Genomic DNA, 142,239 nt, shown 5'->3' with positions numbered 1-142,239 from the left:
TCAATTAAAAAAATTTTTTTCAATTAAAAAAAATTTTTAAAACACCTATGTGTTTTAATTAAAAAATTTTTTTTGGCTGGGCTGTGCAGCTTGTGGGATCTTAGTTCCCCGACCAGGGATTGAACCCGGGCCCTCGGCAGTGAAAGCACAGAGTCCTAACCACTGGATGGCCAGGGAATTTCCCTGCTCAATTTTTTAAAGTGTGTTTTCTTGCAGCTTATGCCTACCAATACAACATTTCCTTATTAAAGGCTACGTATCATTAGTATACTCAGAGAGTTTTTTCTGCACTCCATCAAAATACAAAGTCAATTCCTACGAAATCTCAAAGTCTTTACTTAATTTTCTTTTGATTCCAACCATTTGTTTCCTGTCTTCAAGTCAATTCTCTGTCCGAGACTTTAACAGCGAATTTTTAAAAAGGAGAGGAGGGGTGAGAGGAGGAAGGAAGAAAGAGGGCATCTGTGAAGAGCCAGGGCATTGGATAAGACCAGCCATTCACAGAATGTAGTACTATACTCCTTGCCTGGGGTCCATGTTTTATCCAACTTTGTATCTCCAAGGTATGCCATGGTATCTGGATTTGGTGCACAGCTAATGTTCAACAAGGATACATGAAGAGATAATGAAGTTGCTATTTTTATACATTGTTTCATATTTGTATGTCTTGTTCCCTAACTGCTGCTAGAGTTCTAGTCAAGCAGCCTGCACAGCCTTGGGTATATCACGAAAGATTTCAAAGCATTATGGTAGTAGATATCTATGTTGGCAACTATTACCTCAATCCCTGCCCCAGGTTTTTGAGGATTCTTACAGGAAAATGGATCACAGCAAACTTTCCTACTCACTTGCTCCTCTTAGGGTTTTTTGTTTGTTTGTTTTGTTTTGTTTTTGCTAGTATCTTTCTCTTCCACCCAAACTAAGTAACCATCCATCTCAACTCCAATTATCTCAAAGTTTCATGAAGACAAAAATGATCCCTACCCAAAAATGGAGTCCCTTGCTTGGCTGTATGTTCAAATTGAAGAAAGAAAGAAAGAAAGAAAAGAAAGAAAAGAAAGAAAAGAAAGAAAGGAAGAAAGAAAGGAAGAAAGAAAGGAAGGAAGGAAGAAAGAAAGAAAGAAAGGAAGGAAGGAAGGAAGAAAGGAAGGAAGGAAGGAAGGAAGGAAAAAGAAAGAAAAAAAGAAAGAAAGAAAGGAAGAAAGAAAGAAAAATAGTGGTTACACTTGGTTATATTTACAGACCTGACATTAGATGAGGCAAACAGGAATAAGGAGAGAGGCATGACAGGGGTGAAACCACTATGGCTACCCATCTGAATGACTAGTAGTTGGTTTAACTACAGTTCTGCTTCCATTTTATTTTATTTTTTAAAAATATTTATTTATTTATTTCTTACTTCCATTTTAGTGTAGCAATAATGGGGAGGAGGATGTGTGTGTAGGAGAGGTATCAATTCTCTCTCTGCTCAGAAAATACAGATGTTGGGTCACTATCAGAACTTCAGAGAATGCTGACTATAAGACTCTGCCCACTGTAAAACTTTGCTGAGATCAGTTTTTAAAAATAATTCTCCTTTTATTTAATAGTCATGCTCATGAATAATGGATTTACAAGAGAAATAATCACTCATCTTCAAAACAAGAATGGCAAGTATACAGAGGGTCTGGATTTTATTCTTACCTCATATCACACTGGGCCTCCAGGTCCCTCTGAATCTTTACACTGCTTCTTTTGGTTTTGAATGACTATTGACACCACTGACTTGGTGTTCAAGGGTTAAGAGCACAAAAATGGCCAGAGAACCACTGGAGAACCAGTGGAGGTGAGTGGGATGATGAGTCACAGAATCATGGAGATAATACCCTCCTCCACTGACATGGGAAGTAGAAGGTACAGAGCAGCACTACTTTATGCTGAAACTCAGTATACTGCACAGCCCTTTCCTGTGATAAAGCATTTGATTGTCCCACTCAAATACAGTACTCATTCTTACCTAGTAGGATTATTTTTGAAAAATGTAAAACACAGCAAAAACCGGGCAGACAAAACCCAACCTGAGAAGGTTTACGCTAGCCAGGGAATTTCATTTTTAAGAAACAACGAGCAACATAATGACTCTGTTCAGTTCTTTCCTAGTTTTTCTTTCCCCCCACTCCAGACTTGATTAAAAACTAACCTGTGAATTTTCTTTTTTAAAACATCTTACCATGGTAACTTGTAGAAGCATGGTGCAGTGGAAAAATGATTCAACTAGAAGTTTGATGACCTGTTCTCTTATTCCAGCTTTACCATAAACTTTTGGGCAAGTTTTCCCAAAAACTTGCGCAAATGTAATTCTTCTGTTGTTCTGTTCTGTACAATTAGAACAACTACCCAGCCACGGTGCAGGGTTGTTAGGATATCTAGTGAGATGTCAAACTGCTTTGAGTTTATGAATATAAGGCTTTATCATTGTTTAAAAATAAAAACCCAATCAGTATCTTTTTACAAGCTTCCTTGGGAAGTCTTGCCTATTTTTATGTCTTTAATAACTTATATTGGAGTTACTAACTGTATTAGTCCTTAACTAACTCCCAATTTTCTAGATATCTCCATTTATCTGACTCTGTCTTACTTCTGACTAAGTAAAACAGGAATTGTAGGAATTATACCATTTCCCCCACACCCCAACCCAGGTTATATTAGGAAATTGATAACATTGTTCTAGCACAAATATCTTTTATGATTATTATTCTGGAAGGCAAAAAGCCTGACCTTGAGTGTATGAGATAAAGAAGAGAGGAACTTCAGTGGATGAGGAGGCAGACCAAGGAAGCAAGCAATAGCAAACTGTGCTCAGTATTGTGGTGCAGAAGGAAGAGACAGCATGGGGTAGAGAAGGGACTGGCCAGGCCAATATGAAGTGGTCCCTGGCAGCTCTGGGCTGCCTTAGGGATAACTGCGCCCTCAAATGGAATTCAGGAAAGAGGAGCCGGGAAGGTGATTCACTTGCAAAGGCAAACTTGTTTACTCGACAATTTTCTCTTCCTGGGTGAGAGTACCTGGTAAAACTCACCCAGGTCCAGAATTCATGGGGTTTTGGAAAAATAATATCTTATATTTGTATGGGTTTAATTTAACAGGCTTATGCCATACCACTTCATGTGCTCTATGAAATAACTATAAGTAGGACAAGAATTATGATCACTTTACAGATCAGTTGATCTCATCTTAGAGAAGTTAAATGATATAGTTTAATTAAATTTCAGAGATAAATAGGATCTTAGAGATTTAGTCTAATGCCCACTCTTTAAAAAAGAGAACATGTTATGTGACTTCCCTGATGGCACAGTGGTCAAGAATCCACCTGCCAATGCAGGGGACACAGGTTCGAGCCCTGGTCCGGGAAGATCCCACATGCCGCGGAGCAACTAAGCCCGTGCACCACAACTACTGAAGCCCGCATGCCTAGAGCCCGTGCTCCGCAACAAGAGAAGCCACCACAATGAGAAGCCCGCGCACCGTGACAAAGAATAGCCCCCACTCACCGCAACTAGAGAAAGCCCGCACAACAACAAAGACCCAACGCAGCCAATAAATAAATAAATAAATAAATAAATACTCAATGTGATTTAAAAAAAAAAGAGAGAAAGAACACGTTTAGGTGAAGTAAGCTGTCTAGGATCACACAGCCAGTACGTAACAGATGTCAAAGTATAGACAAAGTTCTGTGTTATGTTTTAGTTTAGAAATTCTCAGACTGACTCATAATTGATTCAAACTTGTCACAATCTTCTGCTAGAAGAGAGGCAGCAAATTGTAACTGCTTTCACAAAATTAAAAGCTGCTCTTTTTAAAACACTGCTTTTGAAGAAAATGTTAGGGAGGTAGGAAAAAATTTTACAAAATCAGAAGTGTCACTTTGAATTTGCTTCATCTGAAGTGATTAACAATAACTGCAGTTTATGAGCTACTATTAGGTGCACGTACTCAAGTCACATTTTATGGCTTTTCACAATTAACTAAATATCTTTTACAAGTATGAAGTTTATATGCCAGATCCGTAACCACAGGTCTTATATTAAAAATCATTTAGGGCTTCCCTGATGGCACAGTGGTTAAGAATTCGCCCGCCACTGCAGGCGACAGGGGTTTGAGCCCTGGTCCGGGAAGATCCCACATGCTGCGGAGCAACTAAGCCTGGGTGCCACAACTACTGAGCCTGCGCTCTAGAGCCCGCATGCCTAGAGCTTGTGTTCCGCGAGGCCACCACGATGAGAGGCCCGCGCACTGCAATGAAGAGTACCCCCCGCTCCCCACAACTAGAGGACGCCTGTGTGCAGCCACGAAGACCCAACGCAGCCAAAAATAAAGTGGATTTCTATAAAAAAATTAAAAAATAAAAATCATACAAGTATTTTTTCTCTCCATATCGATTAAAAGAAACACATAATAGAGGAAATCTATAGTGTATTACTTGGGAGAATAGCTTCAGTCTGATTAACAGATTTGTCTAAAATTCCAATTCAGTTTTCTTATTAATACAGAGAGGATTTAAATACAGTACCTGCACAAAGAAAATACTTTCATAAGGAGGTGGTTTCATAGTTTTCCTTTCATTAGAGCCAACTTCCTTCTTAAAGGGAGGTTCACATTTCCAATGTCCTTTTCAAAGCTGGGCACTTCACAGTGTATCAGAGATCTTTGCTCACTCATTCAGCAGAAGGTGTTGACCATGTACCATTTGCAAGCTGCTAAGCTGTGGGACATGGGGAAAATTAGGTTGTATAAGATACAAATCCTCCCCTTAGGGCAAGTGAGGGAAAATAATACCCAAATTTATTGCTCATCTACCATGCCCCAAGTATGATGATAGATGTTTTATATCTATTACCTCGTAAGAATCTTTATTTATTTATTTATTTATTTATTTTTGGCTGTGTTGGGTCTTCGTTGCTGCGCGGGTTTTCTCTAGTTGCAGCGAGTGGGGGCTGCTCTTTGTTGTGGTGTGCGGGCTTCTCATTGCGGTGGCTTCTCTTGTTGCGGAGCATGAGCTCTAGGTGCGTGGGCTTCAGTAGTTGTGACACGCGGGCTCAGTAGTTGGGGCTCTTAGGCTCTAGAGTGCAGGCTCAGTAGTTGTGGTGCACGGGCTTAGTTGCTCCGTGGCATGTGGGATCTTCCCGGACCAGGGCTCGAACCCGTGTCCCCTGCATTGGCAGGTGGATTCTTAACCACTGCGCCACCAGGGAAGTCCCTATCTCGTGAGAATCTTAAAGTTTAGAAGGTAAGACATATGCAGAAACAATAATATACTTGACATATATTGAGTCCTCAATTAGTATTTGTTGAATGAATGAATGCAAAGAACGTAAGAGATCTCAAAATAATTGCCCTTGTTTCAGAGTCCCAGAGAGATTGAGAGGCTCCCTTATGTGGTGGCTTTCCATACCAGAGACCAAGTTTGGGTTGACCATTTCTGACCTGTGTAATTAAGTGATCCTGGTCAGGTTAGGTAGTCAGAATTTTGATTTCCTAATCTGCAAAGTGGGTAAAATGCCTTCCGTTTCTCACCGTGTTGTTACAGGGGTTGGTGATAAGCTATGTAAATTTCCCCACCTATAAGGCGATCAATAAATGGTAGCAACTATTACCATTATTCAATTTTATTATTAGTCTGATACACACTAGCCATCGATCTAGTGTTCTTTCCGTAATTGTCTCCAGTTATGTAAACGCACTTCTTGCAAACGCATTTAAGGACCCCTAGAGACTCAGGGATCAGTGTTTTTATCTGGTCGGGAGACACTGGCAATCTTCATTTGGAACAGAGCAATAAATAGAGCGGAGTGTGTCCAAGGTTCACAAACAACGCTGTCCCTAGGGGTTTGTCTCCAAAGCTCTTTCACGCCCCTTTACCGACTGCAAAAAGCCTCTCACTGGCTTCTCTACAGCAAATTACGTTCACTAAGCTACAGCGTGCAGCGCACTGTGCCAGGAGCTGTAAGCGGGCTGAGCACAGACGCTTTGTCTGCTTTTACTTCACGGCTTGGGGGAACTAAGCCCTCTTTCCTGAGGTACTGCTGACTGATTCGCACGCAATCACCCTACCCCACCCCCCCAAGACTAAAAAGGTAACCCCAAAGCTCTACCCAGGTACAGATGCCACATCACCGCCAGCACACCCCAAAGACGAAGAGCAAGGCCTCCTGGGAAACTGACCTTTCACCTCCCCTCTTGCCTTACCTCAACTCACCAATTTTGACGCTAGCTAATAAAGCGACGAGGAAGCCTAGAAGGCGGAACTTAGTGGCTCCCGATCTACGCTGATTGGACTGCGACTGCGCGAAGGGGGAACCGCGTGAGCCTGCTAGCTACACCCCCTCGGTGGGTGGGGAGAAGTGGGGGCTGCGCTTGCGCTTTGGGAGGCGGCGGAAGTGGCTGGGGTGGTTACGCGTGCGCGGTGGGCGGAGCACGGCTTTTCCAGCTCCTTTGCCAGCCCAGGTCTTCCCAGTCTTGCCCAGCTGGTGTGGTGCTCGTGTTTCCCCATCTCGTCGTGGAGCGTCGCTGCCGAGTGGGCGCTAGTGTTCGCGTCGTCATGGCTGGTTACGAATACGTGAGCCCGGAGCAGCTGGCCGGCTTTGATAAATACAAGGTAGCGCGGGCCCCGCGGACTCCACTCTCCCTGCTGGTCCCGGCCTCTCCTAGGCGCCTAAGGGGCCGGCGCGGTCCGTGTCACCTTGTGCCGCGTGGCTCCGGGCAGGCTGAAGGGAGTTTCTCCGTGGGTCCTGCCGAGTGCTGGGGCTTTGGGGTCGGGGAGCGTGGGAGCATCCTAGGCCCGCCGCTCCGACTCGGTACCCTCCCGGGGGATTGCCTTTTCCTTAGGAGACCGGTCGACGAGAGTGGAGCGAGAGAATTCCCTTCGCTTCTTTACTTCGTTATTATTATTATTTTTAGTCCCCTGAGAGGTGATGCAGTTCCCTTCGGTGGTGTCTTAATTGTCTTCATTTTAATGAAGAAGTTTCTACTCGGCTTTCTTGCGTTCAACTTCGGAGATGGAGAGAATCATTTGGCAGATGAGGCCCGGGGAGGGAGAGTGACTGCTGGGGCCAAACTGCTGATGCGCTCGCTTCCACTCCCAGCAAAGAGGCGCCTGGGCGGCCAGTGAAGTACGTGTGCACAGGCAGGAACTGGAACTGTGTAGTGGAAAGAGCGCGGGCTTTGGAGTACATATAAACCTGATACCGAACCTGATACCAGAATCTAATTTCTTTATTTGGCTTTGGGCCAAATAATAGTCTCTACGATGCGGAATGATTATGAGAATTGGAGAAGCGCCTAGTACATAATGGGCCTCCAGTAAATGCTGGTTGTTCACTTTCCTTCACGTACGGTTCTCCTCCACGACTCCCTTAGCAGTGAATGACTCCACTATCCGTCCAGTCAGTTGCCCAAGCCCCACATCTGGGCAGTAACCTTTCGTCCTTGCTACCTGAGTCGCTTTCACTACTGAGTCCTCTACCCCACCCACCAGCCGGTGAATCACCAGGTCCTGTATGTTCTGTCATTTTTAGCCTAAAGTAGGAAGATGGTTCCATTACCACTCTCCCCAGATATACTTTAATCTTTTAATTTTAGAATGGTTCTAGAATATTTTAGAATAGATTTACAGAAAAATTGTGAAGATCGTACATACAGAGTTCCCATATACTCCACACCCGGTTTTCCCTGTTATTAACATCTTATGGTACATTTGTCACAATTAATGAACCGATATTTACACATTATTATTAACGTAGGCGCATACTTTATTCAGATCTCCTTAGTTTTCACCTGATGTTCTTTTTCTGTTCTGGGATCTCATCCAGAGTACCACATCACATTTACTCATCACGTCTCAAGGCTCCTCTTGGCTATGACAATTTCTCAGACTTTTCTTGTTTTTGATAACCTTGACAGTTTTGAGGAGTTCTGGTCAGGTATTGTGTAGAATGTCCCTCAATTGGGATTTGTCTGATGTTTTTCTCATGATTACACAAGGGTCATGGGGTTTGGGGGGGAAGACCACAGGGTTGAAGTGCCTTTCTCATTGTGAGAAGAGTACATGTCATCATGTCATCGGCATGACTTATCACTGTTGATGTTGACTTTGATCACCTTGCTGAGGTAGTTTTTGTCAGGTTTCTCTTTGAAAGGAAGTCAGTATGCGCAGCCCTCACTTAAGGAGTGGAGAGTTATGCTGCACCTCCTTGAGGGCGGAGTGTTGACATAATTTATTTGGATTTCTGCGTGGAAGATTTATCTTTTCTTCCCAGTGTATATTTAGTCAATGATTTATTTATATCAGTATGAATTCATGGATATTTATTTTACACTTGGGTTATAATCCAATACTACTTGATATGGTTGCTTGCGCACATCCACTTTTGCCCTTCCAGTTCTTTCTCTATGCTTCGTAGTGATCTTTTAAAAAAATGTACATCTGGTCACATCACTCCTTTGCTTAAAATCCTCCATCGTCTTCCCTTTGCTCTTGGAATGAAGTCCAAAAATCCAGAACATGATCTGCATGGCTCTGAATGACCTGGCCCTCGTCTGTCTGTGTCATCAGCTTCATGTCATGCCACTCACTGTCTACCCCTCCCAACATTAGCAGCCATCTCCCTCGTCCCCTTTTTTTTTCAGATCTTCAAGTAATGTTGTTACGTCTGCCAGGAATGTAGCTGCCCATTTATGTTCATCTTCGCATCTTAAATATTCCTCAGAGAAGCATTCCCTAAGTATCTCATTCCCCTTAAGTGTGCTCTCACAGTACCCTCTGCTCCTGTATGGAGTTAGTTCTTTAGGTGTCTCCCCATTAGAATGCAGTACCCAAGTGGTTACGCTTGTCTTATGGATCGCCATGACCTGAGCACAGTGCTTCTGTGCATAGGCATCCAGTAAACATTTGTGGCATGAATGAATAACTGAGAAGAGTCGTAGTGGATCTTGTCAAACTGGAATTGGGATAACTGTTAAGAGACCTTACAAGGTCACATAGTGCGTTCCTCTGCCTTCAAGCAATGTGGTACCATACCAGTTTGAACTGAGGTGCTGACTTGTCTGAACATTTTAAGTCGAAATTTAACCCAGTGCAGGGCTTTCACTAAAGAAGGTTGTTAACCTAGATACCTCTTGTTTTCCCTTAAGCTCCACCACCTTTCTGTTACCTCTTCTGCACTGTAAATATTGACTTTTTATATAAATATAAAACTTTTTCTTCCTTACTAGGATCTGGCTTTCTAGTAGGTGCCAATAGACTAGCTGTTTCATTTGCAGCATTGTCTGTAATAGGGAATCTTTTTCTTTTTTTTTTTCATAAGCTGTCTTTCCTAGATTTGTACTTCCGACTAGATAGGTGTCCTAATTTACAGAAAATTTTAGTGTGATTTTTCCATTCCTATTTTTCCCTCTTCTGTTATCTGACTCACTTCCTGTGTCTGAGAGCAGATTTCCTATCATCTTGGAAAACAAAAGTCAATTTAGCCAGCATCCAATGTTCACTAAAACGTAGTTTATTGATGTTATTTTAGTTATAATGAGGCTTCCTTTAAAAAACTGGGGGTGGGGGTGTGTGGCACAAATTTATAACCTAAACTTCTTCTAGTAGAAGGTTCTTTACTCAGTACTGCGTTCATATTAAAAAAATACGAATCCAGAGGTCCAAAGGAAAAAAGTCTGTGTGGTCAGTTTAACTGGAACATGAATTGCACCTAGAGACCTTTGCTTCCTGAAGATCACCCATTCCCATTATGTGGGCTTCGACAGTGAGTGCTTTGTAAATGCTGATCGCATTAAAACAGCTTTTGAGGAAGATCATCCCTTAAATGGGTAAAGACCCAAAACAAAAGAGATTTTTATTCCCTGATGTGACCCTGTGTATTAAAACAAAAAGTTGTAGAGAAAAATTGGTACTATAAAAGCAGCTGGTGGAAAAATTACTTTTGAACCAGTTTAATTTCTTTATCTTCCCTAGAGGTACATCTGAGGAGCTACAGTTGGAAACCTGGCGGTTACTCAGAATAACTCCTGAAAGGAGCGCACACATAGAGTAGTAATTAGGTTTCTGTAGTAAGAAACTGTTAAGACAATTGATTTTGAGTATAGAAGAAAGCATGGGATGGATTCTGTGTTATATGCTCCCTAAACACTTGTGTTCTTCCTTGTGTTACCCCAGCCTTATCAAACAGTTGAATAATTAGTTGAATGTCTGCCCTCTCTGTTAGGATATGAGCTCTGGGAGGGCACATCCTACAGCTCTCTTGTTCCATGTGACCAAGGTCTGGCACATGAACAGAGTAGGCATTTGACAAATATTTGTTGAAGGAATGCAAGTGTAAAAGAATAAAAACCGTTTTGGAAGTATGGTAAAATGCAGCTGTGCATCTCCTGGAAATCGGAAGGATACTTTTGTATTTTGAATGTGAAGATGTAGAAAGTTTAACCACCATTGTTCTCTGTTGCTTATTAATGTACCTTCAGACAGTTATGTTGAGGGATTTCACTCTCATGAGGCTTATCATTCCTTCTCTCTTGGTACCCTATCTTTATTTGAAGGATTTCCCCACTTATCTGAGGGTGAAACTTCTATTGTGGTATACCTAATCTGACCTAAGGAAGACTTAGTTTTAATTGATAGTGTAGCAGCTAGTTTCAAATTGTATCATATCATTTTGCTTCAGAGAGGAAGTGTTCTGTGCAATATCTTGTTTGGTTTCAAGAATATAATTTTATGATGAATTGGCTTCTGCTATTCTGGTAGTTAATTAACTTGACTGTCAACAATAGCCTGATTACAGGAATTGTGATAATTGTGAATTTAGGTGGGAAGGCTGCATACATCTTGATGGTAATGCTAAAGAACTGGAATCTGGCCTGCACCCACTGGTTCATGCAGTTTGATTTTGTTTATTCAGTAAGCATTTATTCAGGGCCTGCTCTGGGTCAGACATGGCACTGGAGCTGCAAAATTAAGCTAAGCTAGAATTCCTGACTTCAAGGAACTCAGTTTGGTGGCATATGGGCAAGGAAATAAACAGATATAAAGAATTAATAAATACAGTTAGGTAAGTGTTGGGTGCTGTGGGAGAGAAGGAAGCAGCTCCAGGGAGTAAGGGTTAAAACTGAGAAAGGCTTCAGAGAGGGGATGGAGGGGAAGGCAGAGCTCAGTCTAGAGCATGAAGCTGAGTAGGCCCCAGTTCTTACCAGGTGAAGAGGGGAGAAAAGGCATCCCAGCACTGGAGAGCAGTGGGGTGAGTGCACAGGGGTTGAGGCCTGAGAGTATTTTCTGGGAACCGTAAGATGTTAGGTGTTGGGACTTAGTGGTGGAGTGTCCAGAGAAGAGACTGGAGAGGGAGGCGGGGCCCCCTCAGAGGGGGATGATTTGATGTAAAGGATTTCTGGATTTTACCCTGTAGATCATTGTTTCTGTGGTCCAAGGACTATTGGCTTTAGAATCACCTGGGGAAAGTGTTTAGCCAATTTCTAGGTCCATTTTGGGAGGTTCAGATCGGGTAGGTTGCTGTGATATTCATGTTAGACACATACCTCAGGTGGTTCTTAGGTACATGGTAATGCTATAGGTTTGGGGAGCCACTTACAAATTTTAAACAGGATCAGATTTTAATTTTAGGAAGCTCACCCTGGCAACTAGAAAATGAATGGAGAGCAGGGGAGGTAGGGGAGATCTGGAGACCTTTTAGGATCCTCCCAGATAAAATTGGATCAGAAATGAGGAAGGCTTGAATCAAAGCAGTGGGGATAGAAGGGGAGATGGGGATCTAAAGGAGGTCAGAACTGGTTAACCTGCCCACTGAATTTGGCCAGCAGATATAGTTAATTTGGCTCACACCTACTTTGTTTCAAAAATTAGTATCTTCCCCATAAAAGCCCAGATTTCTGGATTCTCTTGAAAAACTAAAATAGTGGATAGCATAGGCCCTGACAAGAATCTCCTGAAGCTGAATAGTGCTTGCCCTCTTCAAAAAGGGTATTTGTGATACAGCCACTATGGAGAACAGTGTGGAGGTTCCTTAAAAAACTACAGATAGAACTACTATACGACCCAGCAATCCCACTACTGGGCATATACCCCGAGAAAACCATAATTCAAAAAGAGTCATGTACCAAAATGTTCATTGCAGCTCTATTTACAATAGCCAGGACATGGAAGCAACCTAAGTGTCCATCATAGGATGAATGAATAAAGAAGATGTGGCACATATATACAATGGAATATTACTCAGCCATAAAAAGAAACGACATTATTTGTAGTGAGGTGGATGGACCTAGAGTCTGTCATACAGAGTGAAGTAAGTCAGAAAGAGAAAGACAAATACCGTATGCTAACACATATATATGGAATCTAAGGAAAAAAAAAAAGGTCATGAAGAACCTAGGGGTAAGATGGGAATAAAGACACAGACCTACTAGAGAATGGACTTGAGGATATGGGGAGGGGGAAGGGTAAGCTGTGACAAAGTGAGAGAGTGGCGTGGACATATATTCACTACCAAACGTAAAATAGATAGCTAGTGGGAAGCAGCCGCATAGCACAGGGAGATCAGCTCAGTGGTCTGTGACCACCTAGAGGAGTGGGATAGGGAGGGTGGGAGGGAGACGGAAGAGGGAGGACATATGGGGATATATGTATACGTATAGCTGATTCACTTTGTTATAAAGCAGAAACTAACACACCATTGTAAAGCAATTATACTCCAATAAAGATGTTTAAAAAAAAAAAGGGTATTTGCTCTCTAGTGTGCCATTTCCCTACCAGTCCCTGTGCTCCACACAGGTCTGCTTTGTTCAGTTTACCTACCTGATCCCTATGTACATTTTTTTCCCCCTATGTACATTTGATTGTGATGCTTGATTTAAGATTTTAAATTGACAGACGCAGTAACTGACTAGCTGGAAGGGGTGAAGGTAAAAGATGCAGAGGAGTCTGGGGTGACTCAGGTTCTGGTAGGATGATGGGGTGGAGTCGCTGAGGTAGGGGTTTTGTGAAGCGTTAACTCTTTGGTAATAATGGCCCCCAGCATTTGTTGAGTCTAAGAGTTAATCCTCTTGATGTTTCAGTGAGGAGGCATTTTATTAATATCTCATCAGTAACCTAACTCCTACGAGATTGGTCCTTACAGAACAGACGCAAAGTTATAATTTAAATGATGAATGAGGCTGAATCTGGCAGAATAACAGTAATCTTTTGCACAGGGCCCTTCTCTTGGACAGGACCATGGGGCAGACTTCTCTTGGAAGGTGTGGTTTTTGGACTTGGAATTAAAACAAAGAAAATTTCATGTTCTAGAGAAATATCATTTGTGGATGAAATGTCCCCCATTAGAGGACTGTTTCTGTAATGATTTCAAAGACTAGAACACTTTTCCTCCAGAGTCACAGGGGAAACATGAGAAATTCCTGACTTTTGATTTTCACTTGTTATGACTGCAGGCCGACTACGGTATAATGTGTGAATTATGGCATTAGCTAGATATGTTACAGTTGACTCAAGCATAACTTATCTTTAGTTGTGCCTTGGTCTCCTTGAGTAGATGTGGGAAACTGGCCTCTCTCACTTGTAAGTACATTAGTAAGGCTTGAAACGTATTTTAGTCGTCTTAGATATAGATTTACAAATGTCTCATAGAAAGAATTATTTTTTCAGTTGGCAGAGACAGGAATCTTTCAGAAGGAGTGAGAGAAAAATGGATGGGAAACTTCTGCAGAGTGAGAGAGAGAGATTGTTAGGTAGAAGGTTACTCCATTTCTAGGTGCTGTTTGGAAGAAACGAATTGGTTCTTAAACTACTTTCTGAAATATCAGTTCACTGCTGATGGCTTGCTTTTGTAACTGCTGTAATGCTTAAATGTCAAGAACTTCTCTGCTGAATAAGAATTTGCCTGGCGCATAAGGGAGAGAGGGGAAAGATGTTTCAGTCAGAATCTGACGGGAACCAACGCACAGAGCCTGGGCGGATCATGCTAAATTAGAGGCACAAGGAAGTGGAAGGTGTGTGAGGGACCAGACCGAGCCTAATGAGCTCAATGAGGGGAGGTTGCAATGGCAAGAGCAACGTCATTGTAAATACCCAATAGTGATAATGATAATGACGGCAAACATTTATATAGCACTTACTATATGCCAGGCGTTCTTTAAGTGCTTTACATATATTGTCTCATTTAATATTCACAAGTGCTTTGTGAGGTAGAGGTCCTATTATTTACCCCATTTTACTGAGACAGTGTTTAAGTAACATGCTCAAGGTCCCACAGCTGAGATTTGAACCCAGGCATTCTGTGTCCGGAGTCCATGTTCTTCATGCTGTGTTGCCTCTCAGTTCTAAGAACGGCGTATAAACTCTGCTTTGTAGTTACTGGGTGTTTTGTGCAAAGATATAAACATTAGAATAAAGACCTTCAGTGACGTGCTTAATTGGGTTTGTGTCTAATGTTTACAGATGGGGAAAATGTACAGTGAAAAAGGAAGAACTGACTGTGTTTTCTCTTCCCCCAGTTTTAAATTATTCGTAGGGACAAGTGAGCTTGTATTTGCTAGTCTTATATTTAGTTGACTATTAAGAACATTTCATTCACTATTAGGTCTAATTACGGTAAATGGCTTTTGATTAACTAATTAGCTTTGGGACTGATAATGAGTTAAATAGAACCCACATCCTAGCTTTGCAATCTTGAGCATAACTTAGTCTCTCTAACCAGGTTTCCTCATCTGTGAAATGGGGTAGTACCTGCCTCATAGGATCAAAATTGTCAAAATTGAATGAGTTAATATTTGTAAAGTGCCTGGCACTTAGTGCTGTGTTAGTGTTAAGTAAATAAAAAATAAAACTTGACATTTGTACTTCTCTGCTTGTGAACATTTAACTGTCATATAACATATACACACATACTCACACCCGAGGAGGTTATACCAAGAGAAAGGATGTTTCAGCAAAGGAAGAGTAAGTAAATTTTTTCAAATACCACTTTCCTATTTATGAATCTGCAGTACCTCCCACATATTTATCCTGTGTTTGATGTCGAGATTCCTCAGCAAGGATTTCAAGTCCCTTCACTAAATGACCCCTCCTTTTGTCTTATCTTCTCATCTCTTGTTAGTTTATTATATGTTGTTTAAGTCTAGCAAGCAAACATTTGTCATCAGGACATGCTTGTTCTTGTCTTACTGCTCTAGTTCTTCTCCAGTCGTCTCTCACCACCTTCTCTCCTCTGATTCGTTAGCAGATATAAATGACAGTATTCACGGAAATGGGATCTCATTGTCCACTGAGTCATGTCCTCTGTGGGTGTAGTTCTTAAAGTCTTGTATGGATTAAAAAGAACTTTAAGAAACTTGCAGTTTCTGTCTTAGGGTTAATATAATGCCCCCCCCCCCTTTTTTCATTTTCAGTTCGATTTGGTGTTTTTCTTTCTTGGTAGATTATTACTAGCACAGTGCCTTGCATTTAGTGAGTACCTGCTGAATTTTATTATACCTTGTCTCTTGCTCGCAGTGCAGTATTTGAAGTTGCCATCAGGAGGTTTAGGTGTTGACCACTAAGCTGATGGTGTGGCTTTTCCTTCAGCTGAGGAGTTTGCAGGAGTGTCATTCACATTTGTTTTCACCAGAGCAGTGGCCCTCAGACTGGAGGGTGCCTCAGAATCACCTGGGGCGTTTGTTACAAGACAGATTGCTGGGCCCTACCCGCAGGCTGTCTGATTCTGTGTATTTAGGGTGGGGCCCAAGAATTTGCACTCAGTTTGGCAACTACATTTTGAGACGCACCTCATCAGAGAAATATTCCATTATATTGAAGAGCAGTTAATAAAACCAAGAAACGAATGTAAACGAGTAAGAAGCTGTATTACCGTAATGTTCATATATTAACCCTCAAGCATCAGGTAGTCTTGATTTTGTGGATAGGAGCCTCAAGGTATCTCTTACTAGAAAAGAGGATGTTGCAGTGCTTTCAGTATTGGATATTAGTTTTCTGTCGCTGGATAACAAATTACCACAGACTTGGTGCATAAAACAACACACATTTATTGTCTCACAGTTTCTGTGAGTCAGGGCACCAGTTACCTGGCTCCTCTGCTTGAGGTCTCGCCAGCCTGCAGTGAAGGTGTCAGCTGGGCTGTGCTTCCATCTGGAGTTTGGGGTCCTCATCCAGGCTCATGTGGTTGTTGGCAGAATTCAGTTCTTTCCAGTTGTAGGGCTGAGGCTCTCGGCTCCTAGTAGTTGCCCACTTTTCTGGCCACATGGCCTTCACCATAGGCAGTTCATAACATTGCTGTTTGCTTCTTCAAGGTCAATGGGAGACTCTTCTCCAAACTGTTAAGATGGAGTCTTAGGTAATGAACTGTATCATGGAAGGGACATCTCATCACCTTTGCCCTATAATGTTCTCTCAATCAAGGCAGTGACATCGATCACCTTCACTATATTCTGTTCGCTAGAAGCAAGTTACAGGTTCCACCCTCAGGGGAACGACTGAACCATCAATAGGAGGGGATTGATTATAAAAGGGCTTGACTCACTGGGGATTACCTTAGGGTGTGTCCGCCACAAATTGGAAGACAGAAGAATTGGAGGATACTGTGTTAATAACAGTTTCAGTGGATCTGGGTGGCTCATGATTGTACTTGAGCCCGGAGCGGGTAGTCTGGATTAAAGCAAAGTGATCCATTTCGCAGAAATGTTCCAAGATGATTCATAAAGGATTTACAGTCTAGGCCTTCCTGCGTATTAGCTGTTAATCCCTGAATTTTATAGTTTCTTCATCTGTAAAATAGGGAGGAATAATCTACCTTATCTATTTTACAATATCAAATAAGAGAACAAAGGTAATTGTACTTTGGAAACTATAAAACATACACATGTAGACATGGTGTTATTAATAGGGGGAGAGTAAGAGCAGCTTCCCCTTGTGAAGTGAAAAGTTGCTGTAGACTAGTTCCCGGGGGAAAAGAGTTCCTCTCATCACTGAGGGAATCACTCTATACTGCCATTTAAGTAAACATGCAGAGTAGTTCATGCATTTATTCATTCATATGTGCAAACACTCAGATATGTTTACTGAACTCCTACTATGCGCCAGATGCAGAAAGGATCAGGTCGGGAAGCTTTCTCCATTCTCTTAACTGCTTCTTTAAGTACCAGTGCTCAGTGAGTCCCACATTTGTATGTGAAGGTAGCTCTTTTGACTGCCTTGATATTTGTTGCGTAAATAACAATTTTTAATAATTGGGATCTTTTGTTTTATGTTTTTTGCTTAAGTGACTGGCCCAGAGACTTGGAATGCCATTGCTAAAGAACTCTGCTCCAGGAGTGGTAGGGCACATGTTGGCCACAATGGATCCTGCCCCTGTAAAGACTTAAGCCTAAACATGATTGAGTCATGAGACCTGTCAGCAAGGGACTGACCTCCATACCATACCAATACCACACCAGACACTGAGCTTCACTGTGCAGGGGGAGAGAAGAGAGCTGACATTTCTTTTCTCTCCCCTGAGTTCTTAAGAAAGGTTGATAATGTGTTTCTTTCATTATGTCTGCAAAGTTGGTATAAGCAATAAGTAACTTCATACAGTGAACCCAGTTGTGAACTAAAATTGGTTCTTTGTGACTATCCTGCCTTTTATTCCTAAAAACATGGATGATTTGGAACTCAAGAATTTGGGGAATCATTTTAAAAAGTCAGAAACGTCATTTTGAGTCTGCTTACATCTGAAATGATTAACAATAAGTGCTGTTTATAAACTATTATTAGCTTGTACTCAATCCATACTTTATGGATTTCCAGGGTTAACTAAAATATGTTTCATAAGTGTAAAGTTTATATTTCAAATGGGTAAAGACAGGATTTGAATTAAAAATCATTTGATAGTTGGAGACTTATCCTCCTTATATTGATTAGAAGACAAAGCAAGGGAAACCTGCATCTGTTTATAGATGTTAGAGTATTACCATCTGTATTAGTATTAGATGGGATACTAGCCTCAGTCTAATTAATAAGTTGTCCAAAACTCTGTATTTAGTGCAAGGGTGTGTCAGTTCAGTCAGTTTTCTTATCAGTGTATAGAAAGGATTTAAAGTACATGTATAAGGGAAATACTTTTAGGTCCAACAAAGTGCTTCCATAGTTTTCCTTTTGTTAGAGCCAATTTCCTTCTTAAATTAAGAGGAGGCACATTTCTAATGCCCTTCTCAAAAATGGGCACTTTATAGCATATTTTGGCAGTAATTTAGAGTCATTGTACTGCTCCTGGCCTAACCCGTAATCGTCTCTTGCCTGGTATACTGTAACAGTCTCGTAACTATTTTGCACCTTTGCCCCCCTCCAGTCCATTTTCTACACTGTAAACAGTGGGATCCTTTAATAATATAAATCAGGATATGCACTGGGCTTATGATAAAATAAAACTCACTGTGGACCTTTGGGTGGTGTCTGCCCATGTCTCCAGTGTCATTTCATACCACTCTTCCTCGCTCACTCACTACGCTGTGGCTCCATTGGCCTCCCTCCACTCTGTGGTCCTTCCACATTTTGTTCTCTGCTTAGAAGGCATCTTGGCATGCACGCCCCCCTCCCAACACCTATAAACCACACACACACCACACACACACACACGCACACTGCCACACATATATTCTTTATTTTCTTTCTCCTTTTTAAGGTATAAATTATACACAAACGCACAGATCTTAAGTACACAATTCGATGAATTTTGTATGTGTATGTAACCACCACCATGATAAAGAATTATTTTTAGCACCTCGGAGGGCCCCCATTTAGTCCCTCTCACCAGACTGCTATTATGACCTCTTTTTGCCATAAATTAATTTTGTCCGATTTTGAACTTCATATAAATGGAATCTCCAGCAGCGTGTTCTCTTTAGGGTCTACCTTGTTTGACTCACTGTTCTGTCTCGTACATGCTTTACCTGTCTTCTCATCTTCTAGGACTCAGCTTAAGTGTCCCCTCCCCTGAAAAGCTTTCTCTGAGCACCCTGACTAGGCACATTCCCAGCCCCCTGGTCCTCTGATACAAACACCTTGTTTATTGCCTTCACAGTATTGATCACATCTTGTGATTACGACTTGTTTTCTTGCTTAGCATCTGTCTCACCCTAGACCGGACTTGGTGAACATAGGAAACTTTTTGGTCTTGTTCACCATTCTCTTTCTGGTGGCCTAGCACAGTGCCTGGCACAATCATAGGCACTCAGTCACAATTATTTGTTGACTTTACTGAATGAATGAATGAAGAATGAACTCTGCTTTATTTCCTGACTTGTACTGAAGTTACAAGTTGTAGTTACAAGTTGTAGAAAGTTGAAACTTTCTAATATTTGACAGAATATTATCTAAGATAATTCTGGATTTCACTAAGACTTTATGAAAATCTTTTCTCATGGGTGACATAGACTAATTGCCGTAGATGACAGTATGGAATTCTGTAGCCAAATAAAAATGACTAAATGTATTAATAGCAATCTTGAGGGGAATGTTTAGAAGTTCTACCTTGATCAGCATTTTTACAGAGACTTATGTGAAGGCATTGCTGCTAGCATGAGAGCTTTACATGCTGAGAGTTTGGGGGGCAGAGCTGGTACCTTGGATAACTGAGTCTGACCCTGAGGAGATCGGAGGAGATAGAAAGATGAGTGGACTCTAGCAAGATGAAATGTTAAAATGGTAAATATAGGGTCTTACACTTAGTTTCCAACAGTCAGCGTCATATTAACACAGAGAAAGGTGGCTTTGCAGTCTGTATGAGAAAGGCCTGAGGGGGTAAGGTGGCTGTGAAGGTGTGTGTAAGTCTGCAGTATGACTTTGTTGCCTCAGGAAATTAATACTGTGTTGAGCATCTGTTAGAGAACTAAGTTGTTGAGGAAGAAGACCTTAGTCATGTTCTCCTTTGTGCTCATGCACCGCTTGAAATATTCCTTTTGCCCTGGGTCACACTTTTGTTTTGGTTTAACAACAAAATGGATTGTCTGGAGCACTGGTTGTCAAACTGAAGCCCCCGGACACCTGTTTTGTGAATAAAGTTTTATTGGAACACAGCATGCCTCTTTGTTTTCTTATTTTCTGGGACTTCTTTCTGCTTCCGTGGCAGTTTTGGGTATTGTTACAGAGACCATTTGGCCTGCAAAGCCTAAAATATTTGCTCTCTGGCATTTTCCAGAAAAAGCTTTCCAACCTCTGGTCTAGAGAATTAGACCTAGATGATGAAGAGAGTGAAACTTTGGCAAGAGAGTAACAGCAAAAGGAACATGAGATTTTTTAACCAGGTGAAGAGAAGGTTTAGGTGTGACAGGCAGAGCCATCTTCAAACGTTTGAAGCATTATTGTTTGGAAAAAAATTGGACCCTTGTCTGCCTGGCTTTGTTAGGGAAATTGAAAACATGATAGGAAATATGGGGTGAGGGGAGGATTTTGTTAGCATATAGAAAAGTTGTTTTAACGTTGGATTGGGCTATTTCTAGAAGTAATGAGTTTTTTGGTAACCAGAGGCATTTAAAAAGAGGCCAGGGACTTCCCTGGCGGTCCAGTGGTTAGGATTCCACGCTTCCACTGCAGGGCACACTGGTTTGATCCCTGGTTGGGGAACTAAGATCCACATGCCGCACAGTGCAGCCAAAAATTAAAAAATAAATAAAGAGGCCAGGGACTTCCCTGGTGGCGCAGTGGTTAAGAATCCGCCTGCCAATGCAGGCAACATGGGTTCGAGCCGTGGTCCGGGAAGATCCCACATGCCGCAGAGCAACTAAGCCCATGCGCCGCAACTGCTGGCCTGCGCTCTAGAGCCCGCGAGCCACAACTACTGAAGCCCGTGTGCCACAACTACTGAGCCCACGTGCCTAGAGCCTGTGCTCCGCAACAAGAGAAGCCACCGCAATGAGAAGCCCGCGCACCACAACGAAGAGTAGTAGCCCCCACTCGCCGCAACTAGAGAAAGCCCCACGCATAGCAACGAAGACCCAACGCAGCCAAAAATAAATAAATAAAATAAATTAAAGAAAAAAATAAAGAGGCCAGTTGACTGTTTTACCTATTCACATAGGTGAGGGGCAGGCACGTGAGAACTAGGTATCTCCTGAACTCTTGTGGTTCTGAGATTCTGCCTTGGAATGATTCTCAAACTCAGGTTGTGGTTCTCAAGCCTTTCTCCAGGGCACTGGATTAGTCTGGCCCAACAGATTGTAGATCAAGCAAGTCCTGCAGGCCTTAAACAGGGGATTATTACCTTGTTCAGATATTCTGGTGTATACCAAAACATCATTCCGATAGAAAATAATATATTTAACAGGCATTAACTAAATTTAGTTTAGCTCCTTTAAAATTTTACTTATTTTTTCAGGCATGTGGAAGGTGTGACTCATTCTTCTTTCCTCCTATTGATTCACAAGACAGTTTCAAGTTTCTTTGTTTATACCAAGTGATATGTGACCTTGAAAAATACTCAGGTGTGTAAGGCTAGAGCACAGAGTGCTCTTTAGGTTTACTGTTTGCTACCTTTTGTAATCTCATATTAGATTTCCTTGTTATACTTGAGCTTATCTGCTATTATTATTAAAGGTAAAAAATGCAGTTAGGCAGACTGACCTATTTGTATTGAGTTCTATAATCTTTTCATACTTCTACTGGTCTCCTGAAATAGAAATTTAGAGTTAAACTTCAGAATTTGGGGACTTCCCTGGTGGCACAGGGGTTAAGAATCGCCTGCCAATTCAGGGGACACAGGTTCGATCCCTGGTCCAGGAAGATCCCACATGCCATGGAGCAGCTAAGCCCATGCACCACAACTACTAAGCCTGTGCTTTAGAGCCTGCAAGCCACAACTACTGAAGCCCACGCGCCTAGAGCCTGTGCTTTGCAACAAGAGAAGCCACCACAATGAGAAGCCTGTGCACCACAACGAAGAGTAGCCCCAGCTTGCCGCAACTACAGAAAGCCCGCGTGCAGCAACGAAGACCCAACACAGCCAAAAAAAAAGAAAAAAAAGGTGAAATGTTATAATAGCGGAAATAAAGAGATTTAAAAGAGAGAAAAAACTTCAGAATTTAAAAAGAGGAGCTTTTCAAAATAAAATACCATGAGTAAATGACCTTCTTTTAGACGTAAATTCAAATTATGGAAAGCTGGTGAATGAGAGTCATTCAGCAAACATTTGAATTAAGAGCCTTGTACTTTGTACATCGTATTAACTATTCGTGTGATGTCAAATTGTTTTCTTCTGATTTGGACTTCTTACAACTTTTGTACTTTGCAGTAGATGGTGGACTTGAAATTTGTGGTTTTCCAGTTTATCTGACCTGCTGGCTACGTCATGTGGGTCTGGGTTCGGACTTTGGTGAAATGGAGGAGGCCGTGGCCCTCCCGCCTTGTCACTGGCAACTTTTCAGGGTTCATATTGGTTGCATGGCCTCAGGTCTGAAAACTTAAATTCAGGCAGTCCTATCAGCTGGGGACTCCTTCATTCTACAGAGGTTCAGGTGTCATGGTATCTGTTATGTGGAAAAGCTTTGCAGGCTGTAGAGAACCATGCACGTAGAAGTTGGTTTTAGCGAGAACAGTAATACTTAAGGAGGCTCCAGCTGCGAGTCTGGGTGCAGCTGCAGAGCTTCTCTGGCCAGTGTTCTCCTTCACCATTTTCTTTCCACTGTCTGTCTCAGATCTTTTGTCCAGGATATCGCATTTCATCAGAATGAGTTGGAGAAATGGCGGCACTCAGCCATGGATTCTGTTGAGTAAACATTTGACTTACTAGCTAACTCTCTTTGCTAGTAGTATTTTAAATTATTTCTATTTATTTACTTTTTTGCTCCATCACACTTTTAAATCTTGAAACACTGATGAGAAATATTTCCTGCATATCCATAAAACATTCAGGAAGAAATATTGATGTTTAATTATGATTTTTTAAAAAATCAGTTGCTCAGATGCTTACTACTTATTTTTTGGGTTGGCCTTCACGGAAAAACCCGAACGAACTTTTTGGCCAACCCAATATATTCATACTAAACAAATACAAAGCACAGTTGAAACTTTTTTCAGGCATTTGACTAGTATGACATCTTTTAAATGAGAGCTTGTTGAATTAGGTAGTATTCCCACTCCCTGAGGGTGAGAATTAAGTTGTCCCTTACCTATTTTGTATTCCTTCTTCCCCACACCTAGTGGGTGCTTCCTACATGCCAGGCACTCCGGTGTGTATGTGTTTGTATGTGTGTGTTTGTGTCTCTGATGAATAAGTCATCAACATGACTCTTAAAGTATTACATAATTACATACAGATATTTTGTTAAAATTTTCTTTGAAGTTTTACTAAATAGCTCAACAGTTGGGGAATACATTTGAACACCCTAACCTGTTGTTTTCTTCCTTTGCTTATTTAAGCAATCCATTTTCCAGCTGTAAAGGGATCTGTCATTCCTTTGATGCTCAAAACACACTAATGGTACCTAATGCTTATATAGCACTAACTGTGGGCTAGGTACTGCTCTAAGCACTTCCTATATGTTATCAGTTTATCTAATCCTTATGGCAATCCTTTGAGGTAAAGGCTGTGATCCTCATTGTACAGGTGCAGCAACTAAGACAGAGAGGTTAAGTAACTTACCCAAGGTTGTACCATTAATAAGTGCATTAATAATGGTGTCAAGGGTAAAACAGCTAGATTCCCGTTAGTTGAGAGGGATGAAGGAGGTTGAGAAAGTCAGTGTGTGAATGCACACAGTGTGCTCATTATCCTGCAAATAGGTGAGCACTTGAAAGCAATATAAAATTTTCTGCTGCAACGTTGTTATATTATAAATATTATACAAAGATGTGCTTGGCCATCTTTACCCCATTCATACTGCTTCTCCAGTTCCGTTATTTAGAAGAGGACATTGTATAACTAGATATATTCTCTAGATTTTTTTTTACTATTATTTTCTTTTTAAAAAAATTTATATATTTTTGGCTGTGTTGGGTCTTCGTTGCTGCACGTGGGCTTTCTCTAGTTGCAGTGAGCGGGGGCTACTCTTTGTCGCGGTGCGCGGGCTTCTCACTGCTGTGGCTTCTCTTGTTGTGGAGCACAGGCTCTAGGTGCGCAGGCTTCAGTAGTTGGCGTGCACGGGTTCTAGAACGCAGGCTCAGTAGTTGTGGCGCACGGGCTTAGTTGCTCCGCGGCATGTGGGATCTTCCTGGACCAGGGATCGAACCCGTGTCGCCTGCATTGGCAGGCGGATTCTTAACCACTGCACCACCAGGGAAGTCCCTGTACTATTATTTTCATTTGAGAAATATTGATCTAAATACTTGCTGGTATGCAAGGATTAACTCTGAATATTTTTTTTCATTTCTTAACAGTACAGTGCTGTGGATACCAATCCGCTCTCTCTGTATGTCATGCATCCATTTTGGAACACTGTAGTGAAGGTAAGATGATTAATAAGCATGTACTTAGGTTTTAGTAAGTTTTAAATATTTTAAACTACTTTATGGAGTATTACAGACCAACTGTCAGTTCAGTAAGACGTTTAGAGAAACTGCCTGTCCCATCCTCCTTTCCTTTAGTCACATACCTTTTGATTTATCTCATCATTGAAGTATAAGCTTATACTCTAGATCTATCATATTTATAAAATGCTTCTTAAATTTTTCTAAAATAAATATAATGTTATGATTATAAAAGTTTGTTGATTATAGAATTATTTAAAATATAGAAAATAGACTTATTTCTATTAACTGATTACGGTTTATAATTTGATATATATATATATAATTCCTGTATATACGGTCTTTCAAATTTATAGTTTTTGTTTTGACACATTTGCATGTTGTGGTAGGTAGTGGACAGAGAGGTTTCTCTACTTTAATTATTCTGTAATTCTTTTGAAACAAACAGGTCTTTCCTACTTGGCTGGCTCCAAACCTGATCACCTTTTCCGGCTTTCTGCTGGTTGTGTGCAATTTTCTGCTTATGGCATACTTTGATCCTGACTTTTATGCTTCCGGTAAGATTATTACTTTAATATAAAATCTCAAATGTCTAAATAGCACAAAATGAGATATGGTTATTTTCTAATTCTATTAAGATGCTTGCATTTCTGAAAAGTTTTGAATATTAGAAGGGTTGTAAAATGTTAGAATTGGGTGTAAAGGCTAAGTTGTGTTTTTACAATCTGTTATGTCTGTTTCTAATAAGTTCTAGAAACCAATTTGGCTATTGAATTTAGATATGCTGTCTAAAAAGCAATGAGGTTTTTGTAAATAAAGAGTAATGGGATTTATAAGAAGATGGAAAAGTAGGACTCTGAAGTTTTGCCTGAAAATGAGAATAAGCAAGGCCCAGCATACCTACCAGTTCCAGAAATATCCCTTCCCCTTTTCTAGGTATGGAATAAAAATCCCCCTTTTCTAAAGGCAATGTGGTCTCTCTTTCCTCTGCTCAGCACTTGTACGTACCTTTAATAACTCCCAGTTTCTTCTGAAAATGGTTGTTAGACCTTAGATATTTATTGACAGAAGTCTGGGCCCTTACTGAGGACGGGAGGCAAAATGCACCTTTGGAGGCAGTTTTCAGCTTATTCCCAACGTCTTCCTTCAGACCCACTGCTATCTTACTTCCTCCCACACCCCAGCTTCTGCCCCGGCTGGACAAGAGAATCTGGAGCACATCTGGGATGATGGGGGATATGTGGGGAACAGTTTATTCTTATTGCTCAACTGGTGGATGGAGTTGAGAGGAACAGAAAGATGGAGGTAGATGAGTATTTTTTGTATTCTAAGTTAGAAGATATTTTCCAATAAGAATACTTATAAATGATGTAGTCAGGAGTTTTAGTACTATAATTCCGGGGTCCCCAACCCCTGGGCCGCGGACCGGTACCGGTCCTCGGCCTGTTAGCCACCGGGCTGCACGGCAGGAGGTGAGCAAGGGTCGGGCAAGCGAAGCTTCATCTGCCGCTCGCCCTCGCTTGCATTAACCACCTGAAACACCAGCACCGCCCCCCCTCCCCCATCCATGGAAAGATTGTCTTCCATGAAACCGGTCCCTGGTGCCAAAAAGGTTGGGGACCGCTGCTACAATTCATCTGTGTTGTGGGTTCAGCAGACGTTTGTGCACTGACCTAGAGAAATTAACAATCACTGACAACATTGTTTTTGTAGGAGAATTTGGAGTTTCAAACACTTAATGACTTTTCATATTATAGGAATTATGAATAGTGAAACTCTGCCTATGCCTGACTTTATCAACTGAAAATTTTAGGCATAGCTTCTGTATATGTAATAGAATGGTAATTCAAGATCATTACCATTACCATGCTTAAATTTCATTAAGCATGGTTTTGATATTGTGGGGTTTTTTTAAATTGTATTTTAATCCTCAGAACAGCCTCAAAAGTTTATCTTTGAAACTAGAAATAGTATTTTCTCTGACTAAATAAGACTATTTACTTAGTTACTAAGAGAACTAAAAATACGTAAATATATGTATTTCTCCAAGTCATACAACTTGAAGGGCCAGATTAACCATCTAGTCCCAGTATATTTGGGAAGTGGAAGACAGGAAGGTTAAATGGTATATTCAGGGCCACACTGCTCGTTGGTCACAGAGCCAGGACTAGAACCCAGAGCTGAATCTCACTTGTTTTATCTTGGTGGGGGGGAAGTGAGGTCCAGACATTTCAGAACGATTTTGTTGCCAGAATCATCCAGTTGAGCTAATTTACCTAGACACAAATCAAAAGGTCTTTTGTTCAGCTAATTAATAATTTAGTGAGAGAGTATAGGTTGAAAGCTTAATACATGTTTGTAGTATAATCATAAACAACAAGGATCAGATTAAACACAAGCATTTTTTGAATTCCAAAAACATTATTTTTCATTCTAGGCACATAAGTAATTTTCAAGTGAAGATAGTCAGTCTTGAGTTATGATTAAAGCTCAAAATAAATGCCTATTGTTTATGAGGGGTTGGGCAGTTACTTTTGTTTTGTCAGAGTTTGCTGATACATTCTAATATTTACCTAGTTCTGCATTCGAAATATATTGTAAAGTACTTCAGCTTCTGTTTAATAAATAGAAACGTTTCTCATTGGCAGTATGGGCTATGGTAAGAACAGTTGTACTTAGACTGTGTTAAAATCTGAGTTGCTTTCCTTTACAGCACCAGGTCACAAGCATGTACCTGACTGGGTCTGGATTGTAGTGGGCATCCTCAACTTCGTAGCCTACACTCTAGGTAAGAAATTGGCAAATAGTCAGTGGCTGGTGAAACTGTCAGCAAGGATAGCCACCGCACGTTTTCTCCTGTGCTTAATTCATTTTAACTAGGGTTTATTAATATCCTGTTCAATTTGATAAATACGTTCTTGAGTTTCTCTGTGAAAAATATTGTCATTTGCTGGGAATTCAAAGAATAAGATAGGAGTTGGCAAACTACCACTTGTACGCCAAATCTGGCCTGTTGTCTGTTTTTTTGCTTTTTTTTTTTTTTTGCGTTACGCGGGCCTCTCACTGTTGTGGCCTCTCCTGTTGCGGAGCACAGGCTCCAGACGCGCAGGCCCAGCAGCCATGGCTCACGGGCCCAGCCGCTCCGCGGCACATGGGATCCTCCCGGACCGGGGCACGAACCCGTGTCCCCTGCATCGGCAGGCGGACTCTCAACCACTGCGCCACCAGGGAAGCGCCTGTTGTCTGTTTTTGTAAGTGAAGTTTTACTGGAACACAGCTATGCTCATTCCTTTACGTGTCTGTGGCTGCTTTCCTGCAGCAGAGACATAGTTGAGTAGTTGTAACAGAGGCCATTTGGCCCACAGTGCCTAAAATATTTACTGTTTGGCCCTTTACAAGAAATATTTCCCAACCCTGGAATAAGACATCATTTTTGCCATGAGTTTGGAAAGCAGTACTGACATATCAAATAACTGCAGAATACTGAGAGAGATGCTGTAATAGAGCATAGTGGGAGAACAAATATAGAAGTGATCAATTCTCATTTGGTGGAGGGGGCGTGGTCAGGGAAGGCCACTGAGCCAGGCTACACCATGTATTCTGCCAAGGGTGCGTTTCGTTGGGATCATCTGTGTGACTTGTCCTGCATTCTCTTTTTCTTCCCTGCTTTATTTTTCTCCATAGCACTTAAAACCATATGACCCCCTTGTATGTTGTCTGCTCTAAAATGTAAGTTCCTTGAGGGTGGGTACTTTATCTTGCTCGCTGTGTACCCAGTGTTATAAGAACAGTGCCACCTCCATAGGAGGTACTCAGTATGTGGTTTTTTAAATGAATGTGAAGTAGCAGACCCTGACTTAAAGTTGCTTAGGTCTCTTCAGATAAAAATGACTTGTATTCACAAAACCAGGGTAATTTGGTACAGGATTAAATGCTGATGTGGTGGATGACCAGAGCTGCAAGAGTTTGGGGAAGGAAGAGAATGAAATCAAGAAGAATTAGGCAAAAACTTAGTTAAAAGATCTACATTTAGACAGAGGCTTTTGTGCATTTGTTATTAAAGATGAGTTGGTTTTAATGGGACTTCCCTGGAGGTCCAGTGGTTGAGACTCCGCACTTCCACTGCAGCGGGCACGGGAACTAAGATGCCACATGCTGTGCGGTGTGGCCAAAAAAAACAAAATTTTTTTTTGCAATAGGATTTGGTTGCCAAGGACTGCAAGAGGAATAGGGAAAAGGAGAGGCCTGTGTGCTCTGGCTTTTAACAGCATGTCATAAGAGTCTTTTTTTTTTTTTTTTTTTTTTTATTTATTGGCTGTGTTGGTCTTTGTTGCGGTGCGTGGGCTTCTCACTGAGGTGGCTTCTCTTTTTTTTTTTTGCGGTACACGGGCCTCTCACTGTTGTGGCCTCTCCCGTTGCGGAGCACAGGCTCCGGCTGCGCAGGCTCAGCGGCCATGGCTCGTGGGCCCAGCCACTCCGCGGCATGTGGGATCTTCCCGGACTGGAGCACGAACCCGTGTCCCCTGCATCGGCAGGCGGACTCTCAACCACTGCGCCATCAGGGAAGCCCCTCTTTTTTTTAAAAATTAATTTATTTTTTAAATCTTTGGCTGCATTGGGTCTTTGTTGCTGCGCGCAGGGCTTTCTCTAGTTGGGGCGAGCGGGGGCTCCTCTACGTTGTGGTGCACGGGCTTCTCATAGCGGTGGCTTCTCTTGTTGCAGAGCACAGCCCCTAAGCACGTGGGCTTCAGCACTTATGGCATATGGGCTCATTAGTTGAGGCACACGGGCTTAGTTGCTCCACGGCATGTGGGATCCTCCGGGACCAGGGCTCGAACCTGTGTCCCCTGCACTGGCAGGCGGATTCCTAACCACTGCACCACCAGGGAAGTCCCGAGGTGGCTTCTCTTGTTGCAGAGCACAGGCTCTAGGTGTGCGGGCTTCAGTAGTTGCGGCACGCAGGCTCAGTCGTTGTGGCTCATGGGCTCAGTAGTTGTGGCACATGGGCTTAGTTGCTCCGCGGCATGTGGGATCCTCGCGAACCAGGGCTCAAACCCGTGTCCCCTGCATTGGCAGGCGGATTCTTAACCACTGTACCACCAGGGAAGTCCCCGTAAGAGTCTTTTGAAGTACTGTACCATCTACCTGTTTCAGGTCTCCACAATTCTGGCAAAAATCCTGATCTAACATGAACTGTTTGTTGCAAAACCTGCCTTGAAGCAACAATTTATAGCCTTCATTTATGCTACTAGTGTGACTATCCTTATGCTTTGCTGCAGAAATATCAGTGTGTTTGATCACAGGGTGCTGCTGTAGGTTCTGCTGGTGGCTTTTTCATAATATATAGGTTATGCGCTGAATTGCCTTTCTTATGAAAAAACATTGTGAGACTTATCTAGACCCCAGACTTATGGGGCTAGAACGGGTTCAGTGAGAAGACGTACAAAACCTAATTAATATGTAGTTCATGAATATAATATTTGTAATAACTGCACAGAAGTTGCACCGAGAATAGGAAATTAAGTCAGCAAATAATAAGAAAAGACTTTTAGGATATATTTTAACTACTTGGAGGCAGAAAAGTTCCCAATCCTATCTAACAGAGATCTAGTGTTTGGGCCAGAGTTTGAGATTCATCCTTTCATATATTCCTTCAACAACATTTTTAAAGGCCCTCTTTGCCACAAACTGAGCTAGGCACTGGGGATAACACTGTGGTGAGCAAGATAAACACAGTAATGATAAGGAATTTTTAATTCCTTGAATCTGAGTCTTTACAATTAGTCTAATTCTGATGCACTTAGTTAACAAAACTGTTTCTTTGGAGGAGGAATTTTTATAATTCAGACTCTTCTTCCTTTTTAACTAGGTTGTACGATTCTCTCTTCCTCCCCCCCGCCCCCCCCCCCCCCGCTCCTCTGTTTTCGCCCCTGTGTGAAGGTGTGCCCCTGTGTGAAGGTGTTCCAGCGTGCTTTCTCTTTCTCTTTCTCCTTCCTTATTCCCTTGGTAATCCTGATCCTTAACACTATTGAGTTGACTCCCGTGTTAGTATCTAGCCCTTATCTACCTTCTGAGTTGCTAGTAAGTATCCTTAGGTTGAGTTGTTCGACATTACCATATGGATGTCCTGCTAACACTTCAATTTCAGCATCTAAAACTGTACTCAGATCTTTTCTATCAGTCTTGCTCCTTCAGATTTTCTTATTTCTGTTAATACTACCACTCTCTTAGTTACACAGACGGGAGATTTTGGAGATGGTCTTCTTGTCCTTCGGCCTTACCTCTCCTCTTTTGTTGCACTGTCATTTTTATTTTCTTAATATCTCGCCTTCCTCCAGCTTTTTATGCCCACTGCATTCCATCTCAATTTAGGCCTACTAAGTAGGGTTCCTCTCCCAGCCTGTCCTTCCCACCAATATCAAGTGGGTCTTCCTGAAGCACTGCATTGCTTTTCTCTTTGTAATCCTCTACTCAGATAATTGTAGTAGCTCCTCAGACTCTCTGATACCTTTAAACTGGCTCAGACCTTCCTTCTAGCCTCTTTAGACTGCCATCTTCACATACTAGTTTCTGGTCAAATTAAAGTACTTGGCATTCTCTGCACACACATGTGCTTTTCCATCTCGGTGTTTTTGCCGATAGCACTCCTCCTCTTGAAATGACACACTCCTTTATCTCCTATCTACCGAAATCCAACTCATTCTTTATGTCCCCACTCAGATTTCATCTTGTCTGAAAAGCCAGTCTAGCTTATCTTAGCCTGAAGAGAACTCGTCCCTTTTCTGTACTCTTCTCTGGTTTGTGATACATCATATCTGTAACTGTCATGTTTTGTCTCCGTTCTCAATTGTAAACTCTTTGAGGGCACAAACTTAGTTTATTCTAAGATTTTTTATAGTCTGCAGAGCATCAAGAATAGTGCTTCGCAGGGAACTCTACTCAATACCCTGTAATGACCTATATGGGAAAAGAATCTAAGAAAGAGTGGACATATGTACATGTGTAACTGATTCACTTTGCTATACAGCAGACTAACACAACATTGTAAATCAACTATACCCCAATAAAAATTAATTTAAAAAATAGTGCATTTTACAGTTTCAATAAATTTTTTTTGAATTTTATTTTATTTATTTATACAGCAGGTTCTTATTAATTATCCATTTTATACATATTAGTGTATATCTGTCAAACCCAATCTCCCAATTTATTCAATAAGTTCAATTTATTCAATAAATTTATTCTTATTTTCTTTCCTTTTTTTTTTTTTTTGCGGTACGCAGGCCTCTCACTGTTGTGGCCTCTTTCGTTGCGGACCACAGGCTCCGGCCATGCAGGCTCAGCGGCCATGGCTCACGGGCCCAGCCGCTCCGCGGCATGTGGGATCTTCCCAGACTGGGGCACGAACCCGTGTCCCCTGCATCGGCAGGTGGACTCTCAACCACTGCGCCACCAGGGAAGCCCAATAAATTTATTCTTATATTTACTCAACACCTACTGTGTTGCAAAGCCTTTTTGGAAAGCACTTAAAATTATGGAGGTGGTCAATCTGTAAAGAAGTAACTGTGATATCAAACAAGATGAAACAGGTGTTATGACTGAAGTAACAGAGTGTTTTTGGATCTTAGAGCAAGGAATGGTTAGATAAATTATAATGAACAACTATTGAATATTCTCTGGAGGGTTAAGAATTTGCGGCTAGTGGAACAACTCAGTTAGTTGTTATGCAGATTTGGAAGAATTCAGAGTCCAACTAGAATGCTTCTTCCTTAGATCTAAAATAGACACCATTCAATGTGATTTAACATTTTAATTTTTAGATTAAGCTTTGAGAAATTACAGGTTTTATTTCTGAAGTCTTTGCATTGTAGGAATTAAAGGTTGGATTTTTACAGTACTGTCTGATAGTTATAATTTAGTTAATGAACGTTCCTATGATATGCTCGTCTGTTTTGTTTTGTTTCTCTCCATTTTATTAAAGAAGACTTTCTCCAGACTGGTGCAGTTGTTGACCTATTCCTGTGGTAATGTGTTTTTTGTTGCAGATGGTGTGGATGGAAAGCAAGCCCGTAGAACCAATTCCAGTACCCCGTTAGGGGAGCTTTTTGACCATGGCCTGGATAGTTGGTCATGTGTTTACTTTGTTGTAACTGTGTATTCCATTTTTGGACGAGGATCATCGGGTGTCAGTGTTTTTGTTCTTTATCTCCTGCTATGGGTAGTTTTATTTTCTTTCATCCTGTCCCACTGGGAAAAGTATAACACAGGGATTCTTTTCCTGCCATGGGGATATGACGTTAGCCAGGTGGTAAGTATGGGTTCTTCCTTAAATTTTCAACATTGCCATGAATTTTGGGGAAAGTTTTTGTTATTCCTTCTTTATTGACCTTTTGCTTTTCTGGTTAGAACTGATGGGTGCTTTGACATTTTTTTCCTTTTTATTTTATATTATTTTTACTTATTTATGGAAAATTTCCAATATGTACAAAAGTAGAGAGAATAGTACAGTGAACCCTTATGTGCCTGTTACTTAGCTTGAGCAGTTAACACTTGGCCAGTCTAGTTTCACATGTACTCTTCCTCACCCTCCTTCCAATTATTTTAAAGGAAAATCCTGGCATTATGTGATAAATATTTTACTATATATCTCTAAGTGGTAAGAGTTCTTTTTAAAAAACATAATTACAATGCCATTATTACACCAAAAAATGAACGGTTTCTTAAAAGACATTCATTAAAACTGTTGATTTTATAAAGAAAGGCGCTTATAATTAAATTGTTGGCTTTTTGTCTTCATTGCCAACTTTTCAGTGAGTAGAGAGATTTGTTTTCCTCTTACTTTATAGACTTGCTATTAACTCTCCCTGCTTTAGAATCCCAGCTTTTTGTGTTGCCGTTTTGCCCGTCTACACCTAAGGCTCCAGTAAAGAATCAGAAGTTGGAGTGTGTTTGAAGAAAATGATTGGGTGGGCAAATTGGAACAACGTGTGGCTAAATCAATTTACGAGGTGCCTTATGAGGCCAGTTGTTTGCATTGTCTAGAAGTTAGTTATTTTATGGTGTTGTTGGCTGAAAAAACTATTTTTAAAGGCAAGACTTGCCACCATATCAAATTTAAGCATACTTCTGGCTTTTACTAAAGCTGTTTGCTAGACTAATGCTGCATAAAGCGTTATTGACTCCCTGATCTTTCCAGCTGTTAATGCTCTGTATATTTTTGTCTGCATTTTCCTTCCAGACTATTTCCTTTGTCTACATAGTGACTGCGATTGTGGGAGTTGAGGCCTGGTATGAACCTTTCCTGTTTAATTTCTTATATAGAGACCTATTCACTGCAATGATCATTGGTAAGAAGCTCCATGTTGAAGCCTGTTGTAACATCGCTTTGTTATCAAAGCCAGTGTTTGATTATAACCAGCAGCACTTTCCCGCCTGCCCTCACGCCCTGCAGCAAAAGCAGAACCCCGCAACCCTGTAGGGTTTCAGCCAAACCCTTAAGGAAAATAAGGTTGCTTTGTTTTGCTTTGTTTTGTTTTTGTTCGGCACCAAGTTATTTCTAATCAGAAGGCAATACCGAAATAGATCACACAAACCCTGTAAACTATTCAAATTAATCTAGACTGTACTGGAGGATCCACATTTAGTTGGACGTTCGGTGTTGATTTCAGTACTTATCTCAAAATTGAAGATTGTTAGTTTGAGGAAATAGAATGACGAAACACAGAGTTTACTTTATAATACATCCACTCCAAAAATTGAGCTTCTGTTCCTCTCAGATACCCTTTTTCTTAAGCCTTTGAATGCTACGTAAAGGTTTTGATCATGGTAATGTTTCCTTTTTGATTTTAGCCAAAGGGGATATGTACAGGATGATTGAGTGGAGGGAGAGTGATTTTATGGAGAGAGGCAGAGAGGAAGAGGAATCTGGGTTGTTATTTGGGGCGCCAGGAGTGACACTAAGACCTTTGTAGAGTAAAAGAAAAAAACTTGTTGGCTGTTGCTCTGTTCTCTTATCTAAAAATTAATCTTCCCTCCGTCTGTCTGTGAACCTTGGTTACAGAATGGGAATCGAAGGCTTAGAAACAGCTGAGAAGATGGTGCATTAAGCACTGGCTTTCAGAAAAGGAGTAGTTGGGGGATTTTCTGTGGCTCTGGACTGCAGATATTTTAGGAACCCTGCTGTAATCTAACAAATGTTCATTTTTGGGTGCCTCTGTAAACTGATTTCTTTACCTTGAAAAGGCGAGCTATTTTTCATCTCCAGCTGTCGTTCATGAGTGAATCTTTTGATGTATGCAGCTTGTCCTGTGGCGGGTGTGCTGCATTTTACATTTAAATATTTATTTAAAGATAAAATGGAATCTCCGACATAGGAGATATATTTTTGAATGTTAAGTGGGTACTTTAATAGGCATATAAGTTTCTTTGTAATTTATAATTTTTGGCAGCAATACTTATTAGGTAATGGTACTTCCTATTGCATCACATTAGGGGGCACATGATAGCTGGTTGTCTTTCTGTCTGTGGTATCAGTAATGACTAGAGGGATGAGGTATTGTACATCTGTTCCATCTCTTCCCAAGTTCTGCCTCAACTCTTCACCTAGTGGTACTAACAGTGGCTGATGAGCATTGCTTAGGAATCCATTCATTCAGTGGATAGCCAGGGGAATAAAGTTTGTTTTTTGATAAAGTACCTCATAAATTCATACTGATAATTCCAAATCATATTTGATGATACAGATCTTTTACTTAACCTAGTTGATCTTATATTTGTATGTCCTTTAAACTCTGACAAAAGTCTTTGCTTTCAACGACACAAAATAATTATACATTTGTGTTATTCCATAAAATACCCACAACAGTCTGAGAATGTAGTTCCAAAATCAGTGACATATGATTACTGGAAATTGTTGAAGATTTTGGTTTTTTGCAGTTCCATTTGCCCTATGGTTTATCCCACTAGAGAATGCCCAGTCAGGTTATTATAGTCTAAAGTCCCCATTCTGTGGTTATGCCACCATCTGTGGATATGTACATTTAAGTTAGTTTCATTTTACTTTTGATATTTATGGATTACTTTTTCTTTTAAAATTTATTTTTCCAAAAAAAAATTTATTTTTCCTTTATAATTGTGTAACGTAGTCACATGATTACAAAGTCAAATCTATATATAAAGCAAGACATATTCAAAGAAGTCTAGTCTCTATCACTACCCTAGCCTTTTCCTCCCTCATAGTTAACTATTCTTAGTTTTAAATTTTTTGGTTTATCTTTTCATTGTTTCTTTCTTAATATAAGTAAGTGTGTGTGTGTGGGGTTATCACCCCCTTTCATAGATAAATGGTAGCATACCATACATATCTTACTACACGTGCTTCTTTTTTTTTCCCCCCTCCACATAATAGTATATTTTAGAGATCACTGCATAGTGATGTTTAGGGATCTTCCTCATTTCTTCTTACAGCCGCCTGGTACAATACTCCATTGTGTGGATGTACCATCGCTTTGTTCAAACAACCTTCTACTGATGGACATTTGTGTTATTTCCAGTCTTTTGCTGCTGTACAAATTGATGCAATAAATCGTCTTGTACATATATATGTCTGTTCATATTTTTCCCAGGGTACTTTGGAAGAGGTCTCTAGAAGTAGAATTGTTAGTAAGGACAAATGTATGCATTTTCACTAAATATTCCCATATTCCCTTCCGTATGGGTTATCTGATTTTTGAATTCCCATCAGCCATGAATGAAAGTACTTGTTTATTTAGTTTTACCAATGTAGTATGTTGTCAAACTTTTGGATTTTTGCCAGTCTGTGATAGGTAAGAAATGGTATATCTATATAGTTTTAATTTGCATTTCTCTTATTATGGATGAACTTTTCTAGTATTTGAGAGCCATTTATATTTATTTTTTCTTTATATCTCTAGTCAGTTTTTGCATTACGATTGTTAACCACTTCCTTTATTTTTAGAAGCTCTTTATCTATTAGATATATTAATCTTTGTTTTGATATAAATGACACTTTCCCCCTTGTTTGTTGTTTGTCTTTTTTACTTTTGTTAAAGTATTTTTTGTCTTGGTTTTTATTGAAGTTTTTACTTAAGCCTGGAAATATGAGGAACCAAAATATTTGTTGTGACCATGTTATCCTTGGTGTTCATCTCATTCTAATCAATCCTTTTTTATGAATTCTATTCTGATTTTTCTATAGCTATTGTTTCCTGTATTATGAAGTCTAGGCCTTCCTATGGTAATAAGAAAAGCAGGTCTACATATGTATGGGTTCTATCACTATCATTATATAGAGTTTAATAGACAAGTATTTAACAATTAAATATTCTTTATAGAAAGTACATCGAGTGTTATTTAGAGAAGAAATAGAAGATACAGTGTTTCTCTTTGGCAGCCTATATAGAGCTCAGGCTTTCTACACGCTTGCTGCACTTAATTAAGATAAAGCTATTTTAGGATGTTTTAAACTAAAAAACTCTTGGTCCCAAATCTTTTGCAGGTTTCTCTCAGTCTATTTTCAACACCTGAAAGCTACAAATGATTCTGGCTTAATTCATTTATCCCTGGCTCCCTAACAGTGTGCTCCCCAGCTTGACGTGGAATGAGCTGCTAAAAATTTCTGAGGACATTGAGGACATCTTGTCTTCTCTTCCACTCCCTCTAAGATCTTTTAACTCAGGGAACTTTGTTCCATTTGGGCTTGAAAGTAGTAGAGTAATTCATCTTTTGAGATGAGATTTCTGTTCGGTGAATTCTAGTTTTTTCATCTTTTTTAAAATAAATTTATTTTTTTATTTATTTATTTGTTTTTGGCTGCAGTGGGTCTTCGTTGCTGCGCACAGGCTTTCTCTAGTTGCGGCGAGCGGGGGCTGCTCTTTGTTGTGGTGTGCGGGCTTCTCATTGCGGTGGCTTCTCTTGTTGCGGTGCATGGGCTCCAGGCGCGTGGGCTTCAGTAGTTGTGGCTCGCGGGCTCTAGAGCGCAGGCTCAGTAGTTGTGGCGCACGGGTTTAGTTGCTCTGTGGCATGTGGGACCTTCCCAGAGCAGGGATGGAACCCATGTCCCCTGCGTTGCCAGGCAGATTCTTAATGACTATGCCAGCAGGGAAGCCCCTTTTCAACTGTTTTTAGCAAGATGCCTTAGGAATTGCTTTGAAGGAATGTTCTTCTGTCTTTGATCCTTAAGGTCACAGCTGCATTGACCACTGCCCCTGCCCCCCCCAAGCCAAGTTTAGTCACCAGGAGTCCAGAATGGACTAATATGTTGAGTGACAAGGAAATATCCAAATGAAGTGTCCAGAAAGTTGCCACATATATTGATTTGGAGTTTGAAACAGAGAAAGATTAGAACTTTACATCTCTATAGATCACAGAATCAGATTCAGCGGTCACTAGAAAATCATTTAAACCATCCTCATGGTACACCTGTGGAATCTGAAGATCAGAGAGATTGTCTGATTTGCCCAAGAGTACATAATTAGATTTTGGAGTCATCTGCAGGTAGCTTATGGTTAAAGCTGAGAGAAGATTCTCTGAGGGAGTGTAGATGCACAGTCACACATCCAGTTAGGAATACGCAGGAGGTAGATTACCAAAAAAGGACACCAAATGTAATGGTTGGATGGCTGACAGGAACATTGGGTGAATGGAATCACAAAGGCCAAGGGAGGAAAGAATTTCAGTTAGTGGATAGTCAGCGGAGTCATCTTCCTTAGAAGTCAGGAATGAAGAAAGGATACTGAATTTGACTGTTAGGAGAGCTTGATAAATTTCAAGAGTACAGTTTCTGCAGAGGGGAAGCAGAATGAATGAGTGCTGAGGAAATGAAGACACCAGGAAAGTCTGGTGAGTGATAGGAAATAGCAGAGTAAGATAAGTAGGTAGTGAGAGCAGCAGAAGCAATGGTAAGGCTTCTTGGGAAGGCTGTCCTTTTAAGGTTTCAGGGAAAAGAATTAGTGTATAGGGTAGGGGGAGAAATTAAGAATGCTAGGGAGGTAAAGATAAGTGTAAAGGAAGCAGCAGGATTTATTAATTGTCCCCTCTTCCAATAAATAACTTATACTGGCTGTGCAATTTACTATATACCAGGTACTGTTCCAGGTGTCTTTGCATGTAATAACTCATTTAATTCTCGAAACCCTATGGGGTTGATACTACTATTATCTCTATTTTATAAAAGAGGAAACTGAGGCACTGAAAAGTTGCCTGAAGTCACATGACCAATTGGTAGCACAACTGAGATTCAACCCACTCTGGCTCCTTGAGTCTCTGCTCTGAATCACCAAACCGTACTGCCACTTCTCCAGTTGTAAATGCTGTTTAATTTCATTACAGAAGTAAACCTGAACCTGAAAATTATTGGGTCTAAAAATATTACATAGTTTGTATGTATTTGATTATTATAAAAATGACTCTTGAATAATAATTCATGATAATTTAAATATTCTTCCTTTTAGGTTGTGCATTATGCGTGACTCTTCCAATGAGTTTATTAAACTTTTTCAGGTAAGTATTTAATTTTTTAATTGGGCAAGAAATATGAAAATCTTTAGAAATTGTTATTTAGGTGAATTTTAGGATTTCTTTCTTTTGGAATCTGGGCATTTTGAAAAGGTCATGAAACCTGTATTTTGAATCTAGAATGAGGTTAGGATAATTTGTCTGTGGTGGCTTGCGTAGTCAATTCAACCATAGCCCAGAACTACTAGTTTTTTTGTAAAAGTTTTGGGCTCACCAAACAGTCTTCTAATTTGTCATTTTTTTGTGAGTGAATCAGGAGGGAGTATGTTCCTGTCAAATATTGATAGGTTTACGTTCTTTTTATAAACTGATTATAAGTTTTTATAAATTATGTGTAAGTTTAGTTAGCATGATCATACAATAAAACTTCTCAACTTGTGTAGTTGAGGACCAAATCCTGGACCTATGCTGTCTCTTCTCAAAGAGCGCCGTATGGAAATTCCGGCCTGAGGAGTGTGTAGGGGTTGGGAGGGGAGTTGCCCTGGTGGAGTTGCATCTCTCTGATCTATGTATGCACTTCTCCACTTTGGCTCAGCCACACTGAGTCCATTTATATGACCTGAATGTATTTTGTTCTTTCATTCCTCAGTACTTTTGCTCCCACTCTTTCCTCTACTCCTGTTTCCTCTACTTGGAACACTTTCTTGTACTTGCCACTTCATCCTTCAGTGCTCAAATCTGTCTTGCACAGTCCTATCCATGTCAAGCCAAGCTCTATGTATCTTCCCTCTTTACAGCCACTGGCAGTCATTCATAGAAGCCATAAAATTTAAAGCTCTGAAGGCCTTAGAGATGATTTGAGTCATGTCTTCCTCTTTTTCTAAAGTTGAGGTCCTGTCCTGATTGGGCAGTATTTTGCCTAAGGTTATGTAATTAGTGGCAGAACCGGGATGAGGATTGAGGGTTCAGTTCAGATGAGCAAACATGTATGAGAGTACCACCTGTGTGCCCAGAGCCAGTAAGATATGCTGTGGACCATCTCATTTCAGAGTCTTTCACTCTTAAGTTGTGTATCACAGTAGCACCATGAGGTACTCTTCTAGTATTGTTTTGTGTTCATTTTATTTTTCCTATTAAAATATAATCTCATAGGACACAGTCCAAGTTTTATTCATCTTTACATTCCAGAGGGAAAAGTGAGACTAAGGGTCAGAAGACTTCCATTCTAGTCCTGGCCCTGCCACTTGGTAGCAAGTTATGTAAATTTAAATTCTCACATCCTCACTTAACCTGCCTCTAAAATGGGATTAATAATGTTGGTTCTACCTATGCCATGGGGTTATTGTGAATAAAAATAAGAGAATAAGTGTGAAAGTACTTTGAAAACTATGAAATACAAGTACAGTGTTTTTATATGTAATAATGTTCTTTGTATTACTTGATTTTTTTTTCAGAAGCTATAAAAATAACACCTTGAAACACAATTCAGTCTATGAAGCTATGGTTCCCTTCTTTTCTCCATGTTTGCTATTCATTTTGTCTACAGCATGGATCCTCCGGTCACCTTCAGATATTTTAGAGTTACATCCTAGAGTATTCTACTTAATGGTTGGAACAGCCTTTGCCAATATCACAGTAAGATTTTTTCTTTTAAAAATCGTAATACATATAAGAAATATTTGACAGAATTCAATAGTTTGAGAAACCTTATATAGTATTAGAATAAGCAGATTTTAATTTAAAGATCTTATATCAGAAATTTGAAAGAATAATTAATAACCTCAAAGACAGAACATGCTGAAAGTTATTTTATTTTTTTGTTTGAAACCAGTAGGATTTGGGGACTGCTGTAGTATTTTGGAACCATGACATAATTTAAATTTTTTGTTTTGGTTGCCTGCTGAAGAATTCATGGAATAATTCCCTTCAGACTCTAAATAGTATTTATAGTGTGGTTGAAATGGCAGCAGATCTGACGCTTAATTTAGGGAGCTTGGAAGGGGTTTTTGAGGGAGGAAACAGACACACACACACACACACACACACACACACACACGTTTTTTAATCAACTGATTTTTAAATTAATAACATAGAATAAAAAACTTTGTAATAAATACTACATACGTTAAAAAATCCCTTTCTCTGCTCTGGCCCAGCAAGAGGGCAGACAGGGAGGAAAAATCAGGAGGACTTGAGAAAAGACCCTGTTAGTCCTGACAGCCAGGAAGCCTGTGCTCTAGCTCAGGCCAGGTCCTTAATAAGTTTTTATTTTTTAACTTAGCCACTGAGTTTATGTTTCCATGTGTGTTACTTGTGTTTACTGTCCCAAGTCATACTGATTTCATAGGGTTTAAAGATCTGAAAACATTAATGCATTATATAAAATGTATCTTTGAAGGAATAAAACTATATTTGAGTAAGGTGTTGAAAGTAAAGAGAGCCAAAGAGGTTTTGAGGTGTTGTATGATAACATGTCTGGATTGGAAGTAGCATCTCCTCATCACCATGAAGAAATTTAGTTGTGTGGTGCTGTGGGAGGGTGTTCTGAGAAAATTGTTGTCGTATATCATAGAATCTTAAAATTGGGAGAAATTTCTTTTATCCAAACTGTTACCCGGTAGAAGAATGCCTTCTGTAGCATCCTTACTAAATTATCTTCCAGTCTCTTCTCACACACAATCTGAGGGTCCACAGGTTTGGAGGTTGGGGTAGAGGTCCAGTTGGGCTCCTGAGCAGTTGAGAATTACTGAACTTGATAATAATGTAATGTACAGGTACTTGAATGCTTTTTAAATGTTGGAGTGACTCGTGCTTTGCTAATTAAATTTTCATTCTCTCTCTTTTTTTTTAATACCTTCAAGTGTCAGCTGATTGTTTGTCAAATGAGCAGTACCCGGTGCCCAACTTTGAATTGGTTTCTGGTTCCTCTCTTCTTGGTTGTCATAGTGGTAAATGTAGGAGTGGCCTCTTACATTGAGAGCATTCTCCTGTTTACATTAACAACTGCTTTCACTCTGGCCCACATCCATTATGGAGTACGAGTGGTGAGTAATCTAGAGCAAAATTGGTTCCATTTGATTCTTAAATAGTGAGGTGAGAGAGAATTTCAGAAGAAACTTGCTTAATATAGTAGCTGGAAGAATTTTGGGATATTCTCTAAATTTTGGATAATATCCAGGTGCATGATGCCATATATCATTTCTGTAATTAATATGTCGTAGTAACTACAAATAATTTCAAAGCTGGATAATTATTGTGAGGAACTAGTTCTTGTTTATAAGTGAGAAGAAATGTAAACCATTTTCTTGGTAAAGAATTATAAACTCCTTTGTGCTTTTAATTATATACAGGACAAAATCATCTTATTTGTTGTTTATCTATTTCTATGCTTGCTTCTCTAGCTTCAGGGGCATTTTTATAAGGGGAAATATAGAAGAGAGTAGATTTAAGAAGTATTCTGCAAACCTTAATATTCTCTTCTAAAATAAGAAACGGGTTTCAGGACAAATGGACTAAGATAGGTATAATAAAATGAAAATCAGAACCATGCAGTTTAGTTTCCTTTTCCTCACACTGTGACATTCTTTTCTAATTATTTTACATATCTTAGCATGGTCTCATAACTATGATTTTGAATTGCTGTACAGTATTCCATTGAGGAGATTACTTAATAATTATCAGTTTACTTAACCATGACTCAGTTATCTTAATCATTTAGGTTGTTTCCAGATTTTCACTATTATAAATAAAGTTGAAGTGAACTATCTGGAATAATATTTTTTTCCTTCATTTGCTTTTTTCCTGAGGATAATTTCATAGCAATCGGGTCATGTGATAGGATATTCATATTTCTGTGGCTTTAAAAATACTTCTATTTGGTATGTTTGTTTTGAAAGGAACCCTGCTGTGAATCAGTTTGAGAAACAAAATGTCTTTACTTCTGTATTGTCAGACATATTTTTAAAACAGGGGCACCTGTCATGCTTGATAACAACTTCTTATACCTTGCATATGTTTCTTCCCTTAGTGTTTCTCCCCAAAGTAGCCCACATTTGTTGGAACAAAATAGGTGAAAGAAACCATGATAAGTCTATGAATTGTGACATGAAGACATAATCATTTATGTTTTTGTTTGTGCAAATTTAACGTTATATGCTTTCTATCAACGCTCTGAGGCCTTTATTCTGATATTTCATCAGTCATATGCATGAAGTAGAGCACAGCAACCAGTGTCTTTCATAATTGTTTTAACTTTTTATAACCCTCAGAAGCATAGCTTTAGAAAACCATATACACACTCCCAACCAAACCAAAACACATTTAAATTACAAAAGCAGTACATTTTCATTGTTAAAAATCTGGAAAATAAATATGAGCTCAAGCTAACTGAAAAAAATTCCAGGAGCGTCTTGTTTTGGTCTGTCTTTCTGCTCTCTTAACACTTCTACAACTTCTGACCAGAAGATAAAACTTGTTAGACCACACAAAAACATTCACTTGAACTATTGAAATGTAAATATTAAGAAGAAAAATGGAAATAAGAAGGATTAAATAAACCATATTTGCTAACTGGCACATTACCTTGCTTTTGCCTACCCACTAGGGATACCCTAACTAATATGGCTTAAACTGTCAAAAATTTGCAGATCTAGTTTTATACTGTTTCATCAGATTAGGAATGGTTACCTACAAGTGTTACAAGAAGGTGAACATTGCCTCTAACCATATATGTAAATATTTGATCTGATAGGTACTATAAGTCAACTAACCCTATAATTTTTCAGTAGATTTGAATGTAAGGCTGTGTGGTCTGGAGGGTTCTGGAAAGACTAGATTTTGGAGTTGCGCAGACCCAAGTTTAAGTCCTAACTCTCCCAGGGTAGTTCTGGTACTCATTCAGCCAGCTAGCTCTGCAGCTATCCTAGTCCAGAAAAACCTCTTCATTTCTGATGGTTTTTGCCATGCCAGTAAACTGTTGTCTCCAGAGGGTGAATTCTGTATGCTTTTTAAAAAAAATTACGTATGTATTTGTCGTTGCCTCATGTTCTGGTTTTCTGTAGGTAAAGCAGCTGAGCAACCATTTTCAGATTTACCCCTTCTCATTGAGGAAACCAAACTCGGATTGACTAGGAATGGAAGACAAGAATATTGGCCTGTAATCTACAGAAAGAAGTACTGTAAATAAGATGCTTGTAAATATTTCATCCATCACCAGTGAACTAAATTGATCTGCTTACCAGACATGGGAACTCAGTGTGTGTGGTACTTGGACAGCAGGAGTGATACGTATGATCTGAACTTGTGGAATTTTGGACCTACTAACTCCCAGCTTCTTTTATTTTGTTTTTTATAAAGCCATGTGATGTTTTGGTTAAACATAATATACATTAGACCAGCAAAATGTTCCTAGTAATTTTAGCTTCAGGAGTCCGTAATGTTTTGGTTTATACAGAGTTAAAGATGCCTTGGTTTTTATTTTTAAAACCCCCAAATTTGTTTAGGAACACTGATGACATTCAGAAGACCCAATATGTTTTCATATTTGGTACCTAGTAGTACGTCTTTAGCTATGGAAGCTATCAATAGCCCAAATCCAACATAGGGAAAAGATAAGAGCAAGTCACCTTCAGCAAGACATGCCAAATGATTACAAAACAATATACAGTTGCCAAATACTGGTTTCTCTTTCCCATGGAAATGCCTTTTGTCCTCATGTGCTGAGAGAGCTAAAAAAGAAAAATATATATATGTATGTGTGTGTATATATATATTTAGATTCGCTAGTATTCTGATTCTCTTTGTTATGGAACGGATCTTGATAAATGGTTTAATTTTCTTTTAAAGAAAAATATTCTCTTGGGACTTAGTAGAGAATGGATTGTAATTGCAGCTCACTCATTGGCATGGCTCATTGTTTAAATGTGGCATTTTTCCCCCTCAGCTGCAAGTTGCTGAGATTTGGTGCCTATGAACTATGATCATATGAATGCATGTGACAGTCCCAGTCTTACAGTAATTACTTGTGAAGAACACAGATATACTTCCTTATAAGAAAAATTTTCTTAGGAGTTAGGAATCTCATGAACCTCACTACGAAATTACGACTGTGAACCTCACTATGAAATTAGTTTTCTGATTTAATTTGTCCTTCCTCTCTCCCTCTGTCTTTTTCTGTGGAAGAGAGTGCTGTGTTTTTTGTTTCATACAGGATAAGGAAATAGAAATTCTCTCTTCCCCAACTTGCTCACTTCCCCACTTGAAGAAAATTTTTGATATATATGCCTTACTGAGTATGTGTTCCCTTTATGTGACTTGGAGTAATCTTTTAGGTTTACTGACAAACATAAAAATCTCTTTGACTTTAATATGGTTGTTTTATGATCATACCTTTCCATGAATGTGGATATTCTATTTCTCTTTTTATTTTGTCTCCATTTAATTTGGTGGTGATGAAGTTTACTGGCTGATTTTCTTTTATTTTCCACTGAATGGAGTTTGTGCTTGAATGAAGAGTGTATCTTAAACCCTTTTTTTTGGATGGATTGCACTTGGATAAAATAGGCACCACTGTGTTGATATGTAATTAAATCCATAATCGTTATTTATCTGTGAATGTGACCATCGTCAAATTTAATTATAGTGTATTCCTCTGTTGGATTTTAGTCTGCTTTGTAAAAATAACTCTAATTGATATTTCAGTTTTTAAATGTGTAAAGTCTAATCATTGTCATTCAGGTCATTAGAAATGAGGCATCAAGGAGCTAACACATGGTTCTTTACTCATTTTAAAAAATTGTAAAGGTTGAGGTATAGTTGGTGACTTTCTCTGAGACAAAAATGAACACTGAAAATAGGTGAGAAATTGATGAAGGGAAATATGGGTAGTGATTTCATGTTTGCTAATAAATTGCCGTCATGGAGGTCAGAGAATGAACTAATTAAGTAAAAGTAACTATTTTTTGTACACCTTGTTCTGTGTCATCTGTAAAATTGAACTGGATAAAGTGTTAATTTGGGCCTGGAACAAAGCTTTGTTTTAAGGTTCTGAGCTAATCATTTTATTGTTTTGTTGACCTTGTATACAAAAATGAGGTTAATCTGTATTATAAAAGAACTGATAAATATTTATAAAATGACAGATGTGGACCACAGGCTTTCTTTACCATGTACAGTATAGTAAAAACAACAACAACAACAGAAACCCTTTACTTCTGGCATAGGGTCATGTCCTGTAATTTTGGGGCTGTTTTACCTCAAAGTGTGTTTCTGCTCTTTTTCTGTTGCATCAGGTTTATTTGAAAATTGTTTTGTGCCTATACGTTATAACATATTTCCCAATGGTGGTTAAGAATTATGCTATAGTCGGTTTTACTGGCATCGTTTGATGAAAGATGGCTGTCAAGAAGATAAAAGATGAAAAGTGAGTAATTAACTGTTACAGAATACTGTGGACTTGTGAATCTTCAGTGTACTGTTGACCCTTTTTCTTGTTAGTCTGCTGTCTTGAAGTGCGTCGTGAAAGTCCCCATTTGTTATGTAGTGATACAGCAGCCGAAGCAGGACTTCATTACAAAGAGCTCTTGTGAATTTACATCATTGCCAATTATCATAACATTTCCGAAGTACAAAATATCTTTTAGGCTTATGCATGATATTTTGGAGTGCGTTCACACCCCAGCCTTTCTCCCAGCGTACGCTGAGCTGCCTTTTGGGGAGCAGTGGCATGATTGGTCATACATGCATGTTTTCTGTACATTTCAGAATAGAGTGCCTTAGCCAGGCCAGAGGTTTGCTTTGTGTTTCTTCTGACCAAAATTACCTAGACCTGTAAGAAGTTTCTTTTCAGGTTATGGTATGAAAAATGTCCTTTATGCTTGTCAGAAAGTAATTCCCCTATATTTGAGGGGGGCATGGATTAGAAAAATCTTAAAAAATACCTGAGTATGTTAATGCTGCCTTTTATGATCCTTCAATAGCATTCATGATCCTAGTGTAACGTACAGTTTAAAATTGCCACAATTTAACCAACATTCCTCCCTTAATGTGTAATAGACATAGTTTATGGGTTCTAGTCTTAAGGGTAATAGAGTGAATAACTTCCACATAAAGAACTAAATAGTCTCCCCTGGCATTTTAATAATATCATGGTTAAATTACTTTTAATTGTAATTTTTAAAAGAAGGTTCAATGCTGATTATGGCCTAGAATGTTATAGTACTATTACCAGCATTTCATTTTTTTAAATATAGAGCTGTTGGGAAGAGGAGTGTATGTCTAGGGTTGCCCAAATTCTAAATAGTTACCAAAAGAATATTGGTCATGACCTAGAGCCTGGGCATTGGGGGAACATGCAAAGGAGAAAGCAGGCATAGTATCCACTTTAAGGGGAAGAAGAGATCACTTTAGTGCCCAATGATCCTACTGCAGTGCACAGTTTAAAAGTGTCACAACTTAGTCATTCCTCTCCTAACTACAAGTTCAAATGTGAATTTGAAAGACTCCTAAGTGTTCAGTTTTCAAAGAATTATTTTATTTTGTAGTCAGTCTAAAAACATTTGGAATGTACCTTGCTTTCCAAAGCAGACTTTGATTCTCTAAGTTATGGAGGATAAGAAGATAATCTGAAGGTGTTTGAATCAAAGGCTACTTTCCCCCTTTATATTTTAACAAGAAGCCTATTTGTAACTCGTCCTGCTCATTCTTCACCTGGGTTTTTAACTAGCCACTGTCTAGGACAGAGACGCCCACTTGCTCTGTCGCCCCTAGATCTCGCCACATTCACATCTCCTCGATTGCCTTATCTCTCTTGACTAGTCAAGGACTGGGAACATGCCAGAGGGAACAAAGTAAACCTGATGGACTAGAACATTTGATGTCGGGTCCCCAAATAAGCCAAAAACAGATACAGAAATCTTTGATTGTGTTGATTCTTACGTTCAGAGTGGCCTTTATCTTGACCTCAGTTCTGGACTTGCCTGAGCACTCTATAGGAAATTTGTGAAGTCAGACTAGAATTTTCTTTGTCCTATGAGGTGTCCTTGTAAGGCAGCATGCCCATTCTTGAACACCCCGTGGGTGAATAACCTTAAGTGAGCTGCCAGTAGTTGAACCTTCCAGGAAGAATTTTAACTAGTATGCTGCATTTGAAGCACTTTGACATGTACATTTTAAGTGACAGTTTTAACAGTAAAATGGTGTTAAATTAATCACTGTGAAACTTGAAAGCGAGACGCCCTGTACATTTTAGGAAGCTTAAGTAAATTTCTGATTTTCCTTTATTAATTATGTAACCCATGTGATTTGTATCTTTTACTTTTCATCGTTGACAGTGGTGCACATGACTGACTTATTGGCAGGCAGTTACTTTAGGGTATATGGTAAATCGTGGTTGTCTAACTTTTCCAGAGAAGGTGGCAATGTGTTTACTTCTTCCTTTGTGTGAAGCCATGGGAATTGGATTTACTGGCTAATTTATTTCCAGGGTTTCTACAGTGCAAAATAAACGTAACCTTTTAAACATGCTAGTAATGCTTTCCTTTTTAATAAAAATGCAAGAGATAGTAATCTAGCTGATTGACTGTTTTTAAGCAGAGACCTGCTCTTCTTACAGACAGATCTTAAATGAGCTAATATTTTGGGTAGCAAAAGAAGTTTTGCCGTTTGTAGCCTTTTTCACAGGTGGCCTGAGTGAGGGGGTTGTGTTGCATTTGGTCAGAAAGGCCCGGTCCCCAGAATTGGCAAATGGCACATGGAGTGATTCTAGAATAATTTAACAAAGCCTTGTCTTGAGGAGAGTCCATTTGGACACAACAGAAGTATTGTCTCCCACAGGCCATTAACATTGTCTTGTTCTCCATAGAATCATTCTTAGAAAGCTAGGTTCAATCAGAGGAGTGTTATTTTGAAAGCATGTGAATTGGATCATGGCCATGGTGTACCTAATGCTACATTGTAATTAGAGACAGTAGTGAAGATGCAAGGAGTGGCTAAATGCTGTGGATGCCTTATGGCTCTTAGGCTAAGGGCTTCTCCTGAGAAGTTTCTATGGGTAATAATTAGAATAGGAATTGATTCTGACTTTTTATTGAAACAGACAATTTACCATGAATTCTAGATTCTGATATTCTTGAGAAGCACTTTTTAATCTCTGAAGAGTAAGTTCTTGGCCAGAAGCATGTTGAGTTTAGTACTTGATGTTACTAATCAGGTTATAGGAGGATCCTGTTTTATTTTACGAGATCTGTGAATGCTGCATTATGAATCTGTTTGAATTACTGGTATCATTCAGTATCAGACTTAGTTTAATAAGTACTAGTTAAGACCGCCCACAATATAAATATTTTTTGTAGGTTATTTTGTTTATATAACTTATCCCATTAGAGCAGCCATTCAGGAGACAAAGACCCAGCTACGTGTAATCATTTCCTCTTTCTGGAATGTGCCAAGAAAGCAGAATTCAGTATTAAACTCCAAATTTCAGTTTTGTTTTTTAAAGTAGCATTTCCTGTGGGTAAAGGGGAAGGCAGCGGGCAACTGCTGAGGTGTAAACTCCCTGCTGCCTGCCTTCTCCCTTTCCCTTCCCATCTAACAGAATAGATTAAGTTTGTAGCCAGTTGTAGGAAATGAAATCGATACTTTTCTGAGTAAGGTTTCATGCCCTGTGACTAAGAATAGGCGGCAGGAATCCTGGCAGAATCAATTATTGATTTGTTTAGCTTGGTCCTGTTGCAGGTTGCTTTCTGTAGTATTCTGATTCCATCCCTTCTCAGGTACCTAGAAACAATACCACTTAAGTAACTGGAATGTGTTTGCTACAAGTGGAATATATTAGAGAAGATGAAAGGAGCGCAAAGTCTTATTTTCCCTTTCAAGTAGTTTAATTGAACATGTTAGTAACTGGTCTGTCTAGCACTTGCTGTGTTCATAGCAAAGAATGTAGCATTTATTTTATCTGGTTATGTGTGGTGTGTGTATATATGCATATTTAATATGTACACATATTCTCTGTGCACATATATGTATGATATATTCGTATATACATGCAGTCTACTCTTGATTATCAGCAAGGTGGTAAGCCTTCACTAGACTGTTTCTTCATGTTGACTAAACCTGCATGTAGCCCATAACTCTGTGAAGCCTCTTCCTTATCCGGAGCCATAGTCTTTCCTACTTTCCATTCATCTAAGTCCCCAAGAAAGGCGCTTGACATACGTCACTTTCCCCTTCCCTTTCACCAGGGACTGTGTGAGCCAGAAAGCTTTTGAGAAAGATGGTCGCTTCCACCAGAGTTGAGGCTTCTGGGTCTGAATGATGATGGGCCCATTCCTGGCCAGAGGGCAGCCCAGTTGTGCTCTTGGGCTTGATGGGGGGGAAAATCTAGCTCTTATGGGAAATGGGGCTTCACAGTTTGCTTAAATTCCTTAGCTGGAATGTTGTGAAGTCTTAGATAATTCGATGTGCAAATAGAGTACAACTGTGCATTTCACCATTAGTATTGTGTCATCGGTGATCCTGTTGCTAGCCCAGATAATCAAGACCTTGACTGTTTCTTGCCACTGGATTCTGGAAGCCTTGCCCTTTCAACTGGATTTGTGTTTTATTTCTGCTGCTGTGAAACACAAAAGTAATGCAGTAGGTTTTAACTTAAAATTGTTTAATTCTGTTACTGATATTTATTGTAATAAAAGTAAAGAGAAAATGATTTTTAAATCCTTTTAATTGTTTTCAGATTGTCTTCTTTGTTTTTCCTTGGCAGGTGCAAAAGGGGAGGGGAGCTATGGGGAGAAAAATAATGTCCAGTCCCTTGTCTCAGAGAATCATTGGTTAATGTAGAGCAAAGCATTAGAAGGTTTTGTTTTGTTTGATCAGCTCCTGGGTGTTCTATAGTCCTGTGACTTGTTTCAGAGAGCAGAGTACTAGGAACGTGGCAGTAACAGCTTTTCATAATATACTGCTCTTGACTCTCCCCGAACTGGGTACTGCACAATATTTATTGTTATCACAATAACTGGATCACACTTATATTAGCTTGTAAGGTGGTGGTTTCATACTCAAAAACATCTTCCCATAGAAAGATTGTTAATGTATGCTGTCAGTTTCCCAGGCTAATTCCACAAGAACTTAATAACCCACACCTAACACACCTAAACTTTAGTATGTGAACAAACCATAAGCTCTTAGAAAAACTCATATTTTCTAACATGGCTTCTGAGGAGAATATTTCCTATTTTTTAACATCAGAATTGATCTCCCAGTGCTGGCAGTGGGCATTTAAAATTTTTTTCTGTAACAGGTTTAAAGGAGGTGAGGGAGGAAATGTCCCATATTTTAACCCAGGCTAATTCCCTGGCTTAATGTGCTCTTAATCCCCTGCTCTCCGAACTTCTTGGTCGCAGTAGCAGTTATCCCCTCCCTTCTAAATGCAAACCTCAAACACCTAGCACCGGCCTGACACTCAGCAGGGGCAACCAGCTTGGGTTTAGCTACTGATAAACTTTAAAAAATTACTGATGTAATTTTGGCCCCATGGGGCTATAGCCTAGACCTGTTATCTCTCAAGGATAATTCCCTACTCAGCGCATATACTTATTTAAACTATTGCTACTGGCACACTGTCTTCCTAAAGGGTGTCTTTCCAGCAGTGAATGAGAGTGTCTTTTTTTCCACACCTATGAAAAAGGTTTGTTATTTATATAATTGAGGCTGTCTGTGACAGCAGCAAAGACCTCCCAGCTGGCTGGGAAATGTCTGGAGAGAGCCAGGAAAGGAGGCTGGCCTGGGGTATTGTTATGGTTGGGAGGTAGGGCCGGGATGAGGGTACCCAGCACACACAGTAAGAACCTCCCACCAAAGGAGAGAGCACCCAGGGTTTTTTGTTTTTGTTTTTTTTTAAGTCAGCTGCCCAGATGTGGAGCAAAGGGGAGAAAAGGCATGAGGCTTAAAAGCTCAAACAGCAACAAAGGGAGTCAGATTCCTTATCACAAAAAATGTCTGGCTTTAGGCCAAGCAGCTTATTGATCGCTCTGAGTCTTTATGGTACCTTTGCTCTCTCTCCCATCTCTCGTGTGACCGCCGATTCCCACTGACTTTCTCGTGGCATCCTACTCCCAGCCGTAGACAGGCACACACGCTTGTGCTTGTGTCTCTTCTCACAGGTGGTGGAGACATGAACCGGGACCTAGAGGAGTTAGGGGTCAGAACTATATCTTGCCTCTGATTCCTCAGCCCCTAGGGAAGGTTAAAGCTGGAGGTCACAACTAAAGGAGAGAGATTGAGGCCCGAAGAAAACTCGTTCCCCTCCCCCGCCCTCCAGACTCCTCACCCCAGCTAGATATGGGACAAGGATCCAGGCAGGTGTTGGACTCTTGACTGCTCCAAGATTTTGGCACTCCTAAATCTCCCTACCACTTGTACACTTGGAAAAATTAATTTAAAAAAGAAAACTCCGATCCCACCTCCAGCCCCGCCCTCCCCCCACCGTGCCCCGCCCCCAGTCAGACCGCCCACAAACCACCACAGCCCCCCCAGGACTCTCCGCGCTGCTGGTGACCGGGGGCCGTGGCCGTGGCTGCTTTTGCTCTGGGCGCCCGGATCTGGGGCCGCCGCCGCTGCCGGAACGGAGACGCAGGGAATCCACTCTACAGCAATGCCCTATACCAGCCCCGGAGGGCCCCAAGGAAGAGTGAGGCATGGCCCGTGGAGGGGAAGGTGCTGGACATCCCCAGCAAGAATCAGAAGGGCCAAAGCTTCTATTCGATCTCTTTCCCCCAGCCCCCCACCCGCAAGCGGCATCTGGCTCCCAAATCTTGCCCCAGCCCCAGGCCCAGTCACCTCATCTCTGCAGTTGGAGTCCCTCCTGGACCAGGCTCCTCTGGGCAGCCAAGGCCAAGAGGGTCCCTTGAAGTGGGGAGAGGAATCAGAACCCCCAGAGACCCAGAGAGGACCCCCCCCCCCAGCGGCTACGTAAAGAGGTGACTTATTCCAAGAGCATCATGGAGTCCAGCAGTTCATCCTGAGACCCACCCCCTCTCATTTCTGTGCGGCTGGACCTCTCCCTTGCCCCCAGAACACCCAGTAAAGGCTCGTGAAGAAAGCAAAAAAGAAAAAAGAAAACTCCATTTGCCTCTGGGTAGGTCTTATTCACCACGCGATTATCTTCTTTGGCCTCACACTTGCCTGTGATTTGAGTAGGCAGGCAGTACAGCTGAGAAAACGGTCAAGAAGTTGTGGCATCCCTAAGGTTGCAGGGCCGGTCTAGGATTAGGACCTGCATTTTCTTACTACTCCAGTGCCCTTTCCCGAGTTAACCTCAGGCCAGTGGGATAAGATTCTGCCAAATGTTATCCAGCTTGTTTTCGAAAGGATGTTAATTCTCAGTAAGAGCACTATGAATTTTTCGTTGGCAATGCGACACACACACACAAAATGGTGCCTCTTAAGGGACTCCTGAAAAGTTTAATTGTGCTTCTGTGCACTTAACTTTCACTCCCCCCAACCCCTGCCTTCCGTACCATTTTCCTCTGCTCTCCTTTTCCTAAGTTTGTGATTGCGAGTGGTGATGGTGGGATTGTCCTAGGTTTCAGCCCTACTGAAAACCGCTACAGAAGACAATTCCTTGATGGATATATTCTAGAGAACATAGGGGCCGAATGCACAAAGTATCAATGGGAGCTCAAAAATGAATGGACGACGAGTAGATGGATACAGTATACTTTAGTTCAAACTTTCCGAGCGATCGTACTATTCTACCCGCTCCATGAGGAAAGGACAACGCTTGTATCCTCAGCGCTAGCACAGTGATTGGCATAGAGTAGGCACTTGATTATATTTGATGAATGTGATTTTGAGGAATATTTGATGAATGAAGAATCAATCATCAGGGTCAGTAAGTGACGAATCACAACTTGGTGCAGCTCTTAAATCTTCCAGCCTCCGTTAATACCCCCGGGCCTTCGTGGGGATTACCCGAATTGCAGGAGAAAGGAATAAAGCCCCAAGCTGGGATATAGCTTTCGGAACACCAGTGGGCAGAGCCTGAGGGAATGCGCGCGCAACCACGCCAGCTGCGGATTAGGTGACTTTTTCCCTGGCAACGGCTTGTTGTTAGCAACGGCTTGTTGTTAGCAGCAAGGCGGTAGTCCGGCGGTGGTCCAGGCAGAGCTAGCTGCCTGGGGGCGGGAGGCACCTGCCATGAATCCGCCGGGATCCCTGAGGGTCCTGGAGGAGAAGGAGAATTTAGCCACTCCGATTGTCGGGCCCTCGATACATTCTGATAACCCTCAGGAGCGGATCCAGGCCCGGCGCCTCCGCATCGCGGCGCGCCTGGAAGCTCGGAGGCGGTGAGCTGGGTTTTGGGCGGGTCCCGCCAAGGAGCGCCCAGGGGGCGGTGACGCGGTGCGGGGATGAGGGGGTGGCTTCTCCGGGCCGGAGCCCCTGCGGTGAGGGGGCGGCGTGCCCTACGTGTGAGCCGGCCTTGTTTCTTGATAAGATAGAAAACATTTCTACCAGAAGGTTCAAACAAAGCATGGGATATTAAAACATTGAACACACTAGTAAAGTCAAAGACGGAAATCATAATCCCTCCAGCATGTTCATGGAGAGCCTGCTGCGCCAGGCACTGGGGGCCATACCCTGAAGAGGCGGGCTCCATGACCTGCCCGCCGAGGTCTTTCTTTCCTCCTTCCTCCCAGCCTGCCTTCCTTCCACAAGTAGTTATGGAGTGGACCTCGGCTGTCACTTCTTCTGGTCTCAGTGGCTTATCTGGGTGTGTGACACCCTTTTCCTGCAGGCTCTGAGGCTGATAACCACACCGTTCTCAGGCCGGGGTTGCCGCACCTGTCCATGCACAGACGGAGTGGCCTTGTCTTAAGGGGGTACAAAGGTGAACCTGCGTGACCCCCTGAACACCCTCTCAGTGTGACAGCACTTGTACCTTGTCCTGCTGGTCACGGTCAGCTGCCCTGCCAAGATGGTGCTTCTCTTCTTGTCTGCTGGCCTTTGGACACAAGGGCCCTAAAGTGATGTGGCTGGGTTCCAATAAAACTTTACTAAAGAACACTGAAATCTGAATTTCATATAATGTTCATGTGTCACAAAATATCCCTCATATTTAGATCTCTTTTTCTAAATTAATAAATTTCATACTTTAGAGAAGTTTTAGGTTCACAGAAAAATTGAGTGGAAAGTACAGAGATTTCCCATATACCCCCTAGCCCTACACATGTATAACCTCCTCCACTATCAACCTTCCCCACCAGAGTGGTACATTTGCTACAACTGATGGATCTTGATAGATATATAATGACATGTTTCCACCATTACCGTATTGTACAGAATAGTTTCAGTGCCCTAAAAATCCTCTGCGCTCTGCCTATTCATCTTGATCTTAAAAAAAAAATTTTGAAAATGTAAAAATCATTCTTCACTTGTGAGCCATACAAAAACAGGTGGGTCAGATTTGACCCATAGGCCAATGTTTGCCAACCCTGATGTATAGATCAATGTGATGTTCTGTGGGATATTCAGATGGTCCTGATCTATTCAGACTATATTTTGACAGATCAGGAGAGTTAACATGGCTCTGTGAGTGAGAGGCCTATGTGAGTATACATTGTCTGTTCCACGTAAATGTGAACTTCCTGATCCTTTTTCCTGATTGAGGTAGAAAATAATGCATTTGGCCCAATCAGTGGCTACATTCCATGTCCCTAAGGCCACAGTAACCTGCTGTAGCAAAGACACCCGACCTGCATGTCAGCTGCGATCAGGACTGCTGCTTGGTTGAGCTTGCGGTAATTGACAGTTATTATCTTGGATCCATCCAGTTTTTGCAGGACCAGACCAGTGAATTAAATGGAGATTTGATAGGCACCACCACTCGCAAATCCTTGAGATCCCTAAGGGTGACACTAATCCCCACCATCTCCCCCAGTTGACAATACTGCTTTGTCATGCACTCGGGTGAAGTTTCGGAGTGTCCATTTGACCTTCCACATGGTGATAGCTCTTACCCACAGGCCAAGGACCTAGTGTGAGAATTTCTCAAATTTCTAAGTATGTTAAGATCACTCTGGTTGCTCTTTGGGGAATGGTTTGGAGGAGCCAGAAGTGAAAGTAAGGAGTCCAGTTAGGAAGCAGTTGTATTTGTCCAGGTGAGAGATGCAGTTGGTCTGAACTAGTTAGTGGCAGTGGTTTGGAGATAAAGCAGATACACTCCAGACATATTTTGGAATTGAAATTGACTGGATTTACTGATTGATTGGACATGCTGATGAAATGCAGGGGAAAAGCTAGAATGGCTTGAACAGCTGGGTAGATAGATGGCAGTACCTTTTATTGAGACGGTAAAGACAGTGATGGGGGCAGTAAGGCAGGAGTTGAAAATCAAAGGTTTGGTTTTGTCCATATTAAGGGAAGTCAAATTTTGTAAGACATTAAAATTGAGATGTCCACTAGGCAGTTGGGTATGGGTCTTAACTCAGAAGAGATCTGGATTAGAGGGACCAGTGCAAAGAGTCAGCAACATTATGATTGTATTTTAAACCATAGGAATGAATTAAATTACACTGGGAAAGAGGATTAAAAAGGGATGAGAAAAGTGTTCATGGCTAAGTCTTAAGAAAGCCCAGCATTTAGAAGTTGATGGAAGAGGAAACGCTGACAAGGAGAACAAGATAGAATGGCCAGTTGAGGCTGGTAGAAAAACAAATAAGTGAGGTGCAGTAGCGTACCTAATGAATTTGACGCCTGGAGCAGGTAATTTCTAAAACACAGATAATAACAATAGCCTGAAAAGAAAAGCAGACAATGAACATTTTCTTTTATTGAAATTTGTTATATTACCATGCCGGTAATTTTTAAAAAATAAAAATAAAATTTACAATACAAAATGAGAAAGAAGTAATGGATGAATACTTTTATATATGTTTTTAAAAATTATTTTTGGCTGCGTTGGGTCTTTGTTGCTGCACGCAGCCTTCTCATTGTGGTGACTTCTCTTGCTGCAGAGCTCGGGCTCTAGGCACGGGGCCTTCAGTAGTTGTGGCTCATGGGCTCTAGAGTGCAGGCTCAGTACTTGTGGCACACGGGCTTAGTTGCTCCATGGCATGTGGGATCTTCCTGGACCAGGAATCGAACCCGTGTCCCCGCATTGGCAGGTGGATTCTTAACCACTGCGCCACCAGGGAAGTCCCAATGAATACTTTTAAATTACATGTAGGGAATTCCCTGGTGGTCTAGTGGTTAGGACTTTGTGCTTTCACTGCCGAGGGCCTGGGTTCGATCCCTGGTTGGGGAACTAAGATCCCACAGCGTGGCCAAAAGAAAAATTACATGTGTTTTGGGGAAAAAAAAGGAAGAAAAAAGCATATGAAGAAATGTTCCCAAAGGAGTGAATTCGCAAGACTTAGAGAATGAGTTGTGTATAGAATGACAGAATAGAAGTAACTCAAGTTCAGTTTCTTCATGTTTCTAATAACTGGGCTAGTGTTGTTTATGTCAAATCCCTAATCTGCTGGGATATATAGTACCTGGGGGGTTGTGGACGTGCCCTGTGCTGAAGTGAGCTGGGACAGTTCTGAACCATTTCAAATGTGCTCTCAAAACACCATTTTTTAAGTCCTATGCGTAGCTGAGTCTGTGTGTCAGAGACCAACTGTATAATTGCAAGTTCTACAAATTAACTTCCTCCTTCAAGGATAAGAAATAGAAAGGTGCTATATTGACGCTTACATATATATTATTAAAAAACAGTAGGGATTTCCCTGGTGGCACAGTGGTTAAGAATCCGCCTGCCAATGCAGGGGACAGGGGTTCAATCCCTGGTCCGCAAAGATCCCACATGCGGCAGAGCAACTAAGCCACAACTACTGGGCCTGTGCTCTAGAGTCCACGTGCTGCAACTACTGAGCCCACATGCCACAACTACTGAAGGCCGCACTCCTAAAGCCTGTGTCCTGCAACAAGAGAAGCCACTGCTCGCCGCAACTGGAGAAAGCCCAAGTGCAGCCACTAAGACCCAAAGCAGCCAAAAATAAATTTAAAAAATTTAAAAACCCACAAAAATTACAAAAAAAAAGATTTAAAAATCAACAGTACTGCAGCAATTTTTTGGAACTTAGATTAACAAAAGATTTTTCAGAAAGAAGTGTTTTATGAATTGTTTTGTTGCTGGCACAGGGTGATAATAAAAAACAGACCGACTTTAGTCAGTTGTGTTGTTTTAAAATTAGCCTTGGGCTCCTTGATTTCCTATGGTGCCCACTGCCCTAACTGCCTAGATCTCGGTGGGTCATTGAGTTGTAGTTTTAGAGGGGAAGCTGTTAACAGAATTAAATGCCATATGAAGATAAAGAATAAGATTAATGGCTAAAGCACCCAAAACTCTCAATCTCTAGTTTTTCAGTTGACATTTCAAATTCCTGAGAGATGTCACTTCTGAGTCAAGATGGTGGATAGAACACAAGCATTTACCTAGGATCTCTATCAAAAATGAGATATAAAGGGATTAAGTAAAAACGATGTAAACCCACAAAGTCAAGCAAAACAGGGGGACTCAATAGCAACAACATTTTGGAAGCTGGGACGTATATAGACAGATGGTAAATGGCTTAGCAGATTGAAGAGTATGGAAATATAAACTAGGAGTGAGGAAAGCTGAGAGCCCCCTTCATTTCCTCTGCAATAAACCTCCAAAAGGCAGCATCAGGTTTACCCGGATAGGGGTGAAGAAGGAACTAAACTAAGGAGAATTGATTGGAAAATTAATAGATGTCAAGAACCTTTCTCCCACTTTGCACAGTTGACCAGAGGTTTGGAGAAAGTAAAATGGAGGATGCATGGTTTGGGGGATGCTGGGCAGAGAGGAGGCAAGGACATGGTACTAAAAGCAAAGGGATTCCACGGACACATGCACACTGGAGCTGAGCGCCTCCCCCTCCCCGTTCCTGGAATGCTGGCAGGACCTGCCCCTTGCAGGCAGGAGACTGGAGAAATCCCTCTGCAGAATCTGACCAGCCCAGAAGGAGGGACTTGAAGACACTGAAATCAGGTTTGCCCGGGAAATGGTTCAGGTAGATTGTCCTGCACTGAAGTTCACAACTGTTATACCACACACTTGCACTCAGCACTTTCATAAGCTTTTTCGCCTTAGCATGGAAAGGTAGCCAAGGATTTTGAGACGTCTGAAGAAAGTGTTTAACGTGAAAGGTAGACACCAAAATGAATAAACAGAAAAAAGCAACTTAGAGGAAATTGAGACCATGTAGGAAGAAAACAACAAAACACAATGAAAACACTGTCTTTAAGTACACTTGAAACTTAGATAATGTTATATACCAATTTTACTTCAATTAAAAAAGAAAGACAGGGACTTCTGTGGCAGTCCAGTGGTTAAGACTCCATGCTTCCAATGCAGGGTTCGATCCCTGGTTGGGGAACTAAGATCTCGCATGCTGTGCAGCACGGCCAAAAAATAAAAAAGAAAAGAGAGAAAAAAGGAAAAAATGACTGTCATTAATCCTCAGAAGAAGATATACAGATCGCCAACAAACACATGAAAGAATGCTCAACATCGCTAATCATTAGAGAAATGCAAATCACAACTACAATGAGGTATCACCTCACACCAGTCAGAAAGGCCGTCATCAAAAAATCTACAAACAATAAATGCTGGAGAAATAAATGGTGTGGAGAACGGGGAACCTTCTTGCACCGTTGGTGGGAATGTAAATTGATACAACCACTATGGAGAACAGTATGGAGGTTCCTTAAAAAACTAAAAATAGAACTACCATACGACCCAGCAATCCCACTACTGGGCATACACCCTGAGAAAACCATAATTCAAAAAGAGTCATGTACCACAGTGTTCATTGCAGCTCAATTTACAATAGCCAGGACATGGAAGCAACCTAAGTGTCCATCCACAGATGAATGCATAAAGATGTGGCACATATATACAATGGAATATTACTCAGCCACAAAAAGAAACGAAATTGAGTTATTTGTAGTGAGGTAGATGGACCTAGAGTCTTTCATACAGATTGAAGTAAGTCAGAAAGAGAAAAACAAGTACTGTATGCTAACACATATATATGGAATCTAAAAAAAAAAAAAATGGTTCTGAAGAACCTAGAGGCAGGACAGGAATAAAGACGCTGGTGTAGATAATGGACTTGAGGATATGGGGAGGGGGAAGGGTAAGCTGGGACAAAGTGAGAGAGTGGCATTGACATATATACACTACCAAATGTAAAATAGATAGCTAGTGGGAAGCAGCTGCATAGCACAGGGAGATCAGCTTGGTGCTTTGTGACCACTTAGAGGGGTGGGACAGGGAGGGTGGGAGGGAGACGCAAGAGGAAGGGGATATGGAGATATATGTATATGTATAGCTGATTCACTTTGTTATACAGCAGAAACTAACACAACAATGTAAAGCAATTATACTCCAATAAAGATGTTAAAAATAAAAAAAGAATCTTCCTGTTAATGCAGTAGACGCGGGTTCGATCCCTGGTCCAGGAAGATCCCACATGCCGTGGAGCAACTAAGCCTGTGCGCCACAACTACTGAGCCTGTGCTCTAGAGCCCATGCACCACGACTACTGAAGCCTGCACACCTAGAGCCTGTGCTCCGCAACAAGAGAAGCCACCGCAATGAGAAGCCCACACACCACAATGAAGACCCAACGCAGCCAAAAATAAAAGTTTTTAAAAAAAGGATCCTCAGAGAAAAAAGAAAAGATAATTGCAAACATGAAACAAGAATAGGATGCTACTAAAATAATCTAGAGATCAAAACAGAGCTCTTGGAAATTAAAAATAAGGTCGAAATGGGAAACAGTAGAAGGGTTGGGAAGTAAAGGTAATGGAATTGCCTGGGAGATAGAACGAAAAGGAAAAAAGATAGAAACTAGTAGAGAAAAAGATTTTTTAAAAATTAGAGGACTAGGGCTTCCCTGGTGGCGCAATGGTTGAGAGTCCGCCTGCCGATGAAGGGGACGCGGGTTCGTGCCCCAGTCCGGGAAGATCCCACATGCCGCGGAGCGGCTGGGCCCGTGAGCCACGGCCGCTGAGCCTGCACGTCCGGAGCCTGTGCTCCGCAACGGGAGAGGCCACAACAGTGAGAGGCCTGCGTACTGCAAAAAAAAAAAAAAAAAAAAAAATTAGAGGACTAGTCCAGGAGATCTAGTATCTGCTTTCTAGATCCAGAAAGAGAGAGTAAACAGAAGGGTGGAAATGATCACTGAAAGAATTCAAGAACATTTCTCAGAACTGAAGATCCTGAGTTCCCTGGTTGAAAGGGGCCACCTGACAGCAGAATGAATGAAAGTAGACCCACCCCAGGCACACCACTGAGCATGTTCAGAACACCAAGACCCGAAAGAAGGGTCCTGCAAGCTTCCAGAGTGAACAGCGATGACAATAGTAATGACGACTCTCACATACAAAGAAAGGATTACGAAACAGGGTGACGTCTGGTTTCGTAAGCAGCAACAGTGGACACCAGAAGACCATGAGCAATGCCCTCAAAGTTCTAAAGAAAACGGTTTTCAACCTGGAGCTCTAAACCCAGCCGAACAATCAATTACGTTTCAATTTTTTAAGTCCTGAGAAAGGACTATGACTTGCCTGGAGGTATGGTTATTCAAGATGGCAGCTCCCACTGAGACCATATGGGTGGCAGTGGTGGGGAAGCAGTTTCCCAAAAGAGGGATCCAGCTCAAACCTGAGGAGACAGAAGCCTGGGATGGCAACGTTAGGGAATACGATAGGTCAGCACCGACCAAGAGAAACACAATACGTAAATTAGCATCCACATTAAAAAAATAGAACAGGTGAAATTAACTTTTGTGATTTATCTTGTTGAACTCACTATATAAAAATACTATTTTAACATGTAATCAGTATAAATCATATTGAGATATTTTGCATTTTTTTTATTGAAAGTCTTCAGAATCCATCTAGTCCATATTTTACACTCATAGCACATTTCAGTTTAGATCATTTCAAGCGCTCAACAGCCACATGTGGTTAGTGGCTATCATACTGGACAGTGTGGCGCTAGGCAGTCAGAAATGACAAGTACAAGGCAGCAATGGGATTAAGGCTGAAACGAGATGATAAGAATGTGTAGCATAGTTATTTTTCTTTCTGGAGCACAGGTCTTTGCTCCAGGAAGTAGTTGGAAGGATTATTTAGACAGAGGTGGTAATTAATTGGTGGTCAAAGTAGAAAGTCAGGTGAATGAGTGTGTTTTGGATGGTAATGAGAACACCATGAGCCTGGCAATATCTGAAGCCCTGAGTAGAATGAAACAAATCGTTTTCTCCGTAAGGGCAATGAGCAGGTTCAATAAGGGTATGGAAGTGAATGAAATGACGAGGAAAAAGAGTTTCAGCTGGATTGGGAGTGGGGTGAGGGGTGCTAACTCAATTCCAGCTCTCAGAAATGGTGTAGCACGATGTAGGGCTGTGCTGACCTTTGAACAAAGGGAAGGGAGGTGGAAGTCAGGGAGAGAAAAAGTCAAGAAAGAATGAAGAGTCAAGAAAGGCATCTGCTTCTTTCACCATGGTTGAAGTCATAAGATGATGGTTTCATTTTTCTTAAGGCAGAACTGGGAATCCTCATGGCCTCTGTGCGCCAGAGGAGACAGTGGACCTCCACCATGTAAGTGGGGTGGGTCTTGGTGGGGTCATTCCCCCATACCTCCCCCAAAGAAGCCCAGAATCTGGAACCTTATCTTTCCCCCGTCATCTTTGGTCTTATTTTCTGATTAACACATACACACATATGCGCTATTTATAAAATTCATGCAATAGAAAAATGTAGAAACTATAAGTCCTCAGTAAAGTTCTCTTTCCTTAAATAATTCCTGTCATCTGTTGGTCATAAATCCTTCCAAGATTTTTCCGTGCATATGTGTATAAGCCTATTTTAAGAAGAAAATCTATATTATACTTTACATATTGTTCTACAGCTGGCTCTTTTTACTTACATATTGTGGACATCTTTCTGTGCTGCTAGATAGCACATCATTTTTTTTTAATAGGCTACAATATATTTTCTTGTATTGTTGCCTCACAAGTTATTTAAACAGGCAACTATTAACATGTATGTAGAATGCTTCCACATTCCTGCTAGTAGAGAGAGTGCTGCAGTAATCATTCTCGTGCATATTTCTTTTTGAACTTGTGAAAGCTTTCTGTGGAAAGTTCGTAAAGGTTCAGTCAGACGGGAGGCCCGTGTAAGATTTGGAAAAGTCTTGCCAAATTGCCTTTTGAATGGGTTGTGACCCTTCACATTCCCACCCATGGAGTATGAATCAATGGTCACTCACACCCTCTGCCCCACCAGATACTATCAACTTTTAAATCTTTTCTCTTGATAGGAGAATGAGGATACCTCACAGGGTTTTCAATTTCATTTTTCTGGTTATATGTGAAGTTGAACGTATCTTCAAATGTCTATTTGCCATTTGTATTTCTTCTGTAAACTGCTTGTTCACATCCTTTGCCAATTTTCCTATTTGGTATTTTGTCTTTTAAAAAAATTAATTTAACTTTTAAAAATTTAAGTATAGCTGATTTACAATGTTGTGTTAATGGTATTTTGTCTTTTCTGTATGGATTTGAAGGATCCCATTCTATTTTAGAGCAGAAGTTTGTCAAATATCTTTTACCAGTTTATCCCTTGACTTTCAAGGATAAAATGTTTAATTTTTTTTGGCCATGACACGTGGCTTGTGGGATCTTAGTTCCCCCACCAGGGATTGAACCCCAGCCCAAGGCAGTGAAAGGGCTGAGCCCTAACCATTGGACCACCAGGGAACTGCTAAAATGTTTAAATTTTAGGAAGTAAAACCTTTCACTCTTTTTTGTTTTTCTAACTTTGATCTTACTCTAATAGAGGTTCTCTCCTGTATTTAATTCTAGTGTTTTTACGATTGTGTTTTTTTAGTATTCAAATTTTTATCCATATAGAATATATTTTTGTATATACTGTGATGTACTATGAAATTTTAAAATATAGACTCTAAGTACTAAAAGTAACTTCAGTTTCTCTACTTTTTTCCATCACAGGGAAGCTCTTGGAGAACATTTAGACGGGAAGGAGAGGGAAGAAGATCAAAGCAAGAGCTACAAACAGAAAGAAGAAAGCAGACTGGTAAGAACTGGGGAGTTACTGGGTCGCGACTGTCCTGTAGGACTGGGGCTTTGCTCTTCCTGTGCTGTGCCTTTGGTGGGCTACAGTGCCAAGCCCCGCTCCTCCCTTCTTTTTCCCTCCTGTCCTCTCCCCTCCCCCTTTCCCCTCTCCTCGCAGAGGAGACCATCTCACTTCCCAACTCTTCCACTAATTCCTCCGCGGCGCAGGTTGAACCCTTTGACTTCCCGTCTGTACCATTCGTTTCATTTTAGATACTTTTCTGCCTTGTATGACTTTTCGAAGATGTGTATGCGTGCGGTGTCCCCAGTGGAACTGTAAGTTCTAGGAGAGCGAGGGCCTCTTGGTGTAGCTGTGGAGTAGGGCAGAGCTTGTGCCCAATAAACTCTAAAAGGAAGTCTTTGATCGCTCTCCCGTGGCGATGACAAGGGCTCCTGAGACATGAATAAAGGACTTGGAGCGAGAGGCGCAGGAGCGATAAACAGTAGTTCAAAGCAGCGCGCCGGAACTGGCACACTGCCGCGTTTACTTAATTAATTGCATGACAGTGACACCGTGGGCGTTGAGATATGGGAAAGAGCTCATCCAGACGGCCTGGTCAGGGAAGGTTCCACGGAGAAAGTGGGGTTTGAGCTGGGTCTTAGACAAGTTAAATGGGATTTATAAAAGTGGAGAAGAGAGATCACTGCTAGCAGAAATTGAAGTGTATTTACTGGGAGAAAAAAATATTCAAATTACTGAAATATTATTATAGAGCATAGAGGTATCTAGCAATAGTTGACAACCTGTGCTGTACTGGATCAAGGATAAAATATTTTATTGTAGTGGAAAGAACTTTGAACTATTATGGGTTCTTGATCCAGATCACCCCTTTATACTTAGGGTACTTCATCTAAAGGCTGGTGATCTCTGAGTGTTTCTGTGTAGAATAAAAAGGGTATTATATATAATCTTGAAAATACTGTTGTGGTAGATACTGCTATCATCCTGGAAATACTGATATACTGTTCAGTATATTTTCAATTTTAGAGTGTAAAATTGAGTGTAAAACCAGAGAGATAACGTTGTTTTCATCAGTAGCTTTCCCAGGTTCCTCTCGCTTAGGACTTAAATCACGAAGAGTGTTGCCATTGAAGAGAAATGTATAAAGAAAATGCTACCTTTCTCAATATCAAGGTATTAACAACCAGGTCTGTCCTAGACCTGGGCAGGAGGGGCCCCTGTCCTGCACCTTATCAATCGTTTTTTTAAATGATAGTTCTTCTTGTTTCCTGTTTAATCTTGGTCTACTCCAACTTTTTAAAGTTTTCTTCTAGAAGCCTCATCGTTTTACTGTTTACATTTGGGTCTATAATCTTAGACCAAAACGGATCTGGAATCCATTTTTGTGTGTGGTGTCAAAGTGGGGCTCAAGGTTCATTGTTTTCTAAATGGACCTTTAATTAACCCAGCACCATTTAGAGAGAAGATCATCCTTTCCCCTCTGCATTGCAATGCACCCTTGTTGCAAATCAGGTGAGCCTACTTGTTTGTTTCTAGATTCTCTATTCTGTTCCGTTGGTCAATTGTCTTTATGCCAATTCCACACTATTTTAATTACTGTAGCTGCACGACAGGCCTTGATATCTGGTGGGGTAAGTCCTCCAACTTTATGGTTCTTCAAGATGGTCTTGGCTGTTCTTGACCCTTTGCATTTCCATATAAATTTTAGAATTTGCTTCTCAATTTCCACCAAAAAAAAGCAGCTGGGGTTTTAATTGAGATCGGATTGAATCTATAGATCAATTTGGGAAAAAATTAATATCTTACCAATATAGAGATTTATAATCTGTGAGGATAAATTATCCCTCCTTTTATTTAAGTATTCTTTAATTTCACTCAGCAATGTTTTATACATTTTCTTTTTTTAATTATTATTTATTTTTGGCTGCACTAGGTCTTCACTGATGCGTGCGGGCTTTCTCTAGTTGCAGCGAGCGGGGGCTACTCTTCGTTGTGGTGCCTGGGCTTCTCATTGCGGTGGCTTCTCTTGTTGTGGACTACAGGCCCTAGGGAGTGCAGGCTTCAGTAATTGTGGCACGAGGGCTCAGTAGTTGTGGCGCATGGGCTTAGTTGCTCCATGGCATGTGGGATCTTCCCGGACCAGGGATTGAACCCGTGTCCCTGTGTTGGCAGGCAGATTCTTAACCACTGCACCACCAGGGAAGTCCCTATACTTCTTGAAGTTATAATTGTTCATTGTTGATTATGTAAAAGTACAATTGGTTTGTTTTTTTTTTTTCTTTTGCGGTACGCGGACCTCTCACTGTTGTGGCCTCTCCCATTGCGGAGCACAGGCTCTGGATGCGCGGACTCAGTGGCCATGGCTCACGGGCCCAGCCGCTCCACGGCATGTGGGATCTTCCTGGACTGGGGCACGAACCCGTGTCCCCTTCATTGGCAGGTGGACTCTCAACCACTGTGCCACCAGGGAAGCCCACAATTGTTTTTTCTTTTTTTTTTTTTTTCCACAATTGGGTTTTATATATTGATCTGATATCCAGCAACCTGGTCAAATTCATTTATTAATTCTAATAGTTTACCTGTAGGTTCTTTTTGTTTTTGTTTCTTTTTACATATATAATCATCGGAAAATGACAGTTTTATCTTTTTCCGTTCAATTTTGATACCTTAAAAGTTTTTTTCTTGCCTTATTGCTCTAGATAGGCCCTCTAGCCCATTGAATAAAAGTGGTAATGAGGAGGGTCCTGTGTCTTGTTCTGGCCCTCCTCTGGATGCACCCCCTCAAGTGAACTTGCCTCAAGTCTACTCAGAGCCCAAGTGCCCCCATTAGATCACTCTCTGAGTGTCACAGAACTCCAGATTCCCTGCCCAAATGGTTCTGAACCCACTTTCAAGGCCTGCATGGGCCTCTTCCCAGGGTCTGTCCTGCTCAGGGCAGACAAGGCCTCAGGGATGACCAGGGGTTTAAATGGAGCTCGCACGTATGGTCTGGGAAATTCACATGCCTGCATCTGAAGGACTAGGAGTGTGAAGAGAATGGGGTGAGCTCCAGGCTGGTGGCCAGAGACTGGCTCTCCCCTAGCCACCAAGTTCTGAAAGGAACTCTGATAGGTAGTCTGAATTCAAACTAGGACTTATAAATTGTTATGAAGGTGCCAAGGTAGGTGGATAGAACATATTTAGTGGTTTATTACACTGAATTGTATTTTTAAATATTTAGATATATGGTATGTGGACCTTCACTTAAACTCTCATCCTGGGTCTCAAAAATGTTAGGGGTGTGTCAATCTGATGGTAACATTTTCTGTTTTACTTTGAGACTTAAATACTTGATTCAGAAATTTCTGATGTTCGCATTGTCTGAGTAGAAAATAGAAAATTGCTCTAAACTACAGGAAAGCCATTGCTTCCTTATGCATGTAAGACCGTTTGGCACAAGTGATAAGGCTGCAGCTGTTTAAAAAGGCCTGGAGTACCCTGGATAGCTGGGTGGAGGTTCAGTTCTGTATTCATTAAAACTGTATTTCAAAATTTCCTTAGAAGAATGAGGTGAAATAGAGTCTCTGATCATTTCAGTGAATCCCTGGAGCAGAGATATTTATAAGTTCCTAGTTCAGAAATGATTCGAGAGTTGAAAAATTTGTAAATTCCAAAACAGACTTGGAAAAACTCAGGCATAACCTAAGGGTACTTGAACTTTTTTTGAGAGGATTTATCATCTTGAAATCATGACATCACCAAAAGTTCAGGAGGGAAGGTACTGCATGTGAAATTTACCAAGAGGAATTTAGAAGGGGGGTACCAGTAGCAAAATTCCTGGGCCTTTGAGGGAGGGGTCAGTGCAGTCGGCTACAATTCTCTCCTGTATTAGAACACCTATAGCAAGAGGTTCCACGTAACATTAGCTTAAACAAGGTAGAAGCTTATTTCTCTGGTTCACGTAATAAACAGTTCAGAGCAGAAATAGTCCAGGGCTGATATGGGGGTTTCTTTGAGGCTGGGAACCTCACCTCCTTCCACCCTTGCTTAGGTTGCCTTCGTCTGCTCACCACGTCACATGCCAGCCTGGGAGACAGAGAAAAAGGGGGCAGCAGAGGGCACACCTTTCCCCTTCAAGGCACAATTCAGAAGTGGCACATACACTTCTGCTCATGTGTTATTGGTCAGATTGCAATCTAGCTGCAAGGGAGGTTGGGAGATGTATCTATTTTGGGAGGTCAAATGCCTAGCTAAAATTTGGGTGTTCTGTTATTAAAAGAAGAGGGGGAAATGGACATTGGAGGACAATTATTATTATGTGTCTCACACCCCCAGCTGAGCTTCTTAGAAAGGACCCTGGCAGTGTCAGTCACTTGGAAGCCTGCTGGGGAAAGTGCTGAGATGTACCCAGAGCGGATGCCCGCGTACTGATAGGCTGGTCCCTCCTTTAACGAGAATAAACTAAAGTACCTCCAGAATTGCAGAGTGCTATTAAATTGTAAGCTGTAACATCACATCACAAGTGTCCTGGTGGAAACAGGTTGCTAAGTAGATGCTACGCTTTAAAGTCTTAAGGTAGATTTTTTTTAATATTTATTTTTTATTTCTTAATTTATTTATTTTTGCCTGTGTCGGGTCTTAGTTGCGGCATGTGGGCTTCTCTCTAGTTGTGGCGTGTGGGTTTTCTCTCTCTAGCTGTGGCGCGGGCTCCAGAGCGCATGGGCTCTGTAGTTTGCAGCACACGGGCTCTCTAGTTGAGGCACACGGGCTTAGTTTCTCCGCCGCACGTGGAATCTCATTTCCCCGATCAGGGATCGAACCCGCGTCCCCAGCATTGGAAGGCAGATTCTTTACCACTGGACCACCAGGGAAGTCCCTTAAGGTAGCTTTTAATTCCTGCTTGGTTGGATTGAACACCTACAGACAGTTGTGCAAATGTTTCTAACTTTATACATTCTTCTTGGTTTTCAGAAGTTGGCTAAGCTGCTGCTCTGTGGCACCGAGTTGGTGACAAATATCCAGGTAGCTGCAGATATCAGGGAGGTCCACAGGAGAGTCGAGGAAGAGGAGATAAAGCGTCAGAGGTGAGGGTGAGGACCGCCCCCCCCCCCCCCCCCCCGCCCCGGCTCTGCAGTGAAGTATCTCCTCTCTGGGTCCTCAAATTCTCCCTGTCTTTGTCAAACCTATCTAGTAGAACCCACTTCTTGCCCCTTTCGAATCCTCCCTCCCTCTTTCTTTCCTTCCCTCCCTCCCTCCCTCGTTGCTTCCCTCCTCCTAAGTATTACCTTCTTAATGCGTACAAGCCCTTTGGCTACAAAGAGGAGTGGACATGGCCTCTGCTCTTGACTTACACAGTCTAGTAGAGCCAGATGTGCAAACGCCCAACCATGATTTGTGTTAAAGGCATGTATAAGAGTCCTGGAAACACATATGAGGAGGCCTTTAATTCTCTCTGGAGCGATTAGAGAAAACGTTCCAGGCAAAGTGATATTTGAGTTGGGAGATAAGGGATGAAGAGGAGTTGGAGTCAAGGAATGGGCATTTTAGGAGCAACTTGGGCAGAGGCGTGAGATTGCATGATGTTTGGGAATGGCATGAGAGTGAGGGATGGATGGGGGGTGGTGGAAGAAAAGAGACGAGGCTGAGCAGGTACATTAGGCTGTTCTGGATTTAAATTAATCATAACAACCAGACCCATAAACACTACGTACAAATGTAACAGCGTGTTAAAGATGGTAAAGACTCCGTGCCTAGAAGGACAGAGGGTCAGAGGGACGATGGGGTCCCGCGGCCGACCCTCAGCTCCAGGCCTTGGCAGGCAGGCAGGCTGTGGGCGGTCAGCTTGCCCGATGGAGGCAGGCGTAAGCTGCTTAGGAGTCAGCTTCTAAGTTTTGTTTGCCCACAGAAGACCGATAGCAGCAGGAACAGAGGTTCTCATGTAATCTCTTCCTTTGGCTTGTTCTTTAATTAATCTCCTACCTATAGTCCAATTACAAGAACAGCCCACGGGGCCGTTTTGCTCATCTCAGTAGGTACATACACAGTACAATTTTTTTTTGATTGATTGATTTTTATTTATGTATTTTTGGCTGCCTTGGGTCTTTGTTGCCGTGCACAGGCTTCTCACTGAGGTGGCTTCTCTTGTCGTGAAGCGCGGGCTCTAGGCGCATGGGCTTCAGTAGTTGTGGCATGAGGGCTCAGTAATTGTGGTGCATGGGCTTAGTTGCTCCACAGCATGTGGGATCTTCCCAGACCAGGGCTCGAACCCGTGTCCCCTGCATTGGCAGGTGGATTCTTAACCACTGCACCATCAGAGAAGTCCCCACAATATAATTTTAACACAGTACAATTTTAACAACAATATTTTCAGTTGTTTAACATAAGTCGTTCTCCCCACCAGCAACTTTGCCAGTGTCACCAAGATATAATTTATTCTTGAAACTTCCCACTGCCTGTCATGGCTTATACCAGGGACTGAATTGGCGGGGACAGCTGCAGAAAGTCCCTGAGGGTCCCGTTGAGGAGTTAGGCTTCTCTTGAGGAAAAATGGAAGGTCCTCTGAGGAAAAAGGAAGGTCGCTAGTGGCAGAGTTACAAGATAAATGTGGGTTCTGGAAAGATAATCTAACAGCTGTTTCTCATTTTTTAGAAAAAAAAAGTTAATTGAATTATAAGATGTACTATGTACCCTAGCTTGGAAGGTGGGAAGGAGAAGGGGATCATAAGATAATTATGTTGTGATTCTTGTCCTTAAGGGAGTTTGAACCCTCGTTTGGAGACAGTCTCATAGAAGGACAGTCTGTTAAATTTGGGAGAGGGTCACAGGCATATGTCCTGGCCCCTGTTCTCAGAAGGGGCCTCACATCTCAGCCCTAATACCTCTTTCTATCCAGCCCCGTCCTCAGTGTTCTCCATCACATGGTTTCTTTGGAATTTCTGGAATTCTGGGAGATCATCTCTATTTTCCATTACTAATGGTGGAGTTTTCCTTTTTGTATGTTCCACTGGTCATTTATTGGTGATTTGGGAGAGGAATGGCCAGACAGTTGAGGTCATGTCAATAGTAAAAAATAATGAGTGCCATTTGTTAAGTGACTACTGTGCTGGGAATAATTTTATTTAATCCTGACAACAGCCATAGGAAGGTAGTGATAAGTGGAATATTTATAAATGGAATGGAATATTTATAAATGGAATAGTTCCTGCCATATTAATAAACAAAGGATGTCACAGTCATCAATGATTGCAGCCCTCCAGCGTGAGCCAGTGAGCCCTGAGGAGACTCAGGGTTGAAAAGAATACCTGTCATCTAGCAGCCATCAGACTGCAGCCACTCCCTGCAGTGAGCCCTGAGGAAACTCAGGATGTGTCACGATGCTGGCCCCAGATAGCTGAGATGCGTATCAAAGGAATGATTTGAGTGAGCCCAGGCTCTTGCATCTTCCCATACATAGAAAAGCGCTAAATTGCTTAACTTGAGATATCTGGTTTCCTTTAACAGTAATCTTTTGACGTTCCCAACTGCCTGCAAAACTCCTATTTATCCAGGCTCCTCCCAGCGCCTCCCAGGAGCAATTTCTCAGAGTTATCTGAAACTCTGTCTTCCGGGCTGCGGTCCTCATTTTGCCCCCAATAAAACTTAACTCGCAACTCTCACGTTGTGCATTTTTTGTCAACAGTTGATCCTTTCATCCTCTCTATTCTACAGATGAGAAAAATGGGGCCTGCAGAAGTTAAGCAATTTCTCTAAAGTTGAGAGCCAAGTGGCAAAATCAGTATTTGAACACAAGCTATGGGACTTGTGACCAAGTGGTTAACTGCTGTGTGTCACCATCTTAGAAGTATGTGACAAATTGACTCTTGATCTGTGTGTGTGTGTGTGTGTGTGTGTGTGTGTGTGTACAGCCTTAATGTTGATCCGTTTTTGTTATGTGTCACTTTGTTTATTTGGTCTCAGTTACTTGGAGTCAAGCATTAAACTAAAAGAAGATTTCTCAGAGCCCGGTTTGGTTTTCAGGCAGAGCTGGGTACCTGGGCCTGTTTTACAGACCCTAGAGAACCAGACTGCTTTCTTGGAAGGCAGCCTCAGGAGCTGGGCTGTTTGTATTTGCAGACTTGAAAAGCTGGAGAATGAGGTCAAGACCAGTCAGGACAAATTTGATGAGATCGCCATGAAGTGGGAGGAGGGCAAACAGAAGAGGATCCCCCAGGAGCTGTGGGAAATGCTCAACGCCCAGCAGGTGCACTGCGCTGGGCTGGTAGAAGATAAGAACAAGCTGATCAGCGAGTTACAGCAGGCAAGAGCCTGGCCCTCGGTCCTGGCTGCCGGGGATGGAGCTGGGGGATGTTAGCTTCTCCTGAATGGAGAAAGGCCGAGGCTTTACTTCGTTACCCAGAATGCGATATAGCTCAGGCAATACACTTTTTTAAATTTATTTTTTATTGAAGTATGGTTGAATTACAATGTTGTGTTAATTACTGCTGTACAGCAAAGTGACTCACTTATACATATATATACATTCTCTTTCATGTTCTTTTCCATTATGGCTTGTCACAGGATATTATTCATTGCTTAGCTGGAGCACCCTGGGCTTTCTGGGAGGCTGCAGGGAGATTTGCAGCAAGTAGTCATTGAGGGGTCTGATCCTGTGCTGCTCGTTGAGACTTTGCCCCGAGCTGAGCCCACGGCCTCCAGACACCCCAGCCTCTCCCGAGCACCTTCCCGTTGTGCAGTTATAATTCCTAGTGCGTGATGCTGATGGGAGAAGTCCCCCCCCCCCCGCCCCCCGCCACCGCCCCGGGGGTGAGGCGTGGCTGGCAACTTCTGGCTTCTGTCTCAGTTGATGACCAACCTTTGACGTGCTCTTCTCTAGGAGTTAGAAACAAAGCATGATCAGTACGTGAAGGATTTGAAGAAACAGTCGGGTGACATCTGCCTGCTCCTGGAGAGGATGGAAGAACAGGTGAAAAATGTGATGAAAACCTTTCGCCAGGAGCTCCAATACATCGAGGTGAGGTGATGGCATGCGAGAGAGCTGCCCTCTGCCTCTGGGAGACCCCTGGGAGGAGTCCCCTGGGAGGTGGCTGCCTGTGGCCTAGCCACCCAGGGAGGGGCCCCAGATGTCTTGGTCCTCTCATTGCTGTCTCTACTCTAGCGTTTCGTTCACTTCCTTATTGATACATTCACTCCTCCAACAAACATGCAAGTGTCTAAATGGCAAGCACTGTGCCAGGGGCTGGAGATACAATCGCGGAAAAAGTCCTGGATGAAGCCTGTATTCTAGCAGGAGACAGCTAGACAATAGAGATAAATTACTAAGTATATAAGTTGACAGGTGTGATAAGCACTTGGAAAGAGAATAAAAGAGGGGTAAGAGGTGTGGAGGAGGGAGATTGGTGCTCCAGAAGCAACAGGCATTTGTGAGCCATTTATTTGATGTGTTTATGACAGTCAGGGATGGAGGGAGAGGAAAGGGGCGTGCCAAACAGGATCCAGGATCCAATATTCTGGATTCGCATGAAATGTTAAGGATTGAGATCGAGAAAGACCTTTCCAAAATGGAAGAGAGCCCAGAGGTGGGGACCTGTCTCTCTGGATTATTACAGACTCATTTCTGCATTCCTGAGTCTACCCCATCCCCTGTTCTGTGAGCTCCATGCTGCCTTTGCTTCATGGGAGCCCCAGCCATAGCGATGCTCGAACCCGAGTCCCGGCTGAAGTCATGCCAGGGTTGGCCCTGTGACTGCAAGGCGCTGGCTTCCTGCCTCGCTTATCCAGTCGACACAGGGCAGCTGGCACGTTTCCTCTCACAGTCCGCGTGAAGCATAGATTTCGTAACACTTTCCACGCAACACATTCCACAGTCTTTTGGTTGCATGAAACTTGGCAAGTCGATTTGACTTTGTGGGTGGCAATGTGGCACTGGTGCTGTTGTCTGAGATTTCTTTGATGCTGTGGGACCTGCCTGATTAAAACAGACACAAGAGCCCTTTTCCTTCTGGGTCGCAGAAAGCATTTGAGGTGGAGCGACAGGAGCTGCTGACCAGCAATAAGAAGAAATGGGAGCAGGCCCTGCAGGCTCACAGTGCCAAAGAGGTCAAGGGGCGGCCGATGGGGGAGGGGCAGGGGTGTCAAGGGTGGTCCATGGGGTCTGGGGTGACTCCTCTTGGGGCTGAATTTGCTAGCCTTTTTGGACCTTGGGGAGGAGTGCCGTGGCCAACATCCCTGACTGCACCTGCCAGTTAGTTAACCAGCGGGGACTGCGGATGGCGCCCTCTCGTGGTGGTGGTCAGTACCACCCGTGCAGCCCGCTGTGGTTTCCACAGTCCTCCCACTCTCTACTTTATTTCCTGGGTATCTCCCCCAACCATGGCTATTTGCCGCCCACAATGATGTTTTAAGACACATTTTAAAGGGTGTGGGGTTTTCGCTTTATTTCAGAGACGTAAAGAACAAAGAAATAATATGACCAAGATCCACTGGGTATTTTTTTTTAGAAATACAAATGTCTGACTGCAGGGTCTGCCTTCCTCTTAGAGTTTCTGGAGTAGAACCCCATTAGGCAATACAAGCCATAACCTGGGAGTTCAAAGCCTTGGGGCACAGGGGTTCTGAGGGCAGACACACTCCCTCCACAGTCGGAACAGGGACGGGACCTGCCCTTCCCCTTGTCTCCCTGTGCCTTCAGCTGGAGTATCTTATGAACCGCATCAAGAAAGTGGAGGACCACGAGAAGCAGCTCAACAAACAGAGGATCTGGGACTGCGAAGAGTACAACACGATCAAGATCAAGCTGGAGCAGGACGTGCAGGTGTGACTCGCGTCTGGGCGGCTGAGCAGGCGGAGAGCACCTGTGAATGTCTCTTCCTTAGCAACCACCCATGATATTCTAGAGCTAGTCCATTCAACCAGTCCCTACTTGTTATCTGCTCTCTTTTAAATGATCGTCTTTGAAGGAGCTCATGTACAGGATACACGTGGAGGAATGCTTTCTTTAATAAACCAGTGGAAAACTGCCAAGATGCTGAAGGGGTCTGGAAACCATGGCACGTGAGGGACCGTTGAGAGAATTGTGTATTTTCGCGGGGTGAAGGGAAAATGGCCCTAGGGTCAGGTAGCTAGCTGTGTCACACGGCCAGTGCTAGGACAACCACCGCCCAATGGGTGTCTACCGTATCCCAGACACTTAATACACAGTGTCTCTAACCCTCACAGTCACGTGAAGGGGAGAAATCACTAATGGCATTTTATACACGAGGAAACTGAGGCTCAGAGACAAGGCTACTTATCTGGTAAGTGGTAAGCCCTGGATTGAAACCCAGTTCTGTGTGTCTCAGTAGCCTGTATCCTTCCCAACATGCCACACAGCCCCCTGACTGACGGTTGAACGTAGCAGTAAGGCAGGTTCTGACTCACCATCAGAAAGAACCTCCTCAGACTTAGAACTGTCTAATACAGAAAAGGGTCAGCCCACAAAACAAAGAGTCCCTTATCTCATAAAGTATTCACAGACTGAATGACTATGTCTGTCTTCAGTGTAGAAGAAGGATTCCTGCCGTGGGAAGGAGGTTAGATTTTTCTGGTTTCTAAAGTTCTTTCCAAACCTAGGATTCTGTATTTCAACATCAGTTAAAAAAAAAAAAAATCCCTAATTATATTTAGATGATGTAATGTAATTGTGTCTTATTATTCAAGCATGTTCATGTTCTATTCATTTCAGTCTTTCTCCAGAAAAACGTGTTAGATTAAAGCTTTTCCACACAGCCTTTGGTAGAATTTCAGGTCTTAACTCCTCTTGTAGCTTTGTATAACGAGGTTAAATTAAAAAACCCTGTTAGCGAATTCCCTGGCTGTCCAGTGGTTAGGACTCGGCGCTCTCACTGCCATGGCCTTGGGTGCAGTCCCTGGTCAGGAACTAGGATCCCGAAAGCCACAAGACAAGGCCTGAACAAAAGCAACCCCCGCCCCCAAACCCTATTAGATTACAAATATTTTTCCAGTTGAGAATTTCCTTGAGCCTTTCTTATATTAATGTCACAGAGCTGAGCGTTAGACAAAGGACAGTAGAAGTCTGTAAGAAAGCCGCACTGCTTCTGCGGGCTGTACACATTACACTTTTAATGAAAATGGCTATTGTTAAGCTTTCTCAAGTTATCTTGATTCTACGATCATTTATATGACGAAAGTACATACTGTTGGCCTCAAACAGTGAAATAATGGAAACTCATGTTCTTTTTTGTTTCGTTTTTCCTTTTGTGGTAAAGACCTTTAATATAAGATCTACCCTCTTCGCAAATTTTTAAATATACAGTACAGTATTGTTAACCATAAGCCCTCTGTTGTACATTTCCAGAATGTATTCATCTTACATAACTGAAACTTTGCACCCTTTGACCAGTACCTCCTCATCTTCCCCTCCTCCAGCCCCTGGCAGTCCCTCCTAGCAAATTCTACTCTCTGCTTCTAGGAGTTTGATTATTTTAGATCCTACATGTAAGTGAGATCATGCAATATCTGTCTTTCTGTGTCTGGCTTATTTCACTTAACATAACGTCCTGCATGTCCATTTATGTTGCTACAAATGGCAGGATTTCCTTTTTCTTTTAAAGGCTGAATAATATGCCACTGTATATATACCACTTTTTAAAAGTCCATTAGTCCTTCATCGGACATTTAGGTTGTTTCTATACCTTGGCTATTGGGAATAATGCTACAGTGAATGTGGGAGTGCAGATAGCTCTTCGAGATCAATTTTTTTTGGGTATATACCCAGAAGTGGGATTACTGGATCAAATGGTAGTCCTATTTTTAATTTTTTGAGGAACCTCCATATTGTTTCCTTAGCGGCTGCACCAATTTGCATTCCCACCAGCAGCACAGAAGGATTCTCTTTTCTCCACATCCTTGCCAACACTTGCCATCCTTTGTTTTTTGATAAACAGCCATGCTAATAGGTGTGAGATGATATCTCATTGTGGTTTTGATTTGCATTTCCCTGATGATTAGTCATGAGCATCTTTTCATGTGCCTGTTGGCCATCTACATATCTTCTTTGGAGAAACGGCTCTTCAGGTCCTTTCCCCATTTTCTAACTGAGTATTTTTTTGCTATTGAGCTGTAGGAGTGGAACCTCATGTTCTTAATCCAATGTTCAAATGCTTGAACGAAGCCAAAAAATTCTGGGACATGGGGAGATTATAGAGGTTAGGGGGTGAGACTAGGGAGGTGAGCGGCAGAGAGGCAGGTAGCCTGGGAGACCTGGCTTTCCTGGCTCCCTCTGTCTGGAGGGACTAACAGTGGAGTGTGGGTATGCAGGAGGCAGGCAGATGGAGATTCTCAGAGTGGGAAAGTGTGTGCAGTTCCTCTGTGTAACAGTTCCTTCCTGTGTTAGAGTTGAGTACACTGTACCACACTCCACACTTTAGCTGGGAAAAGGTAATCAAATCAGGGATTACCCGTATTGCAATATGTGGAATATTTCACTAGACTGAACTTTATCATAGTGCCTCTGAGCTGTATTCACTAGATAGTAAAGTTAAATAGTGTCGATTTTTGTCAAAAAGATAACGGCACGCAGCTCAATTCCTAACACTAATTCATAGCACTGTGTCAGTTCTAAAATATGGAACTAAAATTTTTGCAAACCACAAAAATACAAAGGATCCAATACACATAGATATGGTTTGATAGGTGAAGCATAAGAAGTAAAAATAAGAAGATGTACTTTTCAAGTGCTTACTGCTAGCAAGGTCACACTAGCAATGAATGAAGATTTTACCACTGCTGCCCACCACCCCAAAATAAAACTGCTAGAAACACTTAGTTCTTGATGCAGGAAGCAAATGGTTTTTATTTTTAGGCCTTACCTGCTCATTTAAAATTGTGAAATGGTTTAGTTCAACTTTAGTACCAGAATATTCATCACAAAAAGTTAAATACAAGTTATTTATTTAACAAGTATTGTGAACTTACAGGGTGCAAAGCATAAAAATAAATAAGATACAATTTCTGTCCTTAAGGAATTTACAATCTTTTGAGCGAGAAAGCAAGCTACATAAATAGTGTAAATAGTATAAAAGAGTGAGCAACAGGGAAGAAAAGGGTAAGCAAGAGTGTGGGATGGAGAGTCTGCAGTTCCAAATGGAATCCAGGGGTTCCCTCCCATCCCCACAGGGTTGAGATCGGTGATAAAGAGGCTCAGTGGGGTCTTTAGAATCATCTGAGAAGGCCAGAGAGAAAGGCTGTTCTAAATTTCCATTCTGCTGGGTGGGTATTGGCAACCGGCGGCGTCAGCCCAGGGTAGGAGATGGCTCCAGAAAGCAGCTTCCTTGCTCCTACTGCCCCAGGAAAAAGAGGGGAAAAGGGAGGTGCGATCAACACCTGGAGTACGTGCAACATTGAAGGATTTTTGTGGCGGGTTAGATTGTAATCTTTATAAATTATTCCCCCAAACTAACCATGACGTTTTGCCATTAGTCTTCGGAACACGGAGTACAACATTGCAAAATTCCTCTGGATAATTGAATAATAAGCACAAGCATTTAACAAGATCGATTACAATTTTTTTGGTATTAAAAATATCTACACTTTATTTTATTTAACATCTTTATTGGAGTATAATTGCTTTACAATGGTGTGTTAGTTTCTGCTGTATAACAAAGTGAATCAGCTATACATATACATACATCCCCATATCCCCTCCCTCTTGCGTCTCCCTCCCTCCCACCCTCCCTATCCCACCCCTCTAGGAGGTCACAAAGCACCGAGCTGATCTCCCTATGTGATGCAGCTGCTCCCCCCAGCAATCTATTTTACATTTGGTAGTGTACATATGTCCATGCCACTCTCTCACTTCAGATTACAATTTTTTAATATGAAACTATACTCAATGTATGACAATCAAGGACAGCTATATATTGAGACTAAAACCTGTGATAATTAACAATAGAGTCACCGGTACTAAAATTATCAGGAGCAGAAGGTGTTGCAAACAAATGATGAGTAACAGAATTCATGTAATTGCCGGCTGTAGACACGGAACTGCAAGAGGCAGGAGACCGTGATTAGTTCTGTAAATTCATCAACAGCACTGCCAGCCACTCCTAAGTGGCATCACGAACGTGAAGCGCCCTGTGGTGGTCTTGGGACAGAGTGGAGGTGAAGGGAGGGCTGATGTGTGATCTGCATGTACGCTGCATCGCTCGTTCCTCCAGGCGTCAGTTCCCTAAGAGCATTAGCAAAGAGCAGGGGCAAATGTTTTCAACGAGAGGAAATAAAATCGGCGACTACAATTCAAGTGCGTGTACAAGCAGAACCCTAAATTAAAACAGTCAGGTGACGGATTATAATTATTATATATATATATTCGTCTATAAAATCAGCTCAGATTTAAGGTCTTTCAGGCCACATCGAGCGGCTGGTTAGCTCAGTTGGTTAGAGTGTGGTGTTATAAGTTCCTTCAGGTCACAAAGAAAAAGACATGGCCTAGTTACTTTTGTTCAGAGTTTTGTAAACTGTGTTCAGCTAGGTGAAATATTGGTGGTGGTTTCACAAGACCAACAAAAAAAGTGATGCCAGTGATATTTTTTTCCTTTCAAGATGTGTTCTGTAGGAAAAATAGAGTCCATTTACATGATTATTATTGTGTAATAATCTGCCTTTTGAATGAAATTCACACGAGAATTCATATGGTAGGGCTCTCACATTTATAACTCATGTGCTCCTGCTGTGTTATAAGTAAATAAGTATAAAAACTGTTCTATAGTAAGTAAGTTTGGGAAATTCTGTTTCAGTGACAGGAGCTCATTGCAAAGCCCTAGGAAGAAAGAGGTCACCGGACATGGTCAGAGCAGACACCCAGGCACTCAGGGTCATGGGGCTCCTGGGTGCCTCCGTCCCAGCAAAGCCTGGTACTCATTCACTGTCATTCCAGATCCAGAGCAGCTCTGGAGACCCTCCTTCTCTGTGAGTGTTCACCCTTTCTCAGATTGTCGCCATCCAACAAGGAGCTTTTCTATGGCGCTTCTGTGCCAAACCACGTTGACGAATGGCCTCCCCGGTGTCCAGGGCTGGTCACACTTGAAGTAGTGGGCTGGTTTTGTTTGGAGCACGGTGGCATAAATCATCATGACTTTGTAGGAAGAATTGCTGAGCGTCCCTTTCCCCACTCGGCACTCACAGTCATCCCTAGAAGGGTCCAGGGCCCGGAGCAGTGGCTCAGGCTGGGACCACCCCAGCTAATTGCACTTGAGCTGAGGCTATGCCTTCAGAACCTTCCATAGGCTCTTTGGGATAATATTCAAGTCAGGAATTTCTAAATTAAACTTTAATCCTGCTCAGGAGAGTGCGGTGCGGCTCCCGACAGCTCCCTACCCGAGGGCTGGGCCTGCCCTGCACAGTGCTGAGAGCTGACGGGGTGGGGATGCGGGTACTTGCACACGGCCAGTGGGGTGTGAACCGTAAATTGCTTTGTGGAGAGCCTTTGAACTTCACTTCTGAGAACCTACCTTAAGGAAATAAACAAAATACCCCCAAAGTTTTAAATGTAATTCTTCCCACCATTATTTTATAATATTGAAGATTATCAAAACAATATAAATGTATTTATACATTTGTAAATGTATATACTGTAGGGAAATGGTAAAACATTATGGTATATGGTAAACATAAATATTTCCTATAGGGTAAATTATAATATAAAAATATGCACCATTAAAATTATATTAATAAAACTTGATGGGCATGGAAAATTCTTAAGTTGTAATAGTAAAGGAGAAAAGTGGGATATAAAATTGTAGGTATAGTTACATCTCAATTATGTAAGGAACACTGGAAAGGAACAGGCCAGTATGTCAACAGAAATTGCCTTTGGGAGGTGGAATTATGGGTAGTTTTTCTTCCCCCTTCTCCTATGTCTCCTTCTTTATCCTTTACTGTACTTTCTGTGTTTTCTACAATGAGCAAATATTACTTTCACAATGAGGAAAAGTTTTTGCAAAGAAAAGCATATAACTAGAAAAAAGTAAATAAAAATTTGACTGAAAGTAGAGAAATTGAGGGGTACAATTAGTTATCATCCTGGTGACCAAGATGGTTCTTCACTGACCACCTGTTAAAGAAGAGATAGAACAGGCCTTCTGTTCTGAAGGAGATATTCAATTCTTGTCCCATAATGGAAAATTTAAAATCTCTGGGGTAGCTAAACAAATCCTGAGGTGACTAATTCCCTCAGTTACAGTGTGGGGATCACCGACTCCACAGGGAAGGTGGGAATGACTCACCCTCTGATGATGGGTGATTGCCTTTGTTCTCCTGTTTATCACCTCCTGGCCAGTTCTGCTCCTTGAGGATGACCCAGAGCAGTCTGGAATCTCTTCCTTCCTCTGTTGACTCCTTGGGGAGGGTCTGTAGTCAAGTGGAGGCAGACGGGAAGGAGGCTTGAAAGAGTGTGGTATGTGGCATGTCACATGGCTGCCTTATCCAGATCTGATTGTACTTAATTGCATCTTCCATTGCTGCACCTCCATTCGAGAAAGGCAGGAGCGAGCCAGTATATTTGCCCTGTTCCAGCCTTGCCCCTCCCTAATCCTTTTCACCAGCTGCAGAAGGACCTTTCTACCCTGCGTGGACCAGTAATTCTACTCTTCCCCCTAACGTCTTAGTGACCCTCCTTTGCCTTCAAGGATAAAGCGTTAGACTCCTAGCTCTGTCAGGCCCTGCTGCTCTGTCAGCCTCATCTCTACCATTCCCTCCCTGCTTCATACCTCACGTCCTAAACTGCTCATGGTTTCCCCAAAGCACCTGGCTTTCCCTTGCCTCTCTAGACCTCTCTCCCCTCCACCTGAGTAACTCCTACTCATTCTCCAGGCCTCAGACATGCGAATGCCATATTTTCAGGGACGCCTGCCCTGCCCTCAGGGCCCGGGAGAACCCTCCTCTCATTGGTCCCATACCTGTGCTTACCCTGATCTTGCTTCTTGTCACCAGTGCTTGTTCATCTGTCCCTCTCCTAGACAGGGAAGGACTGGGCCTTTTTCACCTGTGTTTTCCCAGCAGCACCTCGAAAAGCATCAGACATATAATAGGCACTCGATAAATATTTGCTGAATGAATGAACACAACTAATGATGATCCAAATAGTAAGGACGGTTGCCTCTATCCTCCTTTAAAATGAACACGGTTTGCTAAACACTGACATTGACAACTGGAAGGTCAGAGTGGGGACCTTGCAGGTTTTTTGTGGCCATGTTAACTTTTATGGTTTTTCTAGTGGGGCTGCTCGTTCTCTGAAGGGTCTGGAGCAGAGCATGAGAGGTAGCTGTACTTGAACTGTGCTCTAACTCTGATCTCTCTTAGACTTTAAGCACGTAGACGTTAGCTTGCACTTGAATGATTTGTATTTTTTCTGGTTGACCTTTAGTTTGCCTCTAATGATAAATTTTCTAAGAATTCAGGCGGAGACACTTGTCCTAAGGTTCCTCTGATACGACTGCAGAACAAACAACCAGGGACCCTCATGCATGACAAATTGTACCAGGGCCAATTAGGATTATTTTTTTAAACTTTAACTTTAGATTCTTGAGCAACAGCTTCAGCAAATGAAAGCAACTTATCAGCTAAACCAAGAGAAGTTAGAGTACAGCTTCCAGGTGCTGAAGAAGAGAGATGAAGAAAGCACAGTGATTAAATCCCAGCAAAAGAGGAAGATCAACTGGTAAGCTAGCGTGCACAGCGTCTTTGTTCTGGGCCTTTCTGTGCTGAAAAGAGGGATGGGTCTGTACTCTTTTGTAGGAGTAGAAACTGTTAAAAATATAACCAATTCTTATTAAAATATTTTTTTTGGGGGGGGGAAACATTCAACTGGTTCTACCCTCCCCACACCCCGAAAAGAGTTTACAGCAAAAAGTCTGTCTCCCATCCCTCCTTTATCTGGGTCCTCTGTCCCACCTCTGTGACCATTATTCATTTCTTTTGTTTCGTCCAGAATTTCCTCACGCACGTACAAGCAAACACAGATAGACAGTCTCATCCCCTTCTGCTTTTACACAGACGATAGCATTCTATACACACTGTTCTATGTCTTGAAGATGTTTCCATACCAGTTCGTAGAGAAGGTTCACATTATTTCTTAAGCTGCCTCGTATTCCACTGCATAGACATGCTAGGATTTACTTGCCCAGTCCCACACTGATGCACATTTCGATGGCTTCTAATCTCTTGCTGTTGCAAATAATGCCAACATAAGTATGTCAATGTGTCACTTCTCATGTGTGCCCGGCTATCTGGGTAATGCTCAACTTGTAATTACAGAAGCAGTACATGTGCATTCTAGAAAATTAGAAAATACCACAAAAGAAAGTGAGATAAAAACATAAAAATAGGGCTTCCCTGGTGGCGCAGTGGTTGAGAGTCCGCCTGCCGATGCAGGGGACACGGGTTCGTGTCCGGGAGGATCCCACATGCCACGGAGCAGCTGGGCCCGTGAGCCATGGCCACTGAGCTTGCGCGTCTGGAGCCTGCGCTCCACAGCGGGAGAGGCCACAACAGTGAGAGGCCCGCGTACCGCAAAAAAAGAAAAAAAACAAAACAAAAAACATAAAAATGCCATATTCCTCCTACCAGAGATTAAGTGTATCTCTCTTTTTTTTTTCCTTTTTTTGCAGACTAACTTTTTTTTTTCCTCTTCAACCCAGCCTTCATGATGTACTTAACAATCTGAGATCAAAATATAACAAGCAGGTAAAGCAGTTTCAGGAGGAGAACCAGTCCCTAACCTCAGACTACAAACGCTTTGTGATGCAATTCAAGGAGATGCAGAAAGCCATGAGGTATTTCAGGGACGTGGGTCCCAAGGCATGTGCCCTAGGATAGAGGTTGCAGGGGTAGAGCTGGTAGCGGCGGTGATTTCATCAGACTTTGATAAATCACCTGCTTCTGGGGAGCTGGACCAGGGCACCAGAGAATCCTTTGTGCTGTCTTTCCTGTCCCTTTACTTGCATGTCACCTGCCTTGTTCTCACAGGTGAGAATCAGGGGCTCAGGGATTGGGCCAGGCTCAGGATTTCCCACAGCTCTGCCTCGGTCCTTGCCCTGCTGCTAATTGGGGGTGGGGACGGGGGCTGGCCTGGCACTGGAATCAGCTGGCCCCAGTCAATAACTCTCCTTCACAGGCATTTCGCTCTCATTGATGACAAGCAGTTTCGGGAGATTTGGCTGATGAATGAAGAGGAGGCAAAAGATCTGATAAGCAGAGCCTTTGATGTAGACAGGGTCATCCATACCCATCACCTGGGGCTCCCCTGGACAGCACCTGACTTCTGGTTCCTGAAGAATGTGGGACCAATTTCTCAGCAGCAGCGGAAGTCGGCCACGCAAATCTTAGAGGAAGTGCTGATGGAAGCAGGTGACTGGAACAGAGTCATAGCATCTTCGAGCTGGAGTGGAGGGGCCCTCTGAGAACATCGGGTCAACCCACTCCTTTTACAGATAAGGGAAATGAAAGCAGTTCCCTTATCTGGGGGATAAGGTTTCATAGCTTAAGAGGTCCAGAGAGCATGATTGGTTGATATGACTTTTAAGTTTCCTCTAATTTATTGCTTTACCTTCTCCCCTGTATTATAAACTGGTACTTAGATCTAGAAGCTTGATCAGATTCAAGTTCACTTTATTTTCCCTATATACACTGTTGCCTACCTCCATTGGGATAAACTGATGCCAAGTTGTCTCCCTTTGTGATGTTAGCAACCATTGATAACCATTGTCTAAGATCCATTAACTGCATTAGGGATTGCAGCAAAATGGTGTTCTGAGTTCCATCATTCTGCCTTCATTTATTAGCTGGAACCCGTCTGAAAAGAGAATCTTCTCCCCATCAGCTATCTGCTACCCTGAGATACAGTTTGTACAGGAAAAGCAGGAGAGTGCTTAGTCTTTTTTCTGTTTACTAGTCTTCAGAATAAATAGACGGGGGCTCTAGCATCTTCTAAAGGTGACCGATGAGGTTTTATTTAAATTTTTCCTTATGAACACATGGGTTTAAACGAATGTGATGTTTCGGTTTACTACAGTTATCGTCCTTACTAATGCCCTACTTATTCCATCTTTGGCCACGTCGGCTTCTGGGTCCTTTCGACACAACCCCAGCAGTCTTTGATAGCTTCGTGGCTTTCCAGAATGACCAGATGTTCCAGGCTCACATTATGTTTTTCCTGCTTCAAGTCTGGAATCAGCCATTCCTCCAAGGAGACTTCGTCCTTTTAAATAGGGAATGGCATTTTGAAACCATAGTCTGGGTGCTGGAGGGCTCACTGGTTTGACTGGTCATCGTTTCCAGGCCTTCTCAGTGGGTGAGCCGAGGGTATAGGATTATGTTTTAAAGATAAACATAAAATAAATCATGTATTTATGATACATGATTTATTTTATCTTTAAAACATAATCCTAATGCTTCCGAGTCATCAGGATGTCAGAATTTTTTACTTAACCTTATCAAAGTGTATCTCCTTTCTCCTAACTTGAAAATCTTCATAGTCAGTGCCTTCAAAATAATTACTCATATACGTTTTTATGGTACCACAAAATAGTCTCAGAATAAAAGAGCAACCCTGCCACTAACAAATGATTACTAAAAAGGGTTTAAACTTTTTTTGCAGTTCTTTTTGTTCTTAGGATACAACCTACTAGGGATGTACAGACAGATTACTGTCTTTTAAAGTCACTTGGAATGCTTTCTATGTGGTTATGTCACCAACTGTATACACGCTTAGGTCTTTTTGTTTCATGTTAGTTTTGATTGTTAGTGATTGCTCCTTTACAATTGAATTTTGTTTTATAATTATGTAAAATATTTACGTTTCCAAAGTCAAATGTACAAAAAAGTTATACTCAATAAAGTATAGCTTTTATCCTCTTTTGTCCCTCTCCTCTAGGTAACTATTTAATAATTTATGCTTTATCCTTCTGTTACTTTTTAAAATTATAAACAAATGTGTATGTCTTTATATAAACCAATTTTTAGGTAAATGAGAACATATGCTTTTCTCCACCTTGCTTTCTTTATGTACAATATATCCTGGAGATGAGTCTACACTAGGAAGAAGAAATACTCTTCATTCCTTTTTTATCTGGTGCTCTATTGTGTGACTGGGCTATAATTATTCAAATAGTCCTCTGTTGATGGTCATTTGGGATATCTCCAGTTTTCTTGGTGTTTTTGCTATTAGAATATTGCTGTAACACATAGCTTTGTGCCTTTGTGTTTTCATGTTTTTGCCTGGGAATTGTCGGGATATTTCCCTAGAAGTAGGATCACTGGATCAAAGGGTAAATGCCTCTGTAATTTTTCTGGGTCTTGCTCCATAGGGATGGTACCATTTTGCATTCCACCAGCAATTTGCTCTTGTCCTTTTCAAAATCTTTTCATATATATTATCTTGTTTTACCTTTTGAGCAAGTAGTAAAACCTGGGCAGTGCAATGATTTGTATTACTATTTTCAGTTGAGGGATGTATAGCATAAAACACTTTTTAAAATTTTCATTAAGGAAAATTTTGCTGTTGCTACCAGCTGCCAGTTCGTGCTGACACTATTCTGTGAGGCAGCTACTTTTCCTGCATTTTCATGGGCTGCTTCTAATCTTCTGCAGGTTTAGAAACCACGTGGTGGATGTGTTAGATTTCTCTCTCAAATAATAAACAGGTTCACGGTCTCCCTACCACTTCCTGGTCAAGGCTGGATTTTGAGCATGGTGTTTCCAGGTAGTTGAAACTGGGAAGAGTGAGGCTTTCTAGGCTGGCCAAGGGTGGCAGAATTCTCCAGATAGTCTCTTATTTCGACCCCCAATCTCCCTTTTTGTTCTCCCCACGTGATGGGCTTTCTTCAGCTAAAGGAACTTGCTAGTGCCTTAAAGACGCCTTTTAAGGCCTACATTTCCTCAAGGAAAGCCGTTTGACTGTTCCTCAAAGTGAAGCAGCCCAAGGAGTCACCTTCTCTTTCTTTCTCTCTCTCTTCTCGCTATGGCCCCTCTGCAGAAGAGGAGGGGGCAGAGGAGGCCACCTCAGAACCAGGGTCGTACCTGGACCTGCCAAAGCAAGTGTCAGCGAAAACTACCAGGAAGATCCTGACGCTCCTGTGTGACGAGTCGGTGAGGCTGGGCTCCTGGCGGGTGGCCTGGCCGACTTCCTGCCCTTCTCGAGGGCTGCTTTTGATGACACCGGACGGGCCAGAGGTGGTCTGGAGGCAGGACTGGACCGGCCCTCAGGGTGGTGCTGGGGGCGGCCCCTGGGCTTCATGGGGTCGCGGAGAGGCTGTCGTGCTCCAGAGCTGACCTGGCTGGTCACCAGGCCCTACCTTCGTGGTCAGCAAGCCTGGCCCAGGCCAGCCAACGGGCTCCTGCTAATTAAAAAAGAAATGCTAAACAATTGCTCATCTGCGAGAGAAAGGGCACCCGTCTCGCCTCCGTGCATCCACCTGACAGTAGCGTGGCCACAACCCACGGTGGCCTTTCTCTGGGAGCTGAGCCTGCAATTACTCTGGGGGTGTTAGGCCTTGGATATCTTCACTGTATCTTAGCAAAACTAATTGGTGTAAAGGCCTCGTTGGAGCTGGTTCAGCTAGAAGTCTTATTGTACCCAAACAGAATGGGTGTTTAGGCAGATTTTCATTTCTGAGATGGGAAGCAGGTGGCACAAAGATTGTCAGCCTCCAGTCCACTTGGGACAGTTCTTGGGCACGAGGGGGGGCTCCTGCCACCGAGGGCAGCTCCAGCTGAAGGAGGCGGCCGGCGGGTGCCCCCCTCTGTCCGCAGGCTTGCTGCCGGTGGCCACCCCTCCAAGGAGCCCTCCCCCACGCGTTGTTCCCACTCCGAGCGGGCACCCAGTCTTCTCCCCCCTCACCCCCGCACTTGACGTGCACCGTGTTCTGCTCTGGTGTCTCCATCTCCCCCCAGCCCTCCTCTCCTCCAGCTCACTGCCTACCGCTGTGTCCGGTAGATGTCTGGGGAGTAGCATTTGAGTGAAGTGACATGGGCGGGTGGGAGCGGGACTGGACCACGTCTGGACTGCGGCGGGGAGCCCAGGTGTTCGCCCCATGGCTTGTGGGCGAGGTGCGGGGAACTCAGTCCATCGTGAGGATTGGCTTTGTCTCTGGGAAGGGCTCTTAGGCATCCCGGGAAGGCCTCCCTCCGAGGGCCCTGCTGTCCGATGTGTCAGCCCTGGGCTTCTGCTCTGTGGAGTCGTCCCTGGCTAGTTACCCAGAGGGGGGATGCGGGGCCTGGGACTCGTCCTGAACCCTGTCTCTGACTGGAGATGTCGTCTTCCTTCTCCTCAGGGTTTCCTCATAGAGAGGAAGCTGCTGAGCCTTCTCCTGCCCCTGGACAAGAACGAGTGTTACCTGCTGAAGTTGGACGCCATCTTCTCAGTGAGTTCCCCCAGGGCTGAGTGGGTGAGGGTCCTGGGGTAAAGACAGCCCCCTGGGGTTTCCAGCATTGCCTCAGCCCAGGAGTAGATGCGGGGCTCCCGGGGCTTCCCCGGCTCCCTGTCACATCCTTCCCTTCACCTGTTTTCCATGTACGAATTGGGCTCAGAGTCGCATCGATGTCTCCCATCCCACCCCTTCCTCTGTCAGTCCCTCTCTCATGGCCCAGCTCTCAGCCGTAGGTTCTCCCCTCCGCCCCTAGACTGAGATGTGGGTTCAGCCCCGTTAGCATTCTCGTGCCCACCAGGCCTATATGGAGCCGTTCCTGACCTGAACGTCGTTCCTCTGTTCTGATGTGCGTGTCCAGATTCACTGAGCTCTCCGGTCTTGAATGGCCTGTACTCTGGGCCATGGCAGGCGCTGGGGCTGCTGAGGGGAGCGAGCCCCCTGCTCTCGGGAGCTGAGGGCCTGGTGACTCCCGGAGCCACGTGGAGAGGGGCGCTTCTTGATGTGCGGTATTTGAGCAGTCATTCTATTTTTCCCTCAGGCCCTTGGAATCGAAAATGAGGATGACTTGTATAAACTGGTAAACTTCTTCCTCAAATACCAAGCTCATCATTCACCTCCCAGCCAGGTAAAGTGACGTGTAATAAAAAAGAGAGCATTTAAAATTCTCCTGGAAACCCCCAGAGAGCATTGCTGCCTTTGAATAATACTTCTGGAGAAATAGTGAGGGTTTTGTGTCAAGGATAGCTAACCCAGCATTTCCCTTGTTATTATTACTTTTTGTCTTTGTAAAGGGAAGGCTGGCTGGCAATGAGATGCTGTTCTTATACTGAGGCCCAAGGAGTCTTTTCCAGGGCCTTCCCTCAAAGCCAGGCCTCAACCACATGAGACCTGGGCTCACCAAGTTCTGAATATTTTGATCCGTAGCACTTCCCTGCAAAGCAGGGCCCATTTTTAATACCTATCTTGATTGTAATTGACTATTTTGAGGAAGTCATCATGTTAAAAATATTATAAAATTTTAATATAAAAATTAAAACTTGAATTAAAAAATGTTTTTAGTATTGTTAGACCCAGGGTGAGTATCCTGTTATGCTTCCGAAAAGAGTTGGCTGAGTGGACAAAACACAGAAGCTAAAAAAAAAAGGACATATTTGACTGCATTAAAAAAATTCTGTAGAGCAAAAATCACTATAAGCAAAGTTAAGATACAGATGACAGGATGAGGGAAATATTTTTAATTCATATCACAGTTAAGGGCTAATTTCCTTACTATATAAAGAACTCTCATAAACCAATAAGAAAAAGACCCACAAGTCAATGGAACAGACAAGGGATATGAACAAACACCTCCTAGAAGAGGCAATAAGGTAACTTTTAGGGACTAGGGCCGCGGCAGCCATCGCTCTTTGCAGTTTGGTGTCGGAGTGAGTAGGGCCGACGCCAAGCAAGGAATTGTGTTCTCTCCAATCGCAGACCCTATAAGATTTGGCTATGTCCTTCATATTTGACTGGATTTACAGTGGTTTCAGCAGTGTGCTGCAGTTTTTAGGATTATAAGAAAACTGGTAAATTGGTATTTCTTGGATTGGATAATGTGGGAAAAACAACATTGCTACACATGCTAAAAGATGACGGACTTGGACAACATGTCCCAATGTTACATCCCACTTCAGAAGAACTAACCATTGCTGGCATGACCTTTACAACTTTTGATCTGGGTGGACATGTTCAAGCTGGAAGAGTGTGGAAAAACTACCTTCCTGCTATCAACGGCATTGTATTTCTGGTAGATTGTGTAGACCATGAAAGGCTGTTAGAATCAAAAGAAGAACTTCATTCACTAATGACAGATGAAACTGTTGCTAATGTGCCTATACTGATTCTTGGGAATAAGACTGACAGGCCTGAAGCCATCAGTGAAGAGAGGTTGCGAGAGATGTTTGGTTTATATGGTCAGACAACAGGAAAGGGCAGTGTGTCTCTGAAAGAACTGAATGCCCAGCCCTTAGAAGTTTTCATGTGTCGTGTGCTCAAAAGACGAGGCTATGCAGAAGGTTTCCGCTGGATGGCGCAGTACATTGATTAACACCAGCCCCCATCGGTTCAAGGTCTCACCATTCAGGCCTACTCAGAGATTTGATCACTCAACATGCATAACTTGAATTCGATAGACTTTTGTTGGTTAGAAAACAGGTGTTTTTTAGATTATTAATATTTTATCAACCTAATTTGAGTTAGAATTGAAAACTGATTCTAGTAAGCTTGAATATCACAATGTTAGCTTTCTAATTCCATAAAAATAATTAGTTTCTACAGTTTATAATCTGACATTACCCCCAGCACCATTTTTAAAGAGCAACTTTCCAGACTACATTTGAAGCACTTTTTAACAATATGAAACTACAAATGTAAACCATATTTAAAAGTTCATCACGTTACATTTTTTATGTACTTTTTTGGAACTAGTTTTAAAATTTTAGATTATGTGTCCATCTATCTTAAGTGAACAGTTAATAATTAGCTTATTGATGATTGCATGAAGCCTTACAGTTTTCATTATTTTTTCTTATGCAAACGTCATGCAATAAAGCAAACCCTAATATCTGGCATCCTTCTTGGGCAAATGTTTCCTTTTAATGTGCCTTATCTGGCTAGTATGCTCTGAAATTTTGCATGTTTAATATTATCTATATGGGGGGGTTACTGGGAAAGGAGATTGCTTCAGAATATTTAGAATAATGCCTAAGTTCCTAGAGGTTTTTGCATTTTCCAGGAGACAAGTTGTGTTTGGTGGCAACTTATACCACATTTATCTCTGAATCATGTGTATTTTTATCTGTAACACTACCATTACCAGTGCTGATGGGGTCCATGTCCTAGTCCCTGTGGGATCGGCCTTCTGCAGAAAAACACAGCTTCTGGTACAACCCAAGGTTAATTTTTGGTTTGACAGGCCCATTCCCGTTGTCTGATTCTGAAGTGCTCCGTCTTACTGGCGCCCGGTTTGGTGTTCTGTGCCTCTTCACCAAAAGTAGTGACAGGCAGCAGTCTCCCCACATTTAGAGGTACTCCGCAGTCTCTTTCTACTTAATGGTACTCTCCAGGGCAAACGACAAGTAGGGTCTTGTGCGCGGTTTCATCGTGGAGACCAGCATCTGAGGAAAAAGAGCCTATTCTGCTTCATTTGTCGCTGAGACGTTTGGGGATTTTGCTCCTATCCTCCAGCTCTTCTGCATTTTTGGCATATTTTATTTCTTGGTGGAAAGAAAATGAATCCATATATTTAATTTTATTTTTTTAAGTTATTCTCAGTTAGCTCTCATGTTATAGCACAAAAGGCTTTTGTTTTTAGATACAGTGCTTGCCATGTGATAGTGTCTGCAAGCCTCACTGATAGACTTTCTAATAAGATTTTAGTTAGCTTTTTTAAAGCATTTTAATTTCCTAAGAAATTGAGTTCTTTTTTTCCATATGTCGGACAGTCCCATAATTAGCTGAAAGACAAGCGCCAAATATTTATTTTTAAAGACTGTCAAGCTTAAGATTTCCTCTCTTTGTCACAAACCAAGGTTTTATAGTATATTTAACCAATTCCATTGAGAATAGATTGCTCCAATTCCATCAAGAGTGATTTTAATATCAGAATTAGTGTTTTCTCTAGCTATTGTCCAGATCAGAGTTACTGTAGTCCCTTCTCTCATCAATAATGCAATATATGAAGAAAATACGGATTGAAGGACATGCCTGGAAGGAATTACCAGTTAGCTAAACCAACAAGGTCATTTCACCATGACATTTGGTTTTAGGAATTCACCTATTCTATTTCACTTTCAGCTTCCTTCTAAACGAAAATAAAAAAGCTTTCTCCCTGCCTAGAAACATCAGTAGCACCATGGGAAAAGTAGCAAATGATATTTCAGCCTCTTGGGTTATTCTGCCAGATATATTTAAAGTACTCATTTTTAATATCTTGACTAAACAGAATTAAGCCTTATTAAAAGTAACTGCTTCTTGTCGTTGGTATCTTTTCAGTAGTTACAGGGACATGCCTTTCTTCAAGTATTTCCTAGTATCTATTGTGATCATTGAGAAGTTAATTATTAGTGTTATAAATTGGTATAAAGGAAAAAGCTTAGTGGTTTCTCTAGAGGATATTTGCTTTCTGGTACAAAATATCTTGTTCCAGAACTCTCATTCTAGGTCTGTCACTGGCATCAAAGGAACAAAGTCACCTTGTGAACCACAGCTAAACTGGATATTTTCCCAATGATGTAAGAGTCTTGTGGCCTGAACCTCTGGAAATGAAGCTGTACTTTCCTGCCAGCTTGAGGGAGATGGGCCTCAGATTTCTCCAGCCATTGGGCTTACCATCTAGCTCTGAGATCTCCTCAGAGCATATACACTGAGTCACTGCTTCCTTCAGAAGAAGCAAGTTAAGAGAATGCCGAGAAGCAGTAAAAACACATGGGGAAAACATATACTCTGTATGTGCCTGTGCAAGTGTGCACATTTGCAGAGTAGTTTCTGGGTAAATGGTAGTATTGAGGACACAGGTTAATTTTGTTCCTCCCACTGTAAAGTGTGAAAATGTAATTAACACTATTGTATACAAGCTAAGATTGGATTCCATATAAATCAGGAAGTGTTCAAAAGATGTTTTAAAATCTTAAGTCCAAAACTCTAAAAATAGAGGGCCTCAGCTGGCTTTTATATTTTTAAAGAAGAGATTCTTAACCTCACACCTGTTTCAATGACTGCTGTTAATTATAGTTTTGTGTAACTGTTTCAATTGATGGATTCCAGTTTATCTTGGTGAATTTTTAGATCGAAGATTATTTTTTTAAAAAAATTGAGGCACAGATATTTCCTAAAGCGTATGAAAAAATATTCTTCGCCATTGGCTTAGTTGACCCAGTATCCTTGAGTGCCAAAGAAGTATGAATTCAGACATTGCCTGCATAGATCTAAATTTTCGTTTTGTGTGCCTGTGTACGTATACACATTTACTGTGGTTTACAATGTATACACAGAACGTTGTTTCTTTTTTTTTTTTTTTTTTTTTTTTTTTAAGAGTTTGAATGTATTTATTTTAAAATTCTCAGTCAAATAGAAAACAAATTTATGGTTACCAAGAGGGGTAGTGGGGAGGAGAGGAGATAAATTAGGAGTTTGGGATTAACATTTGCATACTCCTGTATATAAAACAACAAGGACCTACTGTATAGCACAGGGAACTATATTCAGTATCTTGTAATAACCTATAATGGAAAAGAATCTTAAAAAAATATATATATATATAATATCTGAATCACTTTGCTATACCCCTGAAACTGACACAACATTGTAAATCAACTATACTTGATTTTAAAAAAATGGTAAAAAAAATTCTCAGTCAAAAGTAGAAACTAACTTGTTTCTGCCCTCACTGATTTTTGATAATGAAATTTCAACTTGGACAGAACGTTGTTTCTTTTCTTTAGTTTTCAACTGGCTCACACTTCTGTGTAGTGCTTTCCAGCACATAAGCTACTTATAAATCATTAAAATAGAGTAATGGCTGTGATAATAGTGTTTCTTGCCTTCTGCAGAATGATTTGATTAACCCAACATTTTCACAAGTTCCATCGTTAAAAACAGAGTACCTCTAGTTGACATGATTTGAGAGTTTCAGGAGACAGTTTACATTTTCTGAAACTGTACTTGGTATGTGGCTCAACGTGGCATTTCAGTCTTATTAGCCACTTACACGACTGAAGTTTGCAAGGCTTCTATTGCCAAATAAATTTTGACCAGAGTACATTGAAAATAGCTAATATACAAGGAAGTCTCTCAGAAAATCTTGTGTTGATTTAATTTAGAGTACACTGTTTGGATTTTTTTTTTTCTGGCGGTGCCATGCGGAATCTTATTTCCCCGACCAGGAATCACCATGTCCCCTGCGTTGGAATCGTGGAGACTGCCAGGGAAGTCCCTGTTTGGATGTTTTTAAACATATGGAAAAGTTGGTGAAGCTTCAAAAAGTCTCCAAGAGAGCATGAGAAAAATAGAGATGAGCAAATATAAATTTCTGGATGCAAAATTAATAGGGAATTAAAGGTTTTCTATAAACCTTTAAATTTTTTTTTTTTTTTTTTGGTCATAGTTAAGAGTTCAGAAAACAGTATATATTCAATTAAGGACTAAGTTCCCAAAGGTCCATATTGATGTTTCTGGTCATTTCCATCATTGTCCTTTTGAAATGCAAATTAGCTTTTTAACAAAAAGAAAAGAAAAAGAATGAAAGAAAAAGAGAAAAAAGAAAAGAAAGAGAACAAGCTCTTAAAAATATAGGACTGTACCTCTATGTAAAGTGATTGGGATTTTGTTAAAACCATGTTTCTACTCTTGAACCCTGTAACCATTCCCCCTCCCATACCCCCAGCCCACACCTGGATAAAAATATCCCTGGGTATAAAGGGAATCTACAGAGTCTACTGAAGATGCAGTTTTGAACTAGCTAATTTTTGTCCTCATAATTTAGAATATTAAATAGTTAATATATTTAATACCTCTGATTGATGGTTCTGGGCTTTAACCACACTTTCAAACAGAACCCAAAGTAATCACAGTAAAGTAAGCAAATTTATTCAAAGTAAACTTTGTTTCAGGAGCGCCCCCACCCCAAATAGATTTTAGGACAGAAATGGGAAAGGTTTTTGAGTTATTTCATGCAGAATTATTATCTGTGGAAAAGCCGCACTGGAGTGGATGAATTCTTCTTCAGTGTGTATTTTCAATGAAGCGGGGGAATTAGATTTAATTTTAGTTTTAAATATTCGGGGGAAAAGGGAGCTGACAGTTCTACAGTTTTTGACATACAAGTTGTCCTTGAAATTGTTTTCATTATCAAGTATAAAGATTCACATCAGAATGGTCAACTTCACATGGGTTTCTGGATTCCCTGGTGCTGCTCCTAACCTGGACTCATAATCAGTTGCCATATTGAGGCAAGAGCACTCAGGGTGAAGGTAGTCACATAACTTTAAAAGCGTCCCCCGATGCAGGGGACACGGGTTCGTGCCCTGGTCCGGGAAGATCCCACATGCCGCGGAGCGGACGGGCCCGTGAGCCATGGCCGCTGAGCCTGCGCTCTGCAACGGGAGAGGCCACAACAGTGAGAGGCCCGTGTACCGCAAAAAGCGATCAGTGTTTTCCGTGGTGAGGCCTTCAGTATTTGAGTGAATGCAGAGTATGTTGAAGTGGCAAGTCGGTGATAAGTTTTTCATCACTAACCTTGTTTACACTTTTGTACACCACTGCTTGCACTAGTATCTTAGTGTGAATTTTAAACATTGTTTTACAGTGTATACAGATTGTTAAGCATTAATTTATATAAAGATGTTTCTGTTTACTTTTATGTATTTTACAAAGAACAGCTATAATAGTTGGTTAAGTGTTCTTGAATTGTGTTTGTGTGTTATTTTGATTATGTTCTATTGTCTTTTCACCCCCTATGAATTTGAGTGTCAGGAATAGAAAAATAAAATGATTACCTGGTCTTTGAAAAAAAAACCTTTTAAACATATGAAAATATAATCAGGCTTTGTTGTATTAAGAGAAATACAAATTAAAAGTGCTCAAATTCCATTTTCATCTGTCAGGTTGGCAAAAATCTGCAAGTTTGATAACACATAGTGATGGCTGAGATTTGGGAAACAGTCATGCTCATAATTTGCTGGTGTGAGTGTAAATTGTTGCAGCCTCTGTGGAGGACAGCTTGGCAGGATCGATTACAAAACCGTATAGTACACTTCACCCTGTGATTCCTCTTCCAGGATTTTAGTCTATTGATATACTCAATACAGTTGAAACGATGTGTTGATCATAGCTTATTCATCGCAGCACTGTTTGAAATGACAAAAGATTGGAAATGACCTAAATTTTCGTCATTAAGGAATTGATTAATATATGGTGCACCTACACAATGGAATACTATGCAGCTGTAAAAAAAGAACAAGAAAGTTCTTTATGTATTTATGTGAAAAGCTCTCTAAGGTTTATTGTGAAACTCTACTATGTATGTCGTAGGGTATCATTCATGTAAAACTGGAAGAAAAAGTGAAAGTGTGTGTGTGCTTATATGTATATATATTTCTTTGGGAGGATACATAAGAAACTGATAACATTGGTTTGCCCATGGGAAGTAAAATGAATGAACTGCAAGGCAGGAGTAGGAGGACTTTTTAAAATTAAAAAGTTAAAATTTAATTTGTATTATGAGTCAAGAGGATATTTATATCATATAAGCTTTATGAATATCAATAAAATGAACACCTGTGAGCTGTTTAGAAATAGAACATTATCACTCTTGTGGGTTTTTTTTTTTTAATTCGGCTGCACTGCATTTTTTTTTTTTTTTTTTAATTCTGCTGCACCACATGGCATGCGGGATCTTAGTTCCTGACCAGGAATCGAACCAGGGCCCCCACAGTGAAAGCACTGAGTCCTAACCACTGGACCGCCAGGGAATTCTCACATTATCACTGTTTTGACGCTCCTTAACTTCTGTAACTTTCTGTAAACTTTTCTCCGTTTTTCCTCTTTCTGTCCTCATACACTCATGCTTGCGTACCTCCAGCCATGGTTACCCTTGCACCTTTGTCCAGATCAACCCCTGGCATCTGTGTCTCCCCTACAGGAGCGAACAAGCCTCGTATCACCATTGGAGAAGCTGGACCTCCAGGGAGAGAAGGAGGGAAGCCTTGTGGACCGGGAGCCACAGGAGAAGCAGCCCCCGCCTTCTCCCAGGCTCATCCACCCCAACGATGTTCTCAAGATTCTGGAGGCCTTTGTCACGGGTCTGAGGAAACCCAGGTGGGCTGTGTTGCTGGAGGGCTTGCCTGAGAACTGGGGAAGCTGGATGGGATGGGGGCCCAACAGATGCCAGGGATGGGAGAAGAGGCTGCTGAGCCAGAACTTGGGGGGAGTGAGTAGAAGGATGTCTGGAAGGAGGATGAGAGGAATCCACGGACATTACAACGAAAGAAATGGGTGTAGAAGCGATTTGCATGTTTTCATTCATCATTCATTCATTCAACGAACATCTGTTGGGATCTGCTGTGTGTGAAGGCCCCGTGGGGAGAACACTTTGTGATCAGAACAATGGTCAAAGCATATGGAGGTGTCATGTTGCTCAGGGGAAGTGGTCACCTCCATCTGGCATATCAGAGAGGGCTTTAGGAGGAAATGGCACCAGAACTGGGTTTTCCTCGGTGGACAAAGTGGGGGGTGAAGGGCATTTTAGGATGTCACAGCACAGGGAAAGGCCTGGTTCAAGAATCACGACAAAGAGGTATGGCTGGAGTGTCAAGGATCTGAGGAGTGGGACCGGCTTGGGTAGAGGAGCCAGGCCAGATCTTGAGAGCCTTACCCAAATTGCCCAAGGTCTTGGTCTTTACCCTGTAGTGGCCTGGAGCCAGAAAAGGATCTTAAGCCATGGGGGAGCCCTGAGTAGACTTGCATTTGAGAAAGATCACGTTGGCGGCAGGGAGGGGGCTGCTGCTGGATGCAAGGACAGTGGTAGGAAGGTTTGTCCAGGTGGGAGGGAACAGCCTGGATGAAGCCTATCCTAGAGGGGATGGAGAGGAGATAAATTTTGAGAGCTGCTTTGCTACATTTGTGGAAGAAATAGGCAGAGTAATACACTATGAAGCCAGTGAAGTGAACTGATTGAGAGAAAGCTGGTGGATGAAACTCCAGTGATGCTTTCACAAAGGTGACAATGGCACCAGGAATCAGGAACGTTGATGACAAGCGGGTGTTCTTTCTGAGGATCTTCCACGAGCTGATGAACTTGTATAGCTGGGTGGGAAGGTGACAGGTGGGAAGGCAGTAAGTCTGTGAGGTGCGGCACTGTGATGGGCCCTGCTCGGGGGCCTGGATGACACCAGGTGGAGAGGATGGTACCAGTGCTCTCAACCTTCAGGGACTTTCGGGCACCAGTGAAGCTGCCGAAGGTTGTGCGAGACGACTCAAAGGACTCCGAGTACTGGAAGGCCCTGACCACGGTTATCCCTGCCACCACCCTGAACCTCTGGGACGCTCTCTACACAGCCTTGGAGAAATACCAGTACGCGTGTCTGTTATGGCCCAGGGGGAGGAGGGAGCCGGGCAGACAGGTAGGAGAAGGATGCTGCTTGGAACGGCCACATTTGGCGCCTCCCTGTCCCGTGAACCCTTGGAGAGAAAAGCAGCCAAAGGGCAACCCTGTTGGGGGGCTGTAGTGTTGGGGAGACCCCTCTGGCCCCGCCCTCCCTGTTCTGTTCCCACTGGCCTGGCTCGTTCAGGGCGGGAGGGCTGCTCTGGTGGGCGAGCCTTCTGGGGTCCTCTTCCACCTCCAACCAGATAGAAATACAGAGCCCCTGGCCCTTACTTGATAGAGGATGGAGGATTCAATGGGCCTCTAACCGATTTTTCTGCCCAAAGCCTCGTCCTGACCCAGAGGGCCAAGCTGCTGATAGAAAACCGTTCTCTGGAGCGGCAGAACACAGAGCTCCAGCAGCTGCTGCAGCAGTATCTAGACTCCAAGGTGGGTGACGAGACCCTCCTGGGAGGGGAGGCGGGATGCTGGGAGAGGCCGTGGGACAGGAGGAGATACTAGGAAGTGAGGTGTCACCCCTGCCCCCACCCTGCCGCGAGGCGTGGGAGCTTTGGGCTGCAGGCTGTGATAGTGTCCCTTTGATGCCCATCGTTTTCAGCACCGGCTGCTTGTTGGAGGCTCTCAGAGGCAGTGACGAAGCCAGTGCTGGCCTCCCAGCTTACAGAGCCCTTCCACATGAACTTCCTTCTTTGGTCCCTAACAACCAGTCTGTGAGGCAGATAGGGCGGAAGTGATTCTCCCCCTTTCACAAAAAGGAGAATCGAAACTCAGCACCTCTGTAACTTGCCCAGAGGGCAGACTCTTCCCTCTCTGCCAGCCCTGGGTGTCTGGCCTAGGATGTGACATGGGGAGGGAGGGGAGGTTCCAACTGGGGCAGATATTCCCTGGCCCCCACTCGTGCCTGCTCCAGTGACAGTTGGGGCAACTTCCCCATGGCTTGGCAGGAGGAAGGATCTCCCCGTCCGCTCCACAGGGAAGAGTCCACCGGCAACACAGTTGCTGGCTCTGCTCTGCTCCTGTGGGATCCTCCACGTGGCGCTTAAGGTCGTAACACGGGGCTGAGCGTAGGTCCTCCGTCATCAGCTGAGGCCAGTCACACGCCCACGCACTGGGGGTGTGTGGCCCGTGAGGTCTCAGGACCCCTGCTACACCTGAGCGGGGGGATGTGGTGAGCCGGGGGGTCACGCTGGCCTCTTGGCCCGAGACAGGACTCAGACGTTTGGGAACCGTATGGCCCATACTTCCTTCGAGGCCACTGTGGACAGGAGGCTGGGGGTGGGGGGGAAGCACAGGGCCACACTGGGGCTATAGGGTGGGCAGGTCAAGAGCGGAGGGGAGGGCTCAAGAGAATGGATCAGAGGGGAAGGTTAAGAACGTGACCAGAGCCTGACGAGCTGGAGCAGAAGCCAGACGAGGAGCCCAGGTCTTGGCTTCAGAGGAAGGCAGGCTGCGGGCTTTCCCAGGCAGCCGGAAGTGTTTGGGGGAGGAAGTGCTCCCAGGGATTTGGAGGCCTGTGGCAGGGGGACCCTGGGGGAAGTGTCATGACCTTTACTCTTTTCCAGATAAACTCTGAACTGCAAGTTCCTCCGACTCAGGTGTTCCGGGTCCCCACAAAATAGAGCCAGACCTCGAAAGGGCCGACACTGGTATCAGCGCTGGTGCCACAGGTGGCATCTCCTGGGGAGCTGCCTGGGCCCACTCCCTGGGTTTTCCAGAGCTGCTGTTGTCGGGCCTGTCAAGATAAGGTGACAAGAGGAGTTACTTGTATCCTGCAGGCATGATTAAAGTCTTCAAAGAGTTGTGTCTGAATCTCTTTAAAGAGGTCAGGTGAGACACGGGCCCCTATCCCCACCTCTGTGTCACGAGGGGACTTTGTCCCCAGCCTCGAGCTGTGGTTTGACAACAGGCTTGTAGCTGTGGGACAGGGCCTGTGGCACGGGGCTCCCTTCTTGCTTTTGGGAGAAGCTGGTGTCTGCAGGTGGCGGCGGGAGCTTTGGGCCATTTCAGGGTCTGTGCCTGCAGACTGTCCTTGGGCCTGCAGGACCCTTTGTGAGCTTCTGGGGCCCCTGGGTCCAGCCTGCGGTGCCCCCTGGGCTGTGCTGTGAGGCTATTCCTGTGGGCAGCCTGGGCAGACAGTCCTGTACCTTAGGCCCACCTTGAACCCTGGGCCACAAGGCCCCCCAAAGGGTTAGGGGCCCATCCTGTACTGAGTTTGCCAGCCAACCCTGCCCCCTGCCCCCCATCAGTCCCCCCACTTGGACAACTGCAGACTTGTCAGCTCAGTGTTTGATTTCTTTTATTAAGAGAAAAATCACCACTCGAGAAAGGAAAAACAGCCAGGAGAAACCCAGTTCACACAGGCAGGGGGGCAGCACTTCAAGCAAACTCCAGGCAGCCCCTGGAGGGCCGGAAGGGTGAGCCCTGAAGGGGCCAGGCGGGTAGGGGGGCACGGGCGTCCGGGCGTGGACGTCCAGGCTTGCGAGCGCTAGCCTGGGCTGAGGAAGCTCTGGAAAGCCGTCAGGACCCACAGGCTGGGCAGGACTGGGCTTGTGCACGCAGGGCTGTGGCTGCCTGGGCCGAGGGGAGCCGGCCCGGGGAAGCAGTCACCCCGCAGGATTAGCGGGAAGGATCTGCTAGTGTCGGCTGCCCTTGCAAGATGATGTCTGGGGGAAGGGAGGGTGATACTTTTTGCTCATTAACTCTTTGGAAAGCCCTGGGCACTGGCCCATGACATGATTCTCGATTCTCAGTGAATTTCGTTAACGCTTTCGAGCTCTACGGGGAGGCCTGCAGAGGATGTGGGGTGGCTTCCTCTGGAGCCCCCATCCCTTCCCCCACTCCCCACCCTGCAGGCAGGGACCCGAGGGGAGGGACCGGGCCAGCAGCAGACTTGAGGTGGTGAGGACAGGCAGGGAGGGGGTGTCACCAGCCCAGCCAGCAGGACGAAGGCCCCTGGGACCTGAGGCCTCCATGCCGGAGGAGGGGCAAATGCCCAGGCCCGGGAGGGGAGCGCAGGGAGGCCCCGGGGCCTTCACGCCCCCAGGAGCTTCTTGACCATGTAGCCGGGGAGGCTGTAGAAGAAGAGGGCCAGCATGAGCAGCGCCAGCAGCGCCAGCACGATCTTGATGATGAGCCACTTGTACCGCGTGCAGATCAGGTACTTGATGGACTTGAGGGGGTTGAGGAACCAGACAAAGGCCGTGTCGGGCCGGCTGGGGGAGGGAGAGTCTTGGTCAGTTGGTGGCATGTCCAAGGCACCCCATCCCCTCAGCCCTACTAGACCCCAAGAGGACTGAGTCCCCAAAGTACTGAGTGCTGGAGGGAGGGTTTGAGCCCATCTCTAAGCACCAGGTGCGCTCCCTGCACTCCCTGTCCTCTTCGCAGGGCCCTCTGGCGCCCCATCTCCTCCCGCGGCCTAGACGGCATTTCTGGCAGCTGGCCAGGCATCACACCTCCCGCACCCTTGCAGTGATGGCGGGTCAATGCTTGAAGGGGCAGCCTCAGCACTGCAGGCAGTTCCGATTATTAGGAAGCTCCCCTGTTGAGTGGTTCCTTGTATATGGTCCGGTGCTGCCCCATGTTCTCAATGAGATTGGTGTTTCTCAACCTCTCCCCCTTTCTGCTTCTGTCCCCACCAGGTCCTGCCAGGGGTGTGAGGGGCCCCAGTGGGGCACACGCCACCCTCACCCCGACCTGCCCACCGTCAGGGCTGGATCGCTATTCTATCTTCTGCAGGGCCGCCTAGCCCAGAAGGGCTTGTTGAGCTTACATTCTGTTGACTGTGTTACAAAAACAACAGGTTCTATGAAATGTCAAGATGGAAAATCAAAATATTGAATATGCTTCTTCAAATTCCTCCAGCTCCTGGAGGACGTGGACCACACCCTCCAGAGCCTTTCAGCGCAGATGGTCTGCAGAACAGGGATGTGGGCGCAGGGCACCTGGTTTCTAGTCCCAGCGGTGACAGGCAAGTTAGGCACCTCTTCGAGCCTCAGATTCCTCACTTGTACCACGGGGTTAATAGTAGATCCCCACCTCCGGGGTTGGTAAAAGGGTGACATGAGAAAGTGCATGGGAAGCTCCCAGCCCAGCGCCTGGCACCGAGCTGTGCTCCTCATATGCTTGTTACTAAGATGTTTGAATGGGATGGGGATACTCACTGTCCTGCAGGGCAGGAAAGGGCTTGGGGTTGGGAGGAGGATACTGGTAGAAACTATTCAGGACTTGGAGGCTAATCCCAGCCAAAGCCTTTCCCCTTTCCCGTCCATCGCTCAACTTCTTTCTGCCAGTGGAACTGGGTTAGAGTCTGTCCGGATTGTTGCTGGGACAGGGAGTGGTGTAGTGCGAAGGACACTGGATTGGCAGTTTGAAAACTGAGGCTGAATCCTAGCTCTACCCTGATGGCTAGGTGACCTTGGGCAATTTACTCTTCCTCTCTGGCCTGATACGTGAACATGCAAGACAGTTATTTGCAGTTCTGAGTCTATGATACTGTTCGAAAGCTTAACAGTTGCTGTCTGTATCCTTATGTGTGCACTTGTGGGCATACTTTTGTGTGTGCACTTGCGTGTGTGTGTGTGTGTGTGTGTTCCACATGCTGCCCAGCTCATAAGCCCTCGGTCCAGGAGGGAGGGAGGAATACCAGACCCAGGAGGGTGCTGGGTGCAGGCCCCAAGGGTCTTCTTGACCGGGTAGCCAGGCACAGGGCAGAGGAGAAGGGCGGGAGGGGCAGCAGCTGGAGGGGCAGCCGGCGATATGTGCGCCACAGCAAGTAGTGGGCAGACTCGAGAACCATCTTGAACCATCTGGTTCAAGAACCAGATGAAGCTTGTGTGGGGCCAGCTGGAGCCGCAGGAGCAGCAGAGGGAGCATGGAGAAAGGCCACAGGAGCTGAGGGCTGGGGCGTGGGGAGGGCCCCGGCCAAGGTGGGGGCCAGGACGGGGGCCGACCCTGGGCTGAGTTCATAGTCCCAGGCACCCCCCAGCCATGAAGGCTGCCTGGGGCCCCAGAGTCCACCACTGCAGCTGTTTGTCTTTGGCAAACACCAGGAAGAGCATTTGACTCAGCTAGGTGGGGCCTTCCCCGGGAGAGGTGCAGCTCTCCTGTACCGGGGGCCCGTGCTCTGGCTCAGAGGGAGGTGTGGATTTTGGGAAGAAGGGGAGGAGGGAGGAGGCTCCCCTGCAATGAGGCTGTGGCCTAGGAAGGGACAGAGAAGGCAGAGGTGCCTACAGAGTGGAGGGCAAGGAGACCAGAAGTTTCTGGCCCCTCCTTCCCGTTCCAGTGCCCCCAGGGACTAGCATGGCAGGGGCCTGACCGGCAGAGCACTCACTTGGGTTTCTCCAGGGGGTCAGGTTCATTGCGGGCCAGGCCCACTGGATTCTTCTCCGCCTCCTCGGCAGTGAGTAGATGCAACTCTGCCTCCACCTTGCCCTGCAGAGAGGAACAGAATGGTCCCGGTGCCCGGGTTAGGTGCCAGGCCCTCAGCGCCCTGGCCTGGCCCAGCCCTGCCCCCTGCCCAGCAGTAGTGGTGCCCACCGTGAGCTCAAACTCATCATTCTCATTGCGGGCCAGGAGGGGCCACCAGCCTTTGATGCGCTTCTGCTTGAAGATGGAAGCCAGGGGCACGTCCACCTCCCCCGTGGCCATCTCCATGCTGCACTGCTTGGCCGTCTTTGCGCCCCGTGGGAACCGGTTCAGGTCCAGCTCGATGGCCCCTGTGGCGACCTCAAGAGTCAGTTCTGACATCTGGTACTATTGACCGCACCCCCAAACCTGGGCTGGGCTCCCCCTGCCCCTGCCTCCCCCTCCCCTGCCCGCTCTGCTCCGGTCCCAGCCTTGCACCCAGGAAGTCGTCAGCGGAGAAGTGGTCGGCGTCCCAGATCTGCAGGGTGAGCCGCGCGGGGATTTTGTATTCAGTCTCGTCCCAGGAGAACATGGACTCCTTCTTGGAGATGACAATCTTTTCCTCGGCAGCCAGGTAGTCGAAGGGGAACAGGTAGCGCCAGTTGAAGTTGCCCTCGCCCGTGAGGGAGTGGTAGTGGACGTCTGTGTCCTGCTTGTCCTCCTGCTGGCCCTTCAGCCACCTGTGGAGCATCGTCGCCTGCTCCAGACTTGCGGCCACACCTGTGGGGGCTCTCTCCACCCACAGCCCCCCTGTCCTCTCCCTCCTCTCCTGCCTCGCAGGGAGATGGGCCTACCCAGCTCAGCCCCCTCCCGGCCAGGGAAACTCTCACCCACCCCCGCACGAAAATGTCACTGGACTTCTCCCCGGTGAAAAAGTCATCATCCTCCAGGACCACCTCATCTGTGTTCCACACGATGACCCGTAGCTCGTACCTGGGCGGGGGGAGGGGCTGATTAGCCGCCTACGGGGGGGTTCTCCAGGGTCTTGGGGCTAGGATGGGGCTGGAGATGAGACAACCGGGTCACGTCCTGGGGACTTGGGGGTGGGCGTGGGGCCTGGGTCAGGCTGGGGCTGAGGGAGCAGATGTGGGGAGAAGCTGAGGGGATGGGGAGACATGGGGGTACCCGGCTGAGAGAAGAGGGTCCCCCAGCCAGCATGGCTCTTATGAGGAGAGCCGGGTTGGGGGAGAGCCAGTTGGGCTGGAATGCCAGGACCCAGAGCACACTCTGGACAGGGAGGCTGACTCAGGCCTCGGAGAGGCTGCCCAGGCTGCAGGGGAGGGCGTGGGGGGTGCAGGGGGGTGCGGGTGTGGCTGAAGCGAGGCTTGGAGAGTCGGCAGCAAGATTCCCCCGTCTCCAGAGGCCGGAAGCGCTACTCCAGCTCTAATAAAAGTTCACACTGAAGCCCAGCAGCTGGCTGTGGACCACCATGGAATCTGATTTCCTTTACATCCTTGTCCCCAAAGGGGATTTTCCCCTTGAAGTGTAATCGTCATGATAAATGAGGTAGTTACGTCTCAACCTTTAGGAGGGAGGTTGAGTCAGCTACTAAAAATTCCCTGGATTGCGGCTCTTGGAGTTCTGTCCTGGACTGCAAGTCCCGGAGACATAACGGGTTGGGGTATCCCCTGGTGGCGGGCCCTGGAACAGCAGACTCAGGGTCCCACCCGGAGACTATGCCAGGTAGAACGGGCTGTATAATTTGCGGGGTCCAGTGCAAAATGGAAACGCGGGCCCCTGTGTTAAAAATCATTAAGAATTTTAAGGCTGCCATCTTGAAATAAGCGTGCGGCCCCGTGCAACCTCACAGGCCTACGCACTTGGCCCTGATCGCAGGCGCTGAGGCCAGTGCTGGCAGCGACTTGATCCTGCCACTTTACAGATGGGAAAACTGAGGCCCAGGCAGGCAAAGTGACCTGGCCAGTGTCAACTAGGAGAGGCAGATGGCGCAGCTCCTGGCCCAGTGCGCCCCGCTCTCCCGGCCTCCCGCCTCTCCTGGGCACTCGCCCTGTGCGTCTCATCAGCGGATGCCTTAAATAAAACTTGCTAGAGCTGAATGACGGCCCGGAGCGGGGACCGTCAGGGAGCAGAGCAGGCTCTCAGGGCTTCTGCGTCTCGTGGGTGTGTGTGGGGGAACCCACGGGGATGCTGTGTGTGTGCCCGCACGTGGAGGAGTGGGTCTGTGATGACAGAGTCTGCCGGAGCGTGCCGGTGTGAACTCACAGCCCTCGCTGACCTCGCCACGGAGGTGTGGCCCCTGCTGCAGCAAAGGGGACCCACCCAGGACAGGCCCCACAGCCCTCCTGATGGGTTGCTCTGTTCCCCCAACGAGGCCACAGGGCACTGACTAGGGAGACCTGGGCCTGGAGCCTCCTACAGGAAGGACGCCTTTGGGGAGCATGGAGGGAGGGGTGCTGGGCCCGAGCAGCTCACTTTTTGGGCTTCCGGGGAGAGATGTCCAGAGGCGTTCCAGGGGCCGGCATGTTCATGGGAAACATGTCCACCCACAGCTCCAGGCGGCCCTGAGGAAGGAGGTGTGGCAGGTCTCACGGACTCCTCCCTCTGCCCAGCAAGGCCAGCTCTCCTCTCCCTCCCAACCTTTGTCCTGTCAGGACCCATTTCATCAGTTTTCATCCTTGGATGCCAGCAGTTCCTATGACGTCACCAATAGCCAGTGGCAGCTTCTGAGGGAGATACCCTAGGTCTCCATCTGAGCTGATGTAATTCTCACACAAAGTGAAGACTCAAACCCTGAAGTTACGGTGAAGGGCCATGGTGCGTGCGTATGAAGGGAACGCAGTGAATAGCAGGAGGATCTGTTTTTACGGACCCAGGTTGGGACCCCCTGATCCCAAATACCAAAGAACCTCAGATCCCGGCCAGGCCAGTCACCTGCTCTATGCCCGGCTTGTCAGGGTTGAGCAGCGGCCGCGTCTCCACGTGTTCCGGCACCAGGCGGCAGCCCACGCGGGGGATGTCCTCCCAGTACCTCAGGGCCAACAGTGCCACGTGCTCTTCCGTGGGCTTCCTCTGCCCTGTGGGTGCTAGTGGTGAGCTCACACACGGGCTCAGCAAAACAAGAGACCTGTGCTGGGCCAGCGACTCAGGGACACAAAGAAGCCCCATCTCCAGTTTACTGCTGGGAAACTGAGGCACAGAGGGAGCTGTGGATTGCCCAAGCTCTCAGCTGCCTCATGGGCCCAGAAAAGTCTGTCTCCTTGGGTTTCCTCTGCTTGGGAGAACCTGACCAGAGAATTCTGGGCTATGAGGTCAGGGAAGAGAAAAACCCACATCCTGTCCCAGCACCCTGAAGATGGCTGGCACTGGTTTCCTGGCAGAGATACCTGCTGATTCTCTGGGAGGTGCCAGGGGGGCGAAAGTGTGGGGACAGCCAGACTGACCTGGGTCTATGCCCTCACTCTGCCTTGTAAGAACTGAGTGGCCTTGGGCAAGTCACTGAAACCCTTTGGGTCTCGGTTTTCTCATCTGCAGAATGGGGAGAACCTCCCTACCCTACAGGGATGCCGGGAGAGAGAGTGAAGGGGACAAGTGAGCAAGCGCTGTGTGGGATGGGGAGAAAGGGTGGAGGCTGGGCGGACAGGAGGGGGACACTGGGGTGATGAGCGGATGGGTGGTCCCACCACAGGGAAGTGTGGGTCCTTCCTTGGCCTCTGACACCCCCGTAGCTTTGTCCAGCATCCTGTTACCGTTCTCGTCCTCGATCTCGGAGGGCCCTGTGAAGACGCGGTTGGACACCTTCACTCTCCCAGGGGGCCCGAAGTGGGGGCCGTCCACTTTGCCCTCCTTGCAGAGGCGGGTCAGGATCTGGCTGGGCTTCATGGGGTCCCGCCAGATATTGTAGCCGTGTCTGTCGGAGGAGACACATGGGCTGGGTGGGGCTCAGGGTGCGGCTGGGCCATCCCCAGGTGGTAGATGGTCCTGGCCGGTTTCCTTAGGTTGACCGTTGCTCCGTGTCAGCAAGTGAGCCCTGCCCTGCGTTCCAGGATCAGCTGACACACCAGGGCTGCTGCAGGCTGATCCCTCCTGCCCTGGGCTCCGGCCCACATGCTCAGTGTCCCAAGGATGAGTATCCAGTCTCCCCCAGGGCAGCCCGCACCATCCCCCCACCGTGTCCCCTCTAACGGAACTTCAAAAACTCCCTGAGGAAACTGATAACACAAGAGGTTAAGGGCCTTGCCCAGGGTCACGCAGCCTGGCGGTGGCACAGGGCGGCCAGATCCTCAGCGCACTCTTCCTAGCGCGCTTCTGCCTCTCCTCCCAGCCCGCTTTTCTCTCCTCATCTTGCTTCCTCTGTCCTGGAATCCCCTGTCTCTCTCCTTGTCTTGGAATCTGCAGTCCTGGCCCCTGAAGGCTGAGCCCAGAACCTGGCGGGGTGGAGGCCTGGCTGGGACAGAAACCATAATATGTCCACCTTCCCAAATCCCACGGTCTGCATCTTGGTTTTGGAGTCAAGGTGTAGTAGGTGCGCCCTGCCCCGCCCTGCCCCACGCACGTGGAGTAGGTCTGGGCGATGCCACAGGTGGCGCGGTGCTTGCTGTAGAAGCGGTTCTCCAGGTCGATCTTGGTTTCCCCAATGAGGTCATCGGTGCCTACCAGATCCCAGTCGTATACGGCTACCGTCAGCAAGGATTCCATGGGGAAGGAGGCCTCGATGTCAAAGGACCTTGTGGGACAGGGTTGGGAGAAGGGTTGAGGGTTGGGCTGGGGTAGGGTGGAGTAGGAGGTGGTCTGCTCTGGGGAAGTTGGGGCAGGTGGAGTGGGACACCAGGAGGCCTTACTTCCCAAAGATGGGGTTGAGCTGCTTGGAGATGTAGTTCTCCTTGTCACGGATGTCAGTCTTGCCTAGCCGGATGGCGATGTAGGGGTCGGCTTTGCCATTGATGTCTGCGGGGTGCAGGTCCGTGGCCTGGGATGGGAGGGGTGCTCCTGAGCAGGGCCCGGGCACCTTCATCTTCCAGTATCCCTGCCCCTCTCCCTGATGGTCCCATGACAGTGAGGGGCAGAATCACGGACCAGGGACTTGCTGTGTGACCCTGGGCAAGTCCCTGACCCTCTCTGGGCCTTGGCTTCCTCCTCTATAAAGGATGGTACTAGACCAGCTGACCTCCCTGGTGTCTTCCAGTTGGGGGCTGTCAGTCTGTAGCTGCTTCAGCCCTTCCTGGGCGGGAGGACCGGGAGCCTGGGGAAAGGATGTGAGGGGCCTCTCACCCGGACCACGTAGACCCGGACCAGCACGTTGATGGGGTCGTTGCTGGGGATGCCCTGGAACATGCCATAGGTGGGGTCATAGCCGGCTTCCCGGGACACGTCCTCTGGGAGTGGCACTTTGTATACGCAGAGGGAGCCCTGGGGTGAGGCAAGAGTGGGTCAGGGTGCAGCTTCCCGTGGCACAGGCAGGGGTGGCATGCAAGATAGCCAAGAGCACTGAGGGTCTGCGCCCTGCTGCGGTGGGGCCATAACCCTTTATCTGAGGTGGGGCTGTAACCCTTTAGCTGCGGTGGGGCCGTAACCCTTTAGTTGCGGTGGAGCCGTAACCCTTTAGCTGCGGTGGGGCCTTAACCCTTTAGTTGCTGGGGTACGGAGAGTCAGGGGTTCTGGAAGGAGTGGCTGGAGTGGGGGGGGCAACTCTGAGGGGGGTGGAGTGGGGAGGTGGGTTTAGGGCAGATGATCTTTATCAATCAGCGTGGAAGTATTTTTATACTTTACCAACCGGGTTGGCTGACAGTTCCATCTGGCTGTCAGCCCCAGGCTTGGGCTGGGGAGAAGAGCTGGTGGGGGGCTCAGGACTTAGGGCCCACTTGTGCTCCCTGCCTGACCTTGAAGCGCCCCACGATGCGCTCCTCCTCAGTTGCGCCGTCCTCGTTGTCCCCCGTCTTGCCCCGAAGCAGGTTGAACGTGTGCAGCCAGTCCTCGAAGCTGTCGAACTCTGACTCCAGCTCCTTGGGGTACACCTGAGCCAGGCCGGGCTGTCAGGGGGTGAGGCCGGTCCACTGGCCTCTGTCTTGCCCCCGGTGTGACCCTACTTTCTGGCTAGGTCTGCTCCCAGACCCTCACCTTGAGTTCATCAATCTTGGGTTTCTTCTTCTCAGGGGCCTCCGACCCTTGGCCCGGGCCTGGGCTCTGGGTTCTCTTCTTCTTCTCCTCCTTTGCAGCCCTTGACTTCTCCTTGCCCTTCATCAGCCCCTTCAGGCCTGGCCAGAAACAGACAAGGGGGCAGAAATGATGTGGCAGGAAGGCCTGGGTTGGAGACCCAGCTCTGTCGCTTTGCTAATTTAACTTGCAGGTCTCTGTGTGCTCATCTGTAGAAAATGCAGACAATGCTGCCTGGCATGCCCGCCTCACATGGGAGCAGGGCACCAGTATGCCAGAAATGTGCAGAGCCTGTTGTGTGCCCTTTGACAGAGCGGGGCATGGAAGGAGCTTGGGTCTGGTGCCAGCTCACTGTGCTCTCTGGCCTCAGTCTCCTTGTCTTTAACATTAAGAGGATTGTTCTGTATCAGCATTTCCCAAACAGCATTCAGTGGAACACTAGGTGTAGGCGTTCTTGGAATGCTTTAAAAGAAAAGATATGTGTGTGTGTGTGTGTGTGTGTGTGTGTGTGTGTGTGTGTGTGTGTGTGTAAAATAAGCTGGGGAAATATTTTATTATGTCTTCCTTTTAGGTATTTATAATAGCATTTGTACATTAAAGGCACTGAGAAGTCCCGCACCAAGGGACCTGTTTAACCCATTTGACCCCAGAACCCTCTTTTCCCTTCAGAAGACCCATTAATAGTGTTCCATGGAAAAGGTCTGGAAAATACTGAATGGGGTGAGCTCTGAGATCCCTTCCAGCTCTGATGTTCTGTGACTCTAAATGTCTGTCCCTCACTGTGGCTGCTGAACTGGTCAGAGTAAAAGCCACTCTAGATAAGGGCCTCAGCCTGCTCTCTGGTACCCAGGGATGCCTGGTGATATCTGCTGTTGGCTGCTGCAGCTGTGAGGGCCCATGGGAAGGGGAAAGAGAAGCAGCTGGTGTGACAAGCAGGGGAGCCACCGATCTGGGGGGCTGGGAGGGAGAGGCAGAGATCCAGGGCTCCAGGGCTTACCCTCAGTGTTGTCCATCTCCTCCTTCTCCTCCAAATCAATTCCTGAGGCCTCTTGCTGTTGAAGTTGCTGCCAAAAGATGAGGTGAGGAGGAGGGAAGGTGGGTTTCCTAGGGAGGTGTTTGTTGAACCCACACTGTGGTGTCAGACCAGTCTTAAATGCTTAGAGGCAGAAACTCTTTTCCATTGGGTTTCAAACCCATGATGTGCTTAAGCGGGTTAAAAAAAAGTTTATGATGTGTACAATGTGACTTAACTGTACTTAGGGGTTATGATTCTTTAATTGTGTATGATTGAAAAATATGTGCTCTTTAATGTTGCTTCTTAGTGGTATTATTATTTTAATGTAGAAAAGTATAACTGAATAAGAAAATGTGCCTTATTTTCTTCAGTCAGTACACACTGGACACTAAATCATCGTTTCACCCAAGGTGTCACCGCCACCTGGTGACAGCCTGTGCAAATTACAGGAATAGACTCGAGACAATGGGCAGCCTCTTGGAGCTCCAGGCTGGCCAACTTGAATCGAGGAGGTGTTGGTGGGAGAAGATACTACTAGGTGTCCCCCAGTTACCTGCTCTCCTCCTCTCTAAAAGTTTTTGGCACACAGCTACCTAGCTAAAGATTACATTTCCCAGCCCCCCTTGCAGCTAAGTGTGGCTATGGGACTCGATTCTAGCCAGTGTGAGCTGAAGTGATATGTGCAGCTTCTAGGCTGGGCCATTAAAAGGAAAGGAGTATGTGTCCCCTTCTTCTCTTTACCCTTCCCGTGGACCAGTATTAGGACGTGACGGCAAGCCATCTCTAACCACGCAGACGCCAGTAACAAGATGGCAGTGTCTTGGTCCCTGACCCCACTGAATCACCATACCAACCTTCTTCTTGTTCACATCAATCTAACTTGCTACAGCAGTTTAACCTGTGCTCTAACATGGATAGTAAACATCACACACAGCTCGGGTCATAGGAAGGGCCTGGGGGAGAGAATGTGGCTGGATCAGCTTGGTTGAGGAAACACAACCATGGGCACATGTCCATCCTGGTCAGTCGGTCAGCCAGGGAGTGCCCTGAGCTAGGCTGGCAGTGTGGAGAGAGACAAACAAGGGAGAGGAGACATGAGCTTTCTGGAACTTGCAATCTGGCTCAGCAGACAGAACCCGTGTGCACACAACAGGGGAAGAACATTTCACAGCCACAGTGACGGAGGCATGTAAAATAAAACAGCTGGGTATTATTATGTAAAATAATAATAGCTGTGCAAATACTACTGAGAAGTTGTTGCTCCCTTTGGCCTCTGAGTGTGTATTTCTCCTCTTCCTCAAAGGTCACCTCCTCTGTGAAGCCTTTCCTGATGCCCCCAGGCACTGAATTGCCTTTGTTATCACATGGTAGTGTATCTGCTTGCATGTCCATTTCGAATGTCCAGTAAATACACAGGGCAAGTAGCCAATCTCATCTTTTGGTTCTTGTAGCCCCTAGGTTGGTGTCTGACTCATCATATATACTCGAAGTATTTGTGGAGGAAATGAATGAGGACTAGAGAAAACCAAGGCAGGGAAGGTAGACTGGACCTCCATCCTGGAAAAAGGTGAGCTAGAACTTCGAGGCTCTGAGACAGCCTGCTCCAAGCTCATGTCGATGGAGTGGGGGAGCCAGCTCTGGTGCGGGCGGGGAAGAAGCTGGATAGGAGGGTCTGATGTGGAGCTGGGGTTACCCCTCCCAGCCCAGTCCCTCCTCGGCCCCCTGCCCAGGCCAAGGCGTCACCTCTTTCATGGTATCGATGGAGGCAAAGTACTTGGACCACCAGTCCAGCATGCTCTCGTCAGGCTCCTCCTCCTCTGGTTCTTCCGAGCTGCCCTTCTTCTTCTTCTTCTTCCTCTCCTTCTCCTCATCAGCCTGCAGGGTTGGCTAGGTCTAGAGTCCTGCATATATCCCCGCACCCTGGCCATTCCCGGAGACCTGAACAATCCGGGGTTCCCCCACTCATTCTGACCATCTGCTCCAGGAAAGCCCTGGGCTCCAGGAGGCTCTGTGGGGCTACCGACATCAAGGTCAGGGCCTTGTTTTATGGAAGTGGATGTCACGGCCCAGAGAGGGTCATGACCTGCCAGCATGAGCCCCCAGCCAAGGCAGGACTGCCTCTCATGGGCCCTGCAGTCCAAACAGCTCTCTCCCTCTGCCTCTTTGGAGGGGTGAGATGGCCGGGGCATCAGGGGGTATGGGGTGGCTCGGTCCCTGATGCTGTCTTCCTTGGCCTGATACCCTATGTAGTACAGGGTCTTCTCTCCCCAGAGCCCCCCGGCTGGTCCCCACACTCACCACATCCACCTTGATGACGGCATCAGAAGCCTGCAGAAAGGAACCAAGGAGACAGGGACAGACTTAGCCACTGGGGCCGGAAGTGGTAGGTAGCGGCTGGCCAGGGAGGGTGGAGGAGAGGGAGCCCAGGCAGGGATGTTCCCTGTGTCGTGAGCGCCATGCTCACATGGCCAATTCTGGGTCTGTGGAAGGTCTGCCTCGAAGTTGTTTCCTCAGACCTTCCAGGGTGGTGGTTTGCAAACTTGGCTGCATGTTAGAATTACTGGGGGCTTTTAAGAATCATCATTTGCAGGGCTCCACTGAGTCCAAATGAGGGTACTGGGCACCAGGAGAGTTGTAAACTTCCCAGATGACTGCAGTGGGCAGTCAGAGTCAAGAGGGGAGGCGGACACGGCATGAGGCTGGAGGTCAGTAATGTTGGCTGGATGAAGGACAAGTGCCTTAAAAAGTAAGTGGACACAAAATTACACAGCTGAAGAGGAACCTGGTGAAAAGGGCCCCACCAGAGTCCAGGGCCTGTGGGACGATGGGGCAGCTCAGGTCTGTGCCGTCCTCTTGGTACACTGATGGCCTGAAACCAGGGGGCTTCCCCACCCCGGCCCTGCCTCCAGGAGGAACAGGCTTCTCAGGGAGGAGCTCAGGAAGCTGGAAGCCGAGGGGGGTGTGGCATCTCCAGGTGTAGCCCCAGAGCCCCTGGCAGTGCCATCCCAGGCCTGCAGGCCAGGCCTCGGGCCTCGACTCCTCCCCTTTTCCATGAGCCATGCCCGATGCTAACTCAGCCTGCTGGCTGGGACTCTATGGGGACCAGGATGATGAGGTAAGGAAGGATCCTTTCAGACCGGACTCAGATCTCAGAGGCTAGGAGACGCCCCTGTGCTGTGTGACGCACATGCAGTCAGGAACGGGATTTGGAGAATGTGGTGGGAAGGAAGCCTGCTTCCCACCCCTCTGTCCTGTCTGGATTCAGGATGGCTTGCTCCAGGCCAGCCTCCATCCCGACGTCCCCTGCTGATGCCATGTCCGCATCCAAACACCGAGGTGACAGGTCTCCCTCTGGCAGACAAAGAGCCCCGGTCCCAAAGCCAGGAGGAATAACGAGCTTCCACCTGGAAATCCTGCCCCAACCCACACCTTGGGAGAGTTGTTTGTAAATGGCTGGGAAGGAAAACCGGGGACCCTCTGGAAAGAACACTGGTGTTTGAGCAAGGAATCCATTGCCTATGGTGTCGTTTGTTGGAATAAAAATAATTGCAGGCTATCACTTCACACGGTTACTGCTCTCTCTGTCTCTCATACGTGTGTACCACGTGTTCATGCACATGTGCACACACACGCGCAGAATTGAGAGTCTCGCCTTCCAGGACAGTATAGGATGGGGCTGTGCGTACGTGCAGTCAGGGTTAGCCCTGGCCCATCGCACGCCAAAGGAGGAGTGACTTAATGTGTCGTCTTGTGTGCGGGGTGGCCCGGCTCTGGGAAAGTGCCACCCGCAGTTGCACGTCCCCAGCCAGCGTGGGGCTGACCCCAGGCGCCTTACCGCATCCAGCTTCACCACGGTCTCCAGCTTCTTGACAGGCACCTCCGGCTCCATGTTCACCACGACCTCCCCTGTGGGGTGAGAAGAGGGGCCCCCACTGTACAGCACACGGCGGCCCTGGAGGAGCCCGCCTGGACAGAGAGACGGACAGACAGACGAGGAGGAGCAGGCGGAACCGTGAGAGTCAGGGGTGCTTGGAAGGGCCAGAGGCCTAAAGCTGGTTCTAGAGCTTTCCAGGGGAGAGGGAGGAGGTGAGCCAGAGAGGAGGGTGAGGTGTGCTGGGTGACACAGTGGAGGCCGGGGGGCGGGGGATTCGGGGGGTTGGGATGGGGGGGTCCTGGGTCTTCTCCAGGAACCGGCTGAGGAAGCCATCTGCCCTCAGGCCCTCTAAGGACCCCTGGGCTCTGGCCTTTCTGGTACTAGAGCTTGGGGCCACCCTGGGCAGCCTTCCTTGGCCCCCAGGGCGGGACCTCCCTCCTGGCCTCCCCGGCCCACTTAGAGATGGCCCCAGGAGGAAACCAGGTGGGCTGCCCTGTGAGCCGGAGGCCCTCCGCTGGGCCTCAGGAGCGCCATACCCGAGGCGTTCCAGGTGGGGGCCGAGTGGTCCGGGGGCCGGTAGATGAAGCGCCGCAGGGAGCTGACGGTGTGGGAGCCGACCAGGGTGTAGCGGCCGAAGGCCCGGCAGTCCACCACGCGGATGTTCAAGGGCGGGTGCAGGAGCTCGTTCTCCGGGAGGTCCTGGGGGTGGGGCAGGGACTCTGAGCTCAGAGAAGGGGCAGAGGCACCCAGCTCTGCCCAGGCAGGTCCCGGCCCACACTCACCACTTCAAAGCACTTGACGAGGGTGCTGAAGTTGGGGTTCTTCTTGTAATTGTGGATCAGGGACGACTGCACCCCCTTCCCCGCGCACTCGATGTCTACCCGCGGCCGGTCCACCTGGGCCAGGTTCACCCGTTTCAGGTCCCGCAGACCCCAGAACAGCACCTGCGTGGGGGGGCGGTGGGGGGAGAGGACAGCCCCTCAGTAAAGGGCATCAGCTGCGGGCAGGCAGGGCCACCCGAGGAGGAACCGGGCTGTGGGTGGACCGTGCATCAGGAGGGGCAGGGCTGGGAGAGCCGAGGAGGGGCGGGTGTCCTGAAGGCGCTGTGGGGTGAGGGTGGGTGTTGGGGGCAGATGGGAGGGCCGGGAAGGGTCCTGGACTGTGGCAGTGTGACTCAGTGCAAAAGCGGCAGGCGCCGGACGGTCGCGAGCCTGGGTCTGCTACTGGCCCCTGGGTGTGACCTTGGGCCAGTCACTTCTCCTCCTGGGCCTTCAGTGTCCTTATTTGAAAACCGGAGCATGACCTGAGGTTGCTGAAGACCCCTGGAGTTTGATGCCAACAGTGTAATGCATGCCTGCGACCCTCATGGAGAGAGAGTGAGGGGGGCCAGGGAGCAGAGCACAGCAGGGCCTGTTCAGGGCAGGGCTGGGAGGGGCCGGATGGAGTCCTCACACACCTCTATCCGGTACTTGCTGAGCACGGGCCGGATGCCCATAGGCACAGGCATGATGGGGCCTCGGTCCATGTCCACTGGGCCATTGATGGGCGGCAGGTCGGCCTTCCCTGCTGGTCCAATCTGGGGAGTGGGGGACATAGTGTCACACCCTGGGGAGCCCGGGGAGAGGGCTCTCTCTCCCCATGAGTTATCTGGTATGTGATCTGGGGAGACAGGGAAGGCTGAACAGCCCAGGTCCCCAAGAACCACACCCCCAGCCCCCTGGCCTCACAGCAGGATGGGGAGGAGAAAGGCCCCTGGCCCAGCCCCCTCTTTCCAGCAGCCCCACCTGCAGCAGCTCGAAGGCGGCCAGCAGGTCCCCGGCCGTGGCGTTGCCGCGGTAGATCTGGTAGTACTCGAGCTGGGGCGGGAAGCGCGGCGGGCAGTATGCCTCGTCGGCCATCTTCACCAGGGGCTTGGCAAAGGTCCGGCCTATGAAGTCGGTTTTGCCCTGATGCGACAAACAGCCAGGGTGGCCTCTTGGTGCTTGAACTGACCAAACGTGTTCACACCTGGGATCTCATTCAGTCCTCACCACAGCCCCATGTAGTTGCAGGTGTGATCACCCCATTTTACAGATGGTGGAAACCAAGTCTCGGGCTAGCTCCAGGCCATGCTGGCAATGAATGGCAGATGCAGGACTCAGGACTACCTCTAGTCCAGAGCTCACTCAGGGCACCCCAGTAGCTGAGGCGGCTTGTAGGAAGTGGCTCCCCAGCTCTGGAGGGGTCACCCTAATCCTCCACTCCCTTACTCCAGAGCTCCCATGGAGAGCTATGAGGCTGTTACTGATTGTGGTAGGTGTGGGCAGGGCTGGGGGGGCCCTCAAATGGGGGAAGGCTGGGGACAGCAGGCTTTCGGGGCACATCTGGGTCTGAGCTTAGTCTGTCTGTGCCGGGAGGTGGGACGCCCTGGCCTGTCTCCTCCCTGAGGCCCCAGAGGCCCACAGCATCGGGAAGGGGTCAGGCTGCAGTGACAGGGCAGGAGACACCCGGGGTCTCCTGGAGGGGCTGGTCAGCAGCCCAGACTCCCAGCTTCCCCGGCAAGCACCCTGGCCAAGGGGCTCTGGGGGTGGGCTGTGGAGGTGACCGCTAACGCAGGTGGAGTGCGGGGGAGGAGGCGTGGTCCCTGGTGCCAGAGCCCACCCATACCATGCTGTCCTGGTCGTAGATTTCGATGACAATGATGGGGGGGTCGTCCCGCAACTCATGAGCTTCGCCATAGAGCTCCAGGTTGTCGAACACCAGCATCTGGTCCCAGGTGGGGCACAGGGTCTCATTCAGCACCTGCAGCATGGAGGGGGGGCACAGGTAAGCAATGGTGGGTGGGCAACACCCGAAGAGGAGTCACCCCCAGTCACTGTGGTTTCAAGGGGACGCGGGAGCACGAGCGCCGTGTCCCCTGACTCTTCTGGGAATCTTAAAATGAAGGCTGATGTGAGGTCTGCTCCTGACCCTCTCTCCCAGCCCCCCGCCAATGTCTTCCCTGTCTTCTGTGTGGCCTGGGCCTGCAGTTATCTGCCAGGCTTCCCCCTAAGGATCTGGGGTACTGGCTGGTCTGTTTCTCCAGGTCCCAGAGGCTCCCAGGCCCCCTCCAGTGCTCTCAAAGCCAGAGCCGCGCCCTCCTCCCCGGGGTCCTCACCTCTGTGCACTGACTCTGGTTGATGAAGAAGACACGGGCGAAGGGGTCCGAGAGACCGCTGCTGTCGGCGGCAAAGAGGCTGCGCGCCTGGTACATGTGGGCGCGGAGCTGGAAGGCCTGCTTCTCTGTGGGGGGAGCAGGCTGAGGCTCAGGGAACAGGCCACCCGCCGGTGCCCTCCCGCCCGGGCCCGGGAGCCCTCGCTCACTGGTGTAGACCAGGCTGATGGGTGGGACGGCGTGCAGGCCCGCGCCCTGGGCCGCCTTGACCTCCTCGAAGCCGCAGGGCAGGCCGCACAGAAAGTCCTTGCGCTGCTTGCTGAGGCCCAGCCACAGGTAGAGCTCCAGCTTGGCCTGCACCGTCCAGCCGGCCGAGCCGAAGCCCCGCTTCCCTGGCAGCTGGCGGGGGGGTGCAGGGTCAGCTGCCGGAGCCCACGGGGTGAGGAAGGGGCAGGAGGCTGGAGGAGGCTATGGGCAGGCGGGCCATGCCCTCCGCAGCCGTCCCGCTGGGCTGTGTGGTGCGGAACACAGGGCAGAAGGGCACGGGCAGGGGGGGACCCGCCACCCCTTTCCTATTCTCTCCAGCTCTTCTCTGAGCACCCCGTCAGCTCAGGCCAGCTGGACCCAGGGGTGGGGGTGCTGCTCCCTCCAAGGGGAGGTTGACCTCTTGAAAAAGCGCAGACCCCAGCCCCTCCGCCCCCAGTCTTGCTCCCCTTCCGGCACCTTGAGGAAGAGCGTCTTGACCTTGGCGCAGTCCTTGCCCAGCTCGTCCTCCACGATGGAGAAGAGCAGGTCCTTGGAGGGCACCCGGGCGTAGGCGATGCGCTTGTTGTTGCTCATCATCCAGATGAAGACGTCGGGGATGCTGTGCTGAGGCTGGGGTGGGGGCGGGGTGGGCGCCCAGTAAGGGAGAGGCCCTGCCTCTTGGCCAGGCCTGAGCCCACAGAGGAAAGGACCCCGGCGCTGGGTCCTACTTCTCCTCCCACCGACCCAGCGGGAAGAACACGGGACGGGGTGAAAGGCTTGGTCTCTCCTGTCCCCCAACGGCTGTCAGAGCAGGAGGGGCCTCCTGGATGGTCTGGCCCAGCCCCCCCCGGGCAGCCCCCCTTCCGCCACCTCGGATCACTCTGGTTTGGGGCTGGCAGGGGCACCTCGTCTGCCAGGAAGCGCAGCTTGTGCAGGAAGTTCTGGCACAGCCTCAGCTTGTCCCGCACCGTGTGCCGCTTCACCTGTGCCCGCAGGGTCTTGGCCTGCTGCCCCATGCTCTCCTGCCGGGGTCGGGGGTGTAAGTGGGGCTCAGGTCATGACGCACGATGGAGGGTCTGGCCCTGGGGGCTGTGACCTCAGAGACAGATGTCCCCCATCTCGGGTTCCCTTTTCACCTCCAGACCCTCCCTCCGTCCCCGGTGTGGTCCAACCGCATCCTCACCAGCTCCCGCATGCAGGATTTGAGGCGCTCCCGGTCCAGCCTGGTGCAGGACCAGTGGCCCTGGTCCTTGTCCGCGAGGGAGAGGAAACGGCTGGGAGGAGAAGAAGCAGGGCTTAGCAGAGCCCACCCGCCAGCAGGAGGCGTGCAGATGCCTCCTTCTCTGCAAACCCCCCACTTCTGACCCCCCATTGGCAGCCCTGCCACTTACTGGCAGCCACAGCTCAGCTCCTCCAGGACGCCCCGCAGTCGACGCTCAGGGTAGGACTTTTCCGTTTTGATCATCTCCTGCACATCATTCAGGCCTTCTTCCTGTGAACCAGGAGTGTGAGCCACAGCCCCCTCCGCCTCCCCAAATGTCTCCCCCATTCATCAGGGGGGTGAGGGGCTAGCGCCCTAGGACCTCCCACGAGCGCCATCTCTGGACTGTCTCGCCATCACAAGGAAACACAAATTTTCCGCGTTCTGTTTTCAGAACCTGAAGGAAGAAGCCACCTCTGGGCCATGAGTCTGTGGTCCTGGTGGACCCACAGGGGTCGGACAGAACTCAGGGCTAGATGCAGGGGGTGGGGGAGTGCAGGCCAGAGACAGAGGGGTTGGCCAGTCACCTCCAGGGAAACCCGGGGCTGGATGGGCCAGGGTTCCCAGACTCCACTCCGGGCAGCCCTCAGGCTCTCCACCGCTCTTGGGACTGGGGCGGGGACAGGAACACAGGTTCTACTGGGGCCATTCTGCAGTTCCTCCCCCAACCCCACGGCATGCTGCCAGGCAGACAGGACTTGTGTGTTGCAGGGGAGGTGTCCAAGCTGGGCGAGGCCCTCTGAAGCATACGCCCTCCGCCTTGCCCCTCCCCGCCGTGGCCTGGCCCTGACCAGCTTGTCTGCGATGTGGTCTATGATGTTGGCATTGTAGAGGCGGCGGCGCTGGTCCGGCCACCAGCTCTTGATGTAGATGCAGGGCTTGCGCTCCAAGTAGGGCAGATAGAAGTAGTTCCTGGGGTGGGAGCAGGCGGGAGGTTGAGGACTGGGCACCCGGGCAGGTGGGGGTGGGGCGGGGCCAGGCCGTGAGAGGACGGGAGGCAGCAGGCAGGGCTCCCAGGACCCTCTGTCCTGGCCGACTCACCTGTCGGTGATCTGGGGCCGCATGGGTGGGCTGGAGGAGACTGAGGCCAGGTCCCCACCGTCCTCAGTCTCGTCATCACTCGACTTCTGGATCAGATCCACTTCCTCCTCGTCCCCAGGCTCCTTCTGAGGCCGAGGCCGAGGCCGCTGGGGCCGAGACAGGCCATCGACTTCGTTCCCATAGTTGCCTGGAGGCAGAAGGGGGCACCCGAGGGCCTAGAGTCCTTTTCCCACCAGGCCCCACCCTGCCCTCCAGTCCAGGGGTCTGTGGGAGGGAAGGGGGAGAGTCAGGGAATGGGGCTGGTGCTCACGGGTCTGTACCAGCTCAGACACGATAGAACACTCGCCAGAGGAAGGGGCCGTGTCCTGCACTCCTGCAGAGGTCTCGCTACGAGCCCTGATGACCACTGAGCTCAAGGTCCAGCCCAGGACGCGGCCCGTATTCCCACTCTCTCCTCTCCAGTCCCATGAGGGCCTCGCTCCCTTCTGCAGGGAGGGCTTCTTCCCTCCTCGTGTCCCTAACGCAGCCTAGCCCTTAGGTGGAGCTGAGGCCGACCCTGTGGGGCGTGTGTCCTCAGGTGCAGTCGCTGTATGTGGTGTGGGTGCCTGAGGACACGTGAGGGAAGTGGTCAAAGTTCCCCGCCACCCCCAGGCTGTGGAGCAGGGCTTGGCAGCCCCCAGCCCTGCGAGCCCAGCTCTCACCTATGGTGACCTCAAAGGTGATGGGCTTGTCTCCATTTTTCCGGTCGATCATTGAGGCCTCCAGCAGGGCTCCAAATAGAAAGAATTCTTCCATTTTCCCCACGCAGCTCTGTGAAGAAGGTGGTTCAAACCCTCCGGAAAGCTTAACGGTGTGGGGGGTTGGGTCTGGGGCCAGGCCTCCTCCTACGTCTTACAGACAGGCCCTTGGGGCTAACCCAGCTGTGGAGCTACGAGCCCCGACACTGAAGGCCCAATTCCTTCGGCCCTCCAGCCTGTCCCCAGAGGAAGGGCTGCTATGTTCAGCACAAGGACAGCCACGGCCAGGAACAAGGCAGAGACAAGGCTCCACCTTGGGGCCTCCGGGGAGAGCACAGGCACAGGCAGTGGGAGGGGACAGAGTTCCTCCTGCTTTCTGGGGAGGGCGGCCCCATCCTGGGGTCTGGCCCCCTGAGGCAGGCAGGAGGGACACTGGCAGAGGCCAGGCACAGGCTGCCGTGGTGGGAAGGGGGTTGAGCGGGGGGCTCTGGAGGACAGCACAGTGCCCTGGGGCCTCACCTCGGAGACGGGTGTGGCCGGTTCCACCTGCACCTCCGTGGAGCTGGTGAGCTCAGGGTTGGAAGTGTCCAGGATCTCCACCGCCAGGCCCAGCATGAGGCGGGCGCGGAAGGACACGCCCTCCCCCAGGCCCTCATTCAGGTCCTGGTGCTCGTCCAGCAGCGTGTAGTTGCGCGTGGAGCCATACATGTTCACCCAGGCGGGGCCCAGCGTGGGCAGGAAGCCTGCGGGCGGGGGGCAGAGGGCCGAGGGGCTCACTCGGGTGGGGGGACCTGTTTGGGGGCTCCTGGCCTGTACCTCCTGGTTGCTGAGCTGAGGACCTCGTGTCTCGCTTGGGGAAATGTCTGAGGCAGCAGAGGGCCTGCGGGCAGCGAGGCTCACAGGGGCTGTGGGGAGAGCAGTGTCTGCTGCGTGGGGCTGGCTGTGGGGTGACCTTGTCACTTGCATGGGACACTTTTGTGTGTCTGCTTATTCTCTGCGGGAGCCTGAGCTGGCCGTGCCTCTCTACATACACACACGTCCATTTCTGTGGAGCAAAATCATGCCCCCTGCTTCCTGGAGCCTGTTGCAGGGGACGTCTGTGATCTACTTGAAGGACAGATGCCAGCACCTCCCCAGCTCCTCAGCAAGGCCTTTGCCGTCTGTGCGTGCCACGAGGGTCTCACCTGCTTCTGCAGACCCCTCCCCTCCTCTCTGAAGGCCCTTACTCTCCGCCTGTGCCTGTTAAACGCTCTTCCTCCACCAAGTACCCCCATTTCCTAGTCCCAACTATTTTTCTCCCATTAGGATTTGTTATGTCTCGTGTGTAGCACGGATTCAATTCTGCCTTAAGAGTTTTGTTTGGTTTCTGTTCTGCCTAGTTTATAAAAAACATTATAGCATTTAAAAAACGGAGATATTCTTCCTATAACGTAAAATTCACCATTTTAAAGTATGCATTTCGGCGGTTTTCGTGCATTCACTATGTTATGCCACCATCCAGGACATTTCCATCCTCCGCAGAGGAAACCCCGTACCTTTCAGTGGCTCGTCCCAGCTCCCCTCCCCCCAGCTCCTGGCAGCCACTCGTCTACTTCCTGTTTCTATGCATTTGCCTATTCCGGACATTCCATACAGATGGAATCACGCAATCCGTAGTCTTTCGTGTCTTCTGTCTCAGGCTTTGAGCATTTGGTAGCACACCTGTCTCCCTCATCCCCAGGGGAGCACCGTGAAGACCGGACGGATTCCTCCTTGTTCTGTATCCCTGGTACTCAGCTCAGTGCTCTGGCCCTACAAGTCTGTAGATAGGTACTATGACAGCAGTACACGCATATATGTACTACATATGTATATATACGCATGTATATAATTACTATTATTTTCATTTTACAGATGGGAAAACAGGCATGAAGGTCACGCAGCTTCTAACTGTCAGAGCTGGGGTTCAAATCCAGGCAGCCTGGCTCGGGAGGGCCCAGGCACCTCTGTGCAGACGTGAACCATGAGTGTCCACCCTTCCCTGGAGGCGGGGGCTGTTGGCAATGCCCTGACCATGCCTGGCACCTTTCAGGCAGAGGTGCGGGATGGTGGTGGTGTGGGGGGCTCTCATTTACGCTACCCCTTTAGCCCCACGTCCCACCCCCGGTCTCCTGCTGCTGACCTTTGTCTCCGTCGTTGGAAATCTTGCGCAGGTCAATGAAGTGGGTGCCGATGGCCACGTCGTTGACCTTGTCTGAGTCCCGGATCTGTACCTTCATGCGCTTGCAGAGCGGGGGGAACAGGTCTGTAAAGACCACCTGCTCATTCCACAGTGGCTCATAGCTGCTTTTCTGCACTGAAGTCTTGCCCTGGTGGGAGGGAGCGAGGGTTAGGGCTTGCGTACGTGCATGAGTGTGCATGTGTGTCTGTGTGTGAGTGTGTATATGTGTGTTACGTGGGGGCATGTGCTGTGTGTGTGTGTACTTACCTCCTCACCCTTCCCCACCCCAGCCTCTCTGGCTCTTCTCCCTCTCAGTGTCCCCCTCCTCTCAGCTCTTGGTGACCTGGGGGCAGTGAGGAATCCCTACGGCCCAGCCTGGCCTCGCCCCCCAGCCCCTCTGAGCTAGAGCTCCCCTCATCTCTCTCTCCTCACTTCTAGAGGTGACTCCCAAAGGTGATCAAAGGCCAGTCTCGTGGCTTCTGATTTTGCCTCACATCCGTCCCCAGGACCTCACACCCAACCCCTTGCACCTCTGGTGCCTGTCACCCCAAGCCCCAGCCTCCTGCACCCCCATACCTTCTGGCCGGCAAAGAAGACTTGCACGTAGGGGTCGACCAGGTCCTTGTTCTCACCGATGAAAGCCTTCTTCATGTTGGCCATCAGGCTCGTGTTCATGCGGGGCAGCCCCTCTGCTCGGTAAATCTTCACATAGAACCGGGCCCACTGGCGCTCGGAGGGCACCCCCTCGGGGAGCAGCAAGTTCCTGCCGGCACATACGCCAGGGCTGTGGTAGCCAGCCCCGGGCACCCCGCCTCCTGCCTCAGCATCTACATACCCCGGGGGCCGGGACAACAGGTGAAGGACGGCTGAGAAGGCCCACACTAGGACTAAGAACACTGGAGTTCAGGGCACCTGCTGTCTTGTGATCCTGGGCAAATCTCCCCATCTCTCTAAGCCTCAGTTTACTCACCTTTAAGATGGGCATAATATGATATTCCCTCTCAGAATACGATAAGGCTCAGATAGGTTAAAATATATGAGTACTTTGTAAACTGTAGCATGGGAGACCACTCTTAATAATATTATCCAGTTTTCTCAGCTGTGTGTCACATCTTTCGTCTCCTATACAAAAACCTCACAACTGGCCCCCACTCTCCCTCCCTGGCCCGTGGAAGGCATGATTCATTGGATCCTGCACTTTTCCTCACTGAATCCAGATGAGGTCCCAGAATATTTCTCAACAACCACTGTCAGCTGCCTGGAACTGGTACAGAAAATAAAATCTCTTTGCTCTCCTGCGTGTAGACTCAAGACCCAGCAGCTCTGGGACTTTGCTTTTTTTTTTCCAAGTTTCTCACAGTCAGAAGCCTGGATGTCAAATGACTGTCACTCGTGACTGTCCTCTGTGAACCCCTGCCTGCCCTTCCTCAGTCCTTTCTGCCCCATGAGGAGAGTCCCCGGACACCGAGGCTGGCCTGGCCTCAGTCCTTCCAGGGAGAGATGGGCCATCTGGGCATAGGGGTAGGGAGATGGAGGGTGAGATCTCTGGGCAAGGTCCACCCTGGGGGTTCCCTTGGTGTTCCAGGAAGGGCTGGGCCGGGTCTCCAGGGGCTGGGGGAGGATGGGAGCCTCACCCCTCAATGTCTTCCTCTTCCGTCTCATTGGCCTTGTGGGGCGTCTTGATGTTGTCCCCCTTGCCCACCACGGCGATGTCACACTTCACGTAGCCCTTCAGCCCCGCGGAGATGTCGTCGGGGTCCGACAGGATGGCCCACTTGTGGTGGAACTGGTGCTCTGCAGTGGCGAGGAGAAGGGGCTGCACCTGCTGGCCTACCCAGGGCGGCACCTGTCCTCGGGGCAGGCCTCGGAGCCCAGGTCACCAGGTCTTGGGGCCCTGGGGCCACAGCTCTGCCTGCCTCTCGGCCAGGGAGACAGAGGTCCCCGAGCAAGGGTGGCCGAGGCAAGGCCCCGCCCCTGGTCATGCACCCAGGCGTGTGGCATGGCTTCAAACAGAGGAGCCTCCTAACTGGTTTCTCTGCCTGCAGCCCTCCTGCCCCCAACCAATGCAGTCAACCACCATGCAGCTGCCAGACAGAGCCCTCAAAGAGGCCCTCCCTCTCTCACTCCCCATTTCAAACCCACTTGAGGTTCGCCAGTACTTGGGGGAAAGACCACAGACCTCAGCATCCCCTGTGGGGTCTCCTGATACAGCTCTCTGCAGCTCGCAATGTTCACCCTCCGCCCGCCCACCCCTCCCCCCCACCCCGTGCTCCTGCAAGCAAAGCTGTTTACCCCTCTCTGAATAATTCATATTGCTCTTTCATAGCCCCATGTCTTTGTGGCTGCTGTTCTTTGAGCTTGGAATGCCCCCATCCCTTCTGCCCCCTACCCCAACCCTCCACCTCCCTATTCACACTTCTAATCATTTTGTTCATGTGTCTCCTCTTCCATGCAGCCTTCCCTGACTTCCTCAGAAGAGCTGATCCTGGCCCCTTTCCATATGTACATCTCTTATCTCACTGTCACTGTGATTATCTACTTATTGTCTGTCTCCAATTTCAGACTGAAAGCCTCCTAGAGACAGACACTGGTAGTGTCACCCCAATACTCCCAGGAATTAAGACGGTGTGGAGGAAAGGACAGATGTCAGGAGAGGAGCCCACTCTAGGACGGATCTGCCCCTTCAGGTTGACTTTAAAGCTGTTTGCAGGCGTAGCCTGTACGAAGGGCACATCTTCTTCCTTGATTTTGTGTGGGCACTGGAATCTCCAGGGACTCAGAAGTTTCCTCTTCCCCTCCCTCCTCTTTCAACTTCTCCTATAGTTCAGACCTGTTGCCAGCAAGCCTCTGTCTCCCTTTGGTTCTGTGAGATGTGTTCAGGACTGTGTGCAGAAATCGGCCTGTTTGGGGATAGGCCAGGCCAACTGTGTCTCCGGAGAGACAGTGCCATTGCAGAGTCCGAAGAGACAGACCGGGATGGTGAGAGCGGAGTAAGCCATGTGCGTGAGGGGTCACTGGAGGCCGTCAGCTGAACTGGCGCATCTCAGGAGGAGGGGGCCATGTCCTAGGCTGCCCCAGAGCTTCAAGGGTCTTGCCAGAGTGGATGTTTGTGGGATGGATACAGGAACAGATAGATAGCCAGATGGCTGGATGGGGAGATGGATAGTAGAAGACGGGTGGTAGGGTGCCCGGCTGGCCTAAAAGGTAGATGGATAGAGGGATGGATGGATGGCAGATGGATAAATGGATAGAAGGATGGATTAGCGTACGGACAGGTGAGTAGGTAGATATGTGGGTGGGTGAAAGAATATATGGGTGGACGGACAGATGTGTGAATGAAGAGTTAGATGAACTGGGGAAATTTAGCAAGGAAAGAATAAGACTCAGGAGGGACATAAAATTTGTCTTCAGAGTTAAAGGCTATTTGAAGAGGGAGTGGATTTTTTCTTTCTGTTCCTTCAGAGAGAGATTGGACTGGATGTTTTTAAGCTCTTCGAGCTTGAATGATCTATGATTTTGTGATTTTTATGTGTATAATCTTGGGTTTTCGGCTTAGATTTCCTGGTCTGAGTCATAGTTATAACGTGCGCCAGCCGAGTGTCTACTAGGTTGAACATAAGGAATCGCCAGTTTGTTCAACCTAATAGTTTATGGCACCTCTGAGACACAACTTCTTTTAGCCTCATTTATCTCGTCTGTAGAATGGGAAGGAATGCTGATGTCCCCCTCACTGTTTTGTGAGGGTCAAATGTGATTGTCTGGGTGAAATTGTATTGTCACTGTCAGAGGACCTAATGGGGTCCTTACTGCACCCAAGTGGCGGGTTCACTTCAGGGACATGGGTGGGGCCCAGTGCCAGCTTGTCTGCCCGTGGTTCCCAAGCTGGCCATGTGGCGAGTGCTGTCTGTCAGGCTGAGGCACCTCCTCTGTCTGGTCCAAGCCTCATCAGCCCTCTGGGCCAGGGCTTGGGGTTCCCTCACTAACCCCACGCGGTATTGGCGTATGGGTTCCCCCAGAGCTGCTGAGCAGATAGTCCACGCGGCTGTTCTCAGGCAGCCTGGGTCCCTGGACGGCTGGTCAGTGAAGGTGTTTTCAGGGCACAGTATCCCTCAGAGACTGCCCCCCGCCCCCCGCACTGGGTGTTGAGGACATTGTGGCTCAGGAGGGACTCTGGAGTCACACGGCCTGACCTCACTGTAGACCAGCTGGGTGACCAGGGAAGCCCCGGCATTTCTCTGGCGCCCAGGCCCCTCAGCTGTAAAAGGGGGCCATGCTGCCGACTCTGCAGGCCTCCCGTGAGCCCCGCCGACTGGGCGCAGGTGGTCACTGCGACTGTATGCAGGCTGGGCACCCCATCGCTCTGCATACCTGAAGACCGTGTGCACTCACGGCCTCACCTGAGCCCAGGGCCCGCCAGGGTGGGAGGGACTGCGTGTCCCGGAGCTGACCGGCTGTGCAGCTACTCACCCGGCTGGGAGTACACGGTCCCCACGTCCATTTTGAAGGAGCCCACCAGGGTGCCACTGCGCAGCAGGTTCTTGGAGTGAATCACCTTCCGGGCAGAACCACCAGTCAGTCACCAGTCAGGTGGATGGGGCTGAGGCTTTCCGTGGGGCGGGGAAGGGCTGACTGATAGCGGCGCCATGTCACTCTTTCTGGGGATGCGAGCTTCAGGTGAAGCAGGAGGGCGCCTGGCAGGGCAGGGGCCGCTCTCTGAGGCTTAGTATCAGCCTCTTGTGCCTCGCCTGTGCTCTGCTGGCTGCCAGGTACGCGTGAGCAGGCTGTACGCTCTGCTGAAGGATCTAGCTAATGGGGCGAGAGGGGCCCACGTCCAGCCTGTGCCCCACTTGCCCGGCTGTGTGTCTGGGTGCGGGTCTGACTTTTTAGGGTTGGCCCGCCCAGAGGGGTGCCCTTTTCAAGTCTGCACAGAGGTGCAGTTTGAGCTAAGAGCCCCGCCTGCCAGGGACTGCTCCCCACTCACCGAGATCTTGATGATCTTGTCGAACATGACGTCAGGAGGGACATGGAAGTCGAAGACGAAGTACTGGAGGGGGAAGGACCCAGACTTGCTGTCACTTGGAGGGCAGGGGCTAAATGCCGGGCCCTCCCTCCTGACAGTGCCTGTCTGCACCCCGGCCATTTCCCTTGAGCCCCAAAGTTTGGATGAGCAGGCGGGGCAACCACTGGTCCCCCGACCCCGGGGGAGCTGGGAGTCGTGTGGTCTTGAGCAACACATCTTCTGAACCTCAGCTTCCTGAGCTGTCAGACGGGGGTCATGATGGCCCCCCTCAGAGCCTTGTTATGAGGCTTGATGAGACACATGTAAGATACGCTGTGGTTATATGGGTCCCACAGACATCACCATTAAACCACAATGCTGCCTAGAAGATGCACCCCAAGTTTGGAGGTGTTTAAATGTAAACTAAGCTGAGCCTTGGAATTTAGAACCGATGCACTTGATCTGCTATAAATGTAAGTGCTGTGGGCGCGACCTGTCCTCTCCGGCTGGGAGCTGCCACTCACAGTTGCAGTGCCCACCCATCTGTCCCGGCCTCGGTGTGCAGGCGCTGGGAGCGAGGGTGCGGACAGCGAGCAGAAGGCCCACTGTTTTGGTGAACTTGTGGGCAGGGAGATGGAAGAAAGGTTGCCGAAGAGCTTGGAGTAAATGAGAATCTGCTCCTGGCTGCTGGAGGCTCACACTAGAGCATTGTGGGTAACAGCGCCCGCTTTAGAGCCAGAAAGACTGAGCTTTCCCTGTTGCTCCAATCACCTCCCTTCCTGAGCCTCAGTTTACACCTCTGTGACGTGGGGATAACGAGCCAGGGCCACCATGTGGGACTGCTCCGGGGCAGCATTCACGGGGTTGCTGGGAGGCGTGGTTCGGAATCTAAATGAGATGACCTGGGTCAAGCATTCAACCCAGGCATGCACACGGCCACTGCCCAATAAATACCAACTGCTACGAAGCACGATGCCCAGATGATGCTGGTCATGGGGGAATTGAAGCTCTGGAGAGGTGGGTGGTACAGGCATCTAGACACGCAGATGGTAACCGATGCCTTGAGGCTGGGGAGATACCCAGGGAGAGAAGGAAGGACAGTAGGAAAGAAGCAGGCCCAGAACAGCGCTCCAAGAAGCAGCAGCACTTCAGCAGTGGTCACAGGGAGTGATGCCAAGAAAGGCAGTGAGGAGAGGAGCTGGAGAGAGGGGAAGGCAGGAGAGTGGCGGGAGAGGTCCCCAGGGCAGGGGGCGGCGAGAGGATGGAAGGGCCGGGGCGGTCAAGGGAGAGGGAGAAATGGTGGATGTTGAGGTCCTTGATGTCTGGAACAGGGCAGTTTCAGGAAAGATGGGGCGCAGAAATGAGTGCAGGGATTAAGGTGAGGAAGTGGTGGTCACTAGGAGGTATGTGGGACTGAGGAAAGGCACAGCTAGGTGGATAGATAGATAGATGGATGCATGGATAGGTAGATGGATGGATAGATGATAGGCTTCTGGCTCCTGTCCTTGATCGTAATGGTTCTTCATAGTTGTGCTTAGAATATGCTAGAGTGAAAGGCCTTATAGACAAAAGGGGAGTCAAAAGAAAAGCAAAGGCAGAGTTGGTGATGTTGAGTGGACGATATAGTGGTAGATTCTTTGGGATGTAGAACGAGAAGGATTCAAGGCAATGGGGGGAGGTGGTTGTAGGCAGAAGGAAGATGACAGTGTCTGGGACCGGACGCACCGAGGAGAGGTCTTGGCCTGGGCTGTGGACTGTCAGCTTGTTCTGGGGGGGGGGGGTGATGGTTATGAGCCCCCCTTCACAGGAAGACAGGTCCAGAGCCAGGCGGGAGGGTCAAGGCCAGGCCAGGTGCCGCAGAGCTGTGTCAGCCCTAGGAGAGCGAGCTAACTAAGCTAGAACTCTGCGCTGTCTGGGGTCGTATTCCTTGTAATTCCTGAACATATTTCCCTTTTGTGATTACTTAGAAATCTAAGTGATGTTGGTCGTTCCCACCTCCCTCTATTGTGTTTAGTGGAACCAAAGGTAGGTTCCCATCAACTCAGAGAATTAGCGGGAAGCAGCACACCCCTGGGACCAGAAGAAGAAAAGGGAAAGAAAATTCTAGCTTTGGGGCTGGGAGGAATCATGGGAAGATAGTTTAGCGCACTGGTTCTCAGCTGGGGCCGATTTTAACCCCCGGGAGGCATTTGACGATGTCTAGAAACCTTCTTGGTTGCTACATCTGAGTGGAGGATTGCTATCGGAGGATTGCTTGTATCTAGTGGGTAGAAGCCAGGGACGCCGCTCAGTATCCGCCAATGCACAGGACAGTCCCTACAACAAAGAATTACCTGGTCCAAAGTAGCCTCAGTGCTGAGTTTGAGAAACTCTGGTTTAGAGGAAACAGAAATTGAATAAATCAGAGTTACTTGTGTTTGTGAAAAAGAACAAAAATATGATCAAGTGTAAATTTAAGATGATCCAAAGATGAGTGGAATAAACAGTTTTAGCGGATATAAATGTAGAGTTTGGAAAATGGAACTAGGAAGTGTGCTGTTTGCACCCGCTCTGTGGCCAGGCTTGAGCTTGGTGCAGAGCAGATGCCCAGCGGATGGCTATTTCTTCGTCTGGGTAAGTATCCATTCAGCAAAGTGTTACCAAAGCCCTCTAGGTACATGGCAGGCCCTGGGCTGGGCTACAGCAATGCAGGAGACTGGGAGCCTCCCGGGTTAGACATGAAGAACCAAATGCAACTTGGGGATGTTGTTGTCAGAGAGAGAGGAATGCCCTGACCTCTGACCTAGAGAGTGCCAGGAAGGCTACTCAGTGCAAGGACATTTGAGCTGGGCTCTGCAGGGTGAGTAGGAGTTTGCTGAGGAGCCACAGAGTGGGGAGAACAGCTCTGTTTCCTTGGGAAGGAGGAAACCATTTGAATGAAACATGAGGCATGTGGGCCTGCTGCAAGGTGAGCCCTCCCCTCAGGCAAACATGGCTTCACCACTATCAGATAACTGTGGAAGGCCATGGGGCCCTGTCTCCACATCTGTTAGGGAAAAATAGATGTTATCTAGGCCGGAGGTTTTTCCAGTCAGGGATGTGTCCTGACATAAGGTCAGAGGTGTCCAGCCCGAATTTCCTGACTCCTGGGAAGGTTGCCACATGGGGCTGAGGGGGGTCCTGAAACAGCAGTGTCCCAGCCCTGTGGCCCTGCAGGAAACCAGCTGTGAGAATGGGGTCCATTTGTGGTCATTGAGGAGACCTCGGCCAGGCTCTGGCTTTAGCCTGGGTCCCCGTGAAGGGCAGAGCTGTGCATGGGTTTTCCTCCTGAAGGCCCACGACTGGGGCCGCCCACAGTTTCCCAAGCGATGCCCTCCCCCAAGCAGCAGACGGCACCCTCAGCCCTCACCACCCCCAGGATGGACACCGAAACACAGGATGCAGGTGCCTCGTTTGGCCAGGGTGCCAGCTGACTTCTGGCTTAGCCTGATGTGTGCTCAGGCATCTGAGGGGCATCCTTCCCCAGAGCTGATTAAGATGGGTCCCTCCCTGGAGCCCAGAGTCACGATGCTGTGTCTGGGGTGACCGTCCAAGGTGGCAGACAGAGCGCTGGGCAGAGGCAGGGCAGTCTGGGCCCTGCTCTGTCTACAGTACTCTCTGTGATCTTGGCCCTTTTCATATTGTGGCCTCAGTCTCCTCCTCTGTAAGATGGAAAGATTGAACTAGGTCTCTGAGGTCCTTTAACTTCGATGTGGCCTCAAACAGCTGCAACGAACAGCAGTGGGTACTGGGCCTTTTACCCCTCACTCCCCAAGCATCACGGCCAGTGGTCTGGAAGGACCCCGAAGAGGTTCAGGTGCCCATGACGGCAGCTGAGCAGAGAGCGTGCGCACACAGAACCCGACTCTGGCACGTAGCACCCAGGCCAGATCTTTCTCCAGGAGCTTCAAGGTCCCTTGGGTAAGATGGGATTGATGGTGACAACTTCTGACAGTGTGAGAGCCAGAAGAGATGATGTACCAAAAACGTTTACGAGAGTGCCCGCCGCCATGCAGCAGGTGCTCGTTAACGGTGCCAGTGCCACCACGGCTGGGGCTGGAAGGAGGCGGCCCCGCCTCGGGGCTCTGGCCTGGGAAACATCCGGGACCAGGCCTCAGGGGGTGTGCAGTTCACTCACAGGCGCTGCTGGGAGCAGCACAGGAGGACCTGGGGTGCTATTCCTTTCACAGGGTGGCCCTGGCCAGACCTGTGTCTGGCTGGGATGTGGACTGGGGCTTCAGAGGGGGCAGCACTGCGTGGCAGCAGGCTGCGGGTTGTAACGGGCGGGCCAAGGTCACGCCGGCTGGCGGCCCTCTGTGTCCCTTGACTCCCAGCTTCTCCTGCTGGGCCCCATGGGGCCGGGCCCAGCCTCTGCCATGGTTCGGAGGCCCCTTCCCCACCTGGGGCCCCGGGCGCTGACCTCGTTGTAGTAGGGGCAGTTAGTGGACTCCTTCATGGAGGTGTACTTCTTGTCGTCGCCCACCTCCACGCACACCACGGGGTCCACGTTCAAGCCCACCAGCTGCCGGGCCTCGATCACCGTGATGCTGACCTGCGGGCGGGCAAGAGGGGGACCGAGAAGGAAAGCGGGTGAGGTCGGATGTGGTCCTGCAGGAGTCGGGGCCCGGGCAGCGGGCTGGAAGGTGCCGGGAGCCAGCACCGGATTTGGGGGCCAGTCGGCCTGCCGTACATCCGCTGGTGATCCTGGGCTCTTTCCCCCACTAAGCCTCACTGTAGACAGGTGTAGGAAATGTGAGCTCTTGTTATAAATGGCTTCTCAACTAGAATTTACTTTCAGTTAAGTGGCTGGTGTCCCAAACAGATAGGGTCGTGTGTGACGCTTAATATTGTTTCATTTAAGTCTCTTGAACTTGCATTTTAACAAAATAGCTTACGTTGAGCTAGTATCAGCATTTGCCTCAGCACTCCTCTAATGAACCTGTATGAGTTGCTTTTTACGATTCTCATCTTGGAGAGTTGGTATTTTAATTGCTGTGCTTTGATGCAACTACTAAATATGATTTTACTCAAGAGAATCATTCTCCCTTTTCATGAAAAAGAATAGCCATGAAAATTATCATCCACTGCGTCCATCAGATATTTATATATCTTATAAATATCCGGAAGGACAAGAAAAATCCACACAACGAAAGTAACGATGTTAACAAAATAAAAACCCTGATGACAACGAGAACGTTACCAAGCAAGTATGTAGAACTGGAAACTGAACATTTACTAATTGAAGTAATACTTGAACTATGAAAACAAGCATTTCTATGTGGAATGAGGTTCCACAGGGAATGGAACTGAGAATCTGGAGCTCTGAAGGAGTTCAATAATCATTGTTTCTTCAGGGAGCTAAAAGGGAAATAGAGCCAGCTCTGAGAAGTTTACTGTGAAGAGAGTAAACAGACACTAGAAGTCCTTCCAGAACATTCTTTGCGTAGTAGTTTATAGAGTTTTAAGCTCTATGAAACTTTATACCAAAGATTTTTTTAAGAGCTCATTTTTTCCCCAAAACTAACCCATCCCTTTTCCTCCATTAAAAAAAAAAAAAAAAAAAAAGATTTTCTGTAACTCAAGACTGGGAAGTAGACAAACACAGTTTTGGTATAATAAGGTAGTAAAGATATACCATCAGGAGATTAACTTTTGCAGTGTGAGAGGTTGGCTGGTTTTTATGTTTTTCACCCAGGGACTCAGCCGTAATGATAGCCTTTTTGCCCCCTGCTCCTTTTCAGGACCCAGAGTTCCCACCTTCTTCCACTGAGCAGAGCCAGTAATGGTGGACGACCCTAGCTGGAAGCTCTGACACCAGGCGGGAAGCAGGTAGGGAGGGGAGGGCACAGGGCTGAAAGGAGAAAAGGGTGGGGCAGGAGGAGGAGGCTCCAGTGCGTGTTCTTTGCAGGCTGAAGGGTGGCCTGAGGGGTACCCTGAGAGTGCACAAAGGAGGTCGCGGCCTGGCGTTAGTGGGGGAGGAGAATGCCAGTCCGGGCTCCCCCCGCCCCCCCGTGCTCTATGGAGGGGAATGTATCATTTGGACTTGAAATTAAAAAAACAAAACATTAAACTCTGAAGAAGGGGATTTCAGTCATCAGCAGAGGACTCCGTCTTTCCATGATGGAAGAGGGGTAGGCAAATAGAGCCACTAAGGGACCAACTGACCAGCTGACCAGGGTAACTCTTTTGGTGACTGACTATTCCATCCTCTCCTTCCAAGATAAGGGACATAATCCTCAGGTGACTCCATGAAACTCATCACAAGGAACACCGCTGAGTGTAAATCTATACCTCTGTCCTGGGAGAACCCAAGAGTCATGGTGCTTCGTGACCTGCTTTTGAGGGATCTGACCGGGCTGCAAGAACATCGCTGGGAGCGGAGATGAGAGGCGGTGGACCCTTTAGTACTGCTCTTCTGAAACATCCTTTATGTTCCCTCGTCTCCAGGTGACAGAGATGTGACATGACCAGTTGTGCATTTTGAGAAGATCACTCCAGTGGTGGCGTAGAGCATGGAGTGGAGGGGGCAATATGAGAGCAGGGAGATCAGATAGGAAGCGGCTGCCATACGGCACTTGAGCTGGATAAATGACGTGGAGGTGAAAACTGGAGAGATGTTTGGAGGTGAAAATGTATATGGTCTTGGTGGCGGGAAGAGAGGGTAGTGAAGAGACTCAAGACTCTGTGACCCGCCAAGTACATCCCTGCCAAGTGCCAAGCACCAAGCTTTGCCCACTCTGATGGGGAAACTGCATAGTCACAGGGAGGATGCTTTGCCCACTGTGATGGGAAAACTGCATAGTCACAGGGAGGAAGCTTTGCCCACTGTGATGGGGAAACTGCACATTCACAGGGAGGAAGCTGCAGCTTCTCGCTTTTGAGATGCCAATAATCAGGAAAGGGTTTTCGCATTACATGCATTCTAAACAGAAGAAACAAAGGGCCTGAGTACACCATGGTCTTTTCACCTTGGGACCTCCTTTCAGTGCTACCCAATCTTTAGGATGGTTCTGAGCCCTGAGGATCCTTCCTGAATCTGAGTTCGGCTAAGTGCCTCTGGCTGAGGTCTTTCTAACTCAGCAAAGCCAAGTTCTCCAAGAGAGTGAAGTCCTTCTGATAGGTTTTTCTTGCTTTATACATTGTACTTATTGAAAGCAAGAATAATTCCACATTTGCAACCCTCACATTGCATCCTCAGCTCTCTCTCCAAGTGTGTTAACACAGTTGAGAAGTGAATCAACCTGTCAGGGAATACTGTGTTACCAGGTCCAATACAACTGTTTTGTTCAGTTCAGAATGTTTACAAAGTCTTTGGAGGCTGACTGTCTGGTCCACTTCATAAAAGTCTCTGTTAGGAAGTGGTCTGAAAGAGCTTTTGAAAACAGGCAGTAGGTAGTAAGCTAAAGATGAACAGGGACCAGAGGGAGAGACTGTTCAAAAGGCTTAATTAGAGAGAAATTAGTTGCTCTGACTATGGGGTAGGACACCCTCAAGTTTGAACCTTGCTTCTAGCTTTGAATAACTGTGTGACCTGGGGCAAGCTCCTTACCCACCCTGGGCCTCAGTTTCTCGCCTATGAAATACAGTAATACCTATACTTGGGTGGTTGTTAAGATTACATTAACTCAAATGGGAAACATACCTACCTAGCCTAGTGCCTGGCACATAGTAAACCTTCAAAAAGATAACAGTTACATTAGCAGCAACAGTAACGGTGACACCGTTTTCTATGTGCCTTTACATGGCGGGCTCGTGACACTGTGGATTGAACGGTATCTGACTATGGGGTCTTTGCTCTTTAGAAGTTTTTCTCTTCTCAGAACACAGAGGAGCAAAGCCCTGAGCTGAGCTTCCTGGAAAAGCCCTCAGAAGTGTTAGGACATTCCGTGCTTGGGTTTTGGCAGAGAGGTGAGGAGGTGACATTCCCAAACCTCCAAGGAGCCCAGTGGTGTGAGGTTGTCTGAATCCCCAGGGGCAGGTCCGCTTGACACTGCCTGGGGCTATTTTTCAAGCCCCTGGGAAGATGGTCACCGACTGGATGAAAACAAACCGAAGCAAGGATTCAGAGAGACAGGGTGCATCCTTGAGGAAATATGACCAGATGTACCTGATACAAAGAAAGCTGGGGTCAAGTCCTCAATATTATCACCTGAGTGAGGTGAGGTGGGCTGTCCTTAAAGAAGGGAGCATGGGGCCTGGGAAATGGGCATCAAAGATAAAGCCCTAACCCGGGAGAAGGGTTTGCTCTGATTCTGGGGCCTGGCGCTGGCCCTAGGCGGGAAGTGCAGTGGCAGTCAGGTGAGGTCTCCTGAAGGCTCTGCCCTCCCAACCAGCCAGCAAACTCCCTCAATCCTAGGAATGCCCAGCAGTCTTTTCACCTACAACTGGGTCTTGATAGCTCCTAATGAAGGGTCCAGAGGAATTCGTGGTCCTTGGGCCCTTCTTGTTTGCAGTTTATAAATAAGTACTAGGTACTTCCGGCTTGTACATTAGCCTATCGTGAGTTATGTTAGTGTAACTCAGTCTCTCAGGTTCCGATCAACACTGGGAAAAGAGACAAAATTGAGGGTGTGGCCCTGCAAAGCTGAGGATGAGGCCCCAGGCTGGGAGGGCTACACTGGGTCCTGCTGTTCACATGGCCCTCTCCCCGCAGTTCCCAGCCATGCTCATGCCCCATCCATCCTGCCTGCACTGTGGCCACATTAGCAATCTTATAGCTGCAAATCTCTCCCTATCTCAGCCATTTTAGAAACATACAAATAAAAAAATTAAGTGTTAATTTCAGAAAATACAGAGAAGCAAAAAACACCCACATTCTCAGCATCTATAGATAGCCAGGATTGACACTACTTCCAGCATCAAAATAATACAAAGCAACAATTTAAAAAAACACACCAGGGGCTTCCCTGGTGGCACAGTGGTTGAGAGTCTGCCTGCCGATGCAGGGGACACGGGTTCGTGCCCCACATGCCGCGGAGCAGGAAGATCCCACATGCCACGGAGCGGCTGGGCCCGTAAGCCATGGCCGCTGAGCCTGCGCGTCCAGAGCCTGTGCTCCGCAACGGGAGAGGCCACAACAGTGAGAGGCCCATGTACCGCAAAAAAACAAAACAAAACAAAACACCAAAATATCTATCTTTCTTCAGAGACACTTATTTAAAAAATTTATTTTTGGATGCTCTTTGGTCTTTTTATGGTTTTTCCAGGTCCCTCTCACTTTATAAAGACCGTTACAAAATCCTAGGAGGGCTTTGACCAGCATAAGCAGAGTTCTCAAGCTGCTCTTTGGGTTTGTACTTCTCTACTTATGACACTGCTGTGAGTGCTTTCCAGGAACAAGCTTACTTTGGTAACATATATTCAGCTTGTGGTTCTCTATGACCCTCAGATCCATGCCTTCACAGAGTCTATAACGCACATCTGGCCAGAACCCCCCACTAGACAGAGTCGGAAAGGCATGAGGCCTCTAGCTGCCCCACCTACCTGGTAATCCATGGGCCGCCCGGCACTTGGCTCCATCTTAATGTCTGGCTTGGATCTGAGGAGGAGAATGTACTGTCAGGCTGGGTGTAAGGGGACTGCTTGCAGGGGAGGAGGGCACTGGCAGTGGTTAGACCTTGGAGAAGGGCAGAAGGACAGAATCATGATCTTCAAACACTCCAGGACTGCCAAACAGAAGGGGGATCAGTTGTTCTCAGAGGCTCCAAAACAGAGGACTAACCAATGACAGAAGTGATAGGTAGACAGACATTAGGTCAACAGGTTCAAGTGTGGGCTGGGCAGCTCCGTGATTTCCCTTTGCCCGGAGGTGTTGAATGACCTGGGAACAGGCTCCTGCCTTTGCAGGGGTAGAGGTGAGGGAGACATCCAGGAAAAGAGGAAAGGGGCAGGGTTAGGAAGGAGCTGTCCATGGGCCCTGATTCTTCCCCACCCAAATTCCAAACATAGCAAGCTGGGTCCTGCCTGACCTGGGGAAGGCAACTGGGGCTGTGGGGTTCCTGCCCACTCACCGCTTGTTGGAGACGTTGGTGGTGAGAGCTGTGACGGAAGCTAGTGACACGGAGTCAGGATCCAGCCCATCCGCCAGCCGAATGGCCAGGCGGTCAAGGTCATCCATCTCCAGTACTGCCGGTTCATCTGGGGAAGAGGGAGGGCCAGTTAGGTGGGCTGGATGGTGGGATAGTGACTGTATTTCCCTTTTTGCTTTGCCATCCAGGAAGCTGAGTCAAATTCCAGGTTTACTTGGTAGCATCTGCTTAGAATGCTATGGTCTGCATATCTGTCGTGTTTCTGGCCTAATCGTGATCTCTGATTTTAACTGAAATTGCACCTGGTCTTGCTTTTTAATTTTAATTGAATGTAACTCACTTATGCAAGCACTGAATATCCTTCGTGGAAGAGGGTCAGGAATAAAATAATACATACTTATGTACCTCCTGTACCAGTAGCTACCATTTACTGAGTGGCTATCATGTGCCAGGCACAATGCCAAGCACGTTATACATATGTCTTTAGTCCTCATAATCCTCATAGCCACAGCCTGGCAAGATAGGCACTATTCTCATGTAACCAGATGAAGAAACTGAGGCTTAGGAAGGAACTTATCCATGTAAAACAGCTGATGGAATTCAGAACCTAACCCTGTACTGATGTGTACTAATCCAGCTAGATGAAGGAATGACGGTTCTGAGAAGCCACCCAAGGATGGTGGGTTTGAGTCTCAACCGGCAGCTCTACCCTCTCCAATCTAGGAAGGCAAAAGGCACAGCTGGAATTCGCAAGGGGCAAAAGACAAAGAGAGAGATTCTGGGGCCAGTGGGCCACACAGGGGATGCTGGGGAGGGAAGCCAGGAGCCCTGAGGATGGGTGTGTGATCTACAGACCTGGGTTAGAAAGTTACACACAGCTCCCCTAATACACTCCATTTCTCCCCTGTATTCCAACTGTACTCCCTGCCTCCTCTTAAATAGCTGTCTTGCGCCCTCCCCAGCCTGCTGCTCCGGTGGCACCAGTGCCACAGGCCACTCCAGTCTTCCAGGACCCACCCTGCCTGTCTCCCCCAGGGCCGTCCCTGCAGCCTCGTGAGAGGTCACGGGGAAAAGGCAGGAGAGCGAGTCCTGCCACAGAGCAAGCATTCTCAGGACTCTGATTTTCCCCCAGAAATAGGGATTTGGCCAAATAACTTTCTTCTTTTTTTGTTTTTGTTATTCCCTCCTCTAATTAAAAATCTCTAGGCTTCTGTGTGGAGAAGAAAGAATGAGAGCAAAGAGGGCAGGATGAGCCCAACGGACTGAGGGGCTCTGCTACTCAGCTCTAGACCGGAGGAAACGTGCTACCCACCCTCAGTCCTCGGGGCGCCTCCTTCCGGAGGACCACTCTCAGGACCCGGCTTCTCCTCCAGCCAATGAGAGGCCAGGCCCCTCCCAGGTGGATCCGCCGGCCAATAGCAGGAGAGCCCGTTGGGGCGCTGCCCGCGGAGAGGAGGGGTTTGGTCACCGGAGGGGAGAGAGGGGCCGCCTGGACCGTGGGCGGGGGCACGCGTCCATACCTTGTCTTTGGTGTTCGTCTTTGTGATGCCGGTTCTTGCCGAGCTTCATGGCGGAAAACACACTCCTCCCGGCTCTGTGAGAGGGGGCCGCCAGAATGAGGTGGAAGGAGATAGGCGCCGGGAGGAAGACACACAGACATAGAAGAGCAAAACCCAAAAGAACACGTAAGGGAAAGGGAGATCCGAGCTCCAGCCCCTCACCTACTGGTCCCAAGATGTATTTGGGGCCAAATTTCCCAAGTTGGGAGCCGTGAGGGGGAATTAGGGCAGAGGAAACCCCGCCACTTCCTCCTTCCCCATGTCTTCACACCACTCAGGAGCAGGTCGGGGACGGCGACCAGTAAAGGCGGCCTTCAGGTGGAAAGAACCGTTTCAACTGGAGCCCCTCGGGGTCCTGATCCCAGCCCCCTCAGTCCAGTCTTGGAGCTCTGAGCTCCGCCAGTGCCGCCAAGTTCATCCTCCCCGACCGTGCACCCCACCTCGGCTGAGTGGAAAGAAAACCAGACAACCAGAGATAAAGCATCAGAACAGAAGGGCAGAAACGGGACTCAGAGGCACAGAGACTGATGAGCAGGTAGGAAGTGTGGTTGAAACTAGCTGCTTAGTTCCCAGATGGCTCTGGTGCTCGAAGCCTGCCTTGTCTTTCCCAACCTCTCTGTGCCTTTGGATTCTCCTGGGTCCCCAGTGAAAAGAAGGAGATGGGCCCTTTCCCGTCTCTATCTTTGGTCCTGGCTTTGCCCCTTCTGCCTGTCCCCTCTCACTACAGAACCTCCACCCCACCCCCCAACCAACCCCCAGGAACGTATGGCAGATTCCATAGTTCCTACCTCTTCCTCTGGTTGGTGTGGCCTTGTGCCCCCAGGAGAAGGGCCTTGCAGTCAGGGGGGCTGAGGGAAGGGGGCAGGGGGTCCTCACTGTCCCCTCAGTGATGTCCCCGCAGCTGAGCTTGTGATCCCTGGTCCAGGAGGGGCCAGGAGTAGGATCAACAGGCAGTAAAGTGCAGTATTCCATTACCCCATCAATATTGCATGAGCTGGACACCTGACTCCGTCCACTTCCCATTCTCCCTCCTCCTGGCTGTGCCCCTGTCATCCTGGGCCCCATCCCTAGGTGGGGTGGATGCAGATTCCAACCCTGAGCTCACCTACAGCAGCAGGGCCCACCCATCTTTGGGTCAGGCATCTCCTTGTGGAGGTTTGGCTATGGTCCCCCGAGAACCCCTGTTCTTTTTTTTTTTTTAACATATTTAAAAAATAATTTAATCTCCACAGCAAGCTTTGAGGAGGATACTATTGACCACAGTTTACAGTTGAGGTTTGAAGCAGTTAGAAAAGCTTTATTCCATTGACCACATCTTATTATCTGTAATGAAGAACGCCTGTTCTTTACGCTGGGTCATGTGAGATTGGGGAAAACCTTTCTGTCCTTGTAGAGATGGCCTAGATATCGCAAGCCTCTCCTCCCCTCAACCTGGCCCTATCCTAGCTCCAGGCCTTTTCTTTACTCTTCATATGCCTGGCAAGACATGAAGAGGAATGTGTCTGTGTCCCAGTGAGAGAGCAACTGAGGACCACCTCTTTCATGTGGCACCAGCTCACAGTTTAAGAAACACTGGCATCTTCATGATTTCCTAAAAAGGCACGAGGTGGGTGAAAGAAGGCTGGGGTAGCACTGATCTCTTCACACTATCCGGCATCACGTTATCCAGGACATATCAACAGGAGGAAAGGGAAAGAAAGCACTCTAAAAAAAGAAAACTGATGCCTTTGGAGTTATCTTTAAAAGTTTCTCCCCAACAAGAGATTATATAACCTTTCTTGAGCCACTAATCTGGGCCAAAGGCTTTTCCAGATGTTTGCTCATTTCATCTTCATAGCAGTCCTGGGAGGGACATATGCTTCTCCTTGTTCAACCCATGAAAAACCTGAGGTTCAGAGAGCTGGGATTGAAGCTACCACCTCCCAGGCCGGCAATACTTCCACTGCATCCTCGCTGCTGTGGGATTG

General features: G+C 46.5%; 3 protein-coding genes and 1 pseudogene across 6 annotated transcripts; 3 read left to right on the top strand and 1 right to left on the bottom strand.

Annotated features, from left to right (window-relative positions):
- The first annotated feature begins 6,224 nt into the window (after positions 1-6,224).
- On the top strand, positions 6,225-50,612 carry SELENOI (selenoprotein I). The gene is made up of 10 exons (XM_079941474.1): positions 6,225-6,634; positions 24,380-24,448; positions 24,918-25,026; positions 27,183-27,257; positions 32,515-32,777; positions 33,708-33,816; positions 38,941-38,989; positions 40,399-40,579; positions 41,806-41,988; positions 44,005-50,612. The coding sequence occupies exons 1-10, from the start codon at positions 6,578-6,580 to the stop codon at positions 44,101-44,103; spliced, it is 1,194 nt and encodes a 397-aa protein (XP_079797600.1). The 5' UTR covers positions 6,225-6,577; the 3' UTR covers positions 44,104-50,612.
- A 3,521-nt stretch (positions 50,613-54,133) lies between these two features.
- On the top strand, positions 54,134-100,266 carry DRC1 (dynein regulatory complex subunit 1; the record flags this gene model as incomplete). 2 transcript variants are annotated; one of them, XM_079940898.1, is made up of 17 exons in its annotated part: positions 54,134-54,282; positions 64,027-64,111; positions 69,062-69,174; positions 72,203-72,386; positions 72,963-73,100; positions 74,099-74,185; positions 74,778-74,900; positions 82,663-82,802; positions 83,782-83,916; positions 84,258-84,490; positions 87,117-87,229; positions 88,414-88,503; positions 89,048-89,134; positions 97,214-97,362; positions 98,474-98,617; positions 98,974-99,076; positions 100,210-100,266. In XM_079940898.1, the coding sequence occupies 17 exons, from the start codon at positions 54,134-54,136 to the stop codon at positions 100,264-100,266; spliced, it is 2,130 nt and encodes a 709-aa protein (XP_079797024.1). The 2 variants fall into 2 exon arrangements, with proteins under 2 accessions (XP_079797024.1, XP_079797023.1); XM_079940897.1 differs by having other exon boundaries at positions 97,187-97,362.
- Positions 90,001-90,595, top strand: LOC307196150 (small COPII coat GTPase SAR1B-like; annotated as a pseudogene). The gene has a single exon. The product of its transcript is annotated as a small COPII coat GTPase SAR1B-like (transcript).
- Positions 100,267-101,673: 1,407 nt separating the features above from the next.
- Positions 101,674-140,395, bottom strand: LOC307196185 (otoferlin). Of its 2 annotated transcripts, none has more exons than XM_079940941.1 (41): positions 140,234-140,395; positions 138,696-138,822; positions 138,169-138,223; positions 133,106-133,237; positions 128,650-128,712; positions 128,136-128,220; positions 125,303-125,462; positions 124,245-124,431; positions 123,630-123,816; positions 121,988-122,211; positions 121,433-121,541; positions 120,732-120,918; positions 120,482-120,602; positions 119,821-119,921; positions 119,613-119,703; positions 119,335-119,451; positions 118,907-119,059; positions 118,393-118,582; positions 118,187-118,311; positions 117,697-117,831; positions 116,835-116,996; positions 116,507-116,626; positions 115,833-115,994; positions 115,587-115,749; positions 115,012-115,142; positions 113,475-113,504; positions 112,920-113,051; positions 111,159-111,225; positions 110,126-110,262; positions 109,888-110,022; positions 109,280-109,417; positions 108,850-108,977; positions 108,564-108,734; positions 107,758-107,918; positions 106,943-107,085; positions 106,484-106,572; positions 104,885-104,983; positions 104,489-104,730; positions 104,183-104,361; positions 103,977-104,077; positions 101,674-101,859 (listed from the first exon to the last, which is right to left on the bottom strand). In XM_079940941.1, the coding sequence occupies exons 1-41, from the start codon at positions 140,280-140,282 to the stop codon at positions 101,679-101,681; spliced, it is 5,469 nt and encodes a 1,822-aa protein (XP_079797067.1). In that variant the 5' UTR covers positions 140,283-140,395; the 3' UTR covers positions 101,674-101,678. The 2 variants fall into 2 exon arrangements, with proteins under 2 accessions (XP_079797067.1, XP_079797068.1); XM_079940942.1 differs by having other exon boundaries at positions 115,012-115,082.
- Positions 140,396-142,239: the final 1,844 nt, after the last annotated feature.

The sequence above is a fragment of the Stenella coeruleoalba genome (assembly GCF_951394435.1).
Source record: "Stenella coeruleoalba genome assembly, chromosome: 13".
NCBI lineage: Eukaryota > Metazoa > Chordata > Mammalia > Artiodactyla > Delphinidae > Stenella > Stenella coeruleoalba.
The sequence above is the reverse complement of the archived record's forward strand: the minus strand, read 5'-3'. Positions and strand labels throughout refer to the sequence as shown.

Excerpts from the sequence above, each read along its gene's own strand:
- LOC307196185 (XM_079940941.1), bottom strand. The coding sequence starts at position 140,282 with ATGAAGCTCGGCAAGAACCGGCATCACAAAGACGAACACCAAAGACAA. Across the intron at positions 138,224-138,695 it reads ACCAACGTCTCCAACAAGCG|ATCCAAGCCAGACATTAAGA; the intron begins GTGAGTGGGCAG and ends TCTCCTCCTCAG. Across the intron at positions 108,978-109,279 it reads TCCGGGTCTACGTGGTCCGG|GCCACGGACCTGCACCCCGC; the intron begins GTGAGAGGCCCC and ends CTCCCATCCCAG.